Source organism: Silurus meridionalis, chromosome 8 (genome assembly GCF_014805685.1).
Source record: "Silurus meridionalis isolate SWU-2019-XX chromosome 8, ASM1480568v1, whole genome shotgun sequence".
Lineage (NCBI taxonomy): Eukaryota > Metazoa > Chordata > Actinopteri > Siluriformes > Siluridae > Silurus > Silurus meridionalis.
This window is the reverse complement of record NC_060891.1, coordinates 10,674,950-10,777,158: the sequence shown is the minus strand read 5'-3', so window position 1 is coordinate 10,777,158 and position 102,209 is coordinate 10,674,950. Positions and strand designations below refer to the sequence as shown.

Sequence of the window (102,209 nt, the reverse complement as noted above, 5' to 3'; positions counted from 1 at the left end):
GTACAACCCCTGGCAAAAAGTATGGAATTACCCCTCTCAGAAGATGTTCATTCAAATGTTTAATTGTGTAGAAAAAAAAAGCCAAGCACATATATGCCACAAAACAATTTTCACTCAACAATCCAAACCTCTGGCTGTATAAAACACTTTAAAAAAACAACAAAGAAAGATAACTATAGTCAATTACAACTGTTTTTACAGATCAAACAGAGGAAAAAAATATGGAACCACACAAATCTGAGGAAAATTATATGGAATCACCAAATAAAAACACTACTAGTACTTTGTTGCACCACCTCTGGCTATTATAACAGCTTGAGTTCTCTGAGGCATGGATTTAACTAATGACAAACAGTATACTTCATCAATCTGTCTCCAGTTTTGTCTTATTGCAGTTGCCAGATCAGCCTTGCAGGTTGGAGCCTTGTCGTGGACCATTTTCTTTAATTTCCACCATAGATTTTCAATTGGATTGAGGTCCGGACTATTTGCAGGCCATGCCATTGACATTATATGTCTTTCCTGTAGGAATGTTTTCACAGATTTTGCCCTATGGCATGATGCATTATCATCCTGAAAAATGATGACCAAGCATCCTTTCAATTGATGGAATAAGAAAAGTGTCCAAAATCTCAACATAAACTTGTGCATTTATAGAAGATGTAATGACTGTCATCTCTCCCATACCTTTACCCGACATACAACCCCATATCATTAATGATTGTGGAAATTTGCATGTTTTCTTCAGGCAGTTGTCTTTATAAATTTCATTGGAACGGCACCAAACAAAAGTTCCAGCATCATCACCCTGCCCAATGCAGATTCGTGATTCATCACTGAATGAAACTCTCATCCAGTCATCCACAGTCCAAGATTGTCTTTCTTAAACCCACTGAAACCTTGTTTTTTCTGTTAAGATGTTAGTTGTTTGTTCTGTTTAGGTTTTCGTTTGGCTTTTTTGTATGTAAATCCCATTTCTTTTAGGCGATTTCTTACAGTCCGGTCACAGACACTGACTCCACTTTCTGCCCATTAGTTCCTCATTTGTTTTGTTGTGCATTTTCTGTTTTCAAGGCATATTGCTTTAAGTTTTCTGTCTTGGCGCTTTGATGTCTTTCTTGGTCTACCAGTACGCTTCCCTTTTACAACCTTTTCATTTGATTTGTACTTGGTCCAGATTTTAGACACAGCTGATTGGGAACAACCAACATCTTTTGCATCTTTCCGTGAAGATTAACCTTCTTTGAGAAGTTTGATAATCCTCTCCTTTGTTTCAACTGACATCTCTCGTGTTGGAGCCATGAGTTATGTCAATCATCTTGGTTCAACACATCACTAATGTGTGCAAGCACTCTTTTTTAACTGCAGACTAATTAGCAGTTGTAATCAGATACAGGTGTTTGTTTTAGAAATGCAAAGTGCATGGTGATTCCATATAACTTTCCTCAGATTTGTGTGATTCCATTTTTTTCCCTCTGTTTGATCTGTAAAAAAGTCAAGTCAAGTCAAGTTTATTTCTATAGCGCTTTTCACAACAGACATTGTCTCAAATCAGCTTTACACAAATCAACAGTTAAGGTGAATGGTGTGAATTTGTCCCTGATGAGCAGCCGTGGCGACTGTGGCAAGGAAAAACTCCCTTAGATGTTATGAGGAAGAAACCTTGAGAGGAACCAGACTCAAAAGGGGAACCCATCCTCATTTGGGTGACATCAAGAGTTTGATCATAAATCTTTCAACAATACAGAACACTGGAGAGTGAGAACTAACATGATTACTGGAGTATAAGATTATAAGTGATGTTCTTTCTGCAGTCTTATACAGTCTATATGGTTAGTAGCTCCTAGTTTTATAAGCTCAGCATTTGTGATCATCACAGATCCAGACAAACTCCACACATGTAGCGGGATCCAAATGGCACTGGTACATCTCTAGATGGTTCGGGATGTTTGCGAGTTTGGCATCTACTTCTTCAAAGGTCCGTAATCATCACGAGGTGGGAGGTGACTGGAGCTGGCCAAACCTCAGGGTGTCTCGGGATGGGGAGAGAAAGAAAAGCAGTGGAGAGGAATTAGCGTAGCTGCTGTTCATGATATTAACAGCACAAGTTGGTAACTTGTAACTGAAGCTTGTTTATTAATGACGCAGGACATCCACCTAGTAATGCATTACAGTAGTCTATTCTGGAGGTCATAAACGCATGGACGAGCTTCTCTGCATCGGATATAGACAACATGTTTCTTAACTTAGAAATATAACTTGAGGGATTTAGGGACTTGTCCTAACGATAGTGAAGAGTTAATAATATTCAGAAGAGGTTCACCAGTTGTATATAACACTTTACTTCAGTAATTTAGTAGGAATTGGATCTAACTGACATGTTGTCGATTTAGCTTTGGCAATAACATTATACAGCTCTTCCTGTCCTATACATGTACATATACATTACAGTTGTAATTGACTATAGTTATCTTTCTTTGTGTTTTATACAGCCAGAAGTTTGGATTGTTGTGTGAAAATTGTTTTGTGGCATACATGTACTTGTTTTTTTTCTACACAATTAAACATTTGAATGAACAACTTCTGAGAGGGGTGATTCCATACTTTTTGCCAGGGGTTGTATGATGTTCTTTTACTGAAATGCGGTGTTACGTTTATGCCAGATGTAATAGAACACACACCTTCCAAAAAGTTCAACTTTTGTCTCGTCAGTCCACAGAGTATTTTCCCAAAAGTCTTGGGAATCATCAAGTGTTTCCTGGCAAAACTAAGACAAGCCTTTATGTTCTTTTTACTCAGCAGTGGTTCTCGTCTTGGAACTCTGCCAGAAGACCATTTTTGCCCAGTCTCTATCTTATGGTGGAGTCATGAACACTGACCTTAACTGAGGCAAGTGAGGCCTGCTGTTCTTTGAATGTTTTTGTAGGATCTTTTGTAAACTCTTGGATGAGTCGTCGTTGTGCTCTTGAGGTAATTTTGGTCGGTCGGCCACTCCTGGGAAGGTTCTCCACTGTTTTTGCCATTTGTGAATAATGGCTCTCACTGTGGTTCACTGTTTCTGATGTCTAGCTTTTGAGGACCTTTTGGTCTACTTTACTTTGTCAGGCAGATCCTATTCAAGTTTTCTTAATTGTGAACAGGTGTAGCAGTAATCAGGCCTGGGTGTGGCTAAAGAAATTCAACTCAGGTGTGATAAACCACAGTTTTAACAACAGGGCCATGTAGTTTTGGATTTAGTTTTCCCTCAATAATAAAAACCTTCATTTAAAAACTGCATGTTGTGTTCACTTGTGTTATCTATTTTTATTATTTAAATTGGTTTGATGATCTGAAACGTTAAAGTGTGACAAACATGCAAAAAAACAAACACTTTTTCACACCACTGTATATGAATAAAGTATTAGTCTGTAGCTAAGTCTAGCTACCAAGTACCAAAAATTAACTCATATTTGTTTGCAATATTAGAGTATTTATTAAATGTCTCAACCATGAAACTTTATCCACGTTCTCACTGGTTCTCTCAACAGTGGTCTATAGTCATGCTTCTCCATTTACATAACACTTCAGATCCTGACTGTGTTTCCTAAATTAGCTTTGTGTATTTTGCCCATCCCTCCACCTACCAAGCATCATCTGTATAAATCTGCTATGGTGTTATCTTTAGTCCACCTTTTGCAGCAGCAGCATCATTGTTTTTAATATCCATCCGTTTTTAACATTCTTAACCGATCTAATCATTTTAAAATAGATTTTAAAGATTTTAAACTCTTTGCAAGTCTATGCATGGTCTAAGGCATTGTCAGATTACACTTTTTAGTATTTGTGATATAAAGCACAAAGACAGCACAATGCAATAAAAATGTGAGGAGGTGCAGGGTATGATCGATTACCCACAGTTAGAATTGGGCTGACCTCAGTCTTTAAAGAACAAAAAATACTATATATCAGAAACCAGAAGAAAAAAGAAAGCATAACCTCTGTCTTCTGGTAGTGCTCACCAAACAATATCTTTTAGTAACATCTGTAGACATGCTGATTCATTTAATTCTTTAATAAACCGATCATGGAGCAACAGCACAATTCATAAAATCATTCAGAAAACAAGTAAATATCAAACATTCGAAAGGGGAAATTTGAGTGACTTCGACCATTGCAGGTTTTGAGCTTTTTTGCTGAAACTGCTGATTTCACGTTTTTATGCAAGTATACACAGAATTATGCAGGGGAAGAAAAATATTCAGTGAAAAGCTCTTCTGCTGTAGAAACCATTTGTTGATAAGAGAGATCAGACAAGAATTGTCAGAATGGTTCAAAGTAATTCGGAAAAAATGTTTAAAAATTTTATAACTGTGGTGAGCAGAAAAGCATTTCAGAACAAGCCACGTGTGGAGTCTGGTGGCGGATGTTCTACCACATTAACAATCACATCAGCATCCACTCCTGTAGCATCAAAGGACAAAATCTTTGAGGCTAAATTGTCCACAGGCTCCCTAGAACGAAGCAGTTAATGGAAAAAAAAGACCAGGCAGCTGTTTAATAAAATGTAAAAAGTGACTTAGATCTCAATTTTCCCTTTCTGAAATTTGATATTGAATTTCATTAACTGGAATTCGTGGCTGTAATAATTCATTAATTTTATTAAATTATAAACCTTTTATTTAGTAAAGTACCAAGTAAAACTAATGGGGAAAAAAAGAAAATGATATACCTAAAAGAGGTTGAAATGCCTGCACTGTCTTCAATCTTATCTCAAATTGAAAATGATAGATGTGCACAGGACAGTTTCTTTGAAATGTGCCCTCGTTTTTTGTTCTAAAAATGTTAAAATTCTAAATAAAAGAACAGTGGTCAGTTTCCTTAAAAAAAGTGTCCTCTATTTGCACCTGTTTAGAATACATTATTGTTCATTTTTGCATAATGCATTCATATTCAAACACACATCCCTAGTGTGTGCCACCTTCAAAGAAAATGGTGCAAAATAATCCTGTTTTGCTGTTTTGACAATTCTTTTTTCACACCAATGAGAAGTTGATGTCTGATTAAACATTTATTGTCCAAAGTGAGTCATATGGAACTAAACTATGCCAACTTCATCTACTTCATTTTTCTGCACCATGCAAATATACCATCTCTATGTGGCGCTAATGCTTGCACTTCAGGTTATTGATTAATTGGGGAAAAAAACAGGTGTCCATTCCTTTCCTCTGATAGCAAATGAATAATGGCAAAATGCTGGCCCACATTTCATCATTTCATCTTATCCATATACTGCCATGACAGTGATCAATATCAATGAACTCATTCGAGTCTGGCCGCCAGAACATAGATATAACTCACCTTTGATAAGATCATATCCCAAAGATGATATGAGGAACGGATTGTAGTGAAGACAACTTCGACTCAAAATGTGGCACAAGCATTGGGCCATTTTGTTACAGATTCCAAGTAAACATATTGTGTCTACATTTCTTTTCTATCTGGGTACTGTTATCACAGTGTTAATATAAAACTGAGTAGAATTTATGTCTAACTATCTACATCATAGCGATGTGGTTTAGCTAAATGTATGTTTTAAAAAAAAGTTTTCTCTCTTTTCTGTTCATCTACACACTACTTCTCCTGAGACACGTTGTCTATTTAAGCATACCGAAGAGCAAAGTGATAATGCCATTTTGGCACTGTCCCTGGTCACACATTTCCTGTAATAGCACATGCATTTCACTAAACTAATTCTCAGTTCTCCATAATCACAGAGCACTGATCCCTTGGCAGAAGCAATGTGCACTATGATTAACACTTTGACTCTGACGCTGTAATGCTGCTACTTTATTGAGTCATCTGCCAAGAGGAGCAGACTTTGTTTTATTAGTTTCTCAACACGTTTTTGGACGATATAGTCCAAAATATTTCATTTTGCTTCATTAAATCAGCATTCTTCCCCGTTAGTGGGGTCTGTCTCAGTAGACCATTCCCCTTAGTTACACTGTAACCCTCTATTTAAAAATCTATTGCGGCTTTATACATTCTTTTTCACTGCATACATAAAAAGAAAATATTCACTTGTACAGCTTTAGTAACAGCTTCATCAGAAGTAATCCTGGGCTCAACATAGGGAGAATTCCTCCTGGATGAAACACCAGTCCTTCACAGGGTGTGTAAGCACCTACCTATTAGATATCTATAGGCAATTTTGCATAGCCAGTCTGCCTACTGTTCATGCATGTTTTGGAGCTGTGGGAGGATAATGACTAGCCAAAGAAAACCAATTTAATGACAGGAAGTAACAAAGAACTGACCCAAGGAACCAGGAGTGATGATGTAGCAAAATCAAATAATAATTATATATTTTAATGCTTTATTTATTTGTTTGTTCATATTTACATTACTGAATCAAAAAAAAAAAGGTTTTGATACCTAGAAACCAAATTTTGATACATAATCCTGCCTGTCCCATGAAGTTTCAGTTGTCAGATAAGCTCAGCATTGTCATTCCTTAGTGCTATGCAGGATTGATGTATCACATATGTTAGCGGCAGATGTTGTATAGCACTTAAAAGCAACTCATAACAAAAGGGATAAACCACAGATTTAGGATTCAAATGATGAGGTATGATTTATGAAACGGTTGTTAAAACAGCTGAGAGACTCTTCTGAACATATTGTTCTTTCTGAGGTGAAAGCGGTATTTGTGTCACTTTGAAACACAAATGCAATACATAGATATGATGACCTTTAGCCAAAGCCCACTTTTAAGCCAGATCGATTTCCTGGGTGTGAATTGCTTTCCATTCCACATGAAAAGACCAAGACCTGTTCTCTGGTATTGCCTAATTTTCCATTCTGGCTTGCACATGACAAGATGAAGTGAAGCTTGAAATCGATTTTTATTTACTATATGCCAATACTATATAAACACTCAAAGTGAGGTATCCTTACTTTACCTTACCTCATGTTAAAAAGACACATTATACTGTTATAAATAGATACTGAAGGACTATTGTGTATAGGGAGTTTATGGATTAACACCTGGAAGCATTTCCTTTACAGCATTCTTGTCGTTTTCATGACAGTCATCTGGTGTAAATAATGTTTTTTTATTATTAAAAGCACATCTATAATTAGAGCTGCCCAAAGTATGTATACATAAGAACAAAACACAAATTAAAGCTAGAAATAAAAGTCATTCACAATAATATCCCCAACATGCAAGAATGAGAAGATATTTTTAGTTTAGTTTTGATTTAAAAATAGTAACTGGCATTGCACTCCTGAGACAGTTATGCACCAGCACCTTCCCTTTCTATATTATGACGTCTGTACAACTGCTTACTCATGCAACATGTCTGATCTTACTAGCGACTCATGTGTCAGCATTATAGACAATCAAGCAGATACAGGTCAAAGTCAAGAGGTTGGTTAATATTCAAATCAAGGTTCAAATTGAAAAAAAGCGTAATCTTCGTGACCTTAATCTTGCCATGGTGGTTGGTTCAGGATGGGCTGGTTTGAGCATTTCAGAAACTGCTGATATCTTGGGATTTTCCGATTTGAAGAAAGGTCAAATGATAATAGCAGTATAGGTTTGAGCTGTCAGGAAGGAGATATTAAATTAAATAATCAATCTTTATAATGTTGTGAACAGAAAGCATCTTAGCAAGGGCAAAACATGACCTCGATGTGGATGTCATACCACAGCAGAAGACCACATCAAGTTGTCAGCCAAGAACAAGAATCTGAGGCTAATATCATTATTGTAATGGCTTCCAGCCTCAATGTTAAAGAAGGTGCATAAACAAGCTTCAGGTAGTATCAAATTCTAAAGTAAGTCTCCATACTAATGCCAGAATATATAATCACCCCTATTTTATCTACATGTCATTGCTCTCTAATGTTTTTGCTATTTGTTTTACTTCAAATGCCAGCTGTCATAGTCTTGTTAGAGTCCCTGCTTGTGCTTTAATTATATTGAACATAGTTCTTAATTATTATGTCACATTAAGCATACCTAATAATTTCTCTCTCTCTCTATCTCTCTTTCTCTCTCTCACACACACACACACACACACACACACACACACACACACACACTATACAGCGTCACCCAAATAGGGTACAGTGGGTTTACCTCTGAAGGTACTGCAGCAGTGACAAGCTATTGTACCTCAAAAGGTCTAATGTTTGCACATTTTTCTACCAGTGTAGCAACACAATCTTCTAGCAACCATTCTATTCTATTCTATTTGCTTTAGCCAATTTGATTCCCCTCTAGCAACAAGCAACAGGACAAGAATGTCATTAAGCTGTTTTCTCAGCATACTTATAATTTGTCCATTTGGAAAAAAAAAAAAAACAACATTAGTCATATTCTTGTTATGTTAGAGGCCGAGATATTTTTTTAATGCCAGGGATCGTGATATTCGTCTGAACATCCCAATCAATTTGTTCATTCACCACATCCTCTGTAAACCAACACCATGTCCAATCACTTAAGAAGGAGTGTGAACTAATTACCATAATTCACGAGAAACAAGGCATTTGATTACTCCACTAGGCTTATGTAACAGCCTCCACTCCACATTTTAATACCCATTCATTTTTTCCTCGTCAGAACAGAGCTTCGGTTTATTGCAGATGTATTTTTGATTTATTGTACCATTATCTTTCATATCTTTTAAAACTGAAGTAGATCTATTCATCTCATAATGAAAATGATGATGAAAAAGCAATAACCTATCATAACCTTTCGAAGTTAGGATTGTCTTGTCTCAAGTGGTTTGATAAGTGGTTTATAAGGTAGGATAATACATTTTTTTTCTCTCTTTTCCTAACCATTGACATTTCATCTTGGACTTCCCCATGCTTTATATTTTCTGCTACCTGGAATCTCATCTGTTGAATAGAGCCAGATGTTCAGCAATCTGAAATGTAGTTATGGAGAAGTGGAATTTGAAACTAGACAGACTAATGGCCAAAATATTCAGTGAGGGTCTCTAGATTGTTCCACACTCTACACAAGTGTCACACCAAGCATCAGCTTAAAAACTCACCCAGCCACTGGGTCATCATTTCACAGCACTGCAAAAACAACCACAGGGGAACTGCTGGAAATAAAAGGGAATAAAATCTTCCATTTAAATATTTTAGTAATTTCATTATGTTTCTCAAATTATACAAATACAGTGTGATGGTGTTTCAAAAATGGCAATATTCTAAGGAAATAACGTGTTAATCTTAATGCAAAATAACTTGTATTATTATTAATTAGTCTACTACATACATTTAAGTTAAACCTAACATGAGGTACAGAGGTAGTAATCTCAGGTATATTTTTGTCATATGAGAAAGTTGGCTGCATATCTGCCTCAGGTTTTCTGAAACCTTTATCCTTACAGTGACCTTTTTTTAACATGCAATTTAATATATTTATTTTTTAATTAATGTAGTAAGACATACAATATACTGTATATGTAAGGAACAATTGACAACAGGCTACTGAATTATCAGTAAAAACTTTCTTTCGGCTACTCCCATTAAGGGGTCGCCACAGAGGATCATCCGTATTCATGATTCGCATGTTTGATTTGGCACGTTTTACGCTAGATGCCCTTCCTAACGCAACCCTCCCCATTTATCTGGGCTTGGACCGGCACTAAGAGCGCACTGGCTTGTGCAACCCTTATGGCTGGGGTCGGTTCCCTGACCGGGAGCAGTGAGAGCGCCGCATCCTAACCACTAGACCACCAGGGAACAGGCTACTGAATTATCATGTCATGACCATGACAACATTTTTGATGATTCAACAGACTGGTGCCAATTATTCCACTTTTCATTTCAAGACATTGGTCAGGTTTGCGTCCTTAAAACGCACTTGTGCATAGAATTAATTTCTTATGCATCTCATTAACATCTTATCCAGTATTTAATATCACTGTGGTGTAAATATAAATGAGGCTTCATGCTGTTACACACCCAATGCAGAGGATTGAATTCCAAACATTATTCCAGTTTGACCAGTGTAATGATTGAAACATTTCTGAAGAGTGATGGAGACAATTAAATCTGACAGAGCATGAGATGGTATACTGATAAATGGATAAAGGGAGCAAATCCAACAAATCCTGGTGTGATGAAATTTGACATAACATTTCTAAGATTTGTTTACTCATGAAACTTCACTTTGAATTCATGTCACACCTGAGCAATAACAGAACAGGTCAGAATACTTTCTAAATACACTACAAATTTGTAAATATTTCTACAGAAAAGTTGGCTGAGTTAAAATCCAATCCCCTGCAGTGAATTATTGACGTGGACGACCCCATATTACTTGCTGAGCAATAATCAAACAAAAGACCATAAACCCTAATGAAATAGGAAAACAAAACAAAAAACCAGAAACACATTGTGTAGTTCTTATCAAGCTCAAGCACACTGTAGTGTATTCAAACTGTTTCCATGGCATTTAAATCCCTTTTAGATGATTGAGTTGGAAATAGCTTTATTAATATTCATGAGTTATCTGATTAATCAGGATGCCTGTTGTGGCCTCGAGAGTAGAGTTTTGGCTCAGCTGAAACCTTGAAATTGCACCCATTTCTGTGAAAATGTACAAGAACCAGAAAGAAAGAAATGCAAATTGCATAATCAGTCAGGTCTGGAAATGCACTGAAAGAGGAAAGGAAGTCATCTCAGAGTGGTTTTTCCCCATAACTCATTCTGCCCTTAGACTACTGAATGCACTCAGTAAGCTGGTGTAATATAAATTTAAACACCTCTCTGGTGTAATAGTGTAACAGTTAGAAACTCAGTTAGAAAGAGTTTCTGACTCTTAGGTTTGACTTTTATGCAAATTTATACTGTATGTAGACACAACAGCACCAATAATGTCTCTCAGAAATATATATATATATATATATATATATAGTTTGAGACAAGCTTAAGAAGTATTGCACTGAAATCCATTCCCATGTTAATATCTCGGGTTGTCATGTGTTGTCTTCATTAAGATGTTTAGACAAGCAATTCAGAGCGTGCGTCTCCCACAGTTGGGCCTTTAAAACTATAAGCAAAAGGACAGTTAAAAATCCTGTTTACGCCTGGTCGTTTCTTGCTTCTTCAGTATGAGGATTATAAACAAATGTAGATTATCCACTTGAAAACTGGAGTGCAATTGCACACAAGATGCATTTGAAACAGATGGACTGTAAATCTGATTGCACAACACACTTGAGGTGGTGTGGGACACGTTTCTGCCACTTTTTACAAGTGTAAATCCATCTATCTATTTTTCTCCAAGCCACAATTAACTACTAAAATTTTGAGCAAAGATTCGAGATTAATCAAGATTGATTATGATAATAATCGTCTAATAAACATCAATAGTAATGAACAACTTATCAATAATAAAACTATTAAACTAGTGCACAAAAACAACGGCTGCTGATTTGAATATTAACACGTTGCACTTCATGGCTTCTAAATATGTTCCAGACTTCTTATTTATACCATGAATGTTTGAGTCTGAATGACTGGAAGGTGTGCATTTAAAAGATAAAGGCCAGTCAAGGCTGGTGCTGAGATTAATTTGAATGAACTGCAGAAGATAATATTAAAATATCGACTACATCAAAAACAGCACAAGGAATTAAGGGATGCAGCACAGATGCATATAATTCAGCCCTGTGCCCCCCCCCCATCCCCCATCCCACAGACTCTTTCTCTCATAAATATTTATTGAAATTCATTTAAATAAATGTAAAATTAAGTGCACTACTTGATCTCTGTGTATGATTTACAGCAAGCAAAAATTCTGCCTCATATTAAATAACTAATGGAAATTTGTATTTGTATTTTGATCCATTCAGTCAGTTTTGCTTTGCAAACATCATCAGCAGCTTGTCAGTGCTGGTAATTGAGCAGGATGATCCACAGGTAGGTGTGTGCTAGATGATTGCAATGCTTTGCTTTTCTTTGGGTCATTATTCGTGTCCTTGTTTTGCATTAAAATTTTATAACGCACATCTACCCATCGATTACACCTTCAATAACGTTCCGCATTTCTTGCAATTAAATAAAAGCACTGTAACATCATTAGCACGATTTCACTTGCAATAATATTCTTATTTCCAAGCGAGATATGCTGTGAGGTTTTGAAAACAGTTAGTAAATGTTAAATACTACTAATACTCCTCCTACTCCTAATAATAATAATAATAAACAGTATCGTAACTCAGATATTGGACACTGTCTATTATCTGCAGAGTGAAATCTTTTATCCTGCTGTGACAACCCTAAAGGCCGCCGTGTGCACGAGGACTAAATGAGATATGATGGCGAAGCCTGCACACGTCCTTAAGGGGGTTACTATAAGAGCATAATTCCAAAGTCATAATGATGCCATTTTCTCTAAAAGCACATAATAGGAGAAAAACATTTGTATTGATTACCATATGGCCTGTTTGTCCATTTATTCATAATGTGATTTTCAAGCCTATTTCTTCACTGTACCCTCTATTCGCTATAACTATTCCCTGTAGGATTGAAATAGCAGTTTTTTTTTAGCTCCGTAAATGTTGTTTAAGGATACTACATTTGCTAAGAATAGCACAAGGAAAGTGCCTTTTCTCTACTAGTGCATCAGTAAGATTTTGGATTCGTACTCTATGTGCACTTTTTCTGATTTCCATAAAGGATAAAAATATACAGTATAAAACACGATTTGCCGGAGCTGTGTGAAATGTTTTGCATTTTTTGCAAATCCTGAAGATGTTAGTGTAGTGTAAAAGTCATACACAATTGAAAAAAAAAACTCATATGAGGGGGTGTAGGGGGCATTAGATAGAATTGCATTTGATTTAGAATTAGTTCTCGTTTTGAAAAAATTGAAATGTTTTTTTGTTGTTTGTCTTGTGAGTGTGTGCCCTCTATAGGTCAGGGGGAAAGTTATAAAGGTGGGGCAAGAAGTGGCTGAGGGGAGGCCAATGCGTGCGCATACCATTCATTGGTGTAACACACAAGACTCCTTAAAGCTTATTGTTGTTTTTTTTCTTTTCTCTTTCCTTTTTCCCCCAAATAAATATCAGCAATTCACCATGCAGTTAATCTCTTCTCATCTGTCATATATGTGTCAACAACGCAATAACGCCTGTAACCTCAGTAGTGGTGTCAGAACAAATCAAATATACCAATCTCTATGTTTAGATTTTCTAATTCCAAACATTGTAATATATAATTACCCAAAGGAGGTCCAACACCAACTCGGCTTCTAAATATAAAAATCCCCACTTGGTATCTAATTCTGTATATAAACTCATTTTTTACCCATTAGACAATTATGGATGTGAGTGTGAAAAAGGCCTACATGTTTATAATGTCAGTGCAGACGTGTTGATTGGGAACATTAATATTAGGCAAAACAAGCTATTACAGGTTTGGAGTTTATTCGTTAAGGCGATGGTGTCAAGATAAGGAGCAATTTTATATCTCTTCTTATTGTGTTCAAGTCAAATTATCCCCTTGTCCTTTTTATTTATCTTTGTAGGACAGCTATATTTTGTCAGATTCAGTTAGTATTATGTTTAATGGACTGACACAAAGAGTCAACGACACCACGAACTGTAAAGTAAAGAAGCTAAATTAAGCAGAAAACCATCTGGAGATCTGAAGTAAAATATCCCATAATAAGATTTTGAAGGGGAAGTGTTTAACTGAATAAAAGCGGCCCAAGAACCAAACCCTGGATGAAACATCAAATTTGCTCGGATACGTAATCTAAAAAAAAATAGCTACTACCCTGCAAGGATTTTTCGATTCATAGTGTCAAAAAACATACTGAGATTAAAAGAGCAGTAGAACAGAATTTCTATTTAAACAAATGTCATGAAGCAGTCTCAGCGCTATGATAGAGCCAGAATTCAAAACAAAATGTATTAAAGCTATTTGAGGTTAGGAAACCAGTCAGTTGATTCAAATTACCTTTTCTATTCATTTTTTGATGAAAGGTACGTTTGAAATGAGCCTGTAAATGATTGAGCTGTTGCATTTTGTGCACCCCAAACCCACAAAATGGCACTTTTCAATGAACTAAGAAAAATATTCAATCTGTGTGAATCATTTTCTTTTTGTAGCACACATCTGGGCAAAAAGACTAAAAATGGGCCACAGCCAAAATGCCAAAATATGAGGCTTTTAATGGTTTTAATAACAAATCATTGGCCAGGAAATTAGTAAAAATGAAACAAATGCTCTAGATCTCAATCCTGCATCCATTTAGGAGTTTGTTATCAGGCTCATGATGAGGTGCACCATGTGGCAGATCACCAAATGGTTCATCTTTTAAAAACAAAAAAGCATCCAAGATATTTTTTGTACACCCAGACGCATGTTGAATGCAAATTTTTTTTACCTTAAACATTTATTATGATTTTATCTTTATTACAAAAAGCTAAATAAATGGCTATATTAATTATATGGACAAAAGATTATAGACACCTTACCATTTCTATGTGCTATGTGAACATTCCATTCTATATTTCGTTAAGGCATTGGACTTTACATCAGAAGGGCATGAGTTCAAATCCCAGCCTCAAAAAGCTGCCGTATTAATATAATACTTGTATTAATGAGATAACTAAGTCGCTCTGGATAAAGACTTGTGCCGAAAGCTGCAAATGTTAAGTAATCACCTTTACTCTTTTTGGAAGATGTTCCACTAGATTTTGAAATTCTTCAGCCACAAGAACATTAGTAAAGTCAAGTACTGATGTAGGGTGAGCAGGTCTGAGGTGCAAGCAGCATTCCAATTTATCCCAAGGATTTTTAATAGGGTTGAGGTCAGCGCTTTATAGCAGGCCACATACCATCGTTCACTCCAACCAATGTAAAGCATATCTTCATAGAGCTGGCTTTGTGCTCATAAGGCACCGTCATGTCAGAACAGGTTCGGGTCTCCTATTTTAAGTGAAGGCGAAAATTTGTATACCACCTCATCCAATTACATCCTATACAATCGTGTCCCTCCAACTCTGTGGTTACAGTTTGGGGAACAACCACATACGGCTGAAAAAATCAAGCGTCCCAAAACTGAGGTCTCTATAATGTATACAGAAAGATCTACACATTCATATGGTTTGCACAGTGAGATATTTTGCTAAATGTTTTTTCCCCTTGTGAGCTCTTAGTGAGCTGTCAGTACTTTTAATATCACGAGCAATGGATTTAATTCTGGGGGAGCCTAGCTAATTAAATTGAAGACCACCACTAATACAAAAAGGTTTAGGGTTAAGTTACTTTTAGAGGTTTTGGTTGAAAAATAACAATGTCTGTGACAATTAATAATAAAATCGGTTAGTAACAGATCCCTCACAGAGAAGAACCAAATACTTGGCTTTAAGGATTGTGATTCACATTTTAGATACCACACACTGCTGATAAACAATTTTGCCTCAAGGTATAAACGAAATAAAAATAATCCCATTAATGAGATTCTACAATCCCTATAGGCAGCTTGTCTATTAGAGCATTCATGGGTATATTACTAGTGTAGCAGGGGAGACTATAAACATTTCTCATCATTTATTCATGACAGATGGATGTATAGGAGGTCTGGTCAGTGTGGTGTGGTGGTTCAGCATGACACCATGTGGTAACATTGCACCAGTGCAGCTTGTGTTATTTTTTTTTTTAAGTACACGTATTATAATAATCTGATCAGGAGCTCATGACACTTGGATAAAGAAAATTAGTTACAACCACAATTACAGGTCAGACATATTTAACTTATAACATTAATAAGAACATTGTCTCTATTAAAATTATGAACATCTTTGCAAAACTGAATTAAGGCCCGATTTCTCATGTCAGGTGTCTTTTTGGTGTTCTGTCAGTGGCAATAGATATTTGGTTGAAAGGAATTTCTTTTTGTTTTTACATCACCCACTTGAACATACTTGTAAAAATGACTTGTTCAATACCATCTGTATACACTTTTTTGCCTTTAATTGTTTTATCTTATCTGCTCTTCTAAATCTCATCCTCCAACTCGCCAAGATAGTGAAAAGTGTCAAACATGTCATCTGGTCAGCAATAGTAGGAGGATAATATCGAACCCAATGCTTGCATTAATTACTCGCTGCGGAAACAAGAATTCTTTGTTAGTTTGGCAAACAGCAAAGCTTTTTTCTCTCCACAAAAAAACCCTATTAATTTAGCTGAGAAAGACTTTGTTCATTATATAAACCATGAATGTGAATCTCACAGCAACAGCCTGGCAATAAATCGCCCCTAAAGATGCACCACTGAATGGACAAATCCATTCTCCGGGCACTAATCATCTAACTCATGACAAATCTGCTACTTAATGTCACTTAATAAAATCTTATGTAGCACAACGGACAGCATTAACGAGGCATGAGTCGGTATTAACGTAAGCAATGAAAGTCTTGAAAATCCCCCAATTTGGGCGAATTTTGAAAATCGTGCTGGTGGGGATTTGGATTTGGACTGTAGTTAATGTCAACAGTCTGCTACACAGACTCAGGACTACAGATTGCTTCTGATCACCATCACTGCACCCCGCAACATCGTTTAGCTGTGATAAATGGACATTCGGTCAACCCGAATAAGGATGGGTTCCCTCTTGAGTCTGGTTCCTCTCAAGGTTTCTTCCTTATGCCATCTCGGGGGGTTTTTCCTTTCCACAGTCGGCACCGGCTCGCTCATCAGGGACAAACTTACACTTATAAAGAACATTCATTTTTATCACCACATATCTGTGTGAAGCTGCTTTGAGACAATGTTCATTGTTAAAAGCGCAACACAAAAAAATGAACCTATGCGGCATTTTAAAATACAAAAAAAAAAAAAAAAACAACAAAGATGTCAAACTCATATATTATTTATTCCATTTAAATATTTGCCTCTTATACATTTTTTTTTATCTTAAATAATACAAATGCGTGTGCTAGGACTAATTTCCAAGAATGCCCAGTACTTCCATGCTGCATTGAAATATATATTTGTATACACACATACACCCACACACTCACATCACCATAGGAGCAAAAAAGCGCTTGGTGAGTTTTGTACATTTTAGAATTAACCTCCCGCTTTCTCCGAGGCCCTGTTTTTTTTGGAACGTGACTCTCAGAACTTTCTACTATAGCGAGGACGATTCACAATGCTGACGAAAGAGCAAAAATACTTAGTACTTGCTATGTAAGACTTTGAAAGAATGTTTACAATGCTGCAACAAAATAAAAAAAAAAACATTTCTTGTGCTTGTGTGTGTCAGTGTAGTAGAGGGTAAAATATTGGAATGCTGCTGGATCGTATTAAAAAACGAGAGATTTCTAATAATTTCAAAAAATATTATAGCGCTGTGATGTACCCGAAGCCAAATGATTCTTGCGTGTCTACTGAATGCCAATGCCATGACTGTATTGACTACATGCTAATTCACTGTGGTCATTAAATAAAGAGCAATGAGCAAACAGTCAGCAGACGGAACATCTCTAGCGTTCCCGTACAGCGTTTTTCTCTCCTCTTTATACAGTCGTGTTCGGAAATATATTCATTTTTCCCCATTATTTAAAAAGAAACTAGTTCTTTCCTAGCTAACCGTCCAAAGAAAAAAACAAAAAACAATTGCAATAAAAATCATTAAGAAAACATAGTTGCAAAGCAGCCAGAGAGAAAGAAAAAAAAGCGCTGAATAAACCACAAGATCTGTTTCTGTTTACACACTGTACATAACGACTTCGTTCGATGACCCCTTCATCTCGAATAGCACTATAAACCTATATTCCAAACCAACAGGGTGTCAGTGGTGCCACCTAGAACAAGACACTGTATTGTCCATCTGTTGTTATCAATGCTAATAATAATCATAAAAAATAAAAACATCTTGCACTATAAAGCAATGGCAGATGAACTGAAAAGAAGTGATGTGTGTTCTTTCATGCTGTACATTTTGGCCAGTACTGTCGAACATGGGTATCTTGAGCGCTTGATTGGAGTCATCGGCATACTAAACTAGTACAGAAATCACATTTCTAGCTATCACCACAATACATGTGTGACTGATATACACTCGGGTATGTCTTTTAAATAGTTAAAGAGGAATGGATAATTCATGTAAAAGTTGATGTGTGTGTTAGCACTGGAGCACATTCGCTGTTATGAAGGAAAACCATAACGTGTATATGCTTGTTCACGGCATCGAGGCCTTACATGAGAATAGGAAAAAAAGGCATGGGTTGTTTTTGTTTTTTGCTTATTTTTTTTCCCGGGGGGACGGGACGGGACGTTTCCTCAGTTCCGGCTGCCTCATTCTCTGCAAGGATGCATGTTTGACCTACGCTGAGTGATGCAAATTAGATCGGAGGGGGGTGTGTGTGTGGAGGCATGGGGTCGTCTTAGCAGCCTTTTCCAAAAAACAGGAAATAATGCTTTGTCAAACTTTTGTACTTGATTCAATAGAAGGCATGAAATGATAGTCTTACATCATGCTTTCCTGTCCGCCATTTCCAGTTCGGTGGTCCGATGCACCCAGGTGATCGTTGCTTCATTAAAAAAGTTACGGCGTGTATTTTCTTTCCTGGCCTTTCTATTCTTTCTCTGACCTTTAGGTCAATTTTCTTTCCTTCTCTTTTCTATCTCAGCAGGAGAGAGTAAAGGGGGTGTCACTACAGTGCAATGAGACTCATAAGGAATGGCTTTTTGTTTTTTAAAGCACAAACTGCTGCATGATACAAACCAAGCTAGGGCAAGAGAAGCAAACGCACTATGAACTGGGGGGAGATAAAATCCTCCTGTTGTTTCTTTTCATAGCGGACTAACCTATTACTATTAAAAGGCACAAAAAAAGACCGAATGAAACAGTGTTTTCATATCGATCCCAAATAGGAAACAAGCGTATCTAAAAAAAGGTAACGCTGGAGGAGGGGGGGCGGGGGGGCGATGGCACATACCGAAAGCCGAAGTGTGTATGCAAGGCAATACTTTTCTATTCACACGCTCGGGAAAAAAATGAAATGGATTACCTCCCTCGGGTTTTGTAGGATCGGAGACGTTAAATTCTCTCTGTTCTGTATTTACACATACGACAAATACACAGTATTTTTCTTCCGTTTTAAAGTCAGTAGCAGGTGAAAGTTTCAGACGGAATCACAACTCCTGATTCGCTGAACGGTAGATTAGTGCAAACTTATGATGGCCGTGGGTTGGGGTGCTTGTATCTAGCGGCGCAGTGTGAAAGCTTTGGTTTGCTGGGAAGGCAGGATGTGAGGAAGGGAGGTGGAACACGCTCTGTCTAAGGTGTAAGGCAAGTTCTCACAAGCTATAGTAGGATGAGAGTTCATTAAAGAAATCTCAAGTCTAATTGGACGATCGATGGTAAGACAAGGAACTCCGACGTTATCTGGGCCACCAGAATACCTCTATGGTCCTGCATGGTACAACAAATTGATATACGATCGGTTGAAGATTTAAGGTTAAAGATTCAAGATTTGGGGAAGACCAGGTACTCGGTTTGGTCTTGGTCGAGGGAAGTCATTTTTAATTACTCTAAAAATAAATATTTCCACCATAGAATCTATAAATAAATAACTCTACAGCCAATAAGGGCACGTTTATAGTCTAAGTCATAATTTAAGGTACCCCTAAATGTACCTACAACTCGTATCTTTTTTTTTTTCCACACACAAATCCGGCGAGTATAAAATAGAACTATTGACAAGCCAAATATATATATATGTAAGCAGTTTCATGGAGTTACAGATCATATATTAGCCATCAGATCTGTCCCAAGTTGTGCTCAAAGTAGCATTATGCTGAATCACCAAATCTTCGGTTTCAGCAAGTACGAAGTCTGGAAAGAGCAGCCTAACTTTGACAGTCTTGTGGCCTTTCAGGAATTCCTTGGATTAGGATATTGATTGTGACTTCACCTTATAGACTCTGGTTTTCAGTGTATGGCTCCACGATAGCAAACATTATTTATTTCTTTTTTTACTACTAGCGCTACTGCAGGTTCTTCAGAAGGCGGCCGTAGCGGAAGTCGTAAACATGGCGACAGACGAACACCAGGTCGGGGTCAACGTCAGTCGGGATGCTGCGATGAGCTGGAATGGTGTAGTTGCGAGCCGGAGGGACCAAGGGGGCACTTTTGGGACGACCCTCCTCACGACGCTTCACCAAGGCACAAAATCTAAAGCAAAACGGATGCACGCGAGAATGAACCGACCATTAATTCGGACTCGTTATTGACGTTGCAGACACACGACCTACCTGCAATATTGTGCTAATGTCAAGACGTAGCACTTATCCTCGATGCACGCGACGCTGTTCTCGTCCTGATGCCGGGATGCAAAAATCTCATTCTGGAAAGAAAAAAAATCCCTCAGCACAAGACACAAAGCTTTGATGCTCAAATATTCAATACATCAATGAGAGCAGACAATCAGCGCAGCGCACAGGTGTCCAATTTCAAAAGCACTCAATGCAAGAGCAATGCAAGTCGGCTGTGTGTGTTTTTTTTTTTTTTGTTCTCCCCTTAGCCACGGTCTCCAGGGCTTACTGAGTGCAGAAAAGCCTGCGCTGCCTACTGCCTCTTAGAAAACTCATAATCAAGGCAAGTCAAATGTTTACACAATGCTTTCTTCTGAAGAACTCTCTTGCCTTTGTCATGAACACAACTCACCTCACAGTGCATGCTGGGATTGCGGCCCCCCTGAGTGTGCTCTGGACGGTAGTACCAAAACAGGCTCATCATCAGCTCCCCTGTGGAGAGTCATATCACTTTTTAGTTTATCAGCTCGGTGCAGCAGTCACTATACATGACCCAGCAGATGGTAAATATGAGTTTTTAAAAGAGTGCTGCTTCCACCATAAAATTACATGAATTAATTTTTTTAATTCAAAATAAGCTAACTTTACAATATTTCCCAACAAACAACGTGCACAGTGTGTTGAATGTAGTTGTCACTATAGTATCTTTGTAGATGGTAAATTGGCATTAATTAGACCTTCTTACAGACAACAGACAATATGAATCCTAAAACGGACGAAAGCCGACTAACTGATATCAGTTGTACATTCCAGAAATAATAAAACATCAGATCTCCTCCTCCTCGAAGTTGTACCAAAGTAATGCAGCATCTTCCAGCACAATACCTTGTCAGAGCAATGTAGATCATTTCTCTGCTACACTGTAATTACCAGAATCTGCTCCCCTAATTTTAAATGCTTTCACCTGGTAGGTTCCCAGACGCAGGCCTGTAATCATCCCATTGAGTGGAGGTGAGTTGCTACTCAGCTACTGCGATTATTATTGCAGCAAGAACTGGGAACCTTTGCTCTTCTCGGGTCTCGGTCGCAATTCAGAGGCTTGCGTTTCGATTAAAAATAGACTGCCGATGCATATCGATCATGTCATTTAACTTCTGTGGCGATGGACAGTTATGAATTGCAGGGTTACTGTGACTTCACCTTCAATTCCCATCAGCGTCATTACTTCAGCTTAACCACTGGAATGCGATATTGTGGCTCAGATAGAAAATTCAAGCGCGGATCCTTAGATATTGATTGAGTTTTCTTTCTTGCCCTTTTGCAGTCGAGTACCATCTTTGATACGAGCGCCTATTCAAAAGGTTCCCTGATTAGCGTACAATTTTTGCTGCTATCAATATTTCCAATATTTTGTTTTATTGGTCATGTTGCTAGGTATTTAAAATATTTGATGTTGGAGTATCTTGCAAAATGCCATGGTCTCAAGTTTTTATTTAATTCTTTTAAACTCCCACACAGAACTGAAGTGTAGGGAAGAAGCTATCGATTCATTTAGTAATCGAGTATTCTAGCGATTAATCTTATAAGAAGGAATTTATTAAAGAGCAATACTAAATATACAAGAGCAAATATGATGGGTCTGTTAAAATAAACAAGTCATTTGTTTCCTTAAAAAAAAAAAAAAATCTAATTATTGCTGAAATTGCATACAAGTGTAACTGAAAACTTAACCCATTTGGAGCATATTAAATACATAAAATCATACATAAATAAAAAAATTTATAAAAAAATATATAAATGTAACTACTTTAGATTACCCCAAAAAAAAAAAAAAAAAAAAAGGAAATGCCAAACTTTGGAAACTTTGTTTTCTTTGGCCTGAATCCTATCGTTTCATGTGGCTCATTTCCGGCACATTAAAAGAAAAAAGTTTGCCTAATTCCGCCCCCCCCTCTCAATTCCGAGTTTATTTCCGCAATTCTGACTTTATCTCTCGTAAACATCCAACATTTCTGGTGCATCCACCAGTAACCATGTCAAGAGACCGGTCTTATTTTCTCTTGTATATTTAGTGTAGCGCATTAACAAAGTAAAAGTACTTATCCGATTTCTTGATTATTCGTAGGAATAATCGTAGCATACTCAAAAATGTATTTTTTTATTCTAATTACTTCAGGAATCGTTTCAGCCCAAAATTGTTCCCAACAATGTTTAAAAAAGTTTAACACTGTCTACGTGTATTTTAGGGATGTGGATCTCTGTAACCATGCATCGAGATGTGAATCACATCAGCCTTAGTTTAAAATAGATGAAATAAATCCAGGCGTTCTTCTCCTGTTTTGTCTCCAGGAACATGCAGCTCTACCTCTGCCATGTTAATCTATTTTCTATATGACTCCCAGGACACGCCTTGGTCTCCGTAGTGTTATGATATGCCACATTCACGTAGCAGCAGTGGTGCTGAGAGAACTCGCTTGAAAACGTTTAGCGAAGATTCTACATATCAAATATTGGTCAGAAATGATCTAAATAATATAAGTATAGCGTCTACTAATAATTATATATAAATAAATCGTTTTTCAATCCGTGCAAATATGTACAAAATTACGCGATAACGCGTTAACTGTTATGCAGGTGCACTGATGCGAATCGGTGAATCTTACCTTTTCTAGTGTATATGCTTAAATTAGCCACATATTAAAATAAAAAACACAATTATAGTTAGATTGTTTAATGCGTTGTTTTTTCTCAATTTTCGCAATTTCTCAAATAAAAAGAAAAGAAAAAAAGCAATGCATCCTCTCACCCCTAAGCACTTGTGTATTCTACTTCCTATAGAGCTAGCTTTGCTTATTTCCTTGAAGACATTATCACCTCATGACTATGACACCATGAGTGCAGTTAGTTCTGAAACGCCAGAGCTGGACGACAGACAGAAATCAATGCCCAAATTGTTTGTGATCTGAACATCTGCGACAGGCGCTTACAGAGCCCTGTATAATGCCCTTCACAGGCTATGAAAATACTGCACTCCATTCATCACTTTTCTCTGGTGCACAGCGGAGGTGAAGAGCGAAGTAAACAGCAGACATGGCTGCAAAACTCTACTAGGAAGAAAGTCTTAAGCAGCGCAGACAGGTTTTAGTAGCAGGAACTAAATCAGGCAGAAGAATCCCCTGAGCAATCTGATGATAGAGAAGAGAGTCTTCACCGCAGTAAAATTAAACAGTCGAGAAACGGATTTAGACGCGAGATCTTTTGAAATTTCAGCAAACATGATTGGTTTGTAATATTTCTATTCGAGGATGATGGACTAAGATGGACAGATCAATTTGTAAATGTGGTTCTACAACTGAACAGTCGCTCAACGTCAGGAGGATGAGCATCACGATGGAACCCTGCAATTATGACTTGGGAAAGTAAACAAGCATATAAGCATAAGATATACGTGTCAAAGCAGCAATAGAACAATACACTATATGAGCAAAAGCATTGCGACACCTGACTTTTCCAGCTGTATGTGCTTCTCCCCACACTTTTACTAAACTTTTAAGTTGGACGAACACAATTGTACATGATGTCTTCAGATGTGGTTACATTATACTGTCATTTTACTTGGGAGTAATCGAGCATTCACCAATTATTCCAACGATTAATCGAGTATTCTCTATTAAAGAACAATACTAAATCAACAAGAGACAATAAGACTGGTCTCTTCCTTTTAGGTAAAATTTGTTTCCTATTTAGTGAAATTCACATTTTTATTGCTTAAATCGTATACAAGAATATCTGTGAAACCCGTTTAGTGCATTTAATTGCTATATTACATCATAATGTAAATACAACTATACGTACATAAAAAAAAAAAAAGAATCATACATAAAAATACATTTCAGATTTTAAAAAATAATAATACAAATAAAATAGTACATTTTTTTCCTTATATTTTAGTTTGAAATTATCCCAAACTTTGGAAACCTAAATCCTATGGAAGCCCGTTTCCGCCACATAAAAATTCAGACTTTATTTCTCGTAAACATCCGAGATTCCTGGTGCATCCACCGGTAACCATGTTGTTGGCCTGAAGTTTGAAGCAGTTGGTGTGTGAACGAGGCCTCCTCTGCTTCATCTGTTTGCGTTCCGTCTCCTCCAGTGCTGATTGTTAGGGATCATGAGCTTAGCTCGATAGCATGCGATTCTATTGATTGTAGCCTATTTCATTTTTAATGTGTAAAGATTCTGCCACTATAGAGGGTGTGACGCTTCCTGATTGGCTAAAACAAAAAACCTCGGAATTGGGCAAACTTTTTATTTAATGTGGCAGAAACCAACTTCCATATGAATCATCTCCCCGTTCCTCACTGTTTTCTCCCCGTTCCTCCATTTTTAATTCTGCAGCATTCTTCTGTTTTACCTGTCCAGAGCGCTCCGGAGTTTAGTGAGTGGTGCGTCAGTAATAATTGTCCGTGGGAAACGCAGTGCTTCGTGTGTAGTTAAATGGACTAAACAAAGCATCAAGGCAAAATGATTTGTATCACTACATTTTTGCAATCGAAATCCTTGAGGAATCGTTACAGCCCTAGTTTGGAGTGGAAGACCTTAAATAGCCTGCTATAAAAGTTATTATTAACTAATTATTCATTAACAGAAAATGAGGACTTAATGTGGAATGTGATGTTCTAAAATCACATATATATCTTAATCAGGTGTCCACAAACTTTTGTCCATATTGTGTACTTCTTGACCAAAGTAGTAAGGACTCTTGGCGTACCTGACTCAGGGTCCTCCCAGAAGGCAGACACTTTGGCCACGTAGGGGAGTGACTTCTTTCGTGGACCAGACCGCAGCAGAACAGTGTCTCGCACCCTGATTACTTCCCCGTCTCTCTGCACCCCTTCGTAACATCTGCGCAGTGCTGGAGACTCCTCGCCCTGTGGGTCATCACCGCACATGAGAAATAAATACCTTACACACATCGCAAGGCTTCTCTGATAGTTTACGGATACGGTTCTTCAAAAATGTTGTATTACCCGGGGTGAAGGTATATGATGGAAAATCAGTTTCATTACTGAAGTACTGAATGGTTGTTGCAAGCATGTCATGTTCTTGTCATTTATTCATTTTCATTCAATACTTTTCTATCTTTATCCACAAAGTGCTGTTCATTTTATTTATATATATATATATATATATAATTCTTGCATCTTCCAAAATACATACATATATCAATAGCTTGTATAAAGTAAGTGTAATGATAGATACTGCATTCATCCACACTCTTTCCTCTTACTCTAGGAAAAAAAAAATAAACAAGACATTCTATTAGTACATTACATTAAAATTCCACTTTCCAGGAAAATATGTGAGCAAACAGTCTGGTTAGACGAGCTGAATGAATCCAGTTGGCCAAGTTGACATTCTATGAATTATTGTTAGCTTAATTCTGTAGTTGCTACATCAAATCATAAGAGAAAATAATAATACAACTAATAGTAATGATAAAACAAACACTCAAAACTGTTATTCAGATGCGTTACTGTATGGAATTATTATTATGGAAGTATTGAACGTAACCTTTCGAGTAACTAAGAAAAATGTACTGTGAGGAAGAAGAAAAAATGTAGACAGTGAAAAGAACGTCAAGCGCCTGTCAAAACACCGGTCACACCTTTTTGAGGACACATGCATTTTCGCTTTGTTTATATGCAACAAACCAGGCAATTTAACAGCAGATTTACTTTGACCAAACTAATACGAAGTATAGTTATAAGTTTTGAGAATGACACGAATATTCATTTTCACAAAGTCTGCTGCTTTAGTGTTTTTAGATCTTGTCAGATGTTACTATTGCATACTAAAGCATAATTACAAGCATTTCACAAGTGCCAAAAGCTTTTATTGATAATTACATCAAGTGTATGCAAACAGTCAATATTTGCACTAGTGACCCTTCCTTTTCAAGACCTCTTCAATTCACCCTGCTGTCAATCAACCTCTGGGCCACATCCTGACTGATGGCCATTCATGAATAATCAATGTTTAGAGTTTGTTAGAATTTGTGGCCTCTTGCAGATTGACCAGTCCTCAAAAGTATTAGGGTCTGGGGAGTTTCCTGGCCATGGACCCAAAATGTCTTTGAACCACTTAGTTATCACTTATGGCAAGGTGCTCCATCATGCCGGAAAAGGAATTGTTCTTCACCAAACTGTTCTTGGATGGTTGGGAGAATTTGGTCTCAGAAGAAGTTTTTGTACCATTCTTTATTCATAACTGTGTTCGTAGGCAACACTGTGATTGAGCTCACTCCCTTGGCTAAAAAAAGCAACCCCACACTTGAATAGTCTCAGGATACTTTACGCTCGCCTTTTTCTTCTCCGCGCAAGCTTTTTTCTGGATGCCTCAAACAATCGGAAAGGGGATTCGTCAGAAAAAAATGACTTTACCCCAGTCCTCAGCAGTTTAATCCCTGTACCTTTTGCAGATGCTTTATTTATCTCACACGTGCTTGCTGCCATTCCTGAGCAAGCTCTGCACTGATGGTGCACCGATTCCACAGCTGAATATACTTTAGAAGAAGGTCCTAGCACTTGCTGGACTTTCTTGGTTGCCCTGAAGCCATCTTCACAACAACTGAACCTCTCCTTAAAGTTCTTGATGATCCGATAAATGGTTGATATAAGTGCATGGTGTATCTAACTAGTAGCAATACCATGGCTTGTGAATCGCTTTTTATGCAAAGCATAAAAATGACTTCAAGTGTTTCTTTGCAGGTAACCATGATTAGCAGACTAAAAATAATGATTTCAAGCAGCACCCTCCTTTACAAGTCTGCTATTCTAATTTACTCAGCATGACAGAGTGATCATCCTTGTCCTCGTCAACACCTGTGTCAATGAGAGAATCGTTGACGCGATGTCAGCTGGTTCTTTTGAGGCAGCGCTGAAATGCAGTGGAAATGTTTTATTTTTGGGGGATTAACTTCATTTTCAAGAGGGAATTGCAATCTGCTCTTCAATAGTTTGATCCAGTTAATTCTAGAGCAGTTCAATTAAATTCAGATGTGGTGAATGAGTAGGTTATTCCATGATCCATGGTAGATAACAGAATTGCTCGCTCTCTAAATAACACCTACAGAGTTTGTATGTATGCTTTAGGTCATTGTCTTGTTCTATGGTGAACAAGTTGCAGTCCAGACAGAATTGCATGGCATTAACGTATGGAATGGTAGGCATGTTGGATCAGTATGACTTTTGTCTAAAATTAGTTTCCAGAACAACCCCAAACCATTAAGCCGCCACCTCCCTGTTTGACTGTGTGTGTGAGGCAGTCTGGTAAAATCTTCTCTCCTGTTCTTCATCTTACATAAGTTCTTTTAGAGCCAGATATTCTTGCAGCCATTCACTGCCATTCTTGTTGCATATAAACAAAAGGAGTAAGCACTGATTTTAAACACAACTTTTTACACTCACGGTAGTGTTCACACGTTGGCACGGAAATTCCTTCCTTAGTTAGTAGTTCATAGTTAAGATTCCAGTTTAAGGTATACAACTCATTGCTTTACAAAATAAACCAATTCCAGATATCGCTCCAAAACGCGCTAGTTCTGAAATCTTCTGACGATCAACATCTCGCTAGCCGATAGGAGAAAAGCACCGCTAAGCTCCGGCGCCACTCTAAAAACCCGGCGAGAGTAAACGCCAAATTTGAAACAGTAAACAAAAACGTGGACAGTGCATTCGTAAACCATAATTACTGAAAATGAAACTGTGCACAAAAAAAAAGCTGTGTATTTGACAACTACGTTATAGTTCCGCCACAGCGGTCGTTATTTTTAGTTTCAGGGTGCTTTACTTCTTTCTTATTGAATATATTTTGTTTATTTCTTGAAAAGTTCAGTTCAATGCTTTTTGCCACTAATGTAACGCCACAGTAATTAGTTTTCCAAACCTTAGGTGAAAAAAAAAGCTTAACATGGTGCATCTACAAGAAAAAATAAAAACAACAACAACAAGTCACATTTCCCACACTTTTCTCACATGAACAAATTTAGATATGTTGAACCCTTTATAACCTAACAGGAGGTGCGAGTAAATTTTTTAAGGCTTAAAAAATATTTTCTAAAAAAACAAAATATTTCTTCATATTGAAGCTGGTGTTGGATCTGTGATGATCTCAAATGTTGAGCTATTTTATGAGTTGCTCAGTAGCTCCTGGTTCCATCACCTCAAATGGCTGTATAAGATTGTAGAAAGGACATTACTCACAATCACACACTCCGGTGCTCATGTTAGTTCTCTCTCAGTGTTCTGTATTGTTTAAAGACTATAATCACACTCTTGATGTCACCAAATGAGGATGGGTTCCCCTTTTGAGTCTGGTTCCTCTCAAGGTTTCTTCCTCATAACATCTAAGGGAGTTTTTCCTTGCCACAGTCGCCACGGCTGCTCATCAGGGATAAATGCACATTGTTCACCTTAACTATTGATTTCTGTAAAGCTGCTTTAAGACAATGTCTGTTGTGAAAAGCGCTATAGAAATAAACTTGACTTATTCACATACATACCGTATGTTAATAAGAAGCAATCACCAATTAATGACTTGTTAATTACAGCAAATTTGTATTTAGTGAAACCCACAAATTCCATAAAAGTGTTTACAAAGCATGATGACCACTAAATGGGCAAAAAAAATTAAATGAGGCAGAAATGGTCTATGATTACGTCTACAAGAAATAAATATTTACATAGCAGTGTATGCAGCAGTCACAGCACCAGAAAAGGCCAAAATATGAAGCAAAACCCCCAAAAAAATAAAAAATAAATAAGAGTGCTGGAGGATACTGCTTTTGTTTTATACTGTCTTATAAAACAAAAATAATCACCAGTGCAAAATGTGAAAAAATAAAAAATAGCGTGTGTTATGAAATAAACAGCTGGCTAAATTTCTCTGATTTATTCCAGAAACCTTTGCTTTATATACGCACGATGACTACTGTCTTCCTTTAGGGATGGAAGAAGAATGCGTACTGATTCAAGAACACAGATGGATGATTGAAAGCTAGGCTGTTACGGCTTATTGTTGGTTGTGACATGCAAGATCGGTCATTTCTCTTTCATAGAAACGGGACCCTCTTTTAGTCGGGAAATTAATTTTCTCCTAATTGAAGTGGTTTTTGTCTTTAAATGGTTCATTAGTTCGTCTACTTAATCTTAATAAACAAACAGGAGGGTTCTTTTTTAACCACAAAGCTTCATGAGCACCAGAGTTCTTTCAAACTAAAGAGTTAGGAATAAATAGTATTTATTTTACTCTAAAAAGGTATATGCTTGTAACACTAACATCCTTTTGAAGGACGAACTGATTCTTGACTAAAAGGTGATCAATTTACATTAAACATCACAACCATCATTTGTACAATTAAACTATGAAGCTCCGAATATTTCAGTTATATTAACATGGCTTATATTACACGGATCTGACGTTTTTAATAATAATAGCGGTAATTACCATAAATCAAACAACCTCTAATATTAATACGCATTTCTCACTGATGGTGACATGTGAGTGATAAGCTACCATGATCTTAAGGAGCGATGTTTACAGTAGATACACAGACAGAAAATTCTAAAGCTGCAACAACGTGGGGCTGCTTTAGTTACAGCTTAGTGTGACGGTAAGATAACAGCCAGTGTGATGACAGAGTACAGGGTCAAAAAGGAAGCAGGAAAAAACGTGCGCCCCAAGTCATCCAAGGCAATGGGAGCATTTTATATTAAACGCGACAAAGAAGGCTGAGGATGGAAGTACCACAGTGAAGCACGATGAAAAGAAAACACACTGGTGTCAGGGATGAAGGTGAAACATCAGCACGGTGATCAAAAACTGTAGAATCCTCATCATGTTTAATGAAGTGCTATTGTGTAAACTGTTTAAACTTCAGGACAGTCGCACTGGATCTGTTCTGTCGTGACTCGCGAGCATCAGGTTACACAATCAGCTCGCTCACCACATAGTGATGGATTCAATTAAAACGGTGCGAACAAACACTACATCTAAAAGCAGCAAATAACAGCAGCAGTAAACGATTATGTTTTTAGTCACTGTTGTGGTTTTAATGAATGATTATGCATTTGTACACTAATGCATATTTTTCCCTTTTTGAAATTTTAAACCAAGCCTGTAAACTCGCTGCGTTTCTCCGTTTCATTTTCTTTAATAGCATTTGTCTACTACAACAGTAACTTATCTGTTTTCAAACGTGATTTACTGCGACATTCAAATGCTTGTTTTTAATGTTTTATATTAATTTATACAGATATCATTGAACTATTATACATTTTTTTATTAATTCTTAATTCTAGATGCTTATATTTTCACAACTGAACCAAATGTCTTCAAAACGATGCCGTATTATATTTTATATTGATTATTTTAAGCAGGGTTGTCTACAATTATCATTAAAAACAATACAAATGATTGATTTACACAAATTGTACACAATTTGTTTCTGTTTAATTATTATTATAAAAAAAAAAATATATATATATATATATATATATATATATATATATATTTTTTTTTTTTAACAGAAACAAGCCAGCATGAGTGAATATGTTCAAAGGAAAAATCCCCTATAAGCTTTAAAACATTTAAATTAAGGTAGTTTAACTCAATATGTGGCTTTTGCTTTTTTTTAAGTACATTTTTTTTGTAAGTACACTTAGGGTTTATAGGGTTTTATATAGTTATAATAAGCAAAACATCTCATTAAAAATTGCATTTTATCCCATTAAATTTTTTATCCCATTAATAATAATTTAAAAAAAAATAATAATAATAAAAAATATTCGCCAGATTAATCGAATATCAAAATATTCGTTAGTTGCAGCCCTTAGAATATTCGCAATCAAAATTCTCCTTTTGAATTTAAGGATGACCTTCAAAGAAAACGTTCAGGTGTAGAATGTAGCAATTATATTATAAATGGTTTATGGTCTATAGGTTGTGCACTTCATGTACCTCAATTTAGAATTTAATGGAGGAAGACAAAGAAAATAGGAGCATTATTAATTCACACACACACACACACACACACACACACACACACACACACACACACACACAAACTCACAGCTTCGGCAGTGCAAGGCAACACTCGCTATTCTCACATCCTCCACCAGCCATTTTCTAGTCAGGACAGAAGAGAACACGAGTACGTACCACTATGAATACCTCCTTCTCAGCCGCTGTGCCCACAGGCAGCCAGCCGTTGGTGGCCCGTCGCCGACTGATCTTGGCCTGTTTGGTGCTTGGATTGCAATGGCCGGCTCCCAGCTGGCCCTCCTTCACATGGGGGCAGACAGCTGTGTCCCGTATAGCAGAGCGCGAGCTGCTGGGCGGCTTGGCACTCTGAGGGCACTCTCGGCCTACGCGTAACTGGACCTGAGGACGCCCAGTGTCCGGCAGAGGAGACTGCAGGTGCGGCATAGGCTGTGTGGCAGCAGGCACACTTGGGATGGGGCAGACAGATAGGGGCATGGTTGGGGCCATGGAAATAGAGGGGCTGTGCTTGTCCAGTGGATAGGGGTAGTCCTCTGTAACAGGAAGGTGAAAGCTTGACATTAGTGTCAAACAACATAAATACGGATATTATAATATTTATAATATATATGTATATAATTACAATATACAGTAACCCCCCTGAAAAGAAACGCGTTAAACGAACGCCACTCCAAAAATGCTATTTTATGAATACAGTACTATACTGTATTAACATTTTACTGCATTTTATAAATAATAATTCTATTTTTCATTAATACATTTCATTATTCCAACATTAAACTCCATAAAAACAATTCCCTATAAGTTTTTTGGTCTATGGTGCTGTCCGTGAGAGACCGGGAAAATCAGCCAAATGTGGCAAATGTAGTTCTGCGATATAAAAAGGTATTATAGCATAAAGTGGTTAATACATTCCTTAATTAAAAACCTCTACAAATCTTCCTTAAAGTCCCATTTGCTGGTTTCTTTGTTACCCTTGACACAAGTCATACTGATCAGAACCATGGCGCTTTTCTTTTAGGAACAGGTGTGCAGGAGCAGCGAGTAGCTACAGAAGTACATAACATTTGTTCAATGCTGTAATCGGTGATTCGATTTTAATAGCTCGTTAAATAGCTAACAGACCTTTCGAAATGGAGCCTTACAATTAGAAATGACCCATTGACGCTGTGCCTGATGGAAATTGTATTATCTACAGTATAAGCTCCTAACCTCTGCTGGAATTCTGAACCATGCGTGCGATCCGGCCATCGTGTTCTACTCCGGGTGCAGGAAAGAAAAAAAAAAAAAACAACGGTGAAATTTGAGTAAATTACCCTCATTTCAAACAGCCATCACATGATCTAGAATCAATGATGTGCTCATTTACTCTATAATCGCACTTCTTTCGTGAGGTCAAATGGGCTGCAGGCCAACACAAATAAAAAGTAACGGCAAATGCGTTGTGGATCAAACCTTTTCCCGAACTTAATAGAGCCTTTCTTGCTTATTCTGGCTTCTCAGGGAGGTGACCGGCCAAGCATGAGAGAGAATGTGCAGCTCACTGCATGTTCACTCAGCTGTTAAGTCTCTGTATTATTACAAGCGGACTTGCACGCCTACAAAGTAGGGATAGCGCTAGTCATGATATACACTAGCATCTACACAGTATATTCTGCACATTGAGTGAACGGCACTCGAGATGAGAAATTGACTGGCAAAATTTTGGCTGTTTGTTGAACCTATGAAAGATTAACCACCACAACCATAAGATTATTTCAGTTTTTTTTGTGTATAAAAAAAAAAAAAAGGAAAAGCAATTTTTTACTAAGGACCCCAGGCCACAGTGTTCATTAGCTGATTTAGTCGTTCATTAAAGCAGTGAACGTTGAAATGATTCAAACTATCTGGTGGTATAACAAATGATCTTTTCGTCGCGAAGGCTATCTAAAACTACATTTTCTATTCTCGCTCAAACACGCTGAGCTGCTCTTTTGTTGCTGCAACAGCCTCTGGTGTGTAGGCTTTCTCTATGAAGTGCTTCTGTCTAGAAAATACATTAGTGTTCTGCCATTGTGCTGGTTGAATCTGTACAGCTGTAAGTATTTCCAATACATTTCCACTGGGTAAAGAATTGCTCAACCTAAATACAGAATGCTGGTCGGTATATTGTTTGTTCAAATTAGGATTTCACGGTTAGTGTACACTGTGTGATTGGATGGTTCTCACTTTTTTCAAAAACGACACTATTTCCTCTCACCCACCCGTTTTTTTGCTGGTTATAACAACATTATGATAAATTTGTTCTTCAAAATACCTTTCATGAGGACTTTTCAAATTGGGCTAGTTTCACGTGGGAAATTATTCAAGTTTGTATCTGTGATTTCAGTGCCATTTGTATCAGTCATGTCAGCAAGTTTTATTTTTAACCATATTTTACTATTTTATAATGGCAGATAAACATCCTGTCGGAACCGACAGCTTGGTAATGATTCCGTTAATTTCCAATGGGAAAAGACGTTTTTGCACTACAGGAAGTGTTCACTTTTTTTTTTTCTATTATTTCCCCAAAGAAAACCAAAACAGCTCAAAATATTGGCCAATTTTGCAAAGGAAAACAATAAGATATACAGTACATTGGTCAGTGAGAAGAAATGCTGCAAAGTAAGAATGCTTTGTATATATATATATATATATATATATATATATATATATATATATATATATATATATATGTGTGTACATACAAATAAATAATAAATTGGCAAAATGATTGGGTCAAAAGTAACACCTGACCTTTCCTGCTGGAGGCACACAATTGGTCTTTAGATGCGCTATAATACAATTTTGCCTTCACATGAACTTGGAAACCCCAAACCTGTTCCAACATGGCGATGTCCCTGTGCACAAAGTGAGCTCCTTGAAGATCTGGCTTACATGCTTTGGAGAGGAAGATCTTGAGTGGCCTGCTAGCTCTGATCTAATCCCTACTGAACACCTTTGGGATGAATTGGAACGCTGACTGCACCCCAGGTCTCATCACCTCACCTACATCAGCTTTTCATAATACTCTTGTGGCTGATGAACACAAATATCCTTAAGTGCACTCCAAAATCAAGTGGAACATCTTCCCAGAAGAGTGGAGGGAATTATATGAGTAAATTGGGACTAAATGTGGAAAGCAATGCCAATTTACAAAAAAATCTAAATTAAATCAATATTTGTTATGGCTACTCTTTGGCACACATTTTGTCGGATCAGTGTCAAGTGTATGATTAACCAATTATACCATTCAGGTGCTAATCATCATCAATTAATTACGTAGGTTCGAACACAGTCATTAACTGAAACAGCTGTGTAGGCGGCTTTAAACGGGTGAGAAAAGCCAAACTCTGCTACTAAGGTGAGGGGTGTGGAGGACAGTTTCATGCCATAGATCATACACCATGGCCATACACCAAGACTGAGCAAAGCAACTACACTGCATCAGCAAGGTCTCTCCCAGGAAAAGAGTTCAAAGCAGACTGGGGTTTCAAAATGTGATGTAACGAGCAATGTTGAAAACCTTAGACAAATGAAAGACGCATCATACTTGCTTCCCTTCAATATCAGAAGACGTCCAGGAGTGCCAGCAGCAAAGAACTGGCGGAAACCAGCAGAACCCAGATACACCCATCTAGTGGGTGGAAAAATCTGGCCAGATGTGATCTTCATGGAAGAATTGCGGCCAAAAAGCCATACTTCTGACATGGAAACACTCAAAACTCAACTAAGCATGAAAAGCAGGGGCTCTGGATTGAGAAGGTGTTTGCAGACGCGCTGGAGAGCGGTACAATAATGACCTGCATCAACAGTGAAGCATGGTGGAGGTGCAAGTTTGGGGCTGCGTTATGATTAATGGTGTCCTCAATGCTAATAAATACAGACGGACACTTACCGTGTTTTTCGGACTATAAGCCGCTACTTTTTTCCCACGCTTTGAACCCCGCAGTTTAAACAACAAAGCGGCTAATTTATGGATTTTTCCTGGGTTTTTCCCGGTTTCACAAACTTCAAGCCAAAATACTGAGCCCCATAACATTAGACCAATGAAATGCGCTCCCACTGAATGGGGCCGCACCACATCATAAATATGGATGAGGTTCCTCTGACGTTTGACCTGCCGCTCACTCGGACGCGCAACAGGAAATGCGAATCATTCGTCACGCTGAAAACAACCGGGCATGAAAAAACACACTTCACCTGTGTTCTGAGCTGCACGGCATCGAGAGAAAAGCTCCACCGATGGTGATTTTTAAACGCATGACGATGCCAAAAGAAAAACTCCTGAGAGAAATTAGTGTGAAAGGAAGGAGGAAGACAGTGAACAATGACTTTCTTGGTAGGCTACTGTTTAGTTACAAGCCGTGTAACAGACACTGTCTTTCGTTAAAGCCTGTGTAAAGTTCATTAGTTTTAATGTAGACACCTGCAGCTTATAGGCTTATTTATGTTAAAAATAAAAATCTTTGTCAAATTCAGTGTGTGTGGCTTATATTTGGGTGCGCTTAATAGTCTGGAAATTACGGTATCTATCATGGGACGCGTCTGATTTTCACCAAATTCATTCTGCAGCAGGACAACAGCCTCAAACAAACAACCGAGGTCACTAAGGACTGTCTTCAGTGTGGAGAAAAACAAAGAGTCCTGGAAGTCATGGTTTGGCTCCCACAGGGCCCTGATCTCAACATCATCGAGTCTGTCTGGGATTATATTACAAGACCGTAGGATTTCAGGCAGAAGATCTGAGTTTTGTGGTTAGTTCTCCAAGATGATCAGAAAAACCTAACTGCTGAGTTCCTTCAAAATCTGTGTGGAAGTAGAATCCAATGTGATTCTACATTGCAATGTGGAATGTAGAATCGATGCTGTTTTGCGAGCAAAGGGTGGTCGCACCAAATATTGATTTCATTTGGATTTCTCGTCTGTTCTTTTACTTTCGATTTCAATTTTTGAAAGCGATCTTATTTTGCAGCATTTTATCATACCTGCCTAAAACGTTTGCGCGGCACTGTATATCGCACGTAATGAGGACGTGTCAAGAAAAGCTGCAAATTTTATTTAAATGAATTCCCCTCACAGGTATAGGCTACATGAATCCTATCCTCATGACCTACTAATGATCAAACACAAACCGCATAGCCGAGTGGACTACAGCAAGAGACTCTAATTACAGACAAAACAAACAGGTTGTATTCAAATGAGGTGTGCCCTGCATTTACGTAATGTGCAGCGGGGAACAGGTATCGTTTTTTTTTTCCTGGGAATCCCTCGTTACTACAGACATCCTCTGGCAAAATGACTTGACGGGCAAATGTCAAGGAATCTTATCCAGTAGAAAAATTGTGCAGGCATTTGATCAGATTGTTTCTATTTGGATTTGGTTAAATATACACAATTATGTGGACGAATATCATAAACACGTTTTCCATCGTCCATTTTCAGCACCAGCCCCTGTTTATTTTTTTAAATGGTAGACTAATACCAGGGATATGAGCCATAATATTGTTTCGACAATCATACCATTCAAATGCATGTGCATCCTGGTTATTGTAAAGCCATAATAGGAGGGTTATAACAACTGAGCCGAGCAAAGAGAATATTATCTGGGGGATTGCGTCAGGTCGGATGGGTATAATGTATCCATCACAAAGTCCTGTAATGCTTTGCGGCTGTTCTAAGGTCAGTAAAAGTCTACAAGATTACAGCTGTCATCTTACAATGAAAAGCCAAGTCAAGTCTCCTGCCAACAAAAATAACCAGCACCCTGCCCACCTGTGCCAATTATTCACATTCAAACGAGCGCTGAAAAGACGGCGGCGAGCAAACAGACATGGTGGAGTGGCTGCACGAAGTGAAAGAGGGGTTTTTAACGTTCAGCCGAATCTTTCTTTCCGAGTCTCTTTTAGAGCGTCTCAATGGCTTTTATTTCACTATTTCCCCTTTTGTGCCGCTTAATGTTTAAAGATAGGCCTTGCGACCCGACAGTTTAATGTCTCCGCGAGATAAAGCCGGATATATCCCATATCCAGACGCTAATTAGGGGGTCGAAATGTTTGTGAATAGACCTCTGACATCATATTACAGTTCAATTGAGTAAAGGGAAAAAGTCTTCATCGTAAATTTAAAACGTGTTCTGGTATTTCTCTTTAACCCTTTTAAACGGATTATTAATATAATATTAAAAAAACACATTAGGTCGCCTTTCGCTTGTTTTATAGAAGTGATTGTGTAGAATAAAAACAACCATCATGCACCATCCGGCATCTCAGTCAGCAATTGGGCAAAAAAATAATAAAAGCTTTCTCATGTCACGTGACTGTTTTTGAGGCACTTGTCGAAAGCATCAATATACAATATAGCCGGTATGAGGTAGAGAATATTACCTGTCTGAGTCAATGATAACCTTCTTAGCTCAAGGTATGCTACAATTTCAGCTCTATGAATATGCTTGGGGGTGGGGACGGGGTACTTTTTTTTTTTTACTCAGAAAGCATTTCGACACAGCATGTTATGTGAGGTAATCATGACACATTGCAAGCATTTCCCCATTACAGTCCTCAGCATTTGACCTCGTACTGTTTGCCAAACATTATTTCGCATGGTTATCTCAGCAGGCATATTCTCTAACCAGCACAGCGTCAGTTATCACACAAGTGTTGAATAACTGAGGCTGATTCTATCGAGGAGCCCATGCTAAGGGTGGATGGGTTTTCATCCCGTTTGCCTCGTCTTACCCATCTTGATCTTGTGGCTGCAGCTGGAGCATCCGCCGCTAAACGAGCAGCTCCTGTTAGCGATGGGCTGAGTGTGTCTGTAGGTACAGCTGCTGATCCTACACGGGTCGCCATAACACGTCCCCACAGAGTTGCAGTACACTGGATGAGGAATTCCTGGAGGGTGAGACACTGGAGAGGGCAGTAGTTTGGGTCTCTGGACCCCAGTCGGACACAGTGTAATAGGAGGTACAGAAGGTGGTGCGTGGGGTCCTGGACTTGTACTTACAGGGAGCGAGGATGTCCCGTGGTGGGCAATATGGACATAGTAACCTGGGTAGCAGGAGTAAGAATGAGCACCTAGTGTCAAAGCTGGGTGGGTTAGTGTGTGAGGGGAGGGAAGGTATCCTTTTACAGATGGCAATGAATGCTGTTCTGATTCGGGAAACGCCTTCTGCCCAAGGAACAGGGCTAATCGGTGACAATATTCCACAGATCTCTCCTGGGAACAGCAGTAACATGAGTTCACGTCAGTCTCGGTTTTCTCCTCTTTCACAGGCTTCAGCGAGTAGCTTAGCAGAGACCTGCATTGGTATCCGGGTTTGATGAAGTCATGGCCCCCGGAAGTGCCTTCCCACAAAGTGTCAGTCTTGAGAGCCTCCTTCTTGCAGAGATTGCAGCACTGTTGAGATACTGGCGGCTTGGAAAGGCATGGTGGGCTGTGTTGTTTTTTCATCTTTCCCTGCAGTAGTTTTGTTCGTGCTCCACCACTGCCTGGCTTGGTGTCCGGTTTAGCTCGCCGTTTAGCTCCAGACGAGGTGCTAGTCAGCTTCAGAAGAGCGGCCGCGTTTAAACCTGCTAGACGCCTTGGGGTCGGACTGTTTAGATTCAGCTGGTCCAGATGTTCAGACTCCGTCTTTGCCTTCTTGGTTTTTTTAGGGTTTGTACTCTCGTCTCGTTCTCCTGCGTGTGCACGTTTTTGGCCTTCTAGTCCTTTTTTTGAAGGGTCTTTTTTTTTGGGGAGTTCACCATCACCCTTTTGGGAATTCTGCTGTTTTTTGGACATTTGAGAGTCCTCTCTGAACAACAAAAGGCTGTTGACTGCTTCAGCATTAAGAGAGGCCAACCGTCGCTTTCGAGGTTCGAGGAGTTCCACGAATAAGGCAGTTTTGTTCCTCTTGGTTTTGCTTTTTGGTCCAGGTTTTAGCCGGCAGGTTTTGCATGCCTTCTTCCGACACGTACAGGGTTTGGTCCTTCCCTTCTTTGCCTTCATATTTCTTTTCCTTTTATTCTTAGGCACAGCTTTCATGCCGCCTTTAGAAGTTCCTCCTTCTTCTAAGCGAGTCAGTAGAACGCAGCAGTTTAAGGAGCCCACGTCATTTATTCCCTGCCGTCCTCTGAGTGGATAAAGCTTCCGGTCACTCTCTGCGTTTTGCTGCTTTATTTCCTTATCTCTTCCTCTTTTATAGGAATGCCTTTTAGTCTTCTTTTTCAGCACTATGTTCTCTGGCCAGGTTTTGCCCATGGTTTCAGCATGTATCTGGCAGCTCACCTGCTCCTTGGATTCTCTTCGATATCTACATAGAGTTCCTCTTCCGTGCATGTGTCATTACAATCTTCCGTGCGGATCCTGCAAAGAAAAAAAGGAAAATGCTCAAACTCAGTTGTGTTGCAGGGATGCAGGTCTGTAAATACTGTGGTTGGCTCGTTCAAATTATGGTTTCTTTTCTGGCTTTGGCTAGTGGCTGCTGAAATCGATATGGCTGACTACGCAAAGTAAAGATAGATGTAATAACTACATTATGAGCTGTGCACTCTCCCTCGCTGACTTCTAAGATGTCATCCATTTTCAACCTTCAGTTAAATACATTTTATATAAAGCATCCATCCCATATAAGCTCCAATCGACTGCCACACACACACACACACACAAAAAAGAAACCACACACACATGCAGCATGTAAATACAGATGATTAATGAGGTCTTTTGAGTGTTACTTATTACCATAAATATTCTGCTCGTGTACATGCAGATAAGTATAAAGTCTAAAGTCAATATTCTGAAGATCATATAGAACATAAATCTACATGATTGTAACACTGAATCCCTTATTTCACTTTTTTTTTAAACACTGTCCCTCACTCGGATTATCAAGAAACAGAAAAAAAAAATCAGAGCCATTTTCCACTTAACAGTATTCCTGCCTACATTTCAAAGCCACATAATTGTATAAACCATACATTTCGAAAGGCAGTAATGTTGAAGAAGGACATGTTAAAGTTTAACCGCACAATCCCACAGGATTTGCTTCCTTTGTATACCTGGGTGTGTATTACTAATCACTATATAACTACTCATTTTAGTATATTCCGATAATAATTGTTAGATACATGCCCGCACAAGTCTACACGCTAATCAGGCATCATATGAACTGCAGAATTTGACCTGCTGACATGTTATTAACACTAGACATCATCCAATTAGTCTCCCTTAATGCAGCACTGATTTGTAAACCTTCTTCTCCTCCTTTTCCAGTCACATTTCCACTGTTTTAAGGGATCCATCATCTAACTGGTACATTTGTAATCAAGCACCAATACTTTCCCATTGGAAAATGACTTAACATTTCGAATCAAATGTACCTTCACAAAGTTCTTCAAGGTCTGTTGTGAACAGACTTCACAACAGTTCAGCAAGATTCAAACAGAACCGCTTTTTTTGTCTGTTTTTTCCAAGTATAACGTTAGAGATTTCAATTGGCATATTTTTTTTTATAAGATAGACAGATCAATAGATAAATGGATAGACAGATAGATGGATGGACTTTATTGATTTCCCAGGAGAAAATCTGGGAAATTTAAAATTGATCAGAAATACAACACTACAGCAGGAAAGTCAAAATGGTCAGGAAATAGTTTGCAATCTAATGCTTATTGTAGATTTTCCCTAGCTAAATATCCATTGTTTTGTTTTTTTACTTGTCCTGTTGCATACTTCTATTTTTGCTTTCTCAGCCATGATGACAAATAACGAGGAAATCGGTGGTTAGGGGGGAAAAAAAATAAAAATAAATCACGGGCTGTATTTCACCGAGCTATTAGACGAGCGAGTTCACGTACAGATGACAAACGTATCAGAACAAATTTCACAGATCGGCTTAAGATTGGTGACATTTACCGGGGAAAATAAATACACATTGATGGATTACACTTCCTCAGCTTCCTGCACAATCCCACAAAAAAACATTTTGGAGTACTTCATCCCTGACAGAATCCTGACTCCTATGTATTCATTAAAATACACAATAAAATAGTTAAACAAACAAATAAAACCCCTGCTACATTTACATAAATGTATAAACAACCTTAAAAGAGGTCTTATGAAAACCCTGCATTATCTTCTTTCTCCATAACAATAATGACATCTGGAAGAATCCAAATGAACCCATCGAAGTTTTAACGAGGCAGAGTTCTCGTTTTTTCCAGCCTTTTCTTATAACTTCACACCAGAAAGGAAAATACGAAGCTTTTAATGACGGCAACAAATCAATAAGCAAGAATTAAACTAGTGTAGATAGCGTCTAAGTCTTGTGTGTTCAACCGGCACGGCTTTTTACAGAGTCGGCATGTTTTCGTTTAGTAGCTGTAGTTTCTCGGTAGCTGAACAGTTGCGTGACCCCATACATGATTTTTTTTTTTTATATTGCAAACATTTGAATCAGTCTCGTGATTTTTACGTTGCGTACAATAACACGATATAACTGAATCCCCCCCACACACACACCTTCAGTGCACTGCAGCAAATAGTGTCAGTCTCAGGAGTGCATCTGTTCCATTCTCTCATTTTCTGATCATCATTAGTTATCAAGAACATTATACACTTCTCTGTGGGGTGGTTCAACCTCGGTGTGTAGATCATGAGGAACTGCTGGGGGGGTTTTATTGGAGTGCTGGACAGTAAAGAACGTCTTCCAAAAAAATAAAAAATAAAATAAAAATGCAAGTGCATGAATGGGTTAGGGTTCATTTGGAGTACTGGTTGGAAACATGGCTCCTGAGACAAAGTAGCAATTAAACCCTGATTATGCACTGATGTTAACTTTGAACCTATAGAGAAATCAGAGGAGCTTTTCTCCACCCTCTCTCTTTCTGTCTCCCAATGCTGAGTTAAGGGAATTGATCCGACTTAAAGGACACGACAAAAATATGAGAGAGAGAGAGAGAGAGAGAGAGAGAGAGAGAGAGAGAGAGAGAGAGACTAATGTTTGTTTTTTTGCTGCGATGCCGAAAATAATGCCATGTTTCTCCAGTAGAAGTGTTGAGAAGCGTGTTGGGAGCAGATCACACACAGGGCGTAACACATTCCCGGGTTCAAATCGTCGCGCTTGGGGCTCACACACACCTTACAAACCCACATACACACACATGAAAACCCGAACTAAATAACTCCAAAGCCGATCAAATGAATCCCACCTCAATGTTCAGCTCGAGAAGCGAGAAGCAAAAAAAAAAAAAAACCCCTCCTGCTCCTCGAGCCTTCACAAACCCCGGAGCCAGCGACGGTACGTCAGCGCCAAACGAGCACGCGAGAAAAAAAAATACAGCAGAAAGACACCGATTACCCCTTTTTTTTTTTGCACGCGCTGCAATCGTTCACGCGGACGGGTTTCTTTCGACAGCAGAAAGAACCGAAAGGCGCACAATCGAAAGGAAAAGGAAAAAAAAAAAAAACACCACACATTCACATTAGTAATCCTGGGCTTTTACCTCCGAGTCCACTCCGTCAGCCGGAAAAAAAACCGTCACATTCCGAAAGCGGTGCAAAAATCCCGGATTCGGATTATTATTTTTTTTGTAATGTGCTCGATGTTCACGCAACGAGAAGAAGAAGAAGAGCAGCAGCGAGAAGCAAGCAGCTGACAAGACACGGCTGAAGCGGTGACCTACTTCCGAAGTAGCACGCGCACGATTATATTCATGCGCCGGGACCACGCGCGGCTCACAGAGTTCAGAAAGCACGAGAGCACATTTCTAAAAAATCGTCTCCTTCTTTTTCTTTTTTACATCCAGCAGTTATAAGTGGGTGGATGGGTGAAGGAAAGGGGGGAAAAAAAACCACTGAATACATTAGCCAAGCTCATCAGCTGTTTAGTTTGTACGTAATCAAAAGGTTGTTACGTAACGAGCTGCCACTTCAAACCCTCACCAGATCTAATCAAGTGGATCACCAAGCAAAAACCTGATCATGGATCACTAACAGTCCTAGTGCGTTCACACCTGCCTTTGATACTTTATACCAAAGTAAGGTCACGCTCCAGGAACTGAGACATAAACACTGGAGATGAGCTTGTGATGAAAAGTTTTCTTTGGTCAACACAATAGTTTGATCGAGACTCGTTATTTAGCAGGGTGGAGGTTCTGTAGATCCTGGAAAGCCGTTACACAAGTGTTTTTTTTTAGGATTAGTTCTCAAATATACGTACAGTATGACATGGTCTAAATAGAATCTTGTCTGTGAATCCTGCCTTAATAGACAATTACACAGTCCAGGTCGGATGATACAAACCCTAACATATACTGAAAAATAAAAGATTCTAGATCTATAAGCCAAGCCCATCAGCTGTTTACCGTTTCTATGTAAACAAAAGGTTGCTGTGCAACGAGCTTGCCATTTCAAACCCTCACTAGATCTAGCTGGATCACCAAGCAAAAACTGCTCATGGATTACCAAGAGCCCGAGTGCTTTCACTCCGATACACCTGCCTCGAATACTTCATTATTAGAAACCCAGAGTCTATAGGAAGGTCAGGAACCAGGAACAGAAACATGAACAGCGAGCAATGGACAAGGTCATGATAAAAAGTTTCCCAGGGTCAACACAATAGTTCGATATGGACAGTAAGGTGGCAGTTCTGTGAGCCGTGAAAGCTGTTACCCAACTGGTCTTTTAGGATTAATTGTTACACTATGCATATGACATGGTATAAATAGAATCCTGTCTTGATAGAGTGAATTACACAGCCCATGTCTGATTATACAAACCCTGACATTATTATTAAATCCAGGTCCTGGAGCTACTCCGTGTCCTGCACAATTCTGAACGTGCAGGACCATGCGTGGCTAACAGAGAATGCACAAGAGAACGTTCCTGAAAAACAGTCCTAGTGCTTTCACACCAATACACCTGGCTCATATACTTTATTATCAGGAACTTGTGGCTAACAGAGTTCAGGTAGCACAAGAGCACATTATTGAAAAACCTTCTTCTTCTATTCTTTTTTTTACATCCAGTACTTATACATGGGTGGGTGAAGGAAAGGGAAAAAATACAGAATCCATTAGCCAAGCTTATCAGCTGTTTAATTTCTAGGTGATCAAAAGGTCGTTACATAACGAGCTGCCAATTCAAACCTTCACTAGATCTAACCAAGTGGATCACCAAGCAAAACCTGCTAATGGATTACTAAGAATCCTAGTGCTTTCACTCCAATACGCCTGCATCTGATACTTCAATTCATAGGAAGGTCGAGCTCCAGAAACAGCTACAGGAACAGTGAGCACTGGATGAGTTTGTGATGAAAAGTTTTCACCACAATAGTTCGATATAGACACATTGTTTAACAAGGTGGCTGTTCAGTAGTTCCTGGAAAGCTGTTTTACAAGTGGGCTTTTAGGATTACTTGTCACACTATATGTATGACATGGTGTAAATAGAAACTTGTCTTAATAGAGTGAATTACACAGCCCATTTCTGCTTATACAAACCCTGGCATTGTTATTAAACCCAGGTCCTGGAGCTACCTTGTGTTTTAAAAACATGCAGGATCATGCGTGGCTAACAGACTTAAAAAAAAAAAAAAAAAAGTAAAAGTGCTGATAAACCTTCTTCTTCTTTTCTTTTTTTTTTTTTTACATCCAGTAGTTGTGAGTGGTGGGTGAGGGAAAGAAAAAACAATTAAATCCATTAGCCAAGCTCATTGACTGTTTATAGTTTCTACATAATCAAAAGGTTGTTATTCAATGAGCTTCCACTGCAAACCCTCACTCAATCTAACCAAATGGATCACCAAGCAAAACCTACTCATGGATCACTAACAGTCTAACAGATACTTCATTCCATAGGAAGGTCGAGCTTCAGACCACTGAAAATGCTTGTGATGAAAGGTTTTCCGGGGTCAAGACAATAATTTGTTAGGGACACATTGTTTAGTGAGATGGAAGTTCTGTAGTTTCTGGAAAGCTGTTAAACAAGTTGTCTTTTAAGATTAAATGTCACCCTATATGTATAGCATGGTCTAAACAAATGGTCTGAGAATCTGTTCTTAATGGACTGAATTATACAGTCCAGGTTTGATTATACAAACTCTGACATTGTTATTAAACCCAGGTCTTGGAACTACCCTAGGTTCTGCACATTTGTTAATACACCAATTTGGAGAAGCCTGTAAATTAGCTTGAAAGCTTATTAAAGTGGATTCAGAGCAAGAACACTACATTGTGCAGGGCAGGGGGTACTCCAGGAACTTGTGGATTTTACAACAGCAGATCCTCTAACAACAGTAGAAAAAGAAAACATGTTTATCACATTACAGAATAGTCAAATTCCTTCTTTGCATATCCCAGCTTGTTAGAAAGTTGGGAAGAGTGTGCAGGGCCAGTCACAATAGAGCAACCCCAAAGCAAAGAGGAAAAAGAGCCTTGCATAAGGGCCCAACATGGGGAATTTGAAGCCCCATGACCTTCTGATCAGCAACCTAAAGCCACTGAGCCATCACTGCATCTAAAGACACTGCACTCAAAGATACAACAACTAAAACCACAATGCCTATAAACACTATAGACACAACACCTTAAATACACTGTATAATCATCAATTAGCCAAATTTGGTCTCATGAAAAAAATTAAGTTGTGAACAAAAAAAATTGTATTGGTTTTTCAATTGTATGGTTTTACATATAAGGATATAATAATAAAAATAATCTGGTCTGTAGCAGGTTTGCTTCTAAAGCAGCAACCAGGTGCTGCTAATCAAATGCCCTCGATTAATTTTTCATCAGCAAGTGTGACCACTTTTAAAAAACGCCTACAGTTCAGCAGTTTGCTTTTCTGGATCATTCAAGTAGGTATTAACACAATGCAATATAACAGTAGGAACAATAACTGCAATGATCTTAGAGAATCTGTTGTTGCTAGCCATCAATCCGGGAAGGGTTATAAGGTCATTTTCAAACAATTTGAAGTCCATCATTCTACAGTGAAGAACATTATTCACGAGTCAAAAACGTTCAAAACACTTGCCAATCTTTTCAGGAGTGGATGTCACATTTACCCCAAGGTCAGACTCTGCCATGCTCAGAGCAACTGCAAAAAGCCCAAGAGGTACATCTTAAGACTCTGCAGGTCTCAGCATGCTAAATGTGAAAGTTCATGACAGTACAATCAGCAAAAGATGGAACAAATATGGTTTTATTGAAAGGGTTGCCAGTAGGTGAGACAAAAGTGGAGATGTTTGGTCAAATTGCATAGTGTCATGCTTAGCTAATATCAAACAGCATATCAAAACAAACGCCTCATACCGATTGTCAAGCATGGAGGTGAAGGGTTGATGATTTGGGATTTTTTTTTTTTTACAGTCACAGGACCTGGGCAACTAGGGCAGTCGTTGAGTTAGCCATGAACTCCTGTATACCAAAGTAATTGAAAATCAATGTAAGGTCATCTGAAGTTGGCTGAAGTTAGTTCATGTAACAGGAAAATGATCCCAAGCGCATCAGCAAATCTATAACAGAAATGGTGAAAAAAAAAACAACAGAATCTGCAATGGCCCAGTCAGACTCTACACCTCAACCCGAACAAAATACTGTGGCAGAACGTTAAGAGAGCTGTGTACAAACAAAAGCCCACAAACCTCAATGAACTTAAGCAACACTCTAAAGAAGGGTGTGTCAAAATTTCTCCACAATGATGTGAGACACTAATAAAGTCATACATGACATGGTTACTTCAAGTGATTGCTGCTAAAGCTATTGAAAAATAAGGTATATTTAGTTTATTCCAAACATGGCTTTTCCATTTCAGCTTTATTTTATTTTTTTCTAAAAAATTAAAAAAACACTGTGTAATATGTCATGTGTTTGGATGATTAGGCAACTACTGCAGAAGTGATAATGAAGACAGTATGGAAGGTACTTGGCGTGACAACTGAAAAGAGAAAGGTAGACAAAGGGACGAGGTGGAATGAGGAAGTGCAGGAAAGCATAAGGAAAAAGAGGTTAGCGAAACAGAATTGGAATCGGTTGCATGGTGTGGAGATGGTGAAGCAGGAAGTAGATAGGCCTAGTAAGGAGGAAGTGAGGGCAGTGATTAAGAGGATAAAGAATGGAAAGTCAGTAGAACCAGATGACATACCAGTAGATGCAGGGAGATGTTTAGGAGAGATGGCAGTGGAGTTTTTTAACAAAATTGTTTAACAGGATTTTGAAAGGTGAGAGGATGCCTGAGGAATGGAGAAGGAGTGTGCTGGTACTGATCTTTAAGCATAAGGGAGATGTGCAGACCTGCAGTAACTACAGGGGAATAAAGTTGATCAGCCACACCATGAAGTTATGGGAAAGAGTAGTGGAAGCCAGGCTGAGAGAGCAATAGTATGGTTTCATTAGGAGGAAGAGCACTACAAATCGGAAGTTTGCTCGGAATCTGGGGTCAGAGCGTAGGGTCAACCATGTGGCAGTGCACCTGGAGCACAGAGGGTTAAGGGCCTTGCTCAAGGGCAGCAGCTTGGCGATACTGATGTTTGAACCTCCGACCTTCCAAACAGTAACCCAGCACCTTAACCACCACCCAGCACCTTAACCATTGAGCTACCACTCCCCCAGATGCAATATTAATTGCAATATTAGACACATAAAAGCATAGAATTCGAAGAGGGTGCACTCAGATTTCAATCCTACATTTCTGCCAGGACTGGTCGGAAAGTGTCACTCGTTATTTTTAACTATGATTAAAATGGCTGTTAGTGAGCATGTCATATAAAGATTTCATAGAATGGCAATAACGAATGAATGATAAACTAGCAACTAAATAAGTCTTCAACGATGTGAGATTTTTCTCTACCATGACAATATCAATTCAAAAATCATACAGTCTAAAGCCAGCTTAATGAAACCAATTCTTCTAATGACACCTCCAATAAAACAACATATCGTCTGTGAAAGACATTCATCTTTGTGAGATTGATCCTGCAAACGGCTACAACATGCCAATTAGCCCTCTAACAAATAATCGTTTGCTCCTGTGATGAGTTCCAGATGAGCGCTCTTGAGCCTGGTTTGATAAACCATGGCATTCATACAGTATGTTTCCATAAATGCAGAGAGCTAATTATGCAGTGACATTCAAAGGGTCATCTTCCCTTTATACAATGCTACTGCTACTGAATTACTAGCAGTCTGAATTAGGAAGTGTCATATTCATCCCGTCCTCTGTAATTCACTCCCTGAATAAATGTTAATCATTCTGGTCAAAAACAATGGAAGCCATCTTTAACACACGTCACATCAAGGGTTCATCAGTGTGTTTTAATACGTTGCAAGGCATATTTCAGACACCATGTGTCATCGCCGTACAGCATCTCATCCATCACACAGCTTCATTCAGCCCTACTTTTTTTAATGGGATTACTTAAAATCCAGGTAGACCGTGTTATTCGAGATAAAGGACACTTTAACAACCAACAAGACATTTTATCATGATCTAGTTAAGTCGACGTCTGAGTTTTTCCCCACCAATCATTTTCCTTTCATACAAGAAGCAAACTTTTTCAGAGCTCAGTCCATCTGCGCTGCTTCTGTTCTCGCTTATTTGATTAAAAGCCAGATAACAGCAGATCCCTTACAAATGTGCCTGAAGAATTGAGACAGCTGTGCAATGAGGGTAAGCAATAACTCTAATAAACTAACGTGCACTGGTTTTGATACTGAAACAAAAATCTGCACAACAGAGACAGTTAATGAGAGCACTTCACTTCTTACAATGATGCAATATGGTACCGTATTAGTGACTTAAAAATAAAATGGTTTAGAATCAAACTTCCATTTCAAATGCAATTTGTAAATATATACCATTTATGTATATAATTTTTATTCAGTCTCTGAAAGATTAAATTAATTAATTTTACCAAAATACAAAAACAAATAGTAGATTACGTATTTATATATTTGTTACTTAGGTATTTATAACTTAGTGTAAGATATACAGTATGTAAATATTTTTTTTATTGCCAATTGTAGCTTTATGTATGCTTGCTAACCTAAGCAAAAATGTCACTAACTACTTAGCAATTCAGGCTGCTTCTGTCTTAAAAATGCCAAAACTTTATTTAAGGCAACCCCCGGGCCGCGGACCAGCACCGCTCTGTGGGTCAATTGGTACCAGACCGCACAGAAAGAATACATAACTTACATTATTTCCGTTTTATTTATTATCTGATTCTAAATTATGTTTTATTTTGGAAAATTACCGGATTCTCTCCGCCACATCTGTCTATGACTCACTCTTGATGCATGTAAAGATGCCTCGGTCACATGTCTTACCTCCATCCGCTACCTTCTTAAAGGGGCTGCTCCGGCCGCTAACACATAATACATTACCGCTAAATTGAAACCCCCAAGCTAGCAAAATGAACAAACAACTACACAGTGGATTCACAATTATTATTATATTTAGAAAATATAATTTTTTATGCCTGTCGTAAAGGCCAGTCCTTTAAAATATTGTCTGATATTAATCCGGTACGTGGTGCAAAAAAGGTTGGGGACCACTGATTTGAGGGAAAAATGCACACTAGAATGTAAAACATTGTGCAATCTAATTTAAGATGTGTAGCAGGCACCAACACTGATTTGAATTCAAATATACTGTTGAAATGTCACAATCATTTTGAGGACTGGCCATCTTAGGCTGCATGAGATGAAACTGGATGATGAATAAATCCCAGTAAACTAAAGTGCATTACATTTTACTAGGTTAATTATCGCACCCAAATGTAGGACAAATGAATCTCCCTACCACTGTGCCCGCTGTTTAACCATGTGTCTACTTTATTTTTTTGCTTGGTTGTAAGGTAATTTTGTTTGTTTTATTTTATTTACTCTATTATTCTTATGTGTTAAAATTTCGTTTCTCTTTGAAAGAGTGTACTGCCATTATTATGCACTTATATATATATATATATATATATATATATATATATATATATATATATATATATATATATATATATATAATTATACCATTGGCATAAAAAAAAAACAACTTAAAATGTCTATCATTTATTGCAATTACAGAAAAGAGAGTACACCCCTCACATTTCAGCAACCATTTAAGTAGATATTATCAAGAGACAATACTATAGAAATACTATAGAATATTATAGAATCTATAGAAACTTGGACACATTTTAGAGTACCGTAATTTCCGGACTATAAAGCGCACCCATATATAAACCGTACCCACTGAATTTGACAAATATTTTTATTTTGAACATAAATAAGCCGCCGCACCTGTCTATAAACCGCAGGTGTCTACACTGAAACTAATGAACTTTACACAGGCGTTTTTATGAAAGACAGTGTCTGTTACACGGTGTAACGGGTGAAATATGTTGTGGCTCCTTTAGGAGCAGAGCGGTATTTTGGGAATAGGCTGCCGCCGCATTTTTCCGCTATTATTGCGTGTGTGCAAGACCAAGGAATATGTCTTTATTATTTTCTGATGTTCATTTCTAAGTTTCTTTGACTAACCCGTAATGCTGTTGCCAAGAAAAATAAAAAAGCACGAGTTTTGGAAACCTGTCTGTGCTTATATGATTTCTGTTGCAACTGGAGTTAGTGAGCTCTCCCATGACCCTGACTCAACGTGTTACAACGGCTTGTATCTAAACAGGAGCCTACCAAGAAAGTCATTGTTGACTGTCTTCCTCCTTCCTTTCACAACTATTTCTCTCGAGTTTTTCTTTTGGCATCGTCGTGCATTTAAAAAAACTTTTTTTCTCCCGATGCCGTGCAGCTCAGAACACAGGTTCAGAAATGTCATTGGTCTAATGTTATGGGGCTCAGTTTTTTTTGGCTTGAAGTTTGTGAAACCGGGAAAAACCCAGGAAAAATTCATAAATAAGCCGCTTCGTTGTTTAAACCGCGGGGTTCAAAACGTGGGAAAAAGGTAGCGGCTTATAGTCCGAAAAATACGGTAGTCAATGTGCAGCTTGTATAGCAGTATAGATTTACTGTCTCCTAAAAATAACTCAACAAACAGCCATTATTGTCAAAATATCTGCCAACAAAAAGTGAGTACACCCTAAGTGATAACAGCTGTATGTAATATAACTATGCAAAGCCACATGTCCTATTCATCATGTATATGTTTTTGTCTGCTTGACAGGACCATACAAATTTGTGTATCTTTTATTAGAGCAGGTATATTCGGGTGCTTTGAGTACAATTCTCTCATACTGACCACTGGATGTTCAACATGGCACCTCATGGCAAAGATTTAAGAATTGGAATTGTTGCTCTATACAAATGCCGCAAATGTAAATGTAAAGATGGGCTTATCTTATAGGCTATAAGAAGATCAGTAACACCCTGAAACTACTGTATTTTTGCGGACTATAAGCCGCTACTTTTTCCCCACGCTTTATAAAATAAAGGGCTTATTTATGGATTTTTCCTGGGTTTTTCCCGGTTTCACAAACCTTAAGCCAAAAAACTGAGCCCTATAATATTAGACCAATGAAATTGCCGAACGGGTTCAGGTGAACCAATGAAACTCTTTATATTAAATCAGATGCGCTCCCACTGAATCGGGCCGCACCACATCATAAATATGGATGAGGTTCCTCTGACGTTTGACCTGCCGCTCACTCAGACTGTCTACAGGAAATGGGGAATCATTCATCACGCTAAAAACAACCAGGCATAAAAACGCATTTCACCTGTGTTCTGAGCTGCACGGCATCGGGACATTGGGACTCACTCCTGATAAAAGTAGGCTACAAAAACAATTTAAACATCTTTAAAAAGAAAACACTTTGCGCTTTACGGTTAATCATCAAAGTTGATATTGCTCAAAAGATATTAAGTTATAGATGATGACGTGCTGTGAATACACATTTCCTGCATTGAACATTATTTGTATTTCATATATAAATACATGAAATCAGTCCTGGAGCAATCCAGAAAAGTACTGGGTTGAAAGCCACATGCCTCATAAGTTTCTCTTCCAAATTTTATGAAGATTTTCATGACAAATGAGATTCCCAGAAATATTTATCTGAGGACTGTCTGATCCTTTTCTCCCTGTATGAGAGCCACCTGCTAAACTCAGGTGGCCATTCATACTCTATTCATACAGTCTGCATATAAATGAATGGCTGACCATTAAAGGCTTTTGTTATACATGTTTGGCTATTGATATTGAGTTGGCATTTATACTGATGTCCAGGTAGCCAGACAAGCTATTGTTTTACAGTCATGGCCATTCATATTGATGTCCAGCCATTCTAATCCCAACAATACACACATACACACTTACTTTCAAGCATTTCTATATCATCGTATAAAACTGTAAAGGGAGATATATTGTAACTTACAGATGTAAAATAGTCTCAGATTTTTCATTCCCATGCAGATCTCCAAGTCGCTGTTGTTACTCTGCCCCAAAAATATTTTCCTCATTGCTGCTTTGTTCAAATCTCTGATAAACCTACTTTTTTGATTCTTCAAGTTTTTCTTTGTTTTCTTTTTAGTTTTTTTTTTGTAAACAAAGCCCAGTCAGCATGAGCTAGAAACAGGTGTTTGTGCAGAACTGGGAGCTGCATCCACTTCCTGGTCACCACTGCACATGTTCCACTGTTTGATCACTAAAAGTTTCTAAAGAAACTCACATGGAGAATAAAATCCTCCCATTTATCGTTAGAATTCGGCACTCATTGGCTACATTTTCCATTTATCATGTTGCTTCCATAATTCTACTGGCTGGAAATAAAAGGTTTGAAATGATAGGTGATGCAAAGCAGAACATCACAGCACCTGCCTATAGAGTGTAGACTCAAGCCAGAGATTCCACATCTTTTACTTTTTTATTTTTCTTTTTTTATTTATAGGTGGTCTCATTTGCTTTTGTAACACTATATTCTACCAGCCAAATTCTTTTTTTACCACCAAGATGCTTGTTTTATGCAGAAGTTACTGTGACATAAACAAAAGAATAACCATCTAAATTACAACACTATTGTTTGGTTGTAGCAAAAATGTTCAGTGGTGCCTTATCTTTCCAAATAAATTTGCAGCAATTTGGATGCGTTTGTGACTCGTTATTACAATAATAATGTAAGTAGTGCATTTTTTTATGCATGTTGTTTGTGTGTACTGCTTACACAAATTCAGCAAATACATTCGTTATACGTTTTCCATTGAAAAACAGTGATCTAAAAATGCTTAAGGCTAAGATTAAGACCTAAGATGCTTAAGGCTTAGACCTTTTATTTATAGTTTGTCATTTTTACTCTTGTCTCTTTTCATTCAATCTATTGCTAAACATTAACACCTGAGAACATGGGGAGGAATGGGGTTGAAGACAAATAAGGAGTACCAAGAAAATTGTGTTTTGCCTATAAGCATGGTGGTGGTAACATCATGGTCTGGGGCTGCATGAGTGCTGCTGGTACTGGGGAGATGCGGTTCTTGAGGGAAACATGGATTTCAACATTCTGAAGCAGAAAATTATGCCCTTTGTTCAGAAACTGGGCCGAATGGCAGTTTTCCAACATAATAATGACTCCAAACACACTGCCAAGATGACAACTGCCATGCTGAGAAAGCTGAAGATGGATGTCTCCAGACCTGAACCCTATTGAGCTCCTGTAAGGCATCCTCAAGTGGAAGGTGTAGAAGCACCATGTGTCTAACATCCAGCAGCTCTGTGATGTCATTATGGAGGAGTGGAAGAGGATCCCAGAAACAACCTGTGCAGCTCTGGTTAATTCCACGCCCAGGAGGATTAAGGCAGTGTAGATAACAAGGGTGCTCATACAAAATATTGACACTTTGGATACAGTTTTGACATGTTCACTTAAGGTTTACTCACGTTTGTGGCCAGCTATAATGGCTGTATGTTGGGGTATACTTACTTTTGTGAGATAATGTATTTCTGGGACAATATAACATCCAGCAAATAGTGTTATTGAGACATACCTTGTCAGAGAATCATTGCTGAACCATAGGCTTCATTATTAGTGTAGCCGGTTCGAATTAGAACTACAGAACAACTAATCATAACAAAAATTATTAAAATGAAATATTCTTTGTAATAAGGTAAACCGGTGGATTGCAGTATAGCTATAAATGTTGTAAATAAGAAGAGGTGTGTGGTAAAGTTGTTGGTTTATATAACTAGCTGTTTCCTTTCCCAAACTGGTGAGGCAGCAAAAAAAATAAAAAATAAAAAACCAGCACACAGACCACCATATACACACGCTGTCAAAAAGCAGTTTGGTCAAATTAAAATGAACTCTTTATTGTCATTATTAAAATCAGAAAATCTGTACTACTGCATTACAACATGGGCATCAATTGTTACTGTAAATTGTAAATTTATTCATAGGTCAAATAGAAATAAAACTACAATTCACACCGGATTTGCAAAACCTCTACTACTAATTTTCCTTATACTCATAAGCGCATGTTGATAAATGCCAGGCAACTGTAATTTGCAGCAAGTTGATTCACGTTCAGTGGCGTCCGCAAAACTAAACTAAAAGCGAACCTTACAGAGCTGAATATAAACAAATTACAACTTAATCGAAAAATGACAACTTCCATTAATTCAGCTCAGTCACTGTAGCATGTCAGCTATCTTGACATTAACATTTGTTCTTTCTAATCGGGTGTATTAGTTTTGTCTTTGGCATAGTAATTTATGAATTCGATTGCTTTTCTTTCATGTGTTTAATTTTGCAAGGCAGAGGTTCTGAAAATAACTCCTAAACTACACCACTAAATTCATGGGTCTGATATGATATATGCTGCTGAAAATTTTGCATCAGTTGTATTAAAAAGAAAACATTGCACTAACCGCTTTCAGACTACGATCCGGACCAATCAAGATTGAAGAATTTTCATCAGGAACTCCCAAATGTCTTTTTAATTTAAACAACACATTACACACACATTTGTTGTATCCCATTGTATCCCATGTCTTTTTAATTTAAACAACACATTACAAGCACATTTGTTGTATCCCATTTCATACAGCAACTATAAAACCTGCAGCCTGACACGTCTCACAGGAGCATCCTGCACAAATGAAGAATTTACAAGATACGGTCAAGCGGAGCACTGAATGGAATTTCTTGGGTTCTTAAAGCACCTTACGAAGCTGAATCATTTACAGACATGTCTGAGACAAAGCCTAAAACGTTGATGTCCGTAGGCCACTCACAGCCTCCACAAGACTGACCTTAGCGACCAAACAGGAGGCATTAGTCATCAGATTTACTGTAAAGCACTCGTATCTAGCATCTATCAAAGCCCATTAGCGCAGAGAAGGGAAAATGGCTGCACTTCTGCTGCACGCCACTCATCTTGAATGTGAACATAGACACATGGGTAAATGGAATTTCGGGATCTTGCCATTAATAACAAGACAATGACCTCGGACCAATCTTTTAGGCACACCGTGCATAACACGATTTGCCAACTCGAGTGAATTTCATAGACAGATATCACAGTGATGTGCACTTATTCAACCCATCTCACTAATAACATCATGCCGTTTCGTTGAGCTGTTTGCGTAATTAAGGCCCATTAGTGTTGTCACCATGTGGAGCAGCCAGTGTAACATTCCATCCATCTGCACGCTGACATTTGAAAAGCGGAACAGTCGCTGATGCAGCGCTCAAAAGGTGCGAAGGTTAACACGGTGAGTCATCACCCGGTGTGCCACTGATATAACCTAACTGACACGGCCTCCGACCGGCCATCATAATGAAGCCTGCTGCACATTTCTGGTGACATTTCTTTTCATTCTGGAAAAGCTCCACACAGCATCGCTTCCTTGCTCTATTGCGTTTCCAATATAACATAAAGCGTGGCTAATAGTGAAATCACGCTGTCGGTTAAAGAGAAAAAAAACGGAAACAGCAGGTCTTCTCAACTTTATCACAGCATTTAAGTGTGTTAACAAACACATCTAATGTTTCAAACATATTTTCACATTTACTTGGCACATATGCAAAAATAAAAACATTTCCAGGGCAGATGTACAGTATTTCACAATAGGTTATGTCTTCTTCTTCTTTTGGCTGTTCCCATTAGGGGTCACCACAGTGGATCATCTGTCTCCATACTACTCTGTCGTCTACATCTGCCTCTTTCAAATTGACTACCTGCATGTCTTCCCTCACCACATCCATAAACCTCCTCCTTGGTCTTCTTCTTTTCCTCCTTCCTGGCGGCTCGATCCTTCTCCTACCGATATACCCCATGTCCCTCCTCTGCACATGTCCAAACCATCTCATAGGTTATGCATTGCTGCGATATCACTGCATTTATTACACAGTATTAAATTTACATAAAAAAACTTCTTCTCTGAGGTTTTCATTTGATCCATCAAGAAATCCTGAATAAAATCTTCGCTGAAATTAGCCTCCATATATATAAAACTACATACAGTATATTTATTTATATATTTATATCTATATAAATGTGTGAATGTATAGCTAAAACCATTTGTCTTTTGTTTGTTCCCATGGCACCAATTCCACACAGTGAGAAAAAAAAAATAACAGCTCATTAATGCAGAGGAAAACCTTTCATGCAGAGATGGTTTAAAGGTCAATTCTGTAACATATCACAATGTTTCTACACCTGAAATAATTAAACTATGCCAAGGATACTTCAGAAAAATGTCAATTACATGTATATATCTGGAGATCTAGTTTCCTCAATGAGGGACTTTGTTTACATTTTTTCTGGGCTGGGCATTAGCTTGGAACAAGACTGCCAAGTCTGCCGCTTTTCCCTGAAGAGTAACTTGTGAGAAGTGGGGGTGTTGCTTGGAGGGATATGAGGGGGTTTACAAAATGTTTTTATTACAAATCTAATTGACCTCAGACTCTGAAATTTACTAAGCGTGACTGTATTCTACTAATTCATACACATTATTATTATTGCATTAAATCTATATTAAAAGTTAATTACATGCTCACTGATCACTTCAATACTGACACCCTTAAACCTACATAATAACACCTGGACACCTTTATAATGCATACCCATCATGCAGAGCTTTAGGTAAAGTTCACATCAAACATCACATCATGATCTCTGTTGGTACCAGGAGGTCTGTAACCAAAGGGTCTGCAATAATAAGATAAAAGAAAAATAACTAGACCAGGTTTGATTGATTTCTAGGTCAGGATCTCATAATAACTCTTTATAACTCTCTGCTCTCCACCTTAGCCACCTCACACAACCTTGGAGTAACTATAGACAATCAACTGTCCTTCTCCTCACATGTTGCTAATGTGACTCGTTCTTGTTCCTTCTCGTTTCTGTCCACACAGGCTGCTCAGGTGCTTATTCATTCTCTTGTCTTCGAGACTGGACTACTGCAGCTCTCTGCTGGCAGGTCTTCCTCTGAACGCTATTCGTCTACTGCAGATGATCCAAAACGCAGCTGCACGACTTGTGTTCAATCTGCCCAAGTTTTCCCACACCACCCCACTGCTGCACTCCCTCCACTGGCTTCCAGTAGCTGCACGCATCAGATTCAAAACACTGATGCCTACAAGGAGAAAAATGGACCAGAATCTTCTTACCTCACAGATCTAATCACACCTCGCACTGCACCAAGCTGCCTGAGATCTTCTAGCACTGCTCAACTGGTACCACCTTCTCTGAGAGTAAAAGGTTAAGTATACCTCCAGGCTCTTCTCTGTTCTGGGACTGAGGTGGGATGAACTACTCCCAGATGTCCGAACAGCGGATGTCACTGGCTATCTTCAAGAGACGGATGAAGACCTTCCTTTTCCTGAAACACTTTAACTAGCAATTTTCCAATTTTTACAAAAAAAAATCCTCTCAACAGAGTTGTAGTCTAGCATACCAGTGTAACTTTATCCAGAGAGACTCAAAGCACGTTTGTACATCGCTCTGGACAAGGGCATCTGCTAAATGCCATAAATGTAAATGCAGATAGGAACCTGAAATTTTCACAGAAATAACTCTGCTATAGAAATTTGAGGTTCCACTTGTTATAGAGTTACAACAACTAGAAATTTGGTGACAGTCCTACTTTATTCATGCAGTTTGAGAAATAAACAGAAAAAAAATTAAAATGCTTTTTCCGGTGTTACATGTACATTACAGCACAGTAAAATTCTTTCTTCGGATATCCCAGCGATGTTAGGAAGCTGGGGTCAGAACGTAGGGTCAACCATTATACAGCGTCCCTGGAGCACAGAGGATTAATGGCTTTGCTCAAGGGCCCAACACTGGCAGCTCAGTGATACTGGCGCTTGAACTGCAGACTTTCTGATCAGTAACCCAGAGCCTTAACCACTGAGCTACCACTTCCCCCTGATAATATTCCCCCTAGTTATATAACATACATATACACTGATTAGGCATAACATTATGACCACCAGTCTAATATTGTATTGATCCTACTTTTGTTTTCCAAAACAAAACTGACCCGTTAACCTCTTCAGCATCTGTTTGCTCGGACCACTCGGGCCAACCTTTTGCTCCCTGCGTGCATTAATGAGCCTTGGCTGCCCATGACCCTTCCGACGGTTTCACTACAGTTACTTCCTTGGACCACTATTGATAGATACTGACCACTGCAAACATGAAAAATCCATGATGGTCTGACCCAGTCGTCTTGCCATCACAATTTAGCCCTTGTGAAACTCACTCAAATCCTTACACTTGTCCATTTTTCCTGCTTCTATCACATTGAATTTGAGGACAAAATGTTCACTTGCTGCTTTATATATATAAACACACTTCACAGGGTACTTTAAAACTTCAGATTAGTTCCAACCCTCGTAGTAATTCTGAAGACCTAAGTTAGCTTGTTCAGGTGTGTTTGATTAGAGCTGGAGCTACAATCTAAAGCACAGTGGACTTTCAGGGCATGACATTTAGTGGAGATGAATATGATTCAGACACGATAAATCCGTTATTATAAACCAACTTCCAAAGGCCATATGTTTTTGTACTGGTAAAAAAACAATCAGTCTTCAGAATGCCACGTACTTGAAAAGGTCAAGATTTCACAAACTGAAGAGTTTTCATTAGACACCACACATTCTGTGTAAACAATTCATTTGTTTAATGATAGCATGTTGCTGCTTGAACCCATGTCTTGCACCGGTTTTACTACGTAGATGTGAGAATATCAGCCTGTTATCGCTAATGTTCTCAGAGAGAAAACCCCTTCTGAGAAGGCTGCAAGTGTTCGTGCTATGTAATGTGTTTGCTTGTTTTGGAGCAGACTCACAAACATTCTGCCACCTCTGATCTGACAGGACATGACACAGGAAGCCTTGTAGGATGTTAAGCAGGATGTCTTCAAAGAGATGAGATGTGAGGCAGCGTGCCAAGGAAAATGACAAAGTTCTCTCTTTCAAACTGCATTACAAAATCCTGGATTAAAAAGGCAACTGATATTAGTGTACAAAAAAAAAGGTCATTTATCTTTAAAGATCTTTAATACATCCACAGTTCCTAGTGCAAGGTAAACGCTGTTGTGCACGCACACACACACACTAAAAGCTGGGAGTGTCTTTGAACAGGAGGTGTTTTTTGGCACGTGACGTTTTAAAGCCCATGTGCGCGCCGGTTTGCAGTGGGTGCCCGGAATCTCTCGGTCGCTTGGAAAGCATTTTGTGTGGCTCATAAACAGGATTTACCGTCCTCTCAGTGTAATCACTTGAAGAGCGATAACAGACTGAAGAGCTCCAGGCGATCCTTCGCATCTATCTCAGCTGCACAGTGCGCGCAAACAGCTGAGTGTGTATTCAGTAACCCCCCCCACACACATACCCGCCTCCTTTTCCTCATCCCAACACAAGTAAATTCGCTGCCGCGGCAATTGGAAAGCGATCAGGATAAATCTGATTTGTTTTAAGATTAGCCATGTGAAACAAATTATCCCTCTTTAAGCATACGCAAGTGTTGAAACAGCCTACGCCAAAAAAAGGGGGACTTTAAGATAATGAAAAACATTCCACAGTGGCACAAAGCTCACTGAAATATCAGCTCAATGTACCAGAGCTGCTTTTTGATGCGGCTCGAGCGATTGCTCACCTTGGACGATGGCGTTTAAGATGTAATCAAAGTCGACGCAAGTCGGTGGCAGACAGCGCCGTCACAGACAAGACAGATGACAAGCAAAAAAACAAGTCTTTTCCCTGATGTGTTTGCGTTTTTATGTCGTATTCACACCATTTGGCACATGCGCTTATCCTGAGTGACTTACAGAAGATACAAATGTTTGCGTTTAAATGAAAAAGCAGTGGAACTATTATTCGTCTCCTAAAATAACAACAGATGGAATATAGCTGGAAACAAATAACGCAGACACATATTCATGCTAATTCCCTAAAGACTCATAACAACTATTTCTGAAAGTTCAAGAGGACCACACACAGTTGTGAGGTTTATGTACACCAACATAACAAGCACATGCCTTTTACTGTGCTGTAAACTGAAGTCTGCTAATTTGTTTACACCAAACAGACTAAACTTTTTTCCACATTTACCTCATTGTTATAAAAAGCTTGAAACACCTCAGGCAATTTTAGCATTCTTGTATAAATCATAAATACACAAGACTATAATATCATGGATCTGCATGATTACCAGTTCAATTTGTCTTTGTTGACATAACTGGTATTTAAATTACATACTAAAAATAGGCCTTTGCTTTTGGGTCTGTTTATATTCATACTCCAAACTAGTATTGATAATATGGCCAATCTACACTTCAGGATTAATGAAACAGTCTCAATAAATAACTGCTAAAAAGAAACTAGTTTCAGGATAGTGCTGCGCTCGAACATGAGGCTACACATGCGCTATAGTCCACATACCTCATGTACGCTTTAAAGATTAAAAGCAATATCCACAAGTCGATTTATTGGTACCTGTTGATCAACTTTAAAATGACCTACGACATCAGCACTTTACCCTAAGATTTGTATCTGCTTTTTAAAGTCCCCTTTGTTGTTATAATACCCTCTACTCTTATGGAAAGATGTTCGACTAGATTTTGGAGTGTGCTTGTGGAGATTTATGAACATTCAGTTACATGGGTGTTAGTAAAGTCAGATACTGATGTAGGGTTAAGAGGTCTGGGGTGCAGTCAACGTTCCAATTCATCCCAAAGGTGTTCAATAGGGTTTAGGTCAAAGCTCTATAGCAGGAGATCTTCCACTCCAACCTATGTAAATCATATCTTCATGAAGTTCGCTTTGTGCACAGGTTCATTGTTATCCTGGAACAGGTTTGTGTTTCCTAGTTAAAGTGAATGGAAAATGAAATGCTACTAAATTTAAAGGCATCTGATACAATTGTATAGGTTTAGGGACAAAGCACATATGGCTGGAAAAGTCAGGTGTCCCAATACCTTTGTCCATATAGTGTATGAAGGGTGTAGTTAATTCTTTGTTTGCTGGAAGCTACAAAAATATTTGCCTGTTCTTGAGGAACCAAAAGAATAAAGTCCTGGGGTTTCTTAGTGGATAAACTGAATGACTTCATGTCTCAAACTTTATTAGGAAAGTGTTTTATGACACCATAAAGACTTAATCAGTAGTGAAAGTATATAGTTAAAAAGGTTACTACTGGATTTATACATAGAGCTATAAGGATTATGTTCCCTTTAAAATTGTATTTATTTAATTATTCATTGGTATAATTTTATCATTGTTATTATTGCCTGATAATCTGATTTTCCTTCTCTCTCGCTTTTGCTATCTCTACATGCTTCAGAGATTTCATGCTCCAGCCTGATAAATCCTGTCTAATTGGAGTTCTTCACAATCAGAAACCCCTCGCTGATGCGCTGCACTTTAGCACGTATCGTTATGTGTACATTTACACTGAATAGACTGATGGACAGACTTATATCAGCCTCTCGATATATATGTTCTGCATATGCAATGTCTTCCTAAATGGCACTTTTTTTAAAAGCACAAAATGATTACATTTCCTACATTCTAATGATGATTTTTAATAGGCCGAGAGCATATTAGCAATTTGCACAATTATTGTCTAAGCTCAGTGTTGACAGTTTGCAAACTAGGTCTGAGTGGGAGTTGTAGCATAACTGTAGCATAATAAGTTAATTGTATATAGCTGCTTAAAATACAATTATGCATGTCAATTAACTTTAAAACTGCAGATGGCCCACACATGAACAGACATACGATACCAGACTAAAGTTCCACCAATGCTACCACTTCGAAAACATGAAAATGCCTTTACACTGCAATTAATATGAATACTGTTGCTCCAATGGAGCTATAATGAAAGGACATCCGGTGTCACCCAGATGACAATAGGTTTCTTTTTAAACTAGTTCCTCCGAGGCTTTTTCCCCTCAAACTGTTTTGGAGTTTTCCTTGCCACCGTTAGCATGGCTTGCTCATTAGGAATACATTTATAAATTTACAGTGTATCTATTTATATCTGTAAAGCTGCTCTTTGCTAATATCCAACATTAAAAACACGTAGAACTAAATAAAAATGATCAATTCGTTCTTATCGGATTATAAAGAAAAATCCTGATTACTGTATGCTCCTGATGGTTTTTATAATGTGTGATCAATAAAAATAAAAAGGACCGGATTGTTAGCTAAAAAGGCCAAATGGCCCCAATGGCTACCTTTCAATGTTTAACCGATAATGATTCGTTTTGGGCTATAAAATAAAACAATTTTGATGTGGTTGCATTTGTATTTCATGGCAATGCTCAGACTCTGAACAGAACATCTGTTTTGAATTTGACATGTGGAGAACAACCGCATACTTCTCTGTCCAACCATCTTTAAACATTGTTTTCATCACTGACTTGAAACAAGCCATGTCATCAGTTCGATAACCAGGCAGGAAAGAGTAATAAAGTAAAAAAAATTTTAAAAATGTTTTTTTTTTTTTATTTAGCGAATGCCTCTAGACTTGTAGGTCACCTCTCATCCAATGGGCTGCTTTCAGGTAAATAATTAATTTGATTGGTTAAGCCCAACAGAGGATCTGCTACAGAAGTCAGGTTGTGGACATGAAAACTAAAATCTATATTGAATTACAAAAAAAAATTTAAATTTACATGATACTTCAAATCAACACTACTCCTAAAACAAACAAATAAATAATGTTTACCTTTTCTAACATTTAAATTTTTAAACTAATGCTAAAAGTCTTCAAACCATTTCCTAAGTCACTCTTAATAAAGGCGTCTGCCAAATGCCGTCAGAGTAAATGCATTTTTTCCCCAGATACACAGCTTGATCTGCTAAAATACTTGGCGAATATGAATGCTTGCTTGTTGGCGACCCCTGCACTAGAGGGAAGGTCAGAGCCAAAACATCCCTTTCTGACAGATGTTTAGTCATCATGGTTCACTATTAAGCCACAGAAATTTGTCACAGTAGAAATACGCTGATTAGCTGTTTTTGCAATAGTTAGGGTTATTTATGAGCTGCATCTTGAAAACACAAGTAATTTTTCAAATATAATAATTAATATTAATAACAATAATATTACTACACAATGTCATAAAAAGCAGTCTGAATTAAAAAAAAATTATCCAAGATTTTCTGGAAGTATATGAGAAGTATCTGATTTAAGAAAATGTATTCACTCTATTGTGGACCCTAACACTAGCCCTAGTCCAGTCACTTTGCTTATATATTTGCTCAGTTAAAACCAAGTATAAACCTAGTCTTGTACTTTGTGATATGCAAATTCAAAATAATGAAATTACATGAACCAAAAGAAATAGTGGTGTCTTATTACAATCCACGCTGTGTCGATTTGAGGCAGTTACGCACCGAAAGTCAATTTTGTGCACATAAGCTGATTATCTGCTCAAGTGCCAGAGATGATTTCCTACACATTTGATTGACTTTTTCTGCGGTGTTACAATCCATATTATACATGACCCATGTTAAGTGGTTTGTGTTGAATCACATCTTAGGATCATTACTGAAATGTAAACTGCTAATAACTATAACGAGATAACGTTTGGCTTAACAACATGCTCAGCATTGTTACTCTCATGATAAGAGTTTGCTCGCTGCATCTCCCTCTTAAGTATCTAGTCTGTTTACTGTAATAAATCTCAGCGTAGTTCCTTTGAATAGCTTTCAAATAAAGTACGCTAGCCAATTAAAAGGCTTTGTCCAAACATTCTACTCACTCATGCAGCAGGTCAGTTTAGGACTCATTTTTTTTTAGGGACAAATTTGTGATTTGTTATGTAAAAGCTATGCAAGTCCACTTGAAGTGTCAATTCAATAAACTCAAAACACCATTACACCATGTTTTTTTTTTTTTTTTTTAATGAATAAAAAATAAATTGTTTTTTAATGCTTAACATATATGCTGGTCATGTAGCATTTCTGATCAGCACAATCCAGGCTCTGAGAAGGCAAACACATCAAAAATCAAATTACAATTTCAGTAAATGGGCTCTTACTGCTGCTTCACAGCAAACTGTCTGAAAGTAACCTGTTTAGAAACACTGCTGGATATAGGCTTCAGCAAAATATAGACACGGATAAAATGAGCCTACCGGCAGCTATTTTTACCCAGACATCATTAGAACTCATAAAAGCTCATTTTACTTTAAAAACTTACAACAATAGTTGTTTTTTTGTCACAATTCTTCTCATATAAGGTATATCTAGCCTCTGGTGAGAAAAATGAACAGCCACTGACAAAAGCCATTGTTACTGAATTATTTTCTTCACAATGAAATTGTTATTGTTTTTAAATAAAACTGTATCATCTATAGGGTTTTTTTTTGTTTCGTTTATTTTTTAAGTCGCTCAAATATTAAAATCGAAATTAACAGCTCTGGCTGGAATTCTCTCACTGTCCTTCATTAACGAAGACATGAACTGGATGTAATCTAAATTATGCAGCTTCAGAAATCACACAATCCTTGCTGTCTAGATGTGGATCGGGGTCACTTGGTAGAATAATAACCCAAAACAAACTGGCATGGAGTTATTTAAGACTTGAAAAAACATCAAATCCCTAGTTGGCTGCCCAACTTAGACACCAATCAAAATGTTTTTGTGCAGTCCAGAAGTCTGTTTACCAACCGAAAAAAAAAAAAAAACATCAACGGAGAGCGTTTGGTGATGAAGCCTGTGAATCACAGGCTTAAGAATAGCATTGCATGCAGTGAAGATGCTGCCAAGTATATATATATATATATATATATAAAGATTTCCCACATTTATAGACCCATGGATGGGTAAATAGACAGCATGCAAAAAAACTAAGCCTAAGACTTCAGCCTGACCGTAGATTTTCCTACCTATAACAAAACTGCGCTTCTTCTCTTTCACCACTCTGTTTCTTTAAAAGCTTCTCCAACATTGTATGCTTTAAAGCTATTCTTAACATTTATTTAAATGTTTTGGCTTTTGATTCATTTTACTGTACTTTTATTTTCTTTATTGTCTTAATGTAGAGCACGTGGTCCGCATATTTGTTTTGGACAGTAAAAACTGTAGTAACTACAGAGGAATAAAGTTGATCGATCACACAATGAAGTTATGGGAAAGAGTAGTGGAAGCCAGGCTGAGAGAAGAGCAACAGTATGGTTTCATGCCGAGGAAGAGATGCACTACAGACGCATTATTTGCTTTGAGAATGTTGATAGAGAAATATAAAAAAGGTCAGAAGGAGTTGCATTGTGTGTTCGTGGATTACATTGTGCGTACGACAGAGTGCCGAGAGAAGAGTTGTGGTATTGTTTGAGGAAGTCAGGTGTGTCAGAGAAGTATGTGAGGGTGGTGCAGGACATGTATGAGGACAGTGTGACAGCAGTGAAGTGTGCAGTAGGAACGACAGACTGGTTCAAGGTGGAGGTTGGACTGCATCAAGGATCGGCTCTGAGCCCTTTCCTGTTTGCAGTGGTGATGGACAGGTTGACAGAGGAGGTCAGACAGGAGTCTCAATGGACTATGATGTTTGCAGATGATATTGTGATTTGTGGTGAGAGTAGGGAGCAGGTTGAGAAGAGCCTGGAGAGGTGGAGGTATGCGCAGGAAAAAAGAGGAATAAAAGTCAGTAGGAGTAAAACAGAGTACATGTGTGTGAATGAGAAGGAGGGCAGTAGTGTGGTGCGGTTGCAGGAAAAAAGAGGTGGAGAAGGTGGAGGAGTTTAAGTAAAAATGAGTTTATTAAAGGGACCGCACATGTAGGAGTCTTTAGAGACAATGCGAGAAAGAGGATAGATTAAGATGGTTTGGACATGAGGAGGGACATGGGGTATATCCGTAGGAGAATGCTGAGGATGGAGCCACCAGGAAGGAGGAAAAGAGGAAGGCCAAGGAGGAGGTTTATGGATGTGGTGAAAGAAGACATGCAGGTAGTTGATTTGAAAGAGGCAGATGTAGAGGACAGAGGTGTATTGAGACGGATGATCCGCTGTGGGAGCAGTTGAAAGAAGTCGTCGTCTTAATAAAGAGCGCATCTGTTGCGTTAAATGTCATCGATATATACAATTTGAGGTTTGTGTGGCTGAAATGATGGAAAATTTCCACTGAATGAACAACTGTCTATAATATAAAAATCCAATCCAGTCGCCAGGCTCTTGCAATGAAATAGCTTAAGATGTGGATCAAGTCAATAAAGATTTCAGGTCAAGGGCTTTTCCACTAGGTGGTTAGGACTGGCTAAGCTCTGTATATTACCCATAATCCTCCACGTTTTTGCCATTTCCCATGCCACATAAACTGTGCAGTACTCAATTACCCGTGCTACATCAGCTTCTCTACTTACCCATGTAATTCAGCTCCCTTCCATGTCCTTCCTTTTCTTGCTTATTCATAAATGGCTGGGATTGCTATAGTCAAAATTATTGTTTTGTTTCTTTTGGGAAATAGAACCCATTAAGTTTATTAGAAAATCGCACAAGCAAGTTTGCAGAAGCAGGTGAAACTTTCTGGGGAAGTAAATTTTGCCCATAGGTTTTCATAGTTAGCTGATGAAGACAGTCAGACGCAAATCGCACCAGTGCAAAAATGAAACGTAAGCAATTAGACAAGAAACCTGGCTGACAAGTATCACAACCTCGTCTTAGATTCGACAGGTTAGACAGCATTCAGCCGTCCGATTAACTAGGGTTTCTGTGTAGTGACGTTGGAGCTTTCCCATGATTGCCATCACAAATGGAACAGCTTATTTCTATGTAGCCTATTTTTGAAAGAGGGAGATAAAATGTGAGTGTCAAAAATGTATGTAAACACTTAACATGTAGAAACTTATAAACTAACACTTATAAACTAACACTAAAAACCAAGAAAAATCTTCAAAGAGCAAATGCTAAAAGGTTTCCTATTCATTCTGTTTACACCCTACATCGGATAGAACATAATGGCGCTGAAGATAAATAAGTGTTTGGCACACTTGGCTGTGTTTGGGTGTGTGGGCAGCCATGAAGTGAAGGTTCTGCCATTTGTACTCACAGTAAACAATGAAAGCATTTACACACTTGTGCTTGGGTGCCCATACTCCCATTAAAACAAACTTGCTATGTCTTGTCTTTTTTGTTTCACTCTAAAGCAAAGCAGCATGTTAAGATCAAATGAAAGGTGACTGGTTTCAGTTCAAACTTGTGGCGTGTTCAGCTGAGAAGTGCTCTATTTGAGGGTCTCTCATATATAATCTCTGACAGTGCACATAAAAGAAAAACCCACATTAGAAACTCGATCGTGCAAATAGTCAATCGACAGCTTTTAATGTAGCACAGACTAGCAATAAATATCTCACTTGAAAGGTTCATACCCTGAGGCAAAACTCTGATTTTATGTTTCTTTAAGCACTTCGAACTTGATTTGGAAGCATTTTTATGATATTATTAAAAGACCAATCTATGAACAAGTCTGAACCTCCTTGAGACAACCAGGATTTGTGTTTATATATCCTGGTACTTTGCAAAATTCTACTGTACACAGAAGCATTTAAACAAGCAACAAAAGCATCCCCAAAGAGTCACTAACCCACCTTTATTATATTATATTTTAGTATCTATCAGGTGCTTTTCCATGAATAAAACCCCCGTTTTCCACCAAGCTAGATGATGATGTGCGTGAACAGAAAACTGGCTTTTGGTTTCATCTTCACCACAACTGCAGGTGAAATCCAGGTGCGGCCTTTTGTAAGATTCACTCTGAGACTTTGATTCTTGGAACAAACAGCGTGTTGCAAAAGTGGAATTTGCTTTGAAACTCGACAACCACAAGAATTGACGAAAGCGTCATTCTAAAACTGTGATCTTTTGTCTCTTTCCAATCCTCCACACTGTGTGGGCTCACGGGCTCAATGTAAATTTAAAGCTTTTTCTTGTGGTCTAGGCGTGATTATTGTTTTTTTTCTTTTCCCAATTTTCTTTTTCACTTTATATATTTTTATACCCATTACCAAATTCAATTCAAGTACAATGTGTTGTGTATGGTTAATCAAAAGTAATCAGACAGTTAGCTGATAAAAATCTCCATGCTCATTTGACCCTAACCCTAATCCTAGATAGATTAGATAGATAGACCTCACATTATCCCACAAGAATGGGAAATGGGCATGGGAAAAGGCAACATGAGCAAACTGGGAGCAAATGCAATCTAAAATTTTCATAACAATTCATTTGCATTCAGGTAAAATATTCCATAATTCTGCCATACATTATGGAGAGAAGATAGTTTATCAAACTGCAAATATTGAGCTCAACGTTTATTTAAAACTATGATTTTAATTATAGGTGTGAATAATTCTGGAAGACATGTTTACAGGAAAGTTGATATTCACCCAAAATATTGGCAGCTCCTTGTGCTGAAGACTCCGAAGCCAATTTCTACAGAACTAGAAAACTTTTTCTAATGTTTGTTCATGCAGCTGGCTTCATTTCCTTCTGGACTGAATTCAAAGTTTGGATTCCCACAATTACTGTTACCTCATATTTAGATATATGTTAAAGACGATGAATCTTGTCATGGCATTTTGTGGTATCCTCTGCCTCGGAATGGAAACAAAAAAAAAAGTTTGTAATCAATAATTTTATTTCACAAACCCACACCCAGACATATGCATGAATCTATCCATAAGATTTTATTCAGGAACTATAGCCTTTTCAAAGTTTATTTTTGGCTAATTAAAATTTGATTATTTGTATATACTGTGTTGAAGGCTTCTCTTGATTGCTGCCTTTGACACAAATACACCTACCTCCTGAAGGTTGTTTTTTATCCAGACAACTGTCCTCTCTCATCCTTTACAGTTGTTTACCATGCTCCTGAGAGCTTTTTGGTGTTCATGAGCTCCCACAGTACATTCATTTATTTGAAGAATGTCCCAAAGACTTAATATGGCCACACCTGATGTTTTTGCGATCTCCTTCATGGATTTGGTTTGATTTTGCATGTTAATGATGACTTGCTTCATGAACAGTGAGAGCTCCTTGGATTTCAAGTTAATCAATAACAGCAACAGACTGCATATGCCACACACGTGAAAACAACTCCAGACTATTTATCTGCTTGTAAGAAAAATAATGAGGGAATTGCACACAAATAAAATGTAAATTTCCCAATGGGATGAATAAAGTATCTATCTATCTATCCATCCATCCATCTATCTATCTATCATGGAGATTTTTATCCGCCAACTCTCTGAATACTTTTGATCCCTACAAATGGAGAGTCTATAAAATGTGCTCTAATTGCTACACTATTTCCCTGATCTGAATGTACATTACACAAGTTAGATTTTTAACCTTATACTCAGTGTTTTTTTTTATACAAGTAAAACTGTAACTCTATATACACCAGGTCTTAATCTCACGCTTCTGTACACCTGAACATTCATGCAATTATCCAATAGCCAATCATGTGGCACCACAGTTTATAAAATCAAGAAGACACAGGAAAGCTTCAGTTAAAGTTCACATCAAACATCGTGAAGGGATTTTTAGTAACCTTGACTGTGCCATGGTTGTTGGTTGCCAGATGGGCTGGTTTGAGTGTTTTAGAAACTGTTGCTCTTCAGGCATTTTCATGCATGACGGTCTCTAGAGTTTACACAGAATAGTGCCTCATTGATGAGAGAGGTCAGAGAAAAAATGGCCACACTCGAGCTCGAGCTGAAAAGAAAGGATAAAGTCTTTACAACCATGGTGGCCATAAATGTATCTCACATAGACAAACACTTTACAGGAGAACTCAGAATTAGGTTCAGTGAATGCTTTGCACGGTCGTGTGAAAGCCAGCAAATGAGAGACAATTTTTCTAGGACCAGGTACACCTGTACGGTGCAAACATTTGTTCCTGATGATTTTCTGTATAAGTCGCTATAATTATTCAGGAGTGTTCTGCTAAACCCCAGGATGAAGAAAAACACCTTCCACAGCCTCCTCAGTCACCAGGTTTCAACTGTTTTGAACCTTTATGGGTGATATATCCCATTAAATTACCTTAACATCTAAACAGGAATGTGTTTACTGACTATATTTATAGATTTTATAACTAATGTATGGTATTTGGATTTACTTAAAATTCAAGGTCATTTTTTTCTAGAGCACAAACTATAGACTTTTTATCACTGCAATGTTAAAGCAATCCAGTATAAACTAGTAAAGTCTTATCATCGTTGTTTGGACCTTTCACTGACATTATTATTTGTCGATGCATTAATGCTTTGTCTTCGACTGCATGCTATTCCGACAGCTCATTTAAGTTGCATTATTTGTGGAAATTCAGTTTTCCTTATACGGACAAACCCTGTCCCCACAAGGTCAACCCTTATTCCCGGCCTCATGGGGACAATTTGTAATGCAGTAATTGGGTTGTTGAACCCTTTCACACTATTAATCACATATTAGGTATTGCAGGAATGTCACAGGTTACAGTCACAATGCAAGTTTCCATAATTAAATCTGATTTGGTTTCTAAATCTTGTTGTTCGCTTGTTTTTATTACTTTAAATCACTTTTTACCTATATATTTTTCATGTGAAAAATATCCAGTACGAATTTGAAGCTAGGTTAGCTCAGGTTAACTTCCTGAGACGACTTGTGTGCAGAAGACAAATCATTAGAAGACAGAGGAACAGTTACAAGCATTGTTAAAACAGAAACTTTCAAAGGTGATATTAATCATGAGAAATGAAAAGTGATTAGAGTTGATTGTAATTGATGTCCTTTCAATTATTCCTTCTGAGCCAAAAATGCTTAGCAATTGTTTTTAAAAGGTGGTCACATCACAGTGATATGGGCATGTACTGGGTCGATTTGGTAGATTATAGTAGATTTCAATGAGGGCTGCATCTAACAATTATTTTGATGACCGATTATTCGGACAATCTTTTTTTCTTGTAGATTGATAGAATTTTTAAAGAAAATATTATTTGATAAATTATAGCATTTAAGTATGAAAAGGGAAGCAATTTGTGTAAATCAACATTTGTATTGTATTTTGAAGATGGCAAGTTGACAACCATGCTTAAAAAAATCTATATCAAATATAATACAACTTTGTTTACAAAAAATACACTGATATTTTGTTCCTTTTTGAAGATAAGTATTTAGAATCAATTTAATTTTGTATAATAATTCAATGATATATGCACAAATTAAATATACAAACATTGAAAACGAGCATTTGAACGTAGTAAAGCGGCAGTAAATCACGTTTGAAACAGATAAATTAACTGTTGTAGTAGGCAAATGCTATAAAAAGAGAATGAAAAGAAGAACAGTGACTAAAAATGTAATTGTTTACTGCTGCTGTTATTTGCTGCTTTAAGATTTAGTGTTTGTTCGCACCGTTTTATTGAATCCATCACTATGTCGCGACAGAAGGAATCCAGTGCGACTGTCCTGAAGTTTAAACAGTTTACACAATAGCACTTCATTAAACTACACCATTTTCACATGATGAGGATTCTACAGTTTTTGCTCACCGTGCTGATGTTTCATGACACCAGAGTCTTTCTTTTGTGCGCGTGCATCACTGTGGTACCTCCATTCAACACAAGCTTCCAGGTACAGTTTTCTTTGCGTTTCAGTTGCGGTTAATATAAAATGCTCTCATGCCTTAAAGGAATTGGGACCCACACTTTTTCCTGCTGCCGGTTGACCCTGTACTGTCCGCCATTTTCCCGGGCGGCTGTGTAATCTTACAGTCACGCAAACCCGTAACTTGAGCAGCCTAACTAATCGATAACGGCATGCGTTGACAACGAATTTCATTCGTTCGTTAGTTGTTGCGGCTCTAATTTCAATATCTGTAAAACTCTGAAATGTGAAAAAATGTGATCAAACATTATTGGTGCATAAATAAAATCCTCAAAAGGTTCAACTGTACCAGCATATTTGTGTAGCAGTTATAATAATTTTTTGTTATAACAAAAAGAAGTATCATTTGCTCAAAATCTATTACCAATGCAATTTTGGGGTTTAGGTCATCCCCATGTTTCTATACACACTGCCAGTTTGTTTAACATTGCCACACATGAAAAAGTTAAACATTAAACAGTTCTGACTTGGAGACCTGATGGACAGAGATGTTTTGGCTATGATGAGGCATCTAGTGAACAATGCATTAAATCCTCTTGATGTATATAAGATAGTTGAGCAAGTATGTAAAGAATGCCAGTTGCACTGTTGCAGCTTGTGTACATACTCGCTGGATGCGTCAACGAAAAGCTAATGCGAATATATATTCATTTGTTTTGTATTCACGTATATTACACATATGTTACGGACTTAACGTTTCATTCCTCGCATTAAAAAAGTAGAGTTAATGCAGCCGGTATTTACCTTTTTATTAGAAAAAATGTAAATACCGGCTGCATTAACTCTACAAGGTGCACAGAATGCACCTTGATGCCTGCCTTGATTTTTTTCGACCTCATGATGAATGGGTCATAAGCTGATAGTGTCTTCCTAGACGCTTTTTAGGAAGCCTGCGCAACCAGCAGCAAGTCTGGAAAAAAAGAATGTGCTGTAATTGTGCTCTTCCCATACCTGTACAAGTGCTTTCTACCCTGGGGTTTCTGCTACAGCTACATTTCTGCTATTCACTGCTCTTTTGTGTAAAAAAAGAATAAATTCAGACTCAAGAGTTGAGTAACTGGTTCAAAAGCAGTCAATGTTTGTTATCTAAATGACTTCATCACATGCAGGAAATGCATTCAACATTTGAATTTTATTTAATTAAAAGAGAAAATCACAGAGAATGATGTTATTTCACCTAAATCCATGTTTAGTAAATAATACACTACTGTGTTAAATTACAAAGAATGCTAAACTGTGCATAGTGTCTAGCACACTTGTATCCTATCATGCCTGTGTGTCTGTTTAACTAAGAGACAAAGTGACTACGTGTCCGTCAAGATCATATAAACTCACTCAAATTTCTCACAACGACTTAATGAACCAGAAATCAAACTGGGGATCTTCCAAGGGAAGAAACTATAATGGAAGTAAAATGTATGTTTACATTTACTGAAGCACCGGGGTTTTTTTTTTTTTTATCAACCCACACGTAGAGCCTAGCAGGGAAGGGGATGTTCTCTAGCCTTAACCATTATAATAAAAAGTAAGCTTTTTTTTTCCCCCACTCATTTTAATCCTGTTCCGTTTCCCAAAATACGAAACAAATGAATCATTCAAACCTCTAACCATGATAAAGCAGCTACTAATGAACAAATATTGTAAATGCGTCAGGAAGCACGGTGCAAACTCTCAATACACCGCCGTATTAATGAACACTGGTCCTGTGAGCTTCATGTGAGACCACCTGCTCCCATAAACGCGAAGAAGTAAAAAAAAACTCCAACGTTTTCGTCGGATCCCGCAGGATCAGTCAGGCTAACACGTTTGTTTGTTAATGCCCTCTCAGGGCTTTCTGTTGGTCTTAATGAAGTCTGGACTGGCACACAGCCCTCTACAGGTGGCCCTATTGAAGCTGTGATCAAAAACATAGGAACAAACTGTTTTTTGGGGTTTTTTTTTGTTTTCTTGTGAAATGTGTAATTTGATATTTATTTGCTCGGGAGATTGATCCATCCGGGGAAATACACCACAGACTTCTTAATGTGCATCCTAAGTAATACAGCTATTATTAATATTAATAATAATAATATTAATAATAATATAGTCTTCACCATTTTTGGATATGGCAACCAGCCCAAGTGTGGTGGGATAACGTATAAAAACGTGCATGTCTCCACCGTGTTTTAACTCTTGCACACGGAAAGCTATGAATTAACAACAAGCATAAACTTCACAGTTGGAAAGTACACATGCTGCTGTCAGTATAATAGGCGATTTATTTTACCCTGTGGTATCATGGAAATTTTTTTATTGTCTTTTCTTGTCATGCCTTACAGCACAGTCTCCCAACCCCCAGTACTCCACATTTTAATGCGTTCCCTGCCATCAACACACTAACACTAATTCAACTAATCAGCTAATTAACCGAGATCTTCACACCCACTTTCTGGATTGAAACGGGTATGTTAGAAGTAAGAAAACTCTAAAATGTGCAGGACATGCTGTACCAGAGCAGGGTTTTGGATCTGTTTACACACACACACACACACACACACACACCATTTTTTACGAGCCTGGATCACACACAACAGTAATTTTCTTTAACTACTACTCTATCATTAAGGGATCATCATCATATTATCTGACATTGAGATACACTTTATCGCACAGCTCCTTACAGAATTGGCCCTGACTGTTTAAATAATTTGCCAGTAATCTTTAAAGATTCCTGAACTCACACAGCGGGAATGCGTGCCTGCAAAGCACAGGGTTTTTTTTGTAAATCCAAATTAAATCTGAATGTGGATTCCGTAGAAACGGTTTACATGTTCCCTAAACACTGTAACTCAGATATTCATTTAGATGTGCATTACTAACATTCCTGAATACACCATTTTCACATTATAGGGTGCGTGTGCAAGGCATTTTTTACTCCAGTTAAGAAAAAAACAGTTTCCAGCATTTACATTACCTTTTTTTTTCAAATTTACCCGATCGTATCACCTTTTGAGCTGATCGGCGTTTTATTCGGATTGATTGCAGTGTTTACCTGGAACGCTTTTTAATCCGATTACGCAAGTAATCCAATCATTAATGGACTTATTGGTTGCACGTAAACAAGCTGACTTTCAACGCAACATCTGAAGGCTGAACTGTTTTATTGTTACAGTAACAGAGATACCTAAAAAATAAAAATGGATGGATGAACAGGGTATTCAAATGTCAATAGGAGTCTAAATGTTTTTCAAGTCAAGTCAAGAAGCTTTTATTGTCATTTCAACTATATATAGCTGACGCAGTACACAGTGAGATGAAACAACGTTTCACCAGAACCCCGATGCTACATTAAACAACAATCACAGACACAGAAAACACAGGGCCAAGGACTAGTAAGTGCCCTCGCCACATAAAGTGCATGTGTGCAACCTGGTGCAAACAGTGCAAAGATAACACAAGACAGCTCAAGACAACACAGGACAGTGCAAAGACAATACAAGACAGTGCAAAGACAATACAAGACAGTGCAAAGACAACACAAGATAGTGCAAAGACAATACAGGACAGTGCAGGACAACACAAGACAGTTCAAGACAACACAAGACAGTTCAAAGACAACACAGGACAGTTCAAGACAACACAAGACAGTTTGAAGACAACACAAGACAGTGCAAAGACAACACAAGACAAGACAGTGCAAAGACAACACAAGACAGTGCAAAGACAACACAAGACAGTGCAAAGACAACACAAGACAGTGCAAAGACAACACAAGATAGTGCAAAGACAATACAGGACAGTGCAGGACAACACAAGACAGTTCAAGGCAACACAAGACAGTTCAAATACAACACAAGACAGTGCAAAGACAACACAAGACAGTGCAAAGACAACACAAGACAGTGCAGGACAAAACACAAAATAGCTCCGCCAGTAAACCTGTTATGACAAACAAAGTAAACAAAATTGAACAGTAGCCAAAATGTAAACAAAATGTTGTGCAAAAGAGCAAATATAGCAGCAGTTCAGGAAAGATGTGCAAAAACGACATGTAAACAGTTTATAGTACTAAAGTCATGGGTGTGCGAAGTGAGTACGAGTGTGTGTTGAGTCCGGGTTGCACAGATCAGTCAGTCACACAGTTGTGTGTGTGTGTGTGTGTGTGTGTGTGTGTGTGTTCAGTTGAGTTCCCATGAATGAAGAAGATAAAAAGGTACAGATGAATGTGAAAGGAGACCTCTAACATTGAAAAAGAAAAAGCCGTGCAATTACTAGAACTGGAGATGGAAAGCTGATTCAGTGTGAACAGGCTGATGTGGCAGGATTTCAGCTTTTGTCAAGGTTACTGAACTTTAAAGTCAGACATGGAAGGTGAACTTCTAGCTGAAGTTCGAGGGGTTTCCACATTCAAACACAATCAACAGCAGCAGCAGCAACAAAAACATCAACAACAACAGATCAAAGTCAAGTGTTTTCTTATTTTAGTCTGTTATTATTCATTATATGACTGTGTTCCGGGGGGAAAAATTTCCCATCAATACTTCGATCTAACAATGCAGTCATACAGCCGGACTCAAAGCAATGATTAATAGCTGATTTATTTTCACTGCATTTGCACAAAGATTCATAATCAAGAATATTAAACGCAAAACAGCCCATTAACACAACATGCAGCGGTGGACCCCAGACTCTGAGAGCCACACAAATGCAAAGTACAACTCAAGGTATTCACAAAATACAACAAAATAAAAAACTCATTACAGTCAGCATGCGACAGGAGGAAAAGTTGGAAATGCCAAGTCCATACCTGAACCTAACAGTGTAGGTGGCTGCTTAATTCCTTCACGAGCGCATGGATTAGTGACGTATTAATTCGGTCTTTCGGTTTTTCTTCTCTATGTTGTCTCTCTCTGTCTCCGTCTCTGTCTCTGCTGTCCCTCCTCGAGCTGTATTTTCCTCGCGCATTGCCAGACGGATATACAAATCAAACGACCATATGTGCCGATACCTGATCACAACTAACGAACACTTTCCTCTGGTTTTATTTATTTATTTATTTATTTCCATCATTGATGTTTTCTTTTACGTAACAGCCCCATCCGTTCCCTCGGTGTTGACGCATCACACGCTCGGACAATATGGAGTTTCTTAAAGGGACATGGCAGCTATATAGCGAGATGCATCGACATAAAGTCCCTCACAGAAACATCTATAGTAGATTTGTTTATTGGCTCTTACAACATAGACATCCATTTTTAACTGACTACATCATTCAACACTTTCATTTCAAGATAATTTGGTCATCATGTGGCTGATGTCTGGTACATTTGCATTTACATTTAGATGAATGGTTGTTGACAGACCCCTTTATCCAAAGTGACTTAGAATTACAGTACAGTAAAACCCTGTTGTACGAGCGACTAATAGTACGAGCAAACGAAGATACGAGCGACCTTACGGTCAAATTTTGCGAGCAAATTTCGAATGCACGAGCAAACCCACGCTGCCGGTTCCCCGCTTTCGGCCGAGGGTAGCATCGGTCGCTTAGTTCATCTCGTTTCGCTCGGTCGCTCTCGTTGTTCAGTGCAGCAAAAACGTAACTTTTTTAGCGGTTTATTTTTATTACACTAGAAATCTTGAAAAATGTCTCCCAAGAAAATCAGTGATGGTGCTGGGAAAACCAAAGTAAATACAATTACCATTGAAACCAAGAAGGAAATAGTCAAATAGTACGAGCATGGTGTGCGTACTCACACTCGCAATCAACCACTACCACATGGATAACTGTTAAATTTGCGGTGTATTTGTTTGTCAAAATAGGCTACAAATACTTGTGCAGAAATAAGCGATCGAATGAGGTTTCGGAACGGATTAAATCGCCTTTACATGAATTCTAATGGGGAAAACTAGTTCGAACATTCGAGCAAATTAAGCTCATCCACTGTTGTTTTACTGTATCTTATTCATACAGCTGAGCAGTTGAGGGGTAAGAGCCTTGCTCAAGGACCCAGATGTGGCAGCTTAGTGGTGGTTTGATTGGAACTCACAACCTTCTGATCAGAAGTCCAACGTCCTAAGACATGACCACTTACAACAGAGACATTTATTTCAACTGACTTCTTTTTTACTTTTATTTTAACCAAATTTGGTCCTCTTGTGGCAGTTATCTGGGTTATTTGACCATGGTTGAGCAGAACTGGGCCAAATATCTCAAACATTCAAAATGGCCTCGATAAGAAGTTGTAGATAGAGCACACCATAGAGAGAGAGAGAGTTTGGATTCAACCAAATGTAGAGTGAAGGACAATGTGGGAATAACAAGGAAATTAAACATTTTGGAAATTCTGTTGGACAAATAAAACTCCTCTTGTCAATATTTAACTAACCATCAGTGAAAGAAAATGTTGTTACAGGCAATATTTTGCATCTTATCTTTATTGAATGGAGGAATAGACATGGTTTACAAGACAATGTGTGGAATACCGTTACCTTAAGGCTGACTGGTCATAGTTCTGCCATATGCTGATCAGTTTGTGTCAGAGTGAAAAATATATATAAAATCTATTTTTTTAAGCAGAAATTGGTTGAAACTAAAAGACTTATGGTGAGTCAGGAAAACAAGGTGTGGAAATGTCCAGGTTCCAGGTTATTTGTACATGATATGAACAGAGCATAAGGACAGCTGAGGTCATTTGCATGGCACTGTAGCCAGCTTAACTGATAAAGCATAGTGTGGGCTCAGATTCCAGCTACAACCCTTGTGGTGGTTCAAGCTATGTCCAAATAAATTCACACAAGTGAAAAAAATTTAACTGTTTTCACTGTAATGTTTTAGCTTTCCAGCATATTCTTTGACCAAAAAAGGATTATTGTGGGGATGGGGTGCTCTCAAGTGACAATTTTCTCATTGTAGTATAGACTGAGAGAATGGAGGTATTCAAATGCTATGATGTATTTTTTTGTCACGTGACCCTTTCAATTCAAAACAAACACGTTTTAACTCCAGCTTAACAGGGTTGTTTGGATTCATGCACTTGCAAGTAAACATATCTATGAGACGAAGAGTAAATAAATGCCTGATGAAGAGGAGGCTAAAAGTTTTTAAACATGTTGTAAAGGGACGCATCAGCATGGACTAGCAAGCCCTGGAAAACCTTTCAAAATGCATGTATAGACAAAGTGTTTTTAAAAACTACTTTTCAGGTCTATCCAGCTGAATGTGGACATAGACTAAGTGTTAAGGTTCCCACTGCTAAATCCTCAAAGTTTAGGCAAGAAAAATATTAGACAAGTGAAACTGCAACTGAAATATAGTGTAAACAATAGCAGTGGCACCTCAAATTGAAGGACTACAAAAATGAGTACGTTTTCATTCAAATTGCTTCTGATGTTGGCTATTAAACTAAACAAACAAATGCCCTTAATTAATGGATCATCAGCAAGTGTGACCACCTCTATAAAAGCTGAAGTTTTAACAGTTTGCTGGTCTCGAGCATTCAGGTGCGTGTTAATTCAATACCAAGGAGAAAAGAGATCAGCAATGATCTTAGAGACACATCTGTTGCTGCTTATCAGTTTGAGAAGGGTTATAAATGCATTTCCAAACAATTTAAAGCTCATAATTCAACAGTGAGAATCATTATTCAGTGGAAATCACTTCACAGATATGTACATCCCAGCAAATTGCTCCCAATGTTCAGAGAAATTGCAAAAAACCCAAAAGTTACCTCTCATACTCTATAGACCTTAGTTAGCATGTTAAATGTGAATTTATGACAATACAATTAGAAAAGGACTCAACAAGTATGGTTTGATTAAAAGGGTTACCAGGAGGAAATTTGATTTGAAACCTCTTCTGTCCAAAAAGAGCATATCTTAGGTTTGAAAGCTGCATCTGAACACACCACAAGACTTCTGGAACAATTTTCTTTGGACAGAGACTAAAGTGAACATGATTGGCTATAATGGAAAAAGCATATTAGTATAATCAACTCATATCTCCTGAGAAGCACGGATGGTTTAGGGCGGATGATTTGTGTTTGTTTTGCAGCCACATTACCTGGACAACAAGCAGTCATAGAGTTGACCATGAAATTTTCTGTTTACCAAAGTATTCTGGAAACAGCGTAATGTCATCCTTAGCCGAAGCTTGGCTAAAATTGAATCATGCAACAGGACAATGATCACAAGTACATCATCAAAAGCACAACAGAATGGATGAAAAAGTAAAGAATCGAGATGCTGCAATGGCCCAGTCAAAGTCCAGACCTCAACCCAACTAAAATGCTGTGGCAGGACATTAAGAGAGCTGTGCAACAAGTGCCCACAAGACCTCAATGAAAAAAACCACTAAAGAAGAGTGAGCCAAAATTACTCCACAATAATGTGAGAATGAATGTCTTACAGGTTGTGATTATTTCAAGTTATTGCTGCTAAAGGTGGTTCTATGAGCTCTTGAATCATAAGGTATACTTATTTTTTTTTAAATATGACCTTGGCTTGATTTTTGTCAAATAAATATTGAAACAGTGTTATATGTCATATGTATTATGTCTTGATATGTAAAACAATAGAATTCAAAGAGGGTGTACTTTATTTTTTCACATGACTGTATTCCCTTCAACCCATCTGTACTAACAAAAGCAAGAGCACCACATCTGCTTTCTGACCCATTGAAGAAAGCTGTACTTTATATCATTATTGTAATAACAGCTGTACAGTACAATGGATTTCAGTGTCTGTTCATTGCAACTAAAAGCCAGATAGCAAACTTGTTTACAGAATTGTAAAAGTTATTACTATACAGTATGTCATCCAGTGTTCCAAGCATCACAGCAGTCCATACTGTTTAGTGTACTGTTAAAATTTCCATTAATTATGTCCACATCAATAAAACATACACTTACACACTTTCAGTAATCCATACAGCCTATACTGTGCACTAAGCAAACACATTCATGCCAATTCACAGCTTACCCAGTACACCAATTGAAGGGTTTCTGGAGATGGAAATAAACTGGAGAACCTGGGGGAAACTTCTGGACCCCCATGAACTTGGAGAACTTGGAGCTGTGAGGTAAAGACACCACACTGGCTGTCATTAAACTCAATAAATGCAAGAAAGAAAACATTAGGGATTAAATGATGAAGTAGGATAAAGATTCATCCATGACACCATAGTATTGTGGTGTGGTTTCAAATAAACCATAATGATCTTTATTCCTGTATTCCTCGTGCTTAACGTGTAATGCAGTACTACAATGGTTTGCATTTGAAAATAATTCCTCTAAATTTTATTGTATTAGCTATAAGTTGGTGGAAGAAAACTAGCTTCCTTCTGTTCTTCTTACTTTTGCACTTGAAGGATACAGACAGGAAAGAATACATTTTTAAAACAGATTTTCTTGATAAAGGGGCCCACAGCAGTCAAAAAGATTAATTATAACATGAAGAAACAATGCTTATAAAGTGCATTTCTTTACATGGACCAAAACACATACTGGAATATGACTTTCATTCCCTTCTCTGATTACAGCCTCACCCTCAAGTATAGCTTAGAAGCTGATGAAAGTGAACTGCAATGCAATGGGGAATTACCTTCACTATTGCATCTTGGGAAAAAAAGCAGCTTATACCCTGGAAATTCCATAACTTGGATTATTTTGGTGGAATTGGGGTTTTGAATAAAGATTTGCTAAGACAAAGAACTTGCTGAAACGGCATTTATATCAGCTAGGTATTGGCCATGTAATCTGATTGATGAACTGTGCCATTGCTCTGACAATAAAGAAGTAATTTTACAATTTAGCAGTTCATCTGTAGATATTTGGAATGCTTATATAGGGGCAATGATTTAGTAATGATAGTAACCATTTTATACTGGGCATACTGGATCCAGAGTATTTCTCTTTCCTGGAAAATGACTCTAAATGGGCCTTCTCCAATTACAAACACACCTCCAAGTACAACTCTGTGCATTTCAATCTCCGCACTGATGCAATAGACCAGTTGAAGTGAAATACAATGCAATAGAAAATTGCATTCACTGTTAAGAATGTTCTCCATAAAATGTTCACCTTTCACGTCTCTATCTGGTAATAGAATGTGAAATAGGAATTACAGCAATATTACTTCACAAACCTGTCTAGACTTAGAAATTTCTGAACACAAGTATGGTAATCCTTCCATACCCCATACTAAAAAAAAAAAACAGACCTAATGATAACGTAACGACTCAAAAATATAAACCTGAAATATAACATTGACAGAAGGATTCAGACGTAAATGTTTCTGTGCATGGCCCATATGTCGTTGGATTATCTTTGAGATGTTTCTACACTTTAATTGGAGTCTACCTCAGATTAAATTGACTGGACATGATTTAGATATGCACACATCTGACTGTTTACGGTCTAACAGCTGAAAATGCATATCTGAGCAAAGAACAAGCCATTAAGTCAAAGGAACTTCTGGGAGAGCTTCGAGAGCTCTTTAAATAAATACATTGAGAAAAAACTGAAAAAACTCTTCCTTGAGCTGGTTGTCTGGCCAAACTAAGCAATTAGGGGACAAGGGCCTTGGTGAGAGAGGTGACTAAGAAACTGCTGGTCATTCTGGTTGAGCTTCAGAGATCATTTGTAGAGACTGAAGACACTTGCAGAATTTCTACAATCGCTACAAAATGTTTAACAAATTTCTTGTGATAACCATGTAGACTGCATTAATAATTAGTACAAGCAACTCGTCATCCCTTAAGAAATTATTTATTTTTAATTGCTTTCCGTCACTTGTTCTCTGTTGTAACTTCTTCCCAGGAGTAATAATCAGAAATAAAACACTCACATCAATTATGCTGAGAGGAAATACAGAAATACACACTTGTTAAATACAGCAAAATTGCTCATAACGCAATCGGGGAAATAATACTACGTTTTCAGAAGTCTGGAACTGTTCGAAATGTGTTAGGAAGAGGCCCCAGGAGCATACTGCCCTCACACATACTGCCCTGAGGAGGATGCTGAATGAGACTATGAAGAACACAAAGATCACTATTTCAAAGCATTTGTTAGCTCTAGAGGATTTATAGCCACCTCCTTAACAACTAGTTGTCTAGAAGGGCTGCATGAAAGAGCTCAGTCCTAAAAGCAACACGCAATATACAGCACCAGAACTTCAACCATAATTAAAGCTGAAGCAGGAGTAAAAAAGGAGATAACATAAATAAAAGAACATAACTATAAAAAAGAATAAATAAATAAATAAATAAATAAATAAATAAATAAATAAATAAATAAAATTATAGATATTATATATAGTGGCGGATTTAGGAGAATTGATCATTGTTTTGTTTTTGACCACTTATTTGCACAGTCGTATCAGTTATTATGTCATGCCAAGGTAAATAAAGCTGGTCGGGACTGTGTGCACCTATCGCCCAGAAAAGTTCCCTCATACACTCAGAAAGGAGGGGCAGGGTATCAATAAGGCGTGCTGAACCCCAGGGATTAGCAGGGTTCAAGCAACTGAGGTACTGAAGGTCATAAGGAAAAAGAAATTAGGAACATTCCCACTGAGTTTCGTTGTAGTACGCCTCTGATAACCTTGTCCAACAAGTGCTCACATGTCATTGGCAGATGACAGCCATGTTTCTTCAGATACGCAAATATGACACTTGACACTGTGTGCCAAGTATCAAGTCGATCGGATGAACGGTGGTGTCGTTATAGCCGTTTCTTTTTTTGTTTTTCTTTCTTAGCACTACCAAATGGCAAAGCTATGAACATTTCTGTTTGACCAAATATTGAGCCCATAGACAAGTTTTGTTTAAATGCCTCATTCCGTTCATGAGTTATTGCCATTTTTGTCAAAGTAGCCACGCCTGAGAAACAAGTGTAGCTTTTTTGATAATTATTGATAGCCACTGTCCAGCGAACATTTGTGCACTGGATTGGTTCCAATCAGATGAAAAACCTAGGACTAGTTTGTAAAAGTAACGTTTTTTAATTAATGAAGGATTTGATTGAGAGCAGTGATCCTTGAGGCAAAGTTGCTCAACATAAGTAGACCATATGAAAATTGAGTGTCTGCTTGAAATATTGTGCAATATACGACAATTTATAGACTTGAAAAACATGATATTTGCTCAAAGTTCTTACAGACATTCAGGGCCATGGGTCAAATATGTCCACTGGGTTACGTTTTGATTGGCCTCCAGTAACCTTGTCAAAAAGGTGCTCAAAAGTCATTGGCAAATAGCGACCATGTTTTTTAAGGAACGCAAATATCCTCATAAACCCTTCTGGCACATTTGGACAGAGACACAACATGCCAAGTTTCAGGTCAATCTGATGAACAGTTGCGCAGTTATAGCCATTATTCATTTTTTCCTTGTGTAGCGCCACCAAGTGGCAAAGCTACGCCACATTTTATTCTAAAACCAAAGATAGAGCACATAGATATTTCAAGTTCCGTGAAGATTTCTCATTCCCTTCATGAGTTAAAGCCATTTTTGTCAAAGTAGCCACACCTACTTCGAAGTCTTTGGCGAGCCTTTGCAACTAAACATTGCTACACTGGTTTCGTTCCGATGGCACGAAAAACCTAGGGCTAGTTTGCAAAAGTATGTTTTTAACATAACTCAATTTAATAGAAAAAGCAAATATGTCAATAGGCATTTTCTTTGTTTTGACCCAAGGATTCTAAGCATCGAAATGTTTTGAGTCTACGATAAACCTTGTATGAGCTATGGCCAAAAATTAGTGAAATTAAGTTTTTTAGACTGTAGCGCCCCCCTTTGGCCAACTGGGTTGATACTTTGTTAACCTAAATTAAGTGCTTCCATCTGGCTAAGTTTAAACTTTTTAGGCCTTACGGTTTAGTCTGCATGATCAGTTTTAGGGCGTAATAATAATAATAATAATAATAATAATAATAATAATAATAATAAGCATTTCATGCTTGAACCCCTAATTATGGATGACAAAAAAAGGGTCTAAAACCTCAGGATTCCAATTCAGAAAAAAAGAGGAAAGTTGTAGTTCCCATGTTTCCATGGGAAATGTGCAAAAGATAAAGGAGTATATGAAGCTCTATTACTCATCTCGTTATGAGAATAGTATAAGCTAATGCATTTAATGAAATTGGCTAATAATTGTACATCACTTAGGTTATACTGTGTTGCCTGCTATGCTTTTAATGCATACAACAACAAAATATTTTTTAACTTGCATAACATTATGATTTATAGTATGTATTTTATCATCATGTGTGTAGCAACAAAACAATTACAACCTAAATAGTCTAGTTGAATTGTAATTAAAATAGCACTTTTGCTAATTTCTGTGATTGCACTAAATAGGCCCTGAACTGAGTTCAATATTGGGAATCTCCAGTACAGCTTAAATGGCTATTTTAAAAGTCATATATTATAAGGATATAGATGTTGTATGTATCTTATGGCTAGAATTAGCCAAGGAATTTGATGGTTCTTGGTTCTGAGAGTTTGATAAACTGACATGTGAATTTAATTGTGCAATAACTGCATTTAGGGTGGTATTTATACATGAAATGGAGCTCTCAGAAATGTATTCAGATTTGTGGACTGCTCTGAGAATATGTCTTACTCATCCAGTGACGGTAGCTGAAGCAGAGAGGAGCTTTTCAAAGCTGAAACACATCAACGCAGGAGATGTTGTGTCATGGCGTAGTTCAGGTGTTTTAAGCTAGAACCGCCATCGCCGCTTGGTGTTATCTACTTATTACCAATATCTTGATAATTTATTAGATATCAATCCATCTTTATTCAAGACAATCATTTATAAATGTTAAACCTACCTACAAATCATTAGAGAATAGAAATGAATACAGTACAAATGCTAGCAAATATATACAAGTAAACAAGGAAGCAAACCACAACCTAACCTGACATGAATACAAGAGCAACAAACAGTATGAATAACAAACAGTGAAGTGTATGAAGAGATTTTAAAACATGTGCTAATCAAGGGTGACAAGTAACATGTGACTTGCAGGGACTGTTTTTTATTTTGCTAACATTAATTTTAAGTTCTTCACAGCTACATTCTTGTTGGTTCAGTGTTTGTTTCCAAGCCAACATAAATATAGACATTATATTATTGAAAACATATGCATTTAACAACCAGTTCTTTTTTATTTGTAGGTCTCTTTATGTGTTTATGAAGTTGTCAGGAAGAACTACTGCTCCTCCAACTTGAGTAGAGTCAGTTAAAGTGGTTAGGCATTTTACAAGGATGCCATCTGCTCTGTTGTGCCACTGCACAGAGACCTCAGAGCAGACCTAGAATCCTCAGGTCAGAGTCAACAGTATGTCTCAGTTGGTTTGCAAACAAGGCAGAATCTGTGGCTGGGGAGAGAGAAGCTTAACCTTCTCAGACTACTGCTGTTGCAACCCCACCAGGAAAAGTGAAAAAGAAGTCTTTATATTTTTTTTACACATACTTTTTTTTTTCTTTGCATAACCCAGCTTGTTACGGTCAAAGCACAGAGTCAGTCATGATATTGCACTTCTTGAGCAGAGTTAAATGTCTTGCTGAAAGGCCCAGCACTTGCAGTTTGGCAACGCTGGGGCTTAAACCCCTGCCCATCTGAACACGAATCCACACAAATCTTCCACACATTAATGAAAGATTATTAATTTCTGTTGTGTATTGCATTTTATGTAGTCTTATTTACAGCTCGGTGTTACATCATGGTCCTGAAGATATGATATTTAGTTCCAATGTATACAGTATATAAAGAGGAATGGCAATAGAATCCATTTGACTTGAATGAATGTGTTAGGGTAAATCTGAATGAAACTGCTATTGACCCATAAATAGAAGGAGAAGAAAAAAGTGGAATATATATATAACAGCTGTACAAACACAATTTAAAACATTATATTTTTACAATCACTAGCTGTGAATGTTTTCATGTCTATTAATAATGGGTAATACATTTGTACTAGAGGTGTAATGGTACACAAAATTCACGGTCGGTACGTGTTTCGGTTTTTAATTCACGGTCAGGTTCAATCTCGGTACGGTTAGGGGGAAGAAATGCAAAACATAAAATTGCTTGTCGTTTCTTTTCATCTCAGTTTACTATTATTAACATTTGTGAACATCAACAGTTTCAATTTAGAAAACAATTTTTAATTAAAATATCTGTCAAATTAATGCAATACACTTTTTATTATACTGATTAAATTGAGTAATCAAATAAATTGCCACAAATCAAATTGTTTAAATATAATCAAATAAAGAAAAACATTTAATTGAATAGCTTCCATTTGTTAAAACCCTTTGGGTAAGACAGATGTGTGTGTGTGTGTTTTACATTTAATATTCAATTCTTTAACTGTTCTACTTATTTCAGCATATTTTAGCAAATGTCTTCATTCCTTCCATCCTTCATTCAATCACTCCTTCAATATGCAGAATTGTCAAGATTTTCTCCTTTTAACAGAAATTCTTGAAGCTGGACATAAAACGCTAACGAATTCATAGCACTAGCATTATCCGATAGCCACTTTCTGGTTAGTGGCTAATGCTAGCGCTATTGATTCTTTAGCATTTCCATGCATGCGCAAAACAAATCTTCCGTCTGGAATGAGTAGCTACAGTGACACTGTGCTAACTCTTGTTTCTTTTTTTCTTTTCTTTTTACCTCTGGCATTGTTGTGTATGTTTTCAAGTTTAATAATAATGCTAATATATATTATATATACAGTGGAACCCGGTTATGTCGATGTCCTAGGGGGTCGCCAAAAAGCATTGAGATAACCGATGATCGAGATAAACGAAAATCAATATGGCGGCAATATATTAACGTGCTTGAAATTTCTTTATGTACATGATGTGCGTTAATAAATGAGAATGTGCATGCACGTGTTTTTGAAGGTTTTTACACAACAGCGTTGCCGCGATTTGTTTGATGAAGTCATGCTATAAAAATACATACAGTACATGTTTATCTGTCAGGAATCCACCTGCCACGCCCCCTTCGGCCCCTTCAGCGTGTCAGGTGTTTTCTCGGCCGCTTTCTCTGAAGCTCCCGGCTTCAATCGCGCACATATGGTGCTCGTTTATCATCACCAGCTCCTATTTAAACTTCCACACTCTCACTGTCCGTTATTGTTGGTATATGTTGGTTCACGGCGGTCGTTGTTATCGCTCATGTGTATCCCGGTACGTGCCTTCCCACCGGCACTCTCTCAACGGCTGCTCTTTTCTTCCCAAAGCGCATCGTGGATTCCCCCCGATCCTGCCGGTGTTCATTCTATGCTTTTGCTGCTCATCCCACGTTCTCCCGTGTGCTGTTCAGCGCCGCGCTTCTACTTTCGCCTCCCGATCATCGCATAACAATTAACAACAAAAGGCATATGTGCACTAACTAACAGCAGAGATTCACCAGTATACAATACAACACCTGTAGCATCTGTAAGGCTTGAAAGAAAATACACTACAAAAAAAAACAACACACTGCATACCTGTAATGACAAAGCCACTTTTATTTTATACAGATATGGATTTTTAATTTTATTTTTAAATCAACTGGAAAAACACACAGATTCTTTAATTAGTTATTTTTGGGAGCATTTCCAAACTGATAATTGCTAGAAATATGACACGGTTATTAGCGCCAGACAGACTCGTTTGATTATTTCCAAACCACATGTATAGAAAACCAAAACATCCAGTGGCCGTCTGTATTGAAAAAGAAAGGTCACAGGGGAATAGTCAAGCAAGTATGAGCTGGCACTAAAGGCTACAGCAACTTAAATAGCCATTCTTTACAACCGTGGTGAACAGGAAGTAAAATCTTTAAATGAACAACCACATCAGGTTTTTACTGCTGTCACAAAATATAGGAAACTGTGTGCAGATGCAAACAGAAACAGGAAACACTCTAGAAGACTGGAAAAACATTGCCAGATCTAATGACTCTTGATTACTTAATTTGATTTCTCAAGTCAGAATTGGGCATTAATAGCGTAAATTCAACCTGCACTGCAGATTAGCCGAGTATTGTATCTGATCACACGCATCCCCCTAAGCCCACAATTTGTGCATTTCCTAAATTCTACTGCCAGCATAATTGTAACAAAGCAGTTATGTCTCAAATTGGTTCCATGAACATGACCATGAGCTCAGTGTACTTGAATGGTTTCCCCAGACACCAGATCTGTATCCAAAACAGTACCTTGGGGATGTGGTAGAATGGGAGATTCACAAGACAAATGTGCAGCTGACAAATCTCCAACAATTATGTGATGCAATCATGGACCAGAATCTTAGAACCGAGGCTGTGTATATACATATGAACAAATAAATATTGCCATCATGCATTTGAAATATTATTTTAATTTGAGCTATAATTAATGCAGTATTAATTATGCTTTAAAAGCACATTTCAATGAACAAAACCTTGATTTGCCAAAATATAGTAGCCTATTTGACTTAATTTCGTTAAGAATACAAGGCATACAAAATACTTTGCAACAGGCAATTATATTGGAAAGACACCATTAACAATTGATTTCTTTTATACACAGGTCTCTGTATACTACAGAATTACACGAGGTGTACAGACAAAAAAAAAAAAAAAAAGAGAAACTCCTTTCACATTATTATAGTGTTTTTCCTCCCTAAACTGCAGTAGCGAGCATTGAAGAGTAAATATTATGAGTCTGCTTTATAGAAAACAGATTTTTCACGTTTTAGCTTTGCTAAGACTGTCAACACAGACTATTAATTGCTCACCAAGATTCACCTACTGAAACTAAATGCATATGCTTATCTCTTCATTTTCTGTTCTGTTGTACAGCACCATTAAAAAGTATCCATCTGACAAGTTTTTTTTCCTCCTTATGCAAGTATTCTGTGCATATACTGTAATATAATAGAAATCAGTGAAAGGCATCAAACAGATCTCTCGTAACAACTCTTTTCTGGATTGCAGTCTTATTTAAACATGGAGTTGAAGGCTCTGCCAATAACCATCCTTCGGACCTCACTGGTACCTGCGCCGATCTCGTAGAGCTTAGCGTCTCGCAGGAAGCGGCCCATCGGGTAATCGTTGACATAACCGTTTCCACCTGTGGGTACAAACATACTGTTAGATAGACATACTGTCAAATATGCATGAACCAAATACAAGTCAGTTCTTTTTTTTCTTTTTTAGTATTTAATTCACCTGAGGGTAGATTCTATAAAAAAAATTTATAAAAGTAAACACTACAAAGTCTCAGATTTTTTCCTCATCTGAACTGGGAATATTGCGCTTTAGTGTTTGAAGGTTTGTATGTTATTATAATTCTGCATGACTGAATACGATATGAATCTCATTAGGATTTTTAGAAAATGTTGTTTCTAATGAATACTATTCATTATTTGTATTATTTTGATGTTGAATTAATCATGTGTACCAGTGATGAATATTCAAGTGATATTGAATAGATGAAAGCTTAAGCATTTTTAACAGTCCCCTTTTTACACTATTCCTCCAGATCTCAGCTCTCGAAATGCAACGACGACTGAATCAATAACAGCATTTAAACATAAGCTTTAAACGCATTACGAACTCGTGTGTTAAACCTTATCAACAATCGCATATTGAAAGACACACAGCTCTGACTTCAATTTTTCATGCTGTGCAAACTGCATAACGCTCACCCAGGCACTGAATCCCGTCCAAGGCAACCTGAGTCGCGTTCTCAGCACAATAAAGGATTACCCCAGCACAGTCCTGCAACAACACGACAAAAATCAATACCGCTACTACGGCACAGTTGAAAGGCTGCATGCTTCAATTTAAAGAGGTAAAATTATCTGAATACTCACCATGCCGCTGAAATGGCCTTTGTCACACGCACGGGCTACGTTATACACGTACTGGCGGCATGCACCGAGTCGTGTGTACATGTCGGCCATCTTTCCTTGCATCAGCTAGATGATTCATTTAATAAAAATAAGAAAGAAAAAAAAAAGAAGAACGAGCATTAGTATTAAAGTGTGTAATCCAGAGCGCGTTTTCGCCTGCTTTAATACGCCGGATTTAACTCATTAGCAATCTTCAATGCCCTTCATAAGTTGCATCAAGCCTGAAAAACACTGTGCAGTTCAGTGATCCCACTGCATTGGAAAAGGAAAAAAAAAAACATACCCAAAGCACTTTTTTCTGCATACAGCTACAAAATTGAGTTGTTTGCACTGAAACTGCATCTTTATTTTTTTAATAGTGTCATATTTTTTCCAGGGCTGTTTAATCAGCTGTTAAAGATTTTGAAAGCTTTTTATTACTGGAAATGTTCATAAAAATCTTCTTACATTTTATTATTATTATTTTTTTTTAATTGAGACATGACTCCTTATCTTCTGTATATTCTAAACCTTACTACAGGAGAACTGTACTTCTGCAATTACCATTCTTTATACCATAGTCAGTCTGAATACTCGATCCTGATTGGCTGGAAGGCGTGCATTCAAAGCGCTGAACATACAGGTAATTCCGGTTGATTCATTTTTATCTCCATTGTAAATGAAAGACGTGCCTTATAAACAACTGTAACCATAGTAACAAATAGCTACAGCTGCACACAGGGTGAATATGCTGAATTTGATGCATGGGCCAACACACAAGATTAATGAGAAATATGGAATTAACACCAACAGCATTTTTACAGCAAAAATGATTGAACATCGGAGAACCAACCTGGAAGTGGCCGATCTTCTGGCCAAATGCTTCTCGGACATGCAGATAAGGAATAGCGTGGTCAAGCACAGCCTGCATAATGCTGTATGATTTAAAAAAAGGTATCAACAACCAATCCAGCAAAACAGGAAGTCTATTTGAATGCAAGTCGGTAGTGCTTTAATTACCCAATAGGCCCGGCTGAGAGCACAAGCCTCTCCAGGTCAAGTCCACTCATCAGTACGTACACACCTTTGTTCACCGGTCCCAACATGTTCTTCTCTGCAATTAGCAATTATATTTAAAATACTGGAGAAAACCAACAGAAGCAAATTGACACTATTTCTCCACTGGACTGTTTCAACACAGACCTGGAACTCTGCAATCTTCAATGCCCTTCATAAGTTGCATCAAGCCTGAAAAACACTGTGCAGTTCAGTGATCCCACTGCATTGGAAAAGGAAAAAAAAAAAACATACCCAAAGCACTTTTTCTGCATACAGCTACAAAATTGAGTTGTTTGCACTGAAACTGCATCTTTATTTTTTAATAGTGTCATATTTTTTCCAGGGCTGTTTAATCAGCTGTTAAAGATTTTGAAAGCTTTTTATTACTTGAAATGTTCATAAAAATCTTCTTACATTTTATTTATTTGTTTATTTTTTAATTGAGACATGACTCCTTATCTTCTGTATATTCTAAACCTTACTACAGGAGAACTGTACTTCTGCAATTACCATTCTTTATACCATAGTCAGTCTGAATACTCGATCCTGATTGGCTGGAAGGCGTGCATTCAAAGCGCTGAACATACAGGTAATTCCGGTTGATTCATTTTTATCTCCATTGTAAATGAAAGACGTGCCTTATAAACAACTGTAACCATAGTAACAAATAGCTACAGCTGCACACAGGGTGAATATGCTGAATTTGATGCATGGGCCAACACACAAGATTAATGAGAAATATGGAATTAATACCAACAGCATTTTTACAGCAAAAATGATTGAACATCGGAGAACCAACCTGGAAGTGGCCGATCTTCTGGCCAAATGCTTCTCGGACATGCAGATAAGGAATAGCGTGGTCAAGCACAGCCTGCATAATGCTGTATGATTTAAAAAAAGGTATCAACAACCAATCCAGCAAAACAGGAAGTCTATTTGAATGCAAGTCGGTAGTGCTTTAATTACCCAATAGGCCCGGCTGAGAGCACAAGCCTCTCCAGGTCAAGTCCACTCATCAGTACGTACACACCTTTGTTCACCGGTCCCAACATGTTCTTCTCTGCAATTAGCAATTATATTTAAAATACTGGAGAAAACCAACAGAAGCAAATTGACACTATTTCTCCACTGGACTGTTTCAACACAGACCTGGAACTCTGCAGTCTTCAAAGATGAGCTCACACGTGTTGGAGCCTCTCATTCCCAGCTTATCCAGCTTCTGCGCTGTACTGAAACCAGGCGTTCCCTTCAAGGGACAAAAGCTAAATCCGATCAACACTTTAAAAATAGATGTAAAGATATTACTACTTATTAGTGTTTTTCTACAGGGACCAGCTGGAGGCTACGTAATATGTGCTTCTCGAACCTTTTCCACGATGAACGCCGAGATTCCACGTGCGACCGCGTCGACGTCTGTCTTTGCATACACAATCAGAACGTCCGCATCGGGTCCGTTCGTAATCCAGAACTTATTACCGTTCAACACGTAGTGGTCACCTTAAAGAGCCAGACAGATTGAAGCGGAAGGGAAACGTGGGAGAGCTTACCATGAGCACAAATGCAAAACGGGTTTATATTCGGGCGAGACGGAGAAGACATTTCTGAAACATACCATGTCTAAGGGGCTAGATTTGCTCTTAACATGCAGCCATATGGACACACAGTGTGCCTTCAAATAATATTTAAAAAAAATCATAGCATTGTACAGTAATTAGACAAAACAGCTTACCCTCTTTCTTCGCTGTCATCTTCATGGATACTACATCAGAGCCAGAGTTGGGCTCACTCATGGCCAGGGCACCCACATGTTCTCCTGTAATTAACTGGAAAACACAGTCTCATGTGCACATTGTTCCAGTTTGCTGGAGATTTTATTTGTATTTTTATTAAATTAGCATTAACAAAGGATGTGGCTCTAATCGGGGAGCAAATGATTTGAGAATATTATTTATAAAAACATTGATTATGGGTGTTGGCTTCTGTGTAAACACATTTAGATCCCAGTGACTCGGGATGTCCTGAATAAACACCTAAGGGCTTCTAAATCCCTCAAATAAGTGTCAAGTCAAAGTATAAATGGAATTTACTCGGGAATGGAAATTGAACTTGATTGAAATGGGAACAGGTCGGAGTTATATACGTCTCAAAAGAATGTCTATCCGTAGTGATGACTGTCACACAATTGTGTAAAAAATAAATAAATAAATAAATAAAAATGTAAAACTTTCGATAAGTATAATTATTTTGTTTAACTTAAATAAAGCTACAAATTCTATTCAACTTTCAGTGCAAGTTAATTAACTTCAATTCTTTTTTCCTCTCATCATAAATCATTGCAACAATTCTGGAGTCGGCTGTAATTAAACCAATCCAGACTAAATAATACACTTGATGCAGTATAATTTATGTAAAACAGATGCCTGGAAGCAAGTGATTAAGGAGTAAATGTGAGAGGGAAAACAGAAATGAGAATGAGAGAGAGAGAGAGAGAGAGAGAGAGAGAGAAACAGGAAAGAAGATCTGTATTTGTGGAACTTCTGCATGCATGATTTAACCTCCTACCTTCGGGAGATATTTCTCTTTCTGTTTCTGGTTGCCATGACGCACAAGCTGATTGACACAGAGGTTAGAATGTGCGCCGTAGCTTAGCGCTATAGCTGCTGACACCCGTGATATCTCCTCCATCACAATTACATGATCAAGATAGCCCAGTCCTGTGCCACCATACTCCACTGTGAACAGCAAAAAAAACATAGCTGAAGTTGTCATTTCATTGATGACCAATTTTAGAGGCGATTTATATTCTTAATCAAGCACAGGCAATTTACTGATAAAACAACGTTTTGTTCTTGCCTGGAGCTGTGATGCCAAGCAATCCAAGTTCACCTGCCTCTTTCCAAAAGTCCTGAAGCAAAAAACAAACACATTGGATGTTACCACATGTAAAACACATTGTTTAATGAGAAAGGATTAGAACTGTGGGGTCAGGGCATTTAAAATAGGATTTGTCTCAGGACTTACTCTCAGGCGCGGAAACTCGTTCGCCTTGTCTATTTCATCAGCATAGGGAGCAAGCTTCTCCTGACAGAACCGCTGAACCGTCTGTCTGAGCTGACGCAAAACATGAGATCGGTAAGAGTTTGTTCAGCAGCCATCACATTGCTCATAAACAGACTATATATTGGGAGGTCAAGCAGGAAAAACCCATCCACATGGTCAAATCCTGATCGTTCTGAGAAGTTTCGGTGTTCCTTAACTAAAATTTTAATTTTTGCAAATATCTCATTCACATTTTAAAATCTAATTCATTTTCAAATTCTTAGTCCAAACCAATAGCATGGAAAGACACTGCACATACCTCCACATTTATACATTTATATTAATATTTATGCCATGTTTTAAGGGATCCCAAGTTTACAGTGGAAATATGTGTTCAGAGTTTAATCATTAAGACCACACAGATCACCTGAGGTAAAAATCTCTTGCGACACCTCGTCATCTCTTCACGTCAATGATCTCTCTCGTTTTCTCTATACCTAATTTCATGATATGAATGCGTTTTATTATGTCATCCATTTAAACCTAAGAGTTTGTCCACCATACCTTTACAAAGAGTGTAAGCATTTTATTTATGCTTTGATTACAACATCTAGGAGCAGAATCTAATTACAAAACAAACTGATCAGGCTTATTTAGACTAGCAAGGTTTTATACGTCTTGAAGGTGGAATTGAGCTTGTAACCCATCCTCTGCAGTCAGAAAGTAGCAACCAACCTTTAAAAAAAACCTACTATATTAGAGCTGCAGCTAATGATCATTTTGAGAAGTGAATAATCGGATGATTATTATTATTATTTTAATTTTTTATTATTCAGATTTTAAAAACAACAACAATAATAATACTAATATTTGATGTTTTGCTTATTATAACTAAATAAAATCCTAATTTAGGAGGTATTTATGAATAAAAGTGTACTTAAAAAATCTATAAAAATAATACATTTTTGTAAAAACAAAAAGCACAAAACAAAACAACAACAAAAAAACAAAAACACACATTTTGTTCATTTGTGAAGATATAAGCATCTAGAATATATAATCATTACATTTTGTATAATAATTCAATTATATATGCATAAATTAAATATACAAACATCGAAAACAAGCATTTGAACGTAGTAAAGAAAAGGTAGCAGGAAATCACGTTTGAAAACAGATAAGTTAACAGTTACAAAGAAACATCATGGAGAATTTTTATGCATCCGAAGGTGAAAAGTTGTCAGCCAATCAGAAACCTCGTCCCGAACACGCCCCCTTGGGGAAATGGCGACTTTGTAGAAGTGCATACCTGCCACACGCCGGAAGGAGGCGTACTACTTTCCCATACTACCAGTAAGTAAGTTCAGATTTTCACACGTAGACCTCTATCGTGTCTATAAGTATATTCTAACTGCATTTTAGTAAACTATTATTATATTAGGTGTTGCTGACATGCTTGTATTCGACACACTAATGAAGCGAGATTTGTACAAGGTCAGGAGTGACGTCATAAGAAGACGCCAACCAAGACTAACCTACAGGTGACAGTACAACCGGCAATGTATATTAGACACAAGTGCACAGCATCCAAAAAGAAATCATTAACATTCTTATAATTAACTATTAGTGTCTTGACACTGGTGAAGACTAATGTTTCAAACTTGTTGGAATTTGTTTTATAGACTTATATGTTGTTGCGCAGCTATTTTCTTAAATACCCCAATATAATGATTGCTCCGCGTAAATAAAACACCGACATCATTCGTTTTTTTTTTACCTGGATCTGCTCGTCTGTAAGTCCATTTACGATGTCGTCCACGGGAACTGCACCAGCACATCCCCGCCGAGACACACCAACCCCGGCCAACCGCTGTGCAAGCCGCAAAATTCCTCTAGCTGCAAACATGATGCGCTATTACTGAGAAAATAACTGAAAATTATATGTATCCGTACAAACACACTGACTATTTGCAGTGTTATATGAATGCACACGAAAAGGTCACTTCTTCTGCCAGTCACAATGCACACACTTGACACTTCACTGCCATCTACTGGACAGGAGCGACGCCTCAGCAAAGAGAAGGCTTTTTGAAGCTAATAAAACATCTCGGTGCCTTGTTTATGTATACCGCAGAATTGGCAACTAAGTAAAATTTGTTAGAATTTAAGCCTTTGAATTATGCCTTGACGCTCAATTTTGACATTTGCAGTTTATACACACCATACATCCATTAAATCCACTTTGGAAAGTACACGGATCAGAAATAACATTAATACCACCTGCCTAATGTAGGTTCTCCATGTGCCACCAAAACAGCTCTGGGAGATCACAGGGATTATATATGTAAATATTTGATCTGTTAACTGATGGCATATGTCTGATTTATTGCACGATCCAGCAAGAGCTCTTTTGCACAACATTTTGTTTACATTTTGTTTATTTACGATGTTCACTCCTGTACTCAGTACTTTTTTACAGAGTGCAATATACAACAGGTTTACTGGTGGCACAATTTTGTGTTTTGTGTATTTGTCTTACATTGTCTTGTGTTGTCTTGCACTGTCTTGTGTTTGTCTTTTGCACTTTATGTGGCGAGGACACTTACTAGTCCTTAGCCCTGTGTTTTCTGTGATGTAGCTTTATGTTGTAAATGTAGCACCAGGGTTCAGGAGGAACGTTGTTTCATTTCACTGTGTACTGCTGAAATGACGTATGGTTAAAATGACAATAAAAGCTTCTTGACTTGACTTGACTTGAAGAGAAAGTTGTTGCTATCAAACATTTTTTGTTTGAGTCAGTGTAATGGTGAAGTACAGATCAAATAGGCCAATTGATGGAAGTTTTGCAAAGAAATGTCATGCTCCCTTGTTAAAGTTTTTATTTTTTTTTTTCAATACATACTTGTGTTTATAAAGTTTATTTTGATGCATGGTGTGGCTGCTGTATTTTATTTTATTTTATTATACACTTAAAGTTAAGGTATTTTGTATTTTATTCTCAAATACATCTTGATGTATCTTTGCCCAACCCTGCTTCAAGTAGGTACCTACTTTAAGTAGGTACTAACCACAGAGACCTGCTGTAACTCACCTACAGGAGATTAAAAACCTGGAGAGATGGTGCCAGGAGAACAATCTTCTCCTGAATGTCAGCAAGACTAAGGAGTGAGACACACGGAAACTAGTACCTGGACTTCTCTTTCTGTCTCACTTTTCGGTCGCTGCACGACTACACTATTGTATATGTCACTTTAACTCTGGACTGTCACTTTAACTCGGGACTGGTACAGCACAGAGTCACTTTATGTCACCTTATAATAGCATATGGTAATTTTAAAGACAAATAACACTGAATTACTTTAATCTGTACTTCTGTCAATATCTGTCATACACGTATCCATGCCGTCCTGTGTTATTTGTGTGTATATATTATTATTATTATTATTATTATTATTATTATTATTATTATTAACCTTGTTTTCATTCTTTTTTGTACAGTCGTATGAATGTGCATGTGACAAAAAAAAAAAAATATATATATATATATATATATATATATATATATATATTTTATATATATATATATATATATATATATATATATATATATATATATATATATATAAACTCATCAAATATTTTTCATTATTATTAGAATTATTGTTATATATATATATATATATATATATATATATATATATATTTATTTTATTTTATTATACTTTTATTGTTGTTGTTGTGGTTGCTGTTGTTGGTGGTATTAGTAGTATTTGTACTATTTTTATTTTATATTGTTGTCATTTTTGTTTTAGTCTATTAGTTACTATACTAGTTTTGCTTTAGTTAGTGGTGATGCTTTTAGTAACATTTTTGTTGGTAATAATGGTGATGTTGTTGCTGGTGGTGACAATATTAGTACAGTTGTTATTAGTAGAGGCATTGTTGTTGCTGTCAGTAAGGTATTAGTACTGTTTTTGTTCATGTTAGTGGTGACAGTATTAGTACAGTTGTTGTTAGTAGGTATTAATAGTAGTGTTGTTACTGTTGGTGAGGTCTTAATACAGTTTTAGTTGTTGTTAGTAAAGATGTTGCAGGTGGTGATGGTATTAGTACAGTGTTTGTTGTTATTGTGGGTATTGTTGTTGTGGGTGGTGAACGTATTAGTACAGTGTTTGTTGTTATTGTGGGTGGTGAACGTATTAGTACAGTGTTTGTTGTTAGTGGTAATGGTTTTAGTAAAATTGTTGTTGTTAATAAAGGGACCTTTTTTGTTGTTTTTAGGAGAGATGTTGCTGGTGTTAGTAGATATTAATACTATTGTTGTTGCTATTAGTGAGGTATTAACACTGTTGTTGTTGTTGTTGCTGTTGATATTGGTGACAGTAGCAGTAATTTGTTGTAGTAGAAATTAATACTATTGTTCTTGCTGTTAATGAGGCATTAATACTGTTGTTATTAGTATTGTTGTTTTGGTTGGCGATGGTATTAATTCTGTTTTTGTTGTTGTTAATGTTGATGCTATAAGTATTGTTATTAGTACAGGTATTGTTGCCGGTGGTGACAGTATTAGTACAGTTGTTAGTAGAGGCATTGTTGTTGTTGTTGTTGACGTTAGTGGTGATGGTATTAGTACAGTTTTTTATTAAAGCTCCTGCTGTTGCTGGTGTGAAAGTATTAGTACAGTTGTTACTTTAGGTATTAGTGTTGCTGTGTTTGGTGTTAGTGGTAGTAAGAGGTGTTGTGATTGCTGCTGGTGGATTGCTGTATGAGCAAAGGGAAACCTCTGTAGGTGAGGTGTAACAGGCTAAGCTCCCAGGTGCTAACGAGGAAACGAGTAAAACCAACGTAGAGTCAGGAAGCAGAAGAACAGAGAGAATGAAACGCGGAAGATCTTGTTTGGCCAAGTGAACCGCGCTGAGGTTATGAGTGTCACAGGGTTTCCCCACCGCTGCTGCTCTGAGCATCAAGACAAACATGACCAACTGGACTACAACTCAAGTCTTTGATGATTCGGTCGGACGGACCTGATTTTCAAAACGGGAGATAAAGGTGTGGTCAATCCATCGGCGTAAAAAGTGGATCGGGGAACGCGGATTATTTTTTTCCTCTAAAAAAAAAAGATATCGTCCATAATCGATGCCAAAAGAGAGGCGGAGGTCTATTAAGGAGGCGTTGACCTGTAGATCCTCTCCTCTGCGCATTGGGAAAGAGCGCCAGGGCCACTGCTCGTCCTCGCACGTCTGTGATGAGCGGCTGCCGATGGCGAGCGCGCGCCCGGTGCCGCAGCTGACCGTGACGGCGGAAGAGGAGGAAGGCAGCGGCGCGCGGGAGATCGGCTACGAGGAGGCGGAGGCGCTGAACGGAGGCGCGCCGCTCCGCCGCAAGCTCTCCACCTCGTCCGTGTCGTCCACCGGCTCGTCCGTGGGCTTGGAGGAGTCTGAGGACGACGTCCTGAGCGACAACGAAACGAAGAGTAAAGGCATCGTTACTTTAGAGCGCGTCGGAGACGGAGGAGAGGTGGGTTCACGTCTGATTTACACACACGTGCGGGGCTTTTGATCAGGGGACATTCAAACACGTTGGAGTTGCATGGTGATGTTTTAAAGGGTCTCAGAGTTTCAGTAAACCTTGGGCAACTTTTCTCCCTCTCCATTTCTTTATCCAAGGATCCTTCACTTATTTTATTCACATTTAGTGTCTGTATTAAAAAAAAATAGACTTTGGTATCTAAACTTAAAAACATTAAGCATACTACACTTTCAACCTACAACTGTCAATTTCATTGATTTTGATCATTGTAATTTTAGTTTTACATTTTCCCTGGAAACTTGCATTTACTATTTACCTTATTAAATACTTACTATATGCATACTTCTAATACTATTTAGGATGCATAACTGCACCTTATAGCACTGGAAAAATGTTCATCACATGCATCTTTGCAGAGAAGATGCACACGAAAGGCACAAATCAAAATCTATTGCTGATGGTACCACCACAGTAACAAAATAAAATCAAAGGCATCTTGGTACCTCTATTATATGTGTAAGATCAAGATTTTCAGTAGAAGAAGCTGAACTTTGTAAGTAGTAAACATGCTTTTTTTTTTGCTGTAGGACACGGTCATGCAATCTGCAAGAATGACATTGTAACTCTTAAAAGTGTGAAAACAGATAAGAGCCTATTAGTACGAAGCCTCAGCAAGAACAAATGGACATTTTTATTATACACTAAAACATATAAGCATGATTTATCTTTTGTCAGATAAGCTCTGGCCTTGCTGGTCAACTGCACTTTTATTTTATTTCCGTAATAACTAACGTATTGTAGAGAAATGGATTTGTGTGCAGCTGCATTATGCTACAATTGAACACTGTAAAAGCTTTCTAGAATGTAGGTGGTCTTCTGTGCTGTATTTAGAATTGAAAATGATTTAATACATCCTTTGAAAATCACAAAGTAGTATTTTATCCAAAGTGTGTCTCCCATTGTATGCCAAGCGCTGAGCGTTGTTTTGGATAAATTTGCTGTTCTCGGAATCCTGCCGGTTGATCACATCCATAGAAGGCGTTAGCAGTCACCGAACTTTAAACACATGCAGCGTCTTGAAGTCTGGAAGGCATGTCTGTACAGTATCCAACCTGAGCCTTCAGAGGACTTTCACAGTTCAGCACCTCCTGCTCGATGAGGCGCGTGTAACGAGTGTTATTGACTCGTTAAATGTAAGAAAGACAAAACCCTGCAGTGTTCAGTTTCTTTACATAAGGGCATTAGAGTAGATTGTTTCTCAAATATCCCCAG

General features: G+C 37.8%; 3 protein-coding genes across 8 annotated transcripts in view; 1 reads left to right on the top strand and 2 right to left on the bottom strand.

Moving 5' to 3' along the window:
* Nucleotides 1–19,612: 19,612 nt before the first annotated feature.
* On the bottom strand, nt 19,613–77,548 carry bahd1 (bromo adjacent homology domain containing 1). 4 transcript variants are annotated; one of them, XM_046855925.1, is made up of 7 exons: nt 77,237–77,548; nt 38,103–39,711; nt 31,507–31,880; nt 25,058–25,217; nt 20,699–20,778; nt 20,287–20,378; nt 19,613–20,206 (listed from the first exon to the last, which is right to left on the bottom strand). In XM_046855925.1, the coding sequence occupies exons 2-7, from the start codon at nt 39,682–39,684 to the stop codon at nt 20,020–20,022; spliced, it is 2,475 nt and encodes an 824-aa protein (XP_046711881.1). In that variant the 5' UTR covers nt 39,685–39,711; nt 77,237–77,548; the 3' UTR covers nt 19,613–20,019. The 4 variants fall into 4 exon arrangements, with proteins under 4 accessions (XP_046711881.1, XP_046711882.1, XP_046711884.1 ...); XM_046855926.1 differs by lacking the exon at nt 77,237–77,548 and adding an exon at nt 42,849–43,184; XM_046855928.1 differs by lacking the exon at nt 77,237–77,548 and adding an exon at nt 42,555–42,789.
* Nucleotides 77,549–88,942: 11,394 nt separating this feature from the next.
* On the bottom strand, nt 88,943–97,845 carry ivd (isovaleryl-CoA dehydrogenase). 2 transcript variants are annotated; one of them, XM_046856399.1, is made up of 12 exons: nt 97,186–97,845; nt 95,391–95,480; nt 95,223–95,274; nt 94,932–95,101; nt 94,099–94,192; nt 93,736–93,866; nt 93,519–93,615; nt 93,336–93,429; nt 93,169–93,250; nt 91,293–91,397; nt 91,125–91,197; nt 88,943–90,547 (listed from the first exon to the last, which is right to left on the bottom strand). In XM_046856399.1, the coding sequence occupies exons 1-12, from the start codon at nt 97,312–97,314 to the stop codon at nt 90,414–90,416; spliced, it is 1,251 nt and encodes a 416-aa protein (XP_046712355.1). In that variant the 5' UTR covers nt 97,315–97,845; the 3' UTR covers nt 88,943–90,413. The 2 variants fall into 2 exon arrangements, with proteins under 2 accessions (XP_046712355.1, XP_046712356.1); XM_046856400.1 differs by lacking the exon at nt 93,169–93,250 and adding an exon at nt 92,164–92,245.
* Nucleotides 97,846–100,071: 2,226 nt separating this feature from the next.
* Nucleotides 100,072–102,209, top strand: part of itpka (inositol-trisphosphate 3-kinase A) — a 12,579-nt gene continuing 10,441 nt past the window's right edge. The window contains exon 1 of one of the 2 annotated variants that reach the window (XM_046855395.1): nt 100,072–100,925. In XM_046855395.1, the coding sequence (XP_046711351.1) occupies nt 100,545–100,925 (381 nt within the window). In that variant the 5' untranslated portion in view covers nt 100,072–100,544. The remainder of the gene's footprint in view (nt 100,926–102,209) is intronic. The other variant, XM_046855394.1, reaches the window with a different exon arrangement.

Bases quoted from the DNA above. Each gene is read 5' to 3' on its own strand.
- ivd (XM_046856399.1), bottom strand. From the start codon at position 97,314: ATGTTTGCAGCTAGAGGAATTTTGCGGCTTGCACAGCGGTTGGCCGGG. The intron at 93,430-93,518 runs GTCTGTGTTGAA...TGCTAATTGCAG, and splicing joins TGAAGACTGCAGAGTTCCAG to AGAAGAACATGTTGGGACCG. The intron at 91,398-93,168 runs GTTGGTTCTCCG...TGAATCATCTAG, and splicing joins AGAAGATCGGCCACTTCCAG to CTGATGCAAGGAAAGATGGC.
- bahd1 (XM_046855925.1), bottom strand. From the start codon at position 39,684: ATGCACGGAAGAGGAACTCTATGTAGATATCGAAGAGAATCCAAGGAG. The intron at 31,881-38,102 runs GTAAGACGAGGC...TTCCTGTTACAG, and splicing joins CAGCCACAAGATCAAGATGG to AGGACTACCCCTATCCACTG. The intron at 20,379-20,698 runs GTGAGTTGTGTT...TTTTCTTTCCAG, and splicing joins ATCCCAGCATGCACTGTGAG to AATGAGATTTTTGCATCCCG.